Source organism: Agelaius phoeniceus, chromosome 1 (assembly GCF_051311805.1).
Source record: "Agelaius phoeniceus isolate bAgePho1 chromosome 1, bAgePho1.hap1, whole genome shotgun sequence".
Classification (NCBI taxonomy): Eukaryota; Metazoa; Chordata; class Aves; order Passeriformes; family Icteridae; genus Agelaius; species Agelaius phoeniceus.
Window position 1 is genome coordinate 106605540 of NC_135265.1, and position 144179 is coordinate 106749718.

At 40.4% G+C, this 144179-nt stretch overlaps 1 protein-coding gene and 1 long non-coding RNA gene across 4 annotated transcripts; one reads left to right on the forward strand and one right to left on the reverse strand.

Moving 5' to 3' along the window:
- The first annotated feature begins 6782 nt into the window (after positions 1 to 6782).
- MIB1 (MIB E3 ubiquitin protein ligase 1) lies at positions 6783 to 84352 on the forward strand. 3 transcript variants are annotated; one of them, XM_054631029.2, is made up of 21 exons: positions 6783 to 7297; positions 16248 to 16419; positions 19068 to 19197; positions 20991 to 21095; positions 28253 to 28319; positions 29116 to 29320; positions 30766 to 30949; positions 31299 to 31443; positions 32574 to 32707; positions 33709 to 33816; positions 37474 to 37671; positions 40099 to 40250; positions 58320 to 58452; positions 58831 to 58917; positions 61618 to 61779; positions 66545 to 66726; positions 67946 to 68138; positions 70321 to 70399; positions 72034 to 72147; positions 73258 to 73358; positions 77981 to 84352. In XM_054631029.2, exons 1-21 carry the CDS (start codon positions 7069 to 7071, stop codon positions 78119 to 78121), a joined length of 3021 nt encoding a protein of 1006 aa, XP_054487004.1. In that variant the 5' UTR covers positions 6783 to 7068; the 3' UTR covers positions 78122 to 84352. The 3 variants fall into 3 exon arrangements, with proteins under 3 accessions (XP_054487004.1, XP_077040919.1, XP_054487012.1); XM_077184804.1 differs by having other exon boundaries at positions 72034 to 72120; XM_054631037.2 differs by having other exon boundaries at positions 61618 to 61746.
- Positions 44579 to 50812, reverse strand: LOC143695066 (uncharacterized). Its single transcript, XR_013183951.1, has 3 exons — positions 50168 to 50812; positions 49875 to 50066; positions 44579 to 48487 (listed from the first exon to the last, which is right to left on the reverse strand). It is a non-coding gene; the product is annotated as an uncharacterized LOC143695066 (long non-coding RNA).
- Positions 84353 to 144179: the final 59827 nt, after the last annotated feature.

The window sequence follows — 144179 nt, forward strand, 5'->3', positions numbered from 1 at the left end:
AAAAATTATCATGCACATAAAGTAGGAGCATCCTTAAAATATCTTGATGACTTGTGGAGATGGTTTATTTTCCTATCAGTCTAAAAATATGACCTAGCTGGTTCTGATTACATCTTAGAATTTCAAGTAAGTACTTTCTTTACAATCTTTGCAATCAGGAAATGTAATACCAGGAAGAAATTAATCCCTCCTTGCAATGCATCACCTAATTTAAAAATCATCTATAAATTAAACAATATTTGGCTAAACCCTTGGAAACATTAGGTAAGTATATGTTTTTGAATCCTCTAAGGTGTGCTAAAGTAGGAGAATTTGTATAGCTGTGCAGACATCAGTACATGGTATTGTAGTATGTATGCCCTAGATTGCTACATAATTTTTAGTTTTTTATTTTATTTTTGACTATTTAAAACTTCAGGATTAACTTCACAGGTTTCTGGTTTTCTCTCCACTCAAAAGAGTTCAGCACAGTAAAACTTAAAATAAAACTTAAAACCTTAACCAAGAAAGAAGATTCCAGGATGCTCATTATTATTATTATTATTATTATTATTATTATTATTATTATTATTATTATTATTATTATTATTATTATTATCATTATCATTATTATTATTATCCTAAACCACTTTTTTCAACGTGTTGAGGTTTTTAGCTACATTAAGAAAAAACAAAAACCAAAACAAAACAAAACAAAATCAAACCCCAAACAAAAACCCCCCAAACATTCTTTTTTAGCAGATCTCCATAAGAATGCTTCTGTTTCGCAGCAGGAAAATGAAATTATGTCTTTTTATTCTGTTCTCTGCTGTTTTTCTTTTCTAGAAAAGGAGGTAAAACTCCTTAGAAAAAAATCCAGTGTCATAGACATTGTGGATTAATACATCTGTTCTAATTAACAGTTTCATAGAGGATGCCACTAGCATAGTGAAAACCAAACCCACCAAAGCAATTTGCTCTGGTGCATGACAACTTGCTCACTACCTGACATTAAAAATATTTTAATCTGCAGAAACTAGGAAAAAAAAGCAATGCCAATTATTCATGACATTTCTGAAAATTGAAGAAGAAAATTGGATTGTGCCGGGGTAATGATACTGGTAAATAAAGCAGAGGAAATAAGAGTGCGGCAAGTGCAGACGACGGCTGAGTTTTAGCATTAATGAGAGATGGTTCACGGCCACGCGATGGCAGCAGAGGCTGCGGAATGAGGGCTGTTTTTAACACTAAACCACGGATAAACAGGATATGCCCTGCAGTTCCTAACTCGTACTTCGGGTTCCAGAAAATATACATTATGAACATTTGCACTTAAAGAAGTGGCATGTTTATCAGACCAGAATTTTCTGTGGAGTGGGGCTACATACTTTTCATTACAAAAAAAAAAAATACGTTTGGGGCAATCTTTTTTTCAGTAAGACAGTATTTTTAATCTCATTTTCCAATATTTCTGTCTGTCTTCCTCAGTTACTCAAGTTAGTTACACAAAGAATAGATAACTTCAATAAAAGCAAGATAGTTGCTTCCTTTTCCCTCATTTTTTTCCTAGTACTTTTGTCCACAGGAAAGAACTGTGGTATAAAATCCCTTTTGGGCAAAACCAGAAAATGAAAATCTAGAATGCTGTCAGCTTTCAGGAGGAGGACTAAAAAAACATGCTTGTTCTAAAATAGAGTCTTGAACTAAGGAAGCAGAATTTTTTGACTCAGATCAGTATAGAGTAATAAACTCTATCTCTGTAATTTAAAAAGAAAACTGCAATCTGCTCATTGTATCCAAACTAGATGTTCTTTCTCAATTCATAGGCAGCTATTTATATATATATCCTTCATATGACAAGTTCTAAGAACTCAGGATTTGTGCAAGATAGTAAACAGAACCTTGCAACTCTACAAATTAAAAAATACTTTTCCAAGAAGTTGAGATTTTTTTTCTTCTGAAATGTATAAAAGCAAGACTTTCCTATAGAATTCTTTCCTGCAAAAGGCACAGTCCTCTTTCTGTGTTCCAGATAGCACAGTTCCCTTTCTGTGGTCCGTTTCCATTATGTGTTCGAGATACTACACTGCAAGTTCAGCTTTAATCAAACAAGACAGTCCAGAAAAACCTCAATCAAAGCCTCTCTTCAATCAAGGCAAATACTTATATTAGAATTTCCTGCTGGAGCATGACATTTTGCAGATCTGAAAGGCAGCCAGGCAGAGTTTGGACAAGCAGCTTTCTCTATGGTTTTGATGGGCAGGAGCATGCGCTGGATGTTCTCCAAAGTCCTATTTCCTGTGACTCTGTGAGAGTTGTCTTGAGAGTTGCCCTACCCTTCAGAAATGTGGCAGCTGCTCTTACAGAAAGTCATTCTTACAAAAGTGTTTGCTTTCCAACAAAACCAAGGAGGCTACAGGGTATGCATAGCGCTGAATGCTGCACAAACCAGAGGTCTTCTCTCTTGGCCCCTTACTGGATTGCTCCAATATGGCAGAAAGTGGTGAGGAAGACCATAATCACCAGCTGGAGGACTGACTCAGCAATATACATAATTTTGGGTAGCCAGAAGAGAACTTGTTCACTAGTTCATATTCCACATCCAAACTCTTGCACTGGATGAATATGAACGAGTCATTGCAATTAGAGAGAGTTTGCCTACAGCACTGTGGATTCCCTTCCTCCAGCTTCTGATTCAGCTGCTCTGCCATGACTACCTGAGGTGTTCAAAGCAAGCACTGTCTCACAGGGCCAGCAACACTGTAAATAAGCCTTTCACAGATAAACCTTGCTTGCTCATGATGCAGCAGCTTAAGGCATTACTGCTCTGCCAGGCTGAATAGTAGAAAAAACCCCATAGTCCCATTCTTCTACTGGTCCTAGGTTGGAGAGGGGTTATGAGTGTAATTTTGTAGACCTGAAAAGCAAAGAAATAAATTATCTGCCAGATCTAGTACTGATGGTTTAGATAGCATTTTCCCTTCAGTCTGAGGACTGGTAGATTAAATTACCTGCAGTGTGAGCACATAGATTCACAAGGGACAGTACTGTTCAACCAATTTGGTTATGATACAGTCACACATCTATTGGCTGAAGGGAAGATAGTGAATGCAGTTTTTCTGGATTTTAGTAAGGCTTTTGATATTGTCCTTCACATCATCATTTTGGACAAGTTATCCAAACATGGGATGAGCTGGTTCACAATGCACTGGGTGAAGAACTGGCTGAAGGACAGGGCTCACACGGTTGTGGTGAATGGGATCACATCTGACTGGTTACTGGTCAGCAGCAGTGCTCCTCAGGGCTCAATCCTTCTCTTCTCTTCTCTTCTCTTCTCTTCTCTTCTCTTCTCTTCTCTTCTCTTCTCTTCTCTTCTCTTCTCTTCTCTTCTCTTCTCTTCTCTTCTCTTCTCTTCTCTTCTCTTCTCTTCTCTTCTCTTCTCTTCTCTTCTCTTCTCTTCTCTCCTCTCCTCTCCTCTCCTCTCCTCTCCTCTCCTCTCCTCTCCCTCTTTCCTTCTCTTTCTCTTTCCTTCTCCTTTCTCTTCTTTTCTGTAAAAAGGCTGTTCTGTGCAATAAGGGGCAAATGCAAGTTCAGGAGATATGAGAAGTTCTCAGCATACATCAGGAGAAGAAAACAGTCCTATTCAGGGACCAGAGACTTGTCAGAGACAACTGCAAATGCGTGTGTGTTTATTCTGTGTACAACAAGCCAGCCAAGGAGCTCCTTCTGCCTCACAAAAGGCCTTAAGCCTACAAGGGTTTTTGTCAGCTGAAAAATTAATATGAGTTCTTTCCTTAAGGTGTTATAGTAGCTAGTTTCCCAGTTTCTAAAGGAAATGCTGACACATATCTGAAAATGCAGTGTCTGTCTCTTTTCTTGGATCCAACTTCCTATGGAATCTCTATCTTGTTTATACTTTTGCTTGTTTTATTTCTTATCTTAGTTCAGCTTCTTTTCAAAACTCAAAGCTCTCTTCTTCCTCTTGCTATTACATTCTGATTCTTCTATCTACATCCTAATGTGAGTCTCCAATAGACTTCTGGTCCTTACTCAGAATTAGCTTCTCTTGCTTATTATTCTAGCACTAATGCTGTTGTATATTCTTGTGACTGATACCAGAAAAATATCAAGATAGGACCACTAACTGTCCAACTAACTTGAAAATCCTTCCCCAAAGCTATATCCTTTTTCTATGCCCTGATGTAACTTTTTAAATCTCCATTTGAAAACAGTATTTACTTCTTATATTGAAGGCTAATTCAAATAAATTATTTAAGAGCTAAATAACTTTTTTTTTCTTTACTAGTTGGTGAAACAGATGCACAGAATATGGAATATAAAGTATGATTCAAAGAGATAATACAATAAAATATTTGGGATTCTGGAGAACTGAATCATGTAGCCAAAGACAATTTTGCACCTTTCACAACTTTCTGGTCATATACGAGTAGAACTGACAGAAGATTAGAGTGCAAAAATTAGTCATGTACTCATTGGCATGTGAATGCATCAGCCCAGTCTATCCAGCCTTTATTTTCTACCACTCAAATAAAAGTAGTACAAGGCTCTGTATTTTGAGCTGGGAAAGAACTCCCTGTCAGCTATTAAGGGAGCAGTCTCATTCAGTCCAATAGATACTGGGTTCCAGTTATGACTTATGTTCTTGTGTGTCTAAGACACCTCTGAAATGATCCGGGCATCCTTAGAGATTCTGGTTTTTGAAGTAAATCATCTGATAGAAAAAGCAGGTGAGTAGGAGGAGAGGCACAGGTTATTGTGATAGAGCACAAGTTGTCAGAAGGATTATTGGGAGAGAAGAAGCTCCAGGATAATATCTATCCACATGCATTGCTGCTGAACTGCAGCAGCAGCAGCAGATTCTCTTAAGGTCTGTAATTTAGGATATAGCCTTTGTGGAAAAATTAATGTAATGGATAAACTTCTCAGATTCTCTCCAGGAGAACTAATTCTGATCTCAGACTTTATTAGTTATTTCTGGCATACCTTTCCTGATTACAAAAAGCCTTTTTAATGTAACTGTACCAGAGAGTAATAGAAAAACATGCTCTGGGTTATCCTTAGGTATGTGTGAAATTTTTACTTGTCCATAGCTATCAAAGCATGAAAAAGTAGAATGAGGCAGATAGGCAATTTTTTCCCACAAGAGCCCAGCTAGATCCTTTAAAGCATCAAGAAACCTCCAGAATTTCTGGGAAATTCTGCCATGTGCCAATGTAATAAGCTAGTACAAGCTGTGGGTAGCTTTTGCACAAGGAGAAGCATCTGCCATAAAACCCACACTGCCTGGCAACTGTGTGGTATCTGTTGGGCTTCAAGGTTTCCACTGCAGGGGCAGAAATCAGACACTGCTTGGGATTGCCCATTGTCAGGACACATCACCATGTTTGAGGTAACAGTCTTTAGCCTTAGCAGAGTTTAAGAAGGAATAAATTATGTGAGGAATGTGGTGGCCTGGTGGTTACATGTTCATATTATTCTGCTGTGTTTTACCTTTTGTAAAATAATGCACAAAAGAAGTCAGGATCTGACATCATAGACTATTCTGGCTGTATTAATAACCACAGAGGGGGAAGAAAGCACAGAAACAGTAAAAATACTCAGAACATAAGGTAGCTGGGCTGCCTTTTTTCAGCCATATCCCTGTTGACTAAGGGATATGGCTGAAAAAAAATAAATAGTTTTCTTTTGTCTGTTTCAGACTTTTCTGAACTTTTTTTTCTGAAACTTTTTTAGGATAGATGCTTTTAAAAAGGTGACATAAAAAAAAGGAGAGACAAAAGCAGTGGAGGACCAGTTTTGAAATGAAGAATCATATCTATAAAAGATTAGCAAGGTTGTGTGGCATTAAAGGAAATCCTTGAGTGTCATGAGAGTGCTCATGAAGAGGGTAGTTTATGAAGAATTGCATTGCAGGTATTGGCTCAAAGTTTTAGTAGGTACATCCCCTGTGAAGGATCCTCCGAGTTGGGAAGGGCAGGTGGAGGCACTGATTCCTCCCTTTGGCAGACTGGAGCACCTGAACACCAGCTTAAAATGCTCCCGGGTAGCAAAGTGTGGACCCACCAACCTCACCTCCGTAGTACACAAGCCTCACACCCACAGTTTGAAAAGAAAATGGGATGTGAGGACACAAAAGTGAATTGAAAATGAGAAAACCAGTACACAGGTTTAGAATAATAGAACTGTAGATTCATAAAATGCCCCATCCTTGGAAGTGTTCAAGGCTGCATTGGATGGGGATTTGAGTAACCTGCTCTATTGAAAGGTATCCCTGCCCATGGCAGGGGGTTGGAACCAGATGATCATCAAAGACCTTTCCAACCCAAACCCTTCAATAATTCTATGGTTTACCTGAGGTAGATCGCTCATGACTTAGTTGATACAATTGAATTGATAATCCCTCTGCCACTGAAGCATGGGCGATAGAAGCACCTTGCGAATGGAGAAGGAGGCGGGCGGCTCGGCCGCCGCATCACCTCAGGGCCGGGCGGGGCGACGCCACAACCCTTGGCGGCAGGACGCCGCGATTCCAGAAGGAATGGCCGGGCTGGGGACCTGGCGAAGCCTCAGGCAGGGATGAACAGCCTCGGTTGGCTCCTCTGCTCCCGGCCCTTCCCTCGGGCACAGCCCGGGGGCCGGGCCGGGGCAGGGCGAGCGCGGCAGTGCCCGCCGCGGCTCCGCAGGGGGCGCTCGAGCGACGCACCCGCCGCCGCCGGGCCCGCGCATGCGCGGCGCGGCGGGGCGGGGGCGGGCGCGCCGGTCTCCCTGGAGCCGGCGCCGTCGCGGCCGCAGGTCCCGGATGTAGCGGCGGGAGCGGGGCCGGCGGTGGGAACGGGCGGGGGACGCCGCTGGGGCCGGGGAATGGGCGCGTAGGGAGCGAGGAAGGAAGGGAGGAGGGGACCGAGCGAGCGACCTAGCAAGCAAGCAAGCAAGCAAGCAAGCGAGCAAGGAGAAGAGCCGGACGGAGATTCCCGCCCGGCGCCCGAGGTAGCCGCCCCCATCGGGGTCCCCCTCCGCCGCCTGCGGGCTGCGCGCCCCTTCCATCCGCCCCAGGGCTCCGCCGCCGGGATGAGCAGCTCGCGGAACAACCGGGTGATGGTGGAAGGAGTCGGGGCCCGAGTGGTCCGCGGCCCGGACTGGAAGTGGGGGAAGCAGGATGGCGGCGAGGGCCATGTGGGCACCGTGCGCAGCTTCGAGAGCCCCGAGGAGGTGGTCGTGGTGTGGGACAACGGGACCGCCGCCAACTACCGCTGCTCCGGGGCCTACGACCTCCGCATCCTGGACAGCGCGCCCACCGGTGAGCGGATGGGGAATGGAGGCGCCTCCACCCCCAGGGCGCTGGGTCCGGAGGGCAGCACCCCGGGGTGCTCGGGGTCCTGTCCTGGGGAGCGGATTGCGCCCTTCCTTCTTCCCCTTTTAGAGGTGCGCCTTTGCCTTGGATTTGGGCGGGGGGAGTCAGGCACCCTCCCCGGGCGTGGGTGTGTGTCTGTGCGCGTCCGTGTGTCTGTGTGTGTGTGTGTGTACACGGAAACTTGGGACGATCTACAGCGCGGGGCCGCGGGGACAGAAGTTGTCCCAGGACTGCTAAACTGGAAACAAAGCAAAAGTGATCTGCCACAGACAGCAGGCTCCTGTTGTGCTGGGGAGGAGGTGGAGAGAGGCAGCCGAGAGGGTGATACATCAAGGTTTGGGTTTGCTTTCATGCCCCGATCCCCACTTCTTGAATTTATATTTTGGAGCAGTTTTGTAAAATACTGGCAGTCATCCTTGAATCAAGTATAGGGATAATTGCAGAAGAGATGTGTACTACCTTTTTTGTAAAGGTTACACTAAGTGGTTGAAATACTGTGGTTTTGTGCCTGTAATCTGCACGTTGCCTTTTATCTGTATTGCCAGAACTTCTGTAAAATAGTAAAGGTACTGGGAGAAAAAGAAGTGCATGAGTTGATTCTTTTAATGACTTAGCTGCTTGATATTTATGCTTTAAATCCTGTCATTTTGGACAATGGAATTTGATCTGCACTGACATTATGCGGCAGTGTTAGTGTTGAAAACACTGCAGGGAAATGTTCATTTTAGCACCTGTTTTTACAGTGAAAGCTCACGCAGAAAGATATAGATATTGTTAAGTTTTATCAGAAATATTGTGAGGTGACTTTTGGGCCGGTCAGGGCCTCAGTAATGAGGTGTTTGCACTGATTTATTGAGGCACTTGAGCTGTACTCTTTTGTAATATGTCTTTCATTTAGAACGTGATGGAGAGACCATCTTTGTGCCAGCTACGTGTAGTGTTACAGCAAGGAGAATTATAGCAGTACTTAAAGCTAAAAGACTTGAGGAGACGGAATCATAGAATTCATTCTAACTAATTACAAAAAACCTTGCTACGGAAAGAACCCCAAATATTGCATGGTTACCCTCTGAGATGGATTTAATTTTTCAGTGACTGGGTATCTTCCTCTCTGCTGGCATGATGATGATGGTTTTTTTGAAAATCCTTTTGCAATGGACTTTAAAACAAGAAAGAGGAGTTTTTCAAGTTGTCAGTCCTTGTCTTGCAGATGTTTATGCTTAGAAACTTTTACCTGTGTTTGATGTCCTGTAGAAACCAGTGGGACTGCTTCTTCTTAGAATGGAAGCATATGCATAAATGTTGCATATGAGCCTCGAATGCTCATTGTTCTAGCCCTGCCTGACATATTTACAAGCAGATGGTGTCCTCTTAACTGTATCTGGAAGCCTAGACTTAATATTCAGTTTTAAAACTGTCGTGTTTTTATTTCTGTTTTTTGCCTTATTCCTTCTGATTTTAATTTCTGTTTATACTTCTGTATTAGAATTTTAAGTTCTGTTTCAGATAAAACTGTGTATATTGTGTCACACACATTGCTGTTGTCAGGCTTAGCAAAATGGTATTTCTCTTCCTGCGGTTTCTGCTGAACATCATCCTCATCTTCATGGAACTGTTGTGTGTAGGTACCCAGGGTTGCTTTTTGCAAGAGGGAGTTACTTTTGAGGTCTTTATTCCCTGGAGATAGGAAGAGTAGAATTCTGTAAAGTAGCTGTAACAAAAGGGCAAAGTTAATAGAGTTAAGGTGCTGTCAGTTTGGACTGAAGTCCTCTGTTTACTGCTGATTCACTTTGTAGTCTTGTCTAAGTCACTTTCCTTCTTCACCTTTTGGTAATGATTTTTTTTTTCTCCATGGTGGTGACTGTCCATTCTTTAGAGTAAGTGACTGACTTTGGATGATATAGTTTGATACTTCTCTAGGGACATTAATGTAAGTGGAATTAGATAACAGGAATTTCTTGTGGTAGTATTAATGATGATGTTGAGCAAGGAAATGTTATAAAGTATGGGGTGGCTTTTTGTTTGATAATACTTAGTGGAGTGTGTGTCATGGCTCTTATAGTTTAAAATGAAAAAAAATTTCTGGTTCATGAATTTACAATCACAATGTAAGTTTATGGGGAAAATAAATATAAAAGTAAAATAGTAAAAATAAAAATTGGTTATTGCTGGGAGTTCTTTCTATTATGTGTTCAAAACTAGTCTTGATGGTAAGTTCTTAGAAGTGGAGCTTGCAGCTGGAATTGCTGCTTTAAGTTTGAGGCCTGTGCAGCCAAGAACAGTAGGGGTGCATCAGGAACTTAGAGTGTTATAAAAGTTATGTTTGAAGGTCATTCTATTAAAAAAAAAAAAAAAGGCAAGTTGAGTTTGATTAATGTATGTGCATATATATGCCAGAACTATGCTTCATAGACTTAAAAGATAAACTGTTCTTGTCTTTCAGTGGTTGTAGGCTATTACCAGATGTGACACTATGTAACATCTTAGAAAACTTTAATAGCCTTAGTGCTATTAAGATTCTAGGATGGTCTTCTTAAAATAAAAACTCATTTACATGAAGAATGTCTTATAAACTCTTTGGTCCAGATGTAGTCATCTGGATCATGAGGGACTTGTGATATGAAGTTTGGGGTTGTTTTGGTTATGTCTACCAGGCTTGCTGTATTAGCTGCCCTTTGGTGTGGTCATATTTACATTGCCCACATTGCTTTAAGTGTGACAGAGCGCTTGAGAGGGTTTGGTAAACCAAGGATTTAAAAAGAATCAAAATTTCACATGGAAGTAACACTTTGGGTAGATCCTGCATAACTGGCTCCTCAATAGAGAAAGTGCTCAGATGTGATACATCAGTAGTGCAGTGTGCTTGTTCAATTACTTGCTGATAATTCCTGTTTTTTCTATGAAGCAGACTTTTGCCAGGATCTACGAGTCTTGAGTGTCCCCCTTTTTTGACAGTGTTCTGGAAAAAACAGTTGTTTTCTGAGTTGCTGAAGAAAAGCAAGAAAGTTATAAGTCCATGCTTTTTATTTAGAAAGGAAGGCAGCCTTTTGCCTGAGCTAAAGGCCAGACAAGTACCACGTTTTTAGAGAGCACATCTGGCTATGTTCACATAATAGCCATGAGCAATACAGAAACTTTTTCTGTTTATTCTCCTTCTGAAGATTTGCTTTCTATAGAGCAGAATTCATTTGTCATTCATTTCCTTTTTTTATACAGTTGATTCAAAGTAACAATATTATTTTCCTGCTGAAAGAATTTACCAAGTTGTGTTTGAATAAGGGGAGGTGGTGGAGGGGCTGGAGTCAGGAAATGGAAATCTTGATGCAGAATTATCCCCCAGCTGGAGCGTGCATCAGTGCAGTGTGGAAAGCATAATGTGCTGTATTCTGGTAATACTGAAAATCTGGGTGTTATCTGCAGGAGATGAGTGGCTTTCTGTATTGTATTAATAGGTCTTTGTACCTGAAAAGGGGCATAATTGATCATTAAGTCAAAAATATCAAAGCATTTTAAAAGACAGAGCACCCATGATTTATCCTGTGTGTTTGTTTATTTGTTCTTGCTTTTAGAACATCAAATGTAATTTACAGCAAGTTGTGTTAGTCAAGATTTTTTTAGTGGCTACTTGTAAATATCTACAGGAGCCCTCACAAATTAAAAAAATTAATAGCTTCCTGAGCAGTGGTACTTGGGAGATGTGTTTTTTTAAATAAACGTGTTCTTTGTTCTCCCTGCCCTTCCCCCATGTCTCCTACACGATAATCCTCTCCCTTCCTGTGTATCTTGTGATTCCCTTACCAGATAGGACACATGCTTTAGCAAGTCTGGCATTTTGTATCTGGAATAATAATTGGTCAGCTGGCTACTTCCAGATGGTATATGTAGTAGATGAGTTATTTTTGTGGGAACACTCATTGGAGTTTTCATGCAGTTTTTCAGAATCTAACTGGTTATCTCTAAGAATTTTTTGTTTTCAATTTACCTGAATTCTGGCCCTAATGTAAAAATGGTCTGGGGTGAAGGAATAGGAAGAACAAAACATTGTTACTGCTTTTTAAATTGGGGTGTGTATAAATAATTTTTTAAGTTGTTTATAGTATCCCTTACCTGATGGTGGTATTGTCATTATGGTATGAAGGGATTTTAGTGCATTACAGTTCTGTAGAGAGTAATGACTTCATTGGAAACCAGCTTTTGTTTCTTCTGAGAAGTGAAATCACTACTGGTGTCTTCTGTTTAACAGTGAGTGAACGTGGATACCCCTTGTACATCTGATTTTACTGTTACAATCCTTCTATTGGACAGCTGTATATTGCCATCTAATTATCTTCAGTACAAAAAACCTATTTGTAACAAATTCAACTAGCAATTTGAGCAACACTGCTTTTATTTCTTTTCACACTTGTAAGAGTGAGCATGGGTTTCAAAAACTTGTGAAGGGCTGTGAAATTGATGTATAAATGAGTGGTGACAGAGGAATGGTGGGCTAGGTAATCCAAGGAGGATTTAGGAAGAGATGAGAAAAGTGAAAATAAGGTATGGCATTAAGGTAGAAAACTAATATGAAATTCAAGTAGTAAAAAGCATTAATGACATGGGGATATCAGGAATATTGGATTTTATGGTGGACTAAAGGTGAAGGGACATAAGAAAACAGCAGTTATTTGAAAGTAACTAAGCATGGTGAAAGTACCCTTCTCATTACCTGGTTTGTTTTGGGTTTTTAAGTGTATATGACACAAAACCTGTTTAATTTTGAAATAGCCTTGTTCTAGAAAATTTTGAAGAATATTTAGAAGTTTAAATTTTTCATGATCTCAGTTTAGAGAGCTAAAGTGCTCTAGCTCTCTTTTTAGCTACAGTGCTCTTTTGGTGCACAGCTGGTCAGCTGTAGGCTGCTGTTTGAACTTTGAAGTTTTTATGGCACTTCAGTTTATTCCGAGGGTTTAATGAAGGCTTTCTTTCCTAATAGAAACTTTGTAACATTTGTGTTTCTCAAGCTTTCTTAAACAGCCTTGAAGAGGGGAAGAGTTTATGTGGCAGATTTTGCTTTTGGCTCAGGATTTTAGTTTGGCTCCAGAGCCTACACTTGATGCAGCCTCCTGGTCGTTCTTACATACTGTGCTTTGATTTACATCATGGATGGTTTGGGAGTGCATAAACTGCTTTGCTTTTTGGTAAAAGTAAATTGAAATTATCTCAGTACTGATGAGCCTTCAGTCCACTGGGGTAGAACCAAGCTGGTCTGAAACTCTGTACATAATGTCTCCTTCCTTCCCCCTGAGCATCTGTAGTGCCACTGTCAGGTCATCAGTGCTGAGTTCTGGCGTATGGATGGTTAACCAGCCGATGGACACCTCAGTGATGCAGGCTGTCCTCGTGCCACCCAGGGAGGGCCACAGTGGAACAGGGACCCTCACTGCAGCACATGGGGGAGCCCATGCTCAAAGTGTTTTCCTGAAGGAGTAAAGCTTGTGGAGAAGACCCATGATGGGGCAGGGGAAAAGTGTGAGGAGCTGTTATGGACTGACCTCCGTTCCCCATCTGCACCAAAAGGGTTGTCAAGCTCTGGAGCAGTCTGCCCAGAGGAGTGGTGGAATAACCATCCTTGTAAGTATTTAGAAGATGTGTAGGGATGGTGCTTAGGGACCTGGTTTAGTGGTGATCTTGTTAGTGTTAAGTTAATGGCTGGACTTGATGGTCTTCAGGGCCTTTTCCAACCAAAAAGTTTATGTGAGTTTAATCTACCATGGGAAGAAGCGGGGAGATAGAGGTGTTTGGAACGAAGGAATGCAGTTGTCTCTGCAAAGACGGTGAAGTTCTGGGAGAAGGTGTTTTAGTTTTTGTTTTCCTTACCATCCTCTTTTTTTTTTTTAATTAGGTGTAAATTTTCCCCAAGTCAAATCTCTTTTGCCTGTGATGGTGATTGGTAAATAATTTCACTTTTAGCTTGACCTAAGCTGTTTCATTTTGTTTTCACTCTTTGTCCTGTTGAGGAGGTAGAGTGAGAGACTGGTTGGGTGGATACCTGATAGCCAGGCAAGGTCAACCTACTACCCTTGTGTACCTATAATATCTAGTTGAACTTAAATATGTGTTAAAGAAGATAGATCAAAAATTCTTTCAGAATAATTTTGTTTGTATTATGACCGTGAATAAGAGTTTAGTATCACATTATGTAATCAGTAGTAGCACCTTGTTTTATCCTTTTTTTAGCAGATGAAGTTCAAGGTGTCTTAGTCCACTGTCACCAGAAGCATACAAATCTGCTTCTCCCTCCAGATCTCTGGTGCAGTGGTTAGACATTCTGTAACAGGATTACTTGCCTGCTCCTGCCCTGCAATTCTTTGTTTCTCATGGCAGTAGTGTTGAGCAGCACCTCAAAGAATGGGATTGGGAAACCAGTTCAGCTGAATATTTTTCCTCCTGGCTGTTTTCCAGCCTGGTATGTTTCTTGATGCATTTTGCATCCCAGCTCTGCAAAAACCTTTTGCTCGCATAATGGAAAGAATGGAGCAGCATGGTCAGGTGAGGCATGCGCTGAAGTGGGTGTTGCTGCTGGAATCATGTGTCAGGGAATGGATGAAGAAAGGGCATATCTCTATCAGGATGGTGTTTAGGGATCTGTGAGATACAGAAACATCCCTTTAGATCAGATACTTTTAAGTACAGACATGCGCTGTTCTTTTGTTAAGTCCCAGACACTGTGGTCAGTAAAATGACTTGAGTCAAATATCTTTGTATGATTTTTTTTCTTGATCTTTCCTAAACAAATTTTGCTGAGTTTTGCATAGCTGCTTTTGCCTCACTGTCAAGAAGTGTTTAGTTTTTATTTAAGTTTACAGTGAGATGACCTCTTTTGTATCACATGATTCCTGATTATACTGCTCTTTTGCTGTTTCTTCCTGCTGTTTGGTCAAGTGGAAGAATCCTACAGCACCCAATTCCTTAGTCCCTTCACATCCAGAATAAATGTATTTCTTGGCCAAATGCCTTCCCAAAAGTTCAGCAGGCATTAAAAAAGAATATAATCAAGAGATGTGTAACTTCTGTTTCTATTCTGTTTCTTCTGTTCTTCTGTTCTATTCTGTTTCTTCTAACTTTCTATTTCTAACTTTAGCAATCAGTCAGAAATAACACCAAAACAAATATTACCTCTCAACCCCAAGCACTGTAACTAGTTAGTCTTTTTAAACAAGATGACAAAAACACAAACAAGATATCTCTGTGCTTTTAATGTATCCACTCTTGTAGACTTCAGCTTTGAAACCAAAAGAATAGTAAAATGCTTCAGTACAATCCCCAGAGCAAGAGGGATGTGGTCATACTGAGATTCAAGTGAAGGGCTGCAAATGTGTTGCAAAGAATCTTAAGGGCGTCTGGTAGAGGAAGAGAATGAGGGATCTGGTGATGCTTAGTCTGGAGAAGAGGAGGCTCAGGGAAATCTTAAGAGTGTATATAAATGCCTGGTGAATGTTGTAAGGAGGATGGAGCCAGGTTCTTTGCAGTGGTGCCACATGACAAGGCAAGAGACAATGGGCACAAGTTGAAATACAGGAATTTCCACTGAAACAGAAGAAACAGATTTTTTTTCTAGGGATGGTTGCATATGCTGTGTTGTGGAGTATGTTCTTGGTGGTGCTCAAAACCTTGACTGGATATGGTCTTGGGCAGCCAGCTCTAGCTTGCCCTGCTTTGAGCAGTGGTTGTTGGAAGAGACAATTTGCAAACCTTACTTCTAACCTCAGCTATTACGTGTTTCTGTGAAATGATCAAACAAGAAGGCATTTCCTTCAGTTTTGCCTTTCCAACTGTTGATTTTTCTTTGCTACAGATGGCTCAGCTGTTGGGTGTAAGTGACTAATAGCTTTATAGTGAATTTGGCATTAATTTCTGAAAGCATCCCTGATGGAGGAGGCAAAATCCATTCTTTTTCCTCACTTAGTTTCAAATTGATCTGGGATTTTTTTAAGGGGAAGTGATTGGGAAAATTCCGTGTTACTCTAGCTTCTTAGTGCTCATTTCTGTCTAGTGCTACAGACTGAATGCTAGTGCTTCTCTCTTCTATTGCTCAATTTTTTCCAAACAGTAGAATTTGATTTTTTTTTTTAATAAACTTGTGGCTGTTCCCTGTATTTAGAATGGGTGGATGGAAACTCTGTGACTGATCATTTTTGCTCTGCTGTAGCTTGGCAGAGCTGTAAGGCTAATGACTTGGGATCAGTTTTTATGGAAGGCTTGGCAGAGCTCATGCTAGTGGGTTACATCTGGTCTGTCTCTGGCACATTCATTTTAGAAACAAAACCAGAATAACAGTAAAATGCTTCAAAAATGGTAACAGATTTTCATGAAGCTAATAGCATTTATCCAAGAGAGCTTAATTTTTTTCCTGTATAAAAAAGAATAGAGACAAGCACTTAAATTTTCGAGTGTACAAAATGTGTGAGTCAAAGCAGTAATTTTTAGGCTGCCACACTCAGTTGAGCACAGTGGCCTTTGTGATGTAACGTGTGTTGATAGCTGTACTCCAGAGATAAAATTATAGATTTCCCTGTGTGTTTTGATAAACCCATTTCTGACCCTTTAACTTGTAGTTAAAAGATTTCTCATTTTCTTTCTCTCCTTTGTATAGATGGAAGGAAGCAGACATAGCCTTCTCAGCTTTTTAAGCTGAGAGAAGATAGAATATTTCAGGAACAGACTGCCAACTGGAGATATGAGGCAAAGTCCGCTATCTTTTCCCTTCAGTGGTTCAGGCTGATAGGGTAGAAGCAGCAGCCTTTCTTTATTGTTAAATTTCTACTATATGGTTTCAAATTATAATGATGTGCAACAGAAGTCTGTAGTGATGCAGCAAAGTTTTTTGGTTTTTTTCTTTTTTCTTTTCCTTCCACAGGTATCAAACATGATGGGACTATGTGTGATACTTGTCGACAGCAACCTATCATTGGCATCCGATGGAAATGTGCTGAATGCACAAATTATGACTTGTGCACAGTTTGCTATCATGGGGACAAGCATCACTTGAGGCATCGTTTTTACAGAATTACCACACCGGGAAGTGAAAGGTAAAACCTAACTTTTTCCTCGTGAAATCAAGTAGAAATAGGTATTTGTGGTTAACTTTGAAGCTGAACATTTGGTTACTGAAATTTGGATTAGGTAGGAGAGTAAGAGGCTTGAGATTCTGTTTCTGGGAGACAAATAGCTAGGATAAGTCTTTGGATCTTGGAAAACATGGAAATTTTAGGAAGAAAAGAGTACAGAAAAACGTTAGGATATGATTATTCAGTTTTGCTTAATCTCCTTGAGGCTTTCCTATTTTTTGTGTTCTCATATGGCAGCTTTAAAACAAAGGCAATTACCCTTATACTATGCCTAATCACAAAAAGATTTGTCGATGAATTCTGAATGTGAAGGTTTAATTAGGTTCAGTAATGGTGTGGACAGACTGAGGGGAAATACCCTCCTTGAAGGTTTTGGGAAGTAGGATGATCTGGACTTGGACTTGAACTGCTTAAACTGCTCACTACAGGAAGCAGAGAAAAGATGCTATGAAGGGTTGTTCTGCTCTTGCCTTGGTTTTCATGTTCTTAAGCATCTATTATCATCTCTCAGTGGAGAACTTGGAACAAAATTGCATTTAGTGTGTCCTTTTATAGGTGTTCTTGACTTTAAATAACTTGTCTCAGTCCAAAGCCCCTCTTTGTACATGATTTATGTACCAGTTAAGTGGGAACAGTGATATTTACCTGCTGCTAAGTACTTGGAGAGCTATGGAAAAACACTGCGTAAAGGCTACACACTGTGGTGTCACCTCTGTGATGTTTCCTGAATGGTCTTTCATTAAATCATCAAAATATTTTTTTTTTTTAGATATGGTCCTCATTTGAATGTGACATGTGTAAGACAACATTTATATCTTCTTCTTGGAGAAGTTAGATTTACAAGTATGCTGTAAATTAGTGGTGTGCTTTAATCAGTTCTTTTACAGTTAAGGGAAGTGGCTGGAGCACACAGCCTGAGGTCTCAAATTATGTCTTACAGGGTCTGTGTTTACATTCTCAAGTGCTTGCTTAAAGGTTTTAACTGTGGCTCAGATGCCCAAGTCAGTGGCTTAATCAAAACATAAGAACTTTTTGTTGGTTGTTTTTTGGAGGCTCACACCAGTAACTTTAGGTACCAAATAAATGGGTATCGTAAACTTACCCTCAATGGCAATGTTGAATGCAGAACAAGACTTAGAAGTTGGACTTTGAGATGCTGTCTTAATTTAGTTAAAGGAGAATAGGTGACAAAATACATATGTTTTCTATTTATTTGGTTTTTTTGAAGTCTTGTTGCTTTTGAGAATGCTTGCCAGACTTTTTTTCTTTTTTAAGCTGAGGTTTCCTTTGTAGTTTTAAGAGGTTGGTTATGGTGAATACAGTACAAGTTTTAGTTTTACAGATAGATTATACACTGTGTAAAATATTGCTGGAAGTTTTTTGCTTCTTGTCACTTTCTTCCTTTCTTTGTTTACTCTCACTGAGCTCTTATCTAGAAAGCAGCTTCTTCTGCCAAAGAGCTGTTTCTATTGGATCAAGCTTAGCTGAGAACAAATGATGGAAGCTAACTATTTTAGGGAGGAGAAAAGGGCAAAACAGTGCTGTTGAATTTGAGGGATGTCTCACAGGAAAAATGGCAAGAGACATGTAAGAACGTTTTGATGAAGGGAAGCATAAGCTCTTACAGTTTTATTTTTGGGTCTGGGATATTGTATGGGTGGCATAATGAAGTAATGTATGTAGGTTTTTGTCTCAGTTCTGTAGGTTAAGAAAATTCTCTAAACGGGATTACTTTGTGTTTTTGATAATTTTTATTTTTCTTAGGGAAAAAATGGCCAATATTTTCATGCGCTCTTTATATTGATTGTAACAGTTGAACTCTTTCCTTGTGTGCCATCTGCTGGATGTTAAAAGTTAGCAGGATGCTGAGAAATTTCCTGAAGTGGTCAGGAAACATTCTGAATGTCAGCTGAAAAATTCTCATGCCTGGCGACATATTCCTGGTATGAAGCAAGAAGCCTTGTTACATGAAAATTGGTGGCTTTTGAGATTATTATTTCTAGTTAAATAATCATGAACCATTCTGTTTAGGCTTCTGTACTTCAGTTCTGCTGAAGTCAGAAGGAATAGAAGACGTTTGCTTTGAAAAAAACACATAATATGACTGAAGAAATGGATGCTACTATATTGACTTAAATTTTCTAAAAGATGCTATAAAAATCATGTAGAAAAACTGAGAGGAGGGAAAAGAGATGCTCTTAGTAGCATAATTCTGAATAAAAGTGACAGAGCAGTTGTGGGACAGAAGTATTGGCTTAGAGCACATCTAAGAGAAACAGAGATGTGTTTATATGGCTTTGCACGTACTTTAATGATTTCAATAATATAAGTACAGATCTATATGCAAGCATTTACAGGATGAATGCTGGTAGTAGGAAGTCTGGAGAAAAATTGTTAGAATTTTAAAAACTAATCATAAACATTCAATGAATCAGATTTCGGAAGTTCATGGGGTTTTTTCTTGTGTACTGCTTGTGTGATTCATGCACTGAAATCTGCAGTTGTGGGTTATTTTTGTTTTAAGATGCTCTCCTTCCCATCCCCAAAGATTTGTTTTGGACTTCCTTTATTATGTTGACATTTGTGGGTTCTTCTTTTAATAACTTCAGGGTATTGTTGGAGTCTCGACGTAAATCAAAGAAAATTACAGCAAGAGGAATCTTTGCAGGTGCCAGGGTGGTGCGAGGAGTTGACTGGCAATGGGAAGATCAAGATGGTGGCAATGGGCGTAGAGGAAAGGTAAAGATAAAACTGGTTTAAATAAGAAACTGCACCTCTTTTTGCTCATTTAATGGCCTCAGTGGCCTTTTTAATTGTAGAGCAAAAATACAATCATGAAAGCTCGAATTTTAGTTGTCTGGGCACTTCTTAATCTTTTCTTGTAATATTTAAGCATTTTGGAAGAGGAGGGTGTGTACACCATAGCCAGTTCGTTTATATTTTAATTTGCATTTTTTACAATATCAGCACAGAATTTTTTTAATTCTTAATTTTTTGTCATTGTTGTCTGTTTAAGATTTGTAGCAACATTAAGATCTTGAGCATATTTCAGCATTAATAGAGAGCTGTATAAAAACAGAGCTATCATGAGTAGCCCTTTCTAGTCATCACTGCATTCTGTAATCTTACTGCTTGTGGGCCAGCACATTTTGTGTATCTCTTGCTCTTGGTTTTCAGTGCTGGCACCCTAGGGTTTTGTTTTTCACATAATGATTATAGGGATTTCTCCACTTTAAAATCAAAAAGCTTTGCAAGTTTTGGGTGTGGCTATTATGTTACTGGCTTAGGACAGTCTTGGAGTGCTTTTTATGCAGTGCTATAGAAAAATACTTGTATTTATTGAAAATTGTATGGAATGATAAGTTACTAATCATAACATTTGTATATTTTACTTTTACAACTTCCATTTACCTTGAGAACTGATGGAGGTTTGGTATAAGTATGAACTCAAAACAGGCAGTGTAAAATACACTATGATTTTTACCACCAAATTTGAGAATTGGATGCCCTTGTATCTTGGCGACCTGGTGTTTTTTGTTGAATTTATTTTTAATACACTTAAACAGCATTTAAAGGAGAGTGAAAAGTTCCTGACTATGATATTTAGCCTATTTTATATTCTTGTTTAGCTTATTTTATATCCTAGACATTATGGAAGCCTTAGGACTTTTAGGGATTTCATTTTGAATTTTACTGAAAGGAAATAGTAAGTCTAAATCTTTTAAGACAAGAGATATTTAAATGCAGCTTTTTTCATGTTGATTATTTACTCCTTCCCATGTCAAAATACATTGAAATCTCTGAAACTTTGCAAAATAAGAGTCTTATCCTGCACAGTCTGCTTTGTGTACTAAATTTGTATTAGAGAGATTGTTTACCTGTACATCTGAAAAAATATATAAATGCATATAAATGTTTTTAAATGTGGAAAGGTAGGTCGTAGCTAGCAGAAACATTGTTTAAATAAATATAAGTAAGAGTGAAAGCAAAATCCGTAAACTGTTTTTTTTTTATAAATAATGGAAGTGTTTTCAGAATTTGATGCATGGCCTCCTGATTTCAGAAATGTCAGGGAAAGACATTTTCACTCTCCTTTTGTACTGTTGTTAAACATACTGGCTCTGGAAATAAAACTGGGTCTTCACATAGTGCACAGCCACCAGGCTAATGCAAGTTAAACCAGACATATTGAAGCAATTAGAATAGTTTTCATCCTGTTTCTCTTAGTTAATGATGCTTCTGGTAGGAACATATCAGAGCTGTTCAGATTTTGTTCTCTGGTTGTGTAGTTAGATAACCTCCAAATATACAAAAGAAAAATAGGCCTACAAAGTATACAATCAGACTGCTGTCTTAACACACCCAGGAAACACCTGCATCAAGCAGAAAACAGCTTCAGAACAAATTTTATCAGGTTTAGTAAAACTACAATATCATTAATTATTTTGAAGAGATGAGTAAATTTTGAAGTTCAAATTGTACTTCTGAATCTTTGCTCTAGAAACCAGTTTCTTATTTTCACAACTGAATAGGTAACTGAAATCCAAGATTGGAGCGCGTCGAGTCCACATAGCGCAGCATATGTTCTTTGGGACAATGGTGCTAAAAACCTTTACAGAGTCGGCTTTGAGGGCATGGTAAGTATAAAGGAGCACAAAGGGTAAAATGCATGGTGGGGGAAGGGCAGTAAGAATAACTTGTGCTTTATGGTCGTGCTTTTGTAATATGCTTTGTCAGTTTGCATGCTGGTTGTCAGGTCATTGTGAATCCAGCTGTAAGGGTCATGCATATGTATTAGTAAGGAAGTCTGATCTGGGAATTTACTAAATGTGGATAACTACAAGTTAAGAGCTGCTTTCTGGCACACTAAATATTTGCCTCACACACATTTATCTTTCTGTGCTACTGTTGTGTTTAGATTAAAATTCAGAAAAGAATGGCAAGCATAGTTAAAAAATTCTTTAAAAACCCTGTTTTTCAACTCCTGAACTGTTCCATTGACTTCAAATTTTGGTGTGATTACTGCAAGATTTGCAGTTTTCAAATTACTTCAATACTTGGAATGCTATTGAGAGTAATTTTATTTTTGCAAATGGAAGGGTGTTGAATTAAATTACAACCTTAATTTGCTTAGCGCTAAATTTTTCTGTTTCCTTTTGAAGCTTCTCCAGCAACTTCTTCAGCTTTAGAAAGAAAATGGGTCAGACTCTAGCCTAAGTGCCTTCTGTTGCTGGGTTTTCTTATCCTAATGTGGGTCAAGGAAAGGTTACTTTGATTATCAGCTGCTTAAAACATCTTAATTAGCATTTTCTCTGCATGATTTTTGTTTGATTGTGAAGGGGAAAACCATGTTAATTTAACATTGAAGTGTCATCTTGTCAGATGTGTAACAGTAATAAAATGTTAAACAATGACCAGTTACTTTTTTGAATGTAAACTATTTGACCTTATAGCCTCAATTACAGCTAATTTTAATACTTAAAATGAAAATAAATACCACTTCTGTGGTAAATACATATTTTAGTGTTACATTTAAAAAGAGTAAAGTAATTTAATGTAGCTCAGCTTTTCTGATGCATTAAGATCCTAGGGGCAAACTATGAGTCAGTATTAAATTATGTGCTTCATGGTGTCCCCCCAGTTCTAAAGAAAATTCTTTATATACTGGCAAAAATGAATGTATGTTGTATTTTGTAGTATAACATTAAATAAATGTTTGGTGTCTTCTCTCGTGTGATACATGGAAAGGTAATGGTTACAAAATCTAGATAGAATGAGATACAGATCAACTGAATTTTTGTTGTTGTGGTTGTTATGACTTCGGTTGCTATGTTAAAATTTTTGGACTACATAATAAAAGTGCTGTGGAATCACTGAAGATTCCTTCTGGTCTCATGAAAAAAGTACATTTGAGATAGGTTACATTCTGCTTTGAAATAGTTATTCCCTTAATTTAAAAAAAGTTATTATTTTTAAATCAACTATACTGTGTTTCCCAACTTTTGCCACCTTTGAAAATGTTAAATATTTCTAGAAAACTCCATTAAGTACTGCAGCTGTAAATTCACACAAAACTTGTGTGAATGGTGGCCCTTCACACAAGTTTTGTAGAAATACAAATATTTGCTTAATTTAAAAAAAGCCTGTTAAACTGTGTGTGAGACTATGTATGTAGATAATAGAGAAAAAAATATGTACACGTGGATGTACAGAAAGGATAATTGGAGGCTGTGTAAGTAGTGCTTACCTGATTGTAATCCATTCCTACACTAATTTTATCTTTGGTGTTTTCAAAAAATGCAACTTTCACTTCAGACAGAATGGATTCTTGAATATCTATGAGAGTCATTTGAATGTAATGCTTAACTTTATAACTGGCTAATAATTTATTAAGTGTACAATTCATTATTATTGTTTACTACTATTTATGTGCAGTTATGTAAAGCTGAGACTGTCAGAAAGTTCACATAAAGTTGGGGCAAACTTGTTTTGGTACTTGGAAATTGGTTTAAAACGTCCAGGGAATGTGGAATCAACAATACTCAAGAGTGTGTAGCCATGTAAATACAGCTGGGAAGAGACCCTGACTTGCAAATGGGTAACACTTGACTCATGCTAATGGAGTTGATTAAAGAAACACAGCTCATTATTGTAAGTCAGTGTTCTTGTTTGATAGCTTATAGGCTGCATCTGGTCCTCAAAATTAATCTATCTGGCCTGCCAGCTTTGGAGAGATGAGGTTTGCCTGGTGGGGCAGCAGGTGCTGACTGAAAACATGCATTTATTTCTGGTCAGATACTTGGAGGTTTTATTTGTGTTTGCTGTGTTTACGTATGAAGTGGCTGAGAAGTGCATCTTGCCTCTGCTTTTTTGGGTTTTTTTTTGGTAAAGTCTGACATTTAAGTCTGGAAGTTTCTGTTGCCACAAATCACAAATTCCCAAATTGAAATCTGTGTTTACGATGCTGTTAGGTCAGATAAAATGTTTGCTACATCCTCAGTAAGAATGAACTACTGTTGACTTATATGGTTTGTTATGCTACTCACATTTCTTACCTATATGTATTCAGAGTCCTGAGCTGTCAACCAAATAACCTGCTTTGCACATTTTTTCATTTCCAAAAATGTGTGAACGCATCCTTTTGCAAGAAAGAGAGGTCATATGGAATTAAAAAGTTAATGGGAAGATTGTGATTTTGCTTTTGGGACTTGTGACTGGATTTTATTTCTTCATACCACGTGAGCGGAGGATGTAAAGCTGGTGACTTCCATTGGTTTTCAGTGGAAAATAGTTCCAGCTGCAGGAGTGTCCTAAATCAATTTCATCATTTAGGAGTCTGTTTCTTTCAGAATTTCTTTTCTCTGTACCACTTGCCTTTTTTTACTGTGAGTAGCCTCTCCTTGTTTCTCATTTTGGAGGATTGTGCTTTCATCTGCATAGCCTCTGAAAGAAGTATCTGTAGTTATCATCCATCGTTGTCACAGTGATATGTAAGCCATCTGTGTTGGTGTACTTTTTTCCACAAATTCCAAATAGTGAGTGCATAAGGGAAGTTGAGATTGCCTGCCTCTTGGTGATTGATAATTCATGTCTGTTCATCAACTTCTATTTGGATTACCCATGAAGTTACTATTTGAAAATGCTCTAGAGGATTTTAAGAATTTCTTGTTACCACTTCCTTTTTTTAAATAAAAGCAAGGTAAATATCTTGGTATACTAGGCATTGTATGTGAGTGTTACAAAATATACACCTTCCACTGTAGTTAAAACTGTCAGGTCTGTAATGTCATTCAAATCTCCAGTTCTCTGGTCATTTATCTTGTGCATTTATTTGCATTTGTCAGCAGACTTTGTTTTGCTTCTTTTTGATGTAATCACATTTCTCCTGTAGTCTCAACCAAGTCAAGTTCTTCATCTTTCTGTGTTGTAAAGAAAAATATTTCCATTAAGGAGAAATGTATTTACTGATCATTTTCCAATTTTATTTATAGTATTAACTGACAAGGAAGACTGTGTCTTCCTTAAAAAAAATGTTGCACATGCAAAGCTTTTATAAGTGTCTATAATAAATAGTAAGGTTACAAACCATTCATCCAGTACTTGCCTGAGGTTTGGTTTCCTCTTTAAGAAAATGTTATTATTGTTTCTGTGCCTCACACCTTTTTGTCATTTCAGTCACTTTCTCTACCATCTTATAGCTTCTCCATTTATTGCTTCACTTTTCCCAGCTTCTTGAAACTGAGAAAGATTTGATTTCATGAAATTTGAAACACAGCATTTCTTATAAACCTTTAGCTAAAACATATGGATTTATCCAGTCTTTTGTTGCCTTAATCTGGTGACAAAGCAGCAGGCACTGAACTTTTTCCATTTGCCTCCAAAGGGCTGATTTCCTTGCCAAAAGCTGTTGTGAGATTAAAGACCTAAAGTGACCTTTACTGTGTGTATTCAGTGCTACCTTGAACAACTGCACCTATGGCACTATTCCTGCTGGTGTATCTGTAAGATCAGTATTAATTTCTCCCCTGATATTTGCTCCTGATATTGTTAGATACTGCATCAGTGCATCTGGATCAAATATTCCTCTTTTTCTCAGCAGCACAGCTCGTTTTCTTACCAAGTCTGTAGATCCTTCCTCCCTGGTATTGATGGGTGGCATTCCATATTGATTGGAATAACTTAAAAGTTATTTCTGTAGTCAGCTGCTCCTTCAGCTTTGTTTTCGTCCTCAAGGTCAGGGATAATGGTGCTTTTACACCATCTGGCAGCACTGCTGACTTTGCTCTACATTTTCTCATTCTCTGAAGTTCTATGAAGATGAAATTGCTGCTGTTTATTTCCATTGGTATAATTGGATGATATGTCAAAGTACACCTATATTTCCTATTTGACTGGGCAAGTCATGATCTCTGTGTAATAGAACCACATACTGCTGGAATGCAGATTTTAAGGAAGTTAAAGTGTGGGGGCTAGAAAACCAAAGTTCTCCATTGTAGGCAAAGACTATTATTACCCATTGCCCATGTGCATCAACTGACTTGCAAGTTGTTCAGTGCAATGTCTGATTTGCATGCCTTTCCTTGAGTTCTGATTGATTGCCTGCTTAACTGGGCTTTCTGTCCCTAATCATACACAAATTCTACAAGATCTTTAGCTTATTTTTCTGTTTCCTGAAAGAATCCTACTTGGGGTTTATCAAGTGATTTCTCCATCAAGTCATTGTAGAAAAGCTGATTTGTTCATCTCCACCATGTATTTACATTATACCCAGCCTCACAGTTGTTCTTCTTCAGGTGGTGTCACTGTGAGTCTAAACTTGTATTCTAACATCCCTTGTTTTGGTACTTTCCCTTTTACACTTGTACGTATCATCTCCAAACAATCTGCTATTTTGATTGATTTTGAAGTCTCAGGGTGACTCATAACTTTTAGAAATCCCAGTGAGGTTCTTTGTAGTGCAAAGCCTGGTGCATCCAGGCTCCATCCATGTGTGTTTTTGCTCCATGTGCACTAGGGGGGCCTCTTGCCATGCAGTCTTCAGAGTAGTGTGATGAGGAACTTACCATCATCCCTGATTTTTTACTTAAATTACTTGGGCAGGAGAAAGCTTATTTTCCTTCTCTGAGAAGTATAACAGCTGAGTGCTAGAAGGAAAATTGTAGTTGCTTACCCAGCTTTTGTGGCACTGAAATACAATTAACTACAGTTTTCTGTCTTAAAACTCCAGAATCTTGTTTGGGTTTGGTTATATTTTAAGGTATTTGCAGGCCTTTATCATGTTGATAGTACTTTTCTTAGTACTGCTGTTTGCCACATTGCCAAAGGCAGTCTGATATATACAGTATATAAGTTTGTTTTTTGCTGCCTTAGTATCTGTCAGTGTCTTATCTTTCTGTGTGTTTTGGGTCCTCCATTATTTTGTTGAAGGCTTCTGGGAAAGAAGAAAAAAAAAAGCCACATTCCCTTGCTTTTCTGCTATAGTTAGATCAGACTCTTGTTTTATTCTTTAGCAATGTAATGTTGACTACATCATGTAAGAGAAAGAAAGACAGTTGTGAAGCTGAGGTTGGACACCAGTCTACCACTTAGTCTTTCAACCAAGCATATCATTATACTCCAGAAATAAACTGTGCAGGTCACAGTGCAGGCAGGGTAAAATTCAAGTGCAGGTTTCTGAGTTTTGGGGGTTTTTTTCTAGAAAATTTAGGATACCGTAACTGGCTTCCTAGTAATGTCAGCTGCAAAATAGTAATTAGCCTTTTAATGAACATTTTGTTTCTTCTGCTAGGTTTTAGCCATCAGTCTGCTCAGTGCACTAACACTTGCTGTAACACAAGCAGTCTTTCACCCTGATTTTGCCTGCCAGGGAGGAGAGCCTTTGGACTCTCCTGCGCTCTATTCTTAGTGTTCTGAAGAATGTGACAGCAGCTCTTGCATGTGCACCCCTCCTTGTCTCCTTCACAGACAGCTGCTTGTTGCCTGACACGGAGGGCTTGTATTCAGTGGGTGAGACGCAGTGCTCCCGCGCACGTTCAGTCTCCCTGGTTCCGGGGAATGAATGAGTTTTTTGCCATCTGGGATGGGCCGTGCAGCCCCTTTGTCTGCAGCCGGGCTTAGCCCAGCACCTGCCCACCGGGTGGCAGCATCCTGCCGCAGGCCTGCTGCTGCTGTGCTGAGTGAGCTTTCTCTGCTTCCTCGGGGGATTTGAAGAGCGGCTAAAAGCTCATTGTTTTCCTCTAGCTCATTGTTTTTCCTCTGGCTGTCTTCATCGTTTTTCCAAAGTGACGGTACATTCTTCATAGATCAGGACATACACTGAATTTTGTATTGTTTCTGCTTACCAGTTGCCAAGGGTGGTATTGTGCTCATCAGAGCCTTGATGATTTGGAAGAGTTCAGAGTTTTTGTTTTAATCCTTTTGCAGGAGGACATTCTGTCAGTAAATCTCGGGCAGGGGTAAAAGAATTGTTCAAGTATGTTTAGTTGTGGTTAATTATATCATTACCACCACCTGTCCCCTACTTCTTCCCCCATGCCATAGAATATTCTGACACATTTTGCAGTTTCTGATCTCCTTCCCAACTTATTTTGCACACAAAAATGTCCTTTGTTTCCTAAGGAACAATGGCAGATGATAGCTATTTGGAATTAAGCATTACGCATAAAGGAAAGGAGAATTATAGAAAATGCGCTGGCTTTATGAGTAGGAGTTGGTTACCACACTTGAAGCTTCTCTTTCTCATAATATGAAACAGTTTTATGAAGGATGAGCTTTAAAACTTTTCTCTTTAAAAATAGAAGTTTAGCTCAGTGTAGTATTTTGTAGGCTTTTTTGAAGTAATACCCTTCCTCATATTCTTAATTAAGAAGTTTTCGTTTTATAGAGTCTGAGTGGCAAGTTTTCTTCCAAGTTAAACATGGATCTGTCAAAAAGTGTTGGGAAGAGTGGGCAGCACTGGCAGGCATTAAATGATGTTTCCTTGCTTGTGTTCACAGAATTATTTTTAAAAGGAAAAATAACTAAATAGAACAATGCAAAGGTGCTTTGTGTTAATTCCTGTCTTTGAACTAAAAATTTCTCATCCTTTATAGCCTCTTATATTTTTAAAGGTTATTAAAGTCTTGAGAATGTCAAGACTGATAGATTGGAAAGTATTTGAGATTATGTGCATCATGGGACATGTTTTTTGTACACATAATTTTCAGCCTTTCTCAATTAAATATTTCAGTTCTAGTTTCACTGACCTGGAGACTCGGTCACTGAGGACTAAAGTTTTCTCAATCTCTCTCCGTAGTCTGACCTGAAATGTGTTCAAGATGCAAAAGGAGGCTCTTTCTACAGAGACCATTGTCCTGTGTTAGGTAAGCTGAAGTAAATTTATGTTGATTAGTATTAATTATACTCACTCTGGATTTCCCTTTCTTTTCTAAATGTCATCCAAAAGTACTGTCCTTACTAGTGAAGTGTAAATAGTAACATTTCTATGTACTAATGATAAATTGTCATGCTTTTCTAAATAGTATTTGGTATCAGTGTGCCAAGGGGATGGCAAGGGTGCTTTTAAGTGTTCATTAAGTTATAAATTGTGTTGTGTGTCCTGTGCAGTGTATTTCTAAAAAGCCAAACATAGCTGTTCATTCTTACAGAACTGGCTTAAATACTAAGGAGATGTAATAAATCTAAGTCCTTCCACAAAAGCACTGTTGTTTTATTGACACCAGAGCTTTTATGTGTCCAGATGTCTAACACCATATGATAGCTCTTAAGATCCCAGTTAGAGTCCATAGTGGAACTTGTCACAAGTATTTAGCATTTGCCAGTGTCACTGCTATTTGCCTTGAAAATTCAACAAGAAACACACCGTTCTGTTGCCAGAGGTTCCAAAGTTTATTTTACCTCTTGGCCACTATGGTTGCAGAGACATTGGTGTGGAGTCACCATCTCTGGAAGTGTGGAAAACATGTTGATAGGGTACTTGGAACAGGGTTCAATGATGAACATGGTGGTGGTGCTTGGTTGGTGGTTGGACTTGAAAATCTCAATGATTTTTTCCAACCTTAACAATTCTGTGAGTGTCAGAAATTAACTTCTTCTCTTTAAATTGCTTGGAAAATTAGTATGCTGATGTAAACTTTTTTTTTTCTTACTCCCTTTCAGGTGAGCAAAATGGTAACAGAAACCCTGGTGGGCTGCAAATAGGTGACCTTGTAAACATTGACCTTGACTTGGAAATTGTGCAGTCTTTGCAGCATGGTCATGGAGGATGGACTGATGGCATGTTTGAAACTTTAACAACAACTGGAACGGTTTGTGGCATCGATGAGGACCATGACATTGTAGTACAATATCCAAGTGGCAACAGGTTTGTTCTATAGCCTTCATCATTGCTTCTCAAACTTCTCTTGCCTTCAGTGATTGTGATTACTTGGTGTCAGAAACTTTCTCTTCTCCTTTTGTGTCTGTTAAGATTTCCTTCTAGATGTGTAATGAGGACTTCACTTTAAGGATGCTTTAGTGGGAAAAGGAATTTTGCTGTGCCTCTCACTTGTGAAAATTTATGTTCAAAATAAGAAATTACATTCTAGACTATCTTATTTGCAAAATGCAGTGTTTTCAGCAGTAGCTTCCTTTTTAATTAAAAACTATCTATCCCATGGTTTCAAGAGGCAAGGTAATAGCAACTCATTGTGGGTTTTCGGGAAAGTAGTTTAAGAGGACAGGTGACAAACTTCAGGGGGGATCTTGTCTAAACTAGAGTCACCTTGGCATGGTCCATATCTAGCCTTTTATTATTCAAATAAATGTTATTTTATGTAAATACAGACCAAGAATAGGAGGTATTGGGGAAGTCAAAATTACTCCCTGCAAGCAATTTAGGTTTGAATTTTGCTTAGCTGCATCCATGTTAATAAGACTCAAACCCAGCTGTACAGCGGGGTTTGAATCTAATATGGCCACATGGTTTTCTATTCTCTTGCTCTCAAGTATTGGGCTTGTCTTTAAAAAGTAGCAGGTGAATGGAATATCATTTCAGTTGTATATGGAGTTTGACCTGTTGGGTCTGTTCAGAAAGAATTAACAGTGTACTGTTCATTCAGGATACTGTTTGCTAATATTGCAAAGTAATGCAGAACAAAGCTGTTTTCCCAGCTAAACAGATGCAAGTGGCTTTTCTTCTGGCAGTCATGTCAGCAGAGTCAGTGACAGGAGCTACTCTGTCTTGTGGTCTCCTTCCTGATGAAACAGTGTAATGCCTCTAAATCAGTACAATTTTAACTACCAATAGGATAGTTTGATTGAAAATTGAGGTATATCTGGGACATCCATTTAATTGAAAAGTACTGTTATAACTTAATGTTGCATCTTTTGACCTGGGGGGAAGGGCCAAAATTCTGTGTTCTTCTTGTGTTGTTTCCTGACACTTCAGTCCTTGTGAGACAACTTGGATCTGCTGCTTTTCAACCCGTTATTTCCTATCCCTGTAAAAATAAAGTAACAGTATAGCTACTTTCAGGACTTCTACATTGCTGTCAGCTTGCTTTCCCATAGGCAGGATATTTTCTTAATTGCATTTACAAATGTATATTTCTGAAGCTTATCCTTGAAATTAATTAATGAGCCACAATTAATGAATTAATGAGGCAAGTTTATGGACAAAAAATGGATAACAGCAAATATAGTATCTATAGTATCCAGTCACAAAAAGTTTGTAGTCATACAAGCAGAAGATTACACAAAACAGATGATTTTTAAACATATGTCTTGCTTTGTGTATTTAAGATCTTCTTTAAATGTTTATTTGTTTAGGTGGACATTTAATCCAGCTGTTCTCACCAAGGCCAACGTTGTCCGAAGTGGAGATGCTGCTCAAGGTGCAGAAGGAGGAACCTCTCAATTCCAAGTGGGAGACCTTGTGCAAGTGTGTTACGACCTGGAGCGAATCAAACTTCTCCAGAGAGGTCACGGAGAGTGGGCCGAGGCAATGCTTCCAGTGAGTAGCTGTGTGTTTGCATTCACAGAATGGTCAGGCTTGTGCAGTATTTCTAGTAATGTACCTGTACATTATTGGTATGTACCTGTGTTATTGTATTGTACCTCTACAGTATTGGTAATGTACCTGGAGGCTTCAGCAGTCTAAAAGGGATTTTCTTTTAAGTTTTCATCAAACTCAGTGTAATACTTGATCAGGTGCAGCAATCTGCTTACCTAATGAAACCTATATAAAAGTAGTAGTGATTGTACTGTTAAACAATGGATTTCATAAAATTTATATAATATTAAAAATAAAATATTTAGGTATCTAAATGTTTCACTTACATTTGATGTTTTCTTTGATTCAGACTTTAGGTAAAGTTGGTCGGGTCCAGCAGATTTATTCAGACAGTGACTTAAAGGTAGAAGTTTGTGGGACATCTTGGACCTATAATCCAGCAGCTGTCTCGAAGGTGGCATCAGCAGGATCTGCTATAAGTAATGCATCTGGTGGTAAGTTTGAAGAATAACTAGTAATATTGCCATATGTATGGCAAGTAATTGTGTTAATTAAAAAATTGTTCAAAGGTATTAATACACTGTATGCAAGGTTAATAATAGCCTTGGAGTTTGAGTAATTGAAGTTTTATGTGAGAAAGATAGGAAAAAAGCTTGCAGTTAATACGGAGATGTTGTTATATTGATCAGGTGCTTCTGTTTTGTCACAGTGCAGGTGTGTCTTTGGAGGTCCACTCTAAAGACTTCAAAATAGTTGGAAGAGCCATCAGATTGAAATAGAGACTGAGGCATGCAGAGAGTGTCACTGGCAGTAACAAGCAGCCTCCTTGTTTAATAGGTAGTTTAAGATAGCAGGCACAGGCAAGGGATCTGTTGCAGGTGGTTATTTATTATGACTCAGGATATTTATTTCTTTGAAATTTCTGTCTTAAAATTTAGTCAGACATCCTGTGACTAATTACAGTGGGATTTTTTGGTGTCTATGTAATCACACTTCAGTTTTGTTGAACATGCTGTCATTCATATAATAACAAGGCAGAAAAACTGTCCAGCGTGTTTTGTGTTCTGTTGGCACTTTTCAATTGAAACTAGAATTTTTCCTTTTTTTAGTCATAGCTAGTTATTCTTTCCTCTTCACATATTTGTTTTAATGCCAAAAAAACTTTCTACATAGTTTTCTAGATTTTTTCCTAAGGAGGCATAGATGTCGTGAGTTTTCTCAATAAAGAACCGAGTGCAGTGGCCATAAAACTATCTAGAAGAGTAATACAACTTAGTGTTTCAAATCACAGGAGACAGGCTATACCTGATGTTAGAAAGTCTGTAATAGCAATACATAAGATCATGTTTACCTTGTCCTATCCTTTTGTATTTTGCAGAAGAAAAGCTATTTATGGTTCAACCATCTTTGTTTTGAAGTGTCTAATGTGGCAGTCTCCACTGTCTAAAGGGTACTAGGGTGCAGCTCTTATTTCAAACTCAGTCATTTTACAGCTGCTATTTTATGGTAGTCTGTGTATTACTATGTACATGGCCTTAGAAACAAAACAAATGTAGCTGGGATTTTTTCTGTTCTTGTGTAATTAGAATTGTAATCTTAGTTGCCCTTTGGTTAACAATTACAGAGAGATTGTCCCAGCTATTGAAAAAATTATTTGAAACCCAAGAGTCCGGAGATCTCAATGAAGAATTGGTTAAAGCTGCTGCCAATGGAGACGTTGCTAAAGTGGAAGACTTGCTAAAGAGGCCAGACGTAGATGTGAGTGTTCTGTTTTGGGAATATCTCTTTTGGGGGGCCTCTAGTTACTAAAGGAAGGGCAGCTGTTGTGAATACTCCTTGCTAGTAGGTAATGTGTCTTCTTAGAAGTAATACAGCTAGTTCCAGTATCTCTTCTCCCATTTGTTGTCCTGTGAAATGTGTGTGGGCTGTGTGAACACAGAGCTGTACATACTTTCTTGCTGGACAGATTTTGTAGTCTTTTGTCTGCCATAAATTAAGATATTTTTCAGCCTCTGACTGCCAGGGTTGGTGCAGAGAACCAAACGTTCACAATTACTGAAGGATATTCAAATTCTTCTTTTTTCAAGGGGCATAGAAGGAAGGAGGGTAGATTTTTCAAGATATTTTTGCTGTTGTTGTGAGTGTTTTGTTTTATTAAAACTCACAAGGTAGATCATCTAATCTGTTCTCTGTCAGATTTCTTTTACCAACTTGTCTAATACTGAAAAGTCTAAAAGAAAATGCTTAGTAATTATAGGATTCCATTTATAGAACATATTTTAAAGTTACAGTCCTTCTCACTACAGTTGTAGTAATGTTTGCAGATAAGAGTCTGACTTCTTTGGTTCTGAGCACTGATTTTTAAGATTTGACAAAACATGGTTTTCTGTTCAGACTCTCTCCTGTTGTTGCCATAAATTTGTCAAGGAAGTTGTACCATAGAGCAGAGGACAGGTATAAATCTGAGACTTGTTCTCAAAAATCTTGCCTTTACAGGAGTCACCCAAAGATGAATGTTTTTAATTCAAGTATCATTAATGTTTGTTTTAAATCCATTTCTTCCTCTTTCCTTCAGTCTAGCTAATATAGAAATGAAATAGAGAAGCCCTAGGCAATCTATATATGCTAAAAAGACATCTTAAAATTGTTAATTTGATTCAGTGTTATGTGTGCTGTTGCTTTAAGTTTTCTACTGCTAAACAGCCTCATAGGGTGAGTGTGTGTGTCTTGAAACTCACCTGCAAGTGTTGGCATTCCAGGTGAATGGGCAATGTGCTGGACACACAGCTATGCAAGCTGCAAGCCAGAATGGCCATGTCGACATTTTGAAGTTGCTTCTGAAACAGAACGTGGATGTAGAAGCAGAGGTAACCCAAAAATTTCAAAATATGCTCTATGTGTCCCAAACTTTGTTACATGCATAACAATTGTACTCAACTTGCCTTCTTTTTAAATGCCAGAGTGAAAAACTGCTTTTATAACTGTGATTGTGACTCCTACTCCTACTAAATGAGACTCCTACTAACAGTATTATAAAGGGTCAATATCTAATTCTTTACCACTTCTTATTAAATGAAATATAACAACATGATAGAGCTATGTAAGCCAGCATGCGATGATGCCCCTTCTTTCTTTCCTTTGGTTTCATTTCAACGGTAGAATGCAATGGGAACTCTGCCTGTGGCATTGAGGGGAAAAAGATGTTTATAGATGCTGCATCTCCAACTTCAGATGCTTGCCATGCTTCTTATATACACAAAGTTAAGTTAGGAGAAATCTTTCAATTCTTAACTAAAACAAGTTTAAGCAGAAGGTAATAGCAGTATCTTTGGGTAGAAACTGCCAGCTCTGTGACCAGTTTTTCAGTGCCTTTTTTTAAACCTCACTAAAAATGGAAGTTTTGGTTTAAACCTCTTGTTTAGATTTTTTAGAATAATTGTTCGTGAGAATTATCTATCACCATACTGTGATGTTTGCATTTTGAATTGATTTTTACTCAATTATTTGCACAGAATGCACTCTGATATTGCAACCGTTTCTTGTTTTGCACAAGGCAAGAGGCACAAGAAGGATCTGTCAAATTTGATTTATTAATAATAAAAACTGAAGACTAGTGGGATGCTGAGAAATTAATTGTGCACCCGGTTGTTGTTTGCATAACAGAAAAATAACTTCACATGCTTGAGCATCTAGCATTATATTGTGTTTGATATACAGAAGTAAAAGAATATTAAGACATTAATGAGGCAATGTAATTCTTGGAATTAAAATTATTTTATTTTTACAGACATACCATTAATTTATAAAGCTTTCATGCTGGCTTAAATTGATGCAATACATACTTGCTGTGGTCTGACTTCTGTGAAATAACTTCACGATAGAAGTAGTGCTTTCACTGCAGTACAAAGCAAATACTGGTGAAATTAGGCTACACTGCTTTTTGTCTGTACTGTCCTGTTCGGAGCTGCCATGTTAATCAAGTGGTGGACTGAGGGAGGGTTAGAAATGTTAAAGAGATGGGTAGAAGCACTACTTAAGCAGTTTGAAGACAGTCCACCTGGTAATCTGCTAGCACTAGAATTGTGAAGAGTTTCATGTTTGCTCAGGCTACAGAAGCACCATACACTAGCATAAAAAAATTGTCAGGGATTTTACTTGACTTTTAAAGCCGTCTTCACATAACTGTTGCTGAAGTGAGGATGGTTTTCCCACTTGATTATATAATTGCCTTGGTTATTATAATAGTAATAATTTTCATAATACTATTAGATTTGTAGTTATATCTTTCAAACTTTAAAAATGTAAGCTGTTTTACCAGTATTTTATATGTATATATAATGTTTATAAACATAATTGTTTATGAAATGCAAAGGTCAGCAGAGCCATCCCATTAAGCAGAGAGCAAAAATGTCATCCATTCACTTCACTGTTGTGGTCTGAGGCATGGAAGCAATGGATAAAAATCCTTACTCTCCTTGCTTTATAGCTAAGTTGGATATTTTTACACTTAAAGTCATTACTTCTGAGTATATCCGTTCATGATTACATTTTCTGGGAATATCTTCATTGTTTTCTCCTCTGTTTTTCTCTGATGTCTTAATGTAGACTTCAAGTGGCCTCTGTTTAGTCAGAGAACGGTTGGTTACTGGCATAGCTCAAAAACCCTGATGTAGATATTGTATAGTAAGAATATGTAACCTTCTAGGCTGAAGGCATTAATGGTTGTCAGTTATTATATTAACAGTATTATATTATACTGTTGGCATGTATAGAAATGTAGTGCTTTTAATATTTAGATTTATATCTAAATGTAAATATAAGTCTTAAGGACAGATGATTTACTAGCTGCTAGCTTTTTCTAGATGAATTATTGCTATTGGGTAGGATTTAGTTTCTGAGATTATTTGTTTTGATACTTAGCTAAAAAAAGGCCCGCATGATACTGGACCTCTGCTTATTAAAGTAGGAATTCTGTACATTAAGACTTAATAAAATCAGGTGATTGTATCTCCAGAATTGAAATATAGTAAAACTAAAACATTCAATAATTATATGGGGTTTCATCCATAAACATCTTGGTGTACTTTTCAGACTGCAAATATGAAAAGACAAATTACCATACCTCTGTGAAACCAAGTGCTCTGTAAATACAAGTCTTGTAGCAGTTTAGGACTACTGGCACACTCTTGATAAAGTGTGCCTCATAATGACCCTTATAACCAGATTAAAAATATAGGGGAAGTCCCCTTTCTGATCCTTTGCCCTTCCAAACGGGCAAGCTTTGGCTTTTTTTGACTGTTGGTTCCTGAGAAGGAATCCTGCAATCTGAGAAGGCAATTTGCTAGCGTGAGTTGATTTGGAAGGATTAAAAGTGTCTTTTCAAAAAGCTGTTGAAGCTGCTATGTATTGCCCTGACTATCTTAAAAACCATATCCATATTTTCAAAAAGATACATTTGATAATTAGGGGATAAGTCTTCTTCCACCATTTTAAATGCTGTAACTAATCTCGTTGCGCAAATACGTTTTGTGCTATTAATTTTTGCATAGGTTTAAAACATTTTAGAAATGGGTGATATATAATAAAAAATACTTAGAAAGATGTTGCTGAAGAAGCAAATTGGTGAGAAACCTGAGCTCACTCAGGAGAGACGGTGGGCCCTTGATCAGTCATGATTTTATTTTACAATTTTCAGTGTTTCTCTGTTTTCAAAATTGAATCCTACGCATGCACGGTTACATTAAACTGTGCAGAAATACCCAGCTAGAAACTAGCTTATGGAAGTTATTTCATCCTGTAAACTTCCATTTTACTTCTATCTTTTGTATCCTGTCTTTAATGCTGAAATCACTTGATTGATATTTTAAAATGTTTCATGTTGTACAGTCAACTTCTGTGAATGTTAAAATAGCCTAAACTGACAAATTTGACTTTCACATTTTAATTCTCAATTTGTGTGAAACTGAAACAAACTGAATCAGAGTTTTAATGCTGTGAATCATCAGCACAGAATCAGAACTTCTAGTTAATGTCAGCATCAGACACAAATTTCCTTTGGAAAAAGTTTATTAAGTCAAAACCAAGACACATAAGAAATCCTAATAAATACTAACCTAATTATATGAACAAGAAAATACTCATGTCTTGCAATATGGTTTGGAATCCGTAACACTTCCCAAGTTACAGGAAGAACTGCCCTGGGATATTAAGTGTAATACTGTTTGGGCATTGGATTTCATCTGTGGGGGTTTTGGTTCTTTTGTTTTGGATATTTTCTTGACAGTTGTTGTTTTGTAGTAGGAGCCCAAATGAAGCCATTTGAGTTTGATGAACAAACCACACAAAGATTCAGGGCAATAGTTATATATGCTGTGGATTATCATATGTTTTAGAGCATGTGTGTTTATATATTAAGTGATTCTTCATCCTCTATTGCTGCATTTTGAGCAATTATTTAATTGGGTATTTTAATGGTGTCATGGTAGTCTCATTTTTCTTATTACATCAAATTGTTTCCACTTCAGGACAAGGATGGAGACAGGGCTGTCCATCATGCAGCCTTTGGTGACGAGGGTGCTGTGATTGAGGTTTTGCACCGTGGCAGCGCAGATCTCAATGCTCGCAATAAGCGCAGGCAGACTCCACTCCATATTGCTGTCAACAAAGGTCATCTGCAAGTTGTCAAGACTTTACTGGACTTTGGCTGCCACCCCAGTCTCCAGGTAAAGTAAATTTTAATGGAGAGTCACTTTTCAGCTACTGAATTGTGTGATTCGCTGCATGTAGGTGATAGAAAAATGATGGTAAATGGGACTGAAAGGAACAGAGATGGTGAAGTTCTCTGTCTCAACCTTTACCCCACCATGTGATCAACTGTAACAAAAATGCTGTTCAGTCTGTTTGTTTTCTTGACAGCTAGATTGACACCTGGTTTATTCTATAGTTGATGCTAATTGGTATTTTCACAGTCTGTAGTTATTTCTAATTGTTAACTTTCCTTCCTGATTAATTACTCCTGTATCGAACCCACAACTCTGTGTTCCTTCTGCAAGCTACAGTTTAGCAGGCCAACAAGACTGTGGAATGTTTTGTTAAAAGAAACCTTTTATTTTTTCCCCAAAATAGACTTATCATTGATAGAACTCTTTAGTCTGATTCACTTTCAAATATTCAGCTTTTTATCTAGAAAGCACTCGTGCAGGATCTCAAGTACCATAATTTCATAGGGAATTTCATCTGTAATGAAGGTGATGGAAGCAGTGGCATAAGTGCAATGTCCTGTTTAGAAGGTAGAGTGGAAATCAGATAAGCAGGTATCCCACTGCTGAATGCAGCTGCATGAACTGCATTAGTAAAATAAATGAGAATGGGTAAGTTTGAAGAGATTGGCATCAGAAAAAGCTGTAGTGGCCTGAGCAAATCAAGATATGCAGTAACAAGACATTGCCTCCTTGCTTTGCCATGTTAATAATCAGTTTTTTTGGGGCTGTATACCCACATAAAAGGAGAGCAAAAACTTTTTTGAAATTAACGAGCATAGTGATTGTTTATTTATCTCCTATATGACTCTTAAGGTACTGTCTTGTTCTTGCTGAGATTGAGCTGTTATATCCATCCAGATCCTGTTTAGTATTTGTTGAACGTAGGTATAATAAGGAGTCTCATGTGCTGAGACCAGTGAAGGGTGATTGTAAGTCACATAGGAACTATGGGTAGCCTAAGTGGATTTACCCGAGTCTAAATTACAGAATTTTGTTTCAGTTGAAAAAGTCAGTGGAATGGTGCAAGGATGCTGCATCTGGAAAATATAATTGGCTATTGAAAAAAATGAACTTTCAGATTCAGCATGTGTGCTGAGGAACTGCGATGTGCAAATGTGAGTAGGTGATTGATTTTGTCAATGAAAACATAGGGGAGTAAGACTGAGGCATGACTGGAATTTAACTGGCCAGCACTCTACTACTGTGGCCACTCACTCTGTAAACATATATTAGTTTGTGATCAGGAAATACTAACATTTAAACCAAATAAAAGCTACATGATTTGGTTCTGGCAAATTGGTTCACACTGGTTCAAGTGCCATATTCTGGCACTTTTTATTTGGCAGGTTTTGATTCTCACTGTAGAGATCTGTTTTTGTACTAGTGTATTGCTAAAATGTTCAGTTTCTGTGTTAGCTTGCAGTTGAGTCAGTGTTGGTGGCAAGAGACTTACATGGTGCAAGAATTTTACTGGAAGCATCAATCTGGAGATTTTGCCCATGTAGCTGGAAGTAAGCTTAAATCGATGTGCTTTCTCGCTGTTAGTCTAGGGCATTTCTCTTCAGTCCAACCATTTGAATCCTTGAATAAGTAATGTACAAAATGCTTCTAGGAGTAACAAGTACTTTTTCCTTATTTGGGATACTTGAAAAATAAAGCATTAAACTACAAGTATAAATTCTTTCCTTGTTCAATTGTGCTCTCAAGTATTATCATGTACCTTGTGTAATATAATCTTGCCATAACAAGTTAAAAGCTTAATATTGGTTTATGACATTGGCCTTTGCTTCATGGAAAGTTATATGCTTCAGTTAAATATATATATATATATATATAGTTATATATATAGCTTATGCTTCAGATATGCCTACTTTTAGTACCTGGATTGCATTTTATTTTGATTTGCTTATGCTTTAATTTCACACTGTCATTTTGGTATTGTCTTCTACATGGTTAATTGCTGGCTAAACTTAGCATTTATTCAAAATTCCATGCCTCCTTTTGCCTGTCTAGTCTTCCCTCTGTCACATTAGTTTTTGTGGCTGTCCTGTTATTTATAAATTGTAATTTGGGCATCCAACTCCATCTGGATGAGCAGCATAGAGAAGTCATTATCTTCCACAGTGTCTTCAGCACTATGGGGTACAAAGCATAGTTCTGGCAATAGTGTGTCTGTACAATGGTGGAGCTCAGGGTGGGGCTTCCCACTGAAGTGTTTGCAAAACTGGAGCAAGATGAGAAGCAGCTTGCTCTGAACTCTGCAATATAGCAGCACTCAGGTCTGGAAGAGCTGTTTTGTGTTTATGCAGTCAGTTTTCCTAGTGATATTTTAACATCTTTTTAATGTGGATGCATGCAAAAATTGACGTAAACTGTTTCTGGTTTTAGGATTCTGAAGGGGACACTCCACTTCATGATGCAATAAGTAAAAAGCGTGATGATATCCTTGCTGTACTCTTAGAAGCTGGAGCAGATGTTACTATCACCAACAACAATGGGTTTAATGCTCTTCATCATGCTGCACTAAGAGGAAACCCTAGGTACAGATTTCTTTTTAAAGATTATTATTTACTGTATGTAAAAGGAAAACAAGTACAGGTGAGGGTAGAACTATGGTATTCTTTCAGAAGGTCCTTACATCTGCATGTAGTTGTATTTCTTAAATGTTGATGTTGCTTAGCTATCTTTCTAATGTTTGGAAGCCCTTACTAGAATGAAGCTAGGAGTCTTCTATCCAGATAACTCCAAATTCCTGAGAAATCTCCTGTCATGGCTATAAAATTTTGCCAATAAAAGTTTTGATAAGTAAGTTAGTAAGATCTTGAAGATGAAATCGTGATATAGGATAAAAATAGTAAATACTGTTATGTTTCCCTTCTTGAGTATTGGAATTGATAAAGGAATTTGAGGTTTTTAGAAATACTTATTTGTGGATAATTATTAAGTAAGCCATACAGTTCTAAAGCACTCAGGATTATTGCAATAGATTATATTTGTCAGTATTTGAAACAGTTAATTATATTTTCATAGAACTGTATTTGAAACAGTTAATTATATTTTCATAGAAGTATATCTAGAAGGAATTTTGTGTTTCAGCTTTTACATAGCAGCTCAACTGAAAAACTTCATTTTAAAGCATAGCTTGTTTTATACTAACTGCATTCTGTATGTCTACATTCAATTTTCAGTTAAGGTAGCTCTTGAAAAATCCTTCATAGACAGAACTTTAAAAAAAACTTGTGTTGCTGATTCCTTATTACACTGTGGATAAATAGTATTTTCCAAAGCTGTCATGCCAACAAGACTTCAATAATACTTTATCCTCAGGTAGAGTATTTAGTATAGTTTACACAAAAGAAGAAATGTGCATGTTTCCTTGTTTACTACTAAATTTGGCTTTTCAAATTGAGAAAAGTTGAGAGAAGTTGGAGAAATAATGCTGTAAGTTTGTATAAATTCCACCCATTATTAATATATGGGATTAAAATCTAGGTTAGTCTCTTAGAACACAGCTATCAAGATTGATGGTTAAAAAGTAAACATAATTAATTATCTATGTTTGTGGAATGGAATCATTTCATGAGGTAAAAGTAGTGGCTGGAAGTACTGATAGGACGAATAAATGTTTACCATTTTCTACAGTACTCATAAAAGGTCTTTATGAGAACATGTGAAGGGAGCTTATTTTTGGCATTCAGAAGACAATTCTTCCAAGTCTCATTTGGTAACTTCTTCCTCTAAAGTGAATTCTTCCTTATATAACAGCATTAGCCTGGAGCACTGTTTCCTGTCTCAGTTACCCTGGTGGGGTATTTTTTGTTTTTGTTTTTGTTTTTTTTCCCTGCAATGCTTTTCCTTAGCTCTTGTGGTAGTTGCTTTGTGTGACCATAATCTCAAGATGAGATGTAGGGAAAAAAATGTTTTTCATGGGCATGTGCTGGAGATTTTTCTGTGGGTGAATATTTTAGAAGTGACAGACCATTCATTAATGGAGGGATCTAAGTTGTAGTTCAGACTGGATCTGTTTGATGATTGGTAGAATGTGAAGTATAGTGCAATTTTAACAAGAATCCTTCCTCCTTTACAAAAGTTTTCATTGGAAGTATTGGAAAACGTTTCCAGTATTAGTGATTTGAATGCTGTGTGGGTTCCCTCCCTACAAGGGATTTCACTAGTATCTAAAACAGATATTTAATATTCTTTTTTGGTTGCAGTTCCATCTGAGCACTGCTCAAGCATGCAGAAAAGGAATTTTGTCTCCCATCATGGAAGGAGTTGTTTAATCTAAAATATCTAATGCTCACAGCATTAGATATTTTACCCATCAGCCTGGGAAGAAATAATTGAAAATGAAACCAAAACAAATCTATTTTGATTTCTCCCTCTGGCAAAAATTTGTCATAATAGTTTCATTCATCTAGGAGTTGATTTTTATATTCCTCAAGACTTCAGTGATACTCCTTTGTTTCATTGCTGATTTTGTAGTTCTGCCACTTGGCTGTTTCTGAATGAAACCCAAGTTTTTGTATTTACCACTTTGTTTTTCTAATCTGATATAGAACAACGTCTATTACTGATCTGTTAAATGCACTAAGCACAAGCTATTTAAAACACTGTTAAAAATAACCCCCTCATCTCTAACTTGTTACTGCTGTGGGTCACAGACAGTGTGTAATAGGTTCTGCTTGAAACCTTACTTCAAGACCTATCTTTCCTCATCTAAGCTTCCCTGCTCCACCTAAACTGGAGTTTTTGTGGCTTCAGGATGTGGTGCCTTATATTAATACAATGCATTAAATTCTCCTTATATTGAAATATATAGATATGTTATGTAATTTCTGTATTATTTTATAAAAGTTAAACACGTATTCATATGTGTGTATAAATGTGTAGGCATTTGTGCGCATAGCTATAATTCTAAAAATTAAAAATGTGCTATATATGCAAGAATTAATGAAGTTCACATGCACCATCCTTGTTAAGGATAATAAAATAAATGCATGTGTTAAATGCATGATTATCACAACAAATGGGGGTGGATTTCTGTAGTATTTTTTCTAGTTGATGTCAAATAGGTATTTGGAACCAATTTCATTTTTAGAGCAAAACTTCTTGTTTCTTGAGTTCTGACCTTTATAAATAATAAGGAGATAAATGTCCCCAGAAAAAAACTAAAAATTATGCTGAGAAGAACATTCCAAAGTTTTTAATTTTTCATATGAAAACAAATACATTCTATTTTAAATGTTTGAATATTGGATAAATAATATAAGAAAGATAGCGATTTATGTCAAATACTGCTGAGATTGTCTCAGCACTTTATCTTCCATGGCAGTTTGGCTGTGTTTTCCACAAGTCAAGGTACAGTGTGTTTCAGAGAGCATCCTATTCTTAGTAGAATATATCTCCTTTTCATGTTTTGCTTGTCTTTGTACCTTGTGAATTGGTACAGAAACAACTTTTGGTTTTTGTGCTGATGTATAATATTGAAATGTAGATTGAATGTTAGTTTATGCTGCAGGTAGCTTTAAACTCGTGCATGGGAGATAGAGCTAAAAAGAAATTTTAAATCAAGTATAGGAAAGTTAAACTTTATTTAATACATGATTTCTTGTTCGTAATTTTTAACTGAGTCAGTCATATTAAAAGTGCATTTATTTTGGACTTTTTTCAAAGTACTGTGAGCCTCAAAGCTTGGCAGACTTTGCCTCTTCAGTGTTAATGAGATTTTTTTCAGACAGAAAAAAGGAGAGTAAAATTTGAAAATACTGTACAGATTGGTTATTTTTGCCACGTTATCATCTCTTGCTTATGTTTGATCTATTCGCATACCTGTGACTTCAGATTTTGAGCTGAAGACATGACTGTGAAGTGTAGGCGTATTTTATATCCGTTGCCCCAGTTAGTTTTAGATTTGCATTGTGTCTTGTGAAGAGAGCTTTATCCACTCTGCAGCTAGCATCTTAAATAGAGGCTGCTCTTGGAGCTGACCTGACTTCACACACGTGTATGATTAGCAATAAATTCTGCTGGACTTTAAATCAAAAAATTAAAGTCCTGGAGTAAGATACAGATTTTAGGTATTGCTCTCCAATAGCAAGAAGTATGTCATCTTTATGTTCCTAAACTGGCAAGCAGGAGATTGTGGTTTAAAATAGAATTGTAATTTTTCCCCATGGTTTTCTTATTATTTAGGAGATCTCAATTTTTTTTTTAGATTTGCAGATGGTTTGAAGGGGTTGGCAGTGAGATTTCTAACTGTAGCAATTTAATTGAGAGGTAGTGTTAATGAGTGTCTTCAGGAAGTGTCTGCAGGACTCACGGGCTGTGTTGTCATGGAGGTCTCAGAGAGACAAGTTCTGAGGAAATGAGAGTGGTACAATTATTTTCTAAACCAGTCAAAGTGGTTTTTTGCTTTTGTATTTGCAGTTCTGACAGTAAATGTAGGTTAAGCTCAGTTGAAGCTAAGTGCAAAGAGAGTCTGTTTTTAAAACCTCTTATTAAAGTATTATGTCAGAAAATGCTTTGGAAGAATACTTTTGTTCAAGTTGGTTTGGAGGAAGAGTATAATCTCCATGAGCAGACCTATTATTAGGTGGCAGATTAGCCTGTAGTTGTTGAGGTCAGTAACAAATTTATTATCTTTAAGTAGTAAATAATGTGCCCGACAGATACAAATGACAAATACAGTTCCTGCCCTGGGGAGTTTCCTTCCTTGTACAACATAAAAAAGGGGAGAGGGATGCCCAGAAAGTAAACCTGCCCTGCCAGTACTGTTCATGATTGTTTCTTTTTGGGTTTTGGGTTTTTTTTGTAAGTTCTGCTAGAAAGGGCACCAGACTTGAGGAAGAATACAAGAGACAATAAATCATTGGGAAGTGTTTATTTCACTGCTTACCTATCTTCTTTATAAATATTGTAAGAGTTGGTTTGTACTGCATATGGACAAAATGTTAAACACCAGTAGCTATTTATTTACAAATACAAACTTGAAATTTTGGAATACAGAATTTGCTACACTCCTGGTTACCTTCCATCTTCAGGCTGCCTAGAAGTTGAGCTGCACTGAAGAGAGGACTACATAATTGCTCTGAGCAGGTTTCGTGTCCAGTTTTAACAACGTCAGAAATCCTGTAGTGATCAATGCATAGCTACAGCTGGTTGAAGGGGACCAAATCCATTGAAGAGGTGATTTGGTTCCATTTTACCAGCTTTAGCAAAGCATTGGAGTGCAGGAAGCTTATAATTCACTAACACATTTTAAAGCACATGAGCAGTGCACAAAGAACACGCGGCTTTCTTCTGTGTTACACAATTTGTTTCTTGTCAATGCAAATTTTTAACTCTTTCCTAATTTGGAGATGGTATAATTAAAAGCTGTATACCAGAAAGGCCTGTACCGATTTGTTCTGTCCTTGAGTATTTCCTTGAAGATATTTGGATGAGTCTTAAATCAAATCATAGTTACAGTTTAAACTTTCTCCTGTCTAGTGTAATCAAATTTTAGAATAGGTTAGAAACTGTAGTCCTAAAGTTTCAATCAGAAATAGATAGAGCTCCCTTACTTCTTTATGTTAAATTTTACTGGGGAAGAACGTTTCAGTTTCCTTGTCACCCTCCTCCCCCCCTTCTCCTCATTCATTTTCTGGCAGGTTCTCTTTTGCAGCTGCTTTTATGCTGTAGTTGGTTAGCACAAATATAAATGCCAAGTGCTTTCAATTCCATTGCTATATCTCTGGTTAGTATTAACTTTTTAGGAATGATTATATAATATAGCAGGATAAATTTAATTTTTTTACCTTGATAGCATATGTAAAAACGTTTAATGCCAGAAAAACACAGCTTTTAAAGATTTATCTGGGGTTGCATCTGATTTCTTCTCAACTAAGGTCCTTAATACAAAATTGTGCGAGCTCACATAGCTTTTTTTTTTTTTATGTCATACTGAATTCTTTCTGAGCTTTGACTGCAGTGGAAATTAGGGGACAACCTTAGTTCAAACCATTCTCTAGTAATGAGTGTGTCAAGGATAGCCGACGTGTGTTTGGTGCATAGTCTGATGATGGTGAGAAGATTTATGTAAATATATTCCCCAACACTATGTATCCTAATAGAAATGTAGCAGGTGTGTCACTTGGACTTAAGCATCAAGATGGCTATAAAATGAGTTTCTATTTTTACCAGTTATAGAGGAACTGTTTTACAGATACAGCTGCTCAAGTGCGCTTTTGGATGGCAATACAGTTTCATGTACTGGCCATATCGGGACAAAAAACGGCTGTGGAAAAAAAGCCGTGTAGCATTTGATAATGTCAGCATCTGTTATCCCTGTCAGTCACACAGTTGAAATGTTTGAGTTACAACTGTGTCAGCAGATGCCCAAAGTTCAACGTGTGCTCAGTTAAAATTGAACAGCTGATCTAAGTGATGGATGTGACATTTTAGAGTGACTGGGTATGTATTCTTAGAGATATGCTAACATGAACTAGCAGGAAGCAATGTCAACATATAATTTTAACTTTTGTATCACTCTGAACTGTCATTTTGTGTCAGAATAACATTGCAATGTTATACAAGGGAGAACACAGTATGATAAATTGTTACCAAAAACCTCTTGGATAAATCAAAGCTGTTAAAAAAATCTGTCCCATTTTATAGAAGAAGCTAAATCAATTGGTGCTGAGCGCAGGAACTCATCAGAAAAAGAGGAAAATGCTTAGCAATTAACCCCTCAGTGAAACTGCTAGTTATACCAAATTGCTTCTGTGAGCATGACTGAGTTTAGTGGCCTTGCTTTATTCAGAAAAGCTACTGCAATTTGATTTGTTTCCCACTCTAAACCAGGTTGTAATTTAGATGTTAAGATACTGTAGCCTTCGTGTCAAAATATCTGCTCCTAAGAGAAAGAGGTTTAAAAAAAGTATTGAAACTTTGCTTTCTTAAGCAGGTAAGGTAATATTTCTGCTTGCATATATATATATATATATATATATGTTAATATGTAGTCTCAGGTGTTAAAAATATCAGGCTGTGGATATTATTAGCTGTTTGAGAATTATGTGAGTATTTAAAAATTAGTTCTCCATCTAAAAATCGTGTGTTGCATTTGTTTATTTTTCTTGTTTGTTTTGGTTGGAGTTTTTTTCCTCACGGACATTTTAGTAAGCAAAGGGCTACAGTTAGAATCTTTAATCTGGGCCAAATGTGCCTATTTATCATGGACATATCCTATTTAATAACTGCTTTTAGAAGGCTACTGTCATGACTAGAAATGGCTGAATTGATGAGTAGGGAGTTCTTTCCTCACATTTTCCCCTTGTTCCTGGATTTGATGTTGAGTATCTTTGCTTAGGGATGCTATGCATCAGTGTATTTTAATTAATATCACTTTTAGAACTTGAGACTATTGTGGAACTATTTCTCATGTAGCTCTTAAAATTTTTTTTATGGCAAATTATCTTGAATTTGGATTTAAAATAAATTCAGCTAATTTGAAAAGAGTATTTAAGATAACTTACCTTTTAGGCTGTAGTTGTCATTTGTGTTTTCATTTAGGAATCTGTCAATAGCTTTAATCCGCTGACTAGCAACTCTGGCCTAGAAATCTCTGTATTGTCACTTTCTGTGCATAAACCTGACACTGCACTTTGTATCGAAGAGCTCAGTGAGCATAATAAGTGCTGATTTGGAGAAAATGTTAACTTAAGTCTTATTAAATTGCAGAAGTTATACTCAATTATTTTGGCTGTCATTTTTTGTAGATTACACTGTAATTTCTTAGCTGTTAATACTTGTCTCAGTTGCAACCTGTGGATTTAATGTTCTATGGTAGATATAAATTTAAATACTACCATGTGAAGTACACAGAACAGGCTGTGATTGCTATAACAGTGGCTTGTTTTTATGAGATGCATTTTGATAACTAGGCTTTTAAGTTTAGTTTAAGATCTATGAAGTGAGGAGTACTGGTAATGATGAATTTTGCAGCTATGCTGCAGTCTTAATTGGTGCATTTCAAGGTTTCATTTCCAGCCTTGCTTTGAATTCTGTTTGCAACTAATATTCTGTTTATCAGCTGTTAACAATTCTTCCTACCCACTTTTATAGTCACTTAATTTAATGTTTTGTGATTTGTTACTAACAAGTATGAGTTATTTTGGCAATACCAGCTGACCCTTAGCAAGCCAATTTGTCACATGAATGTCATTCAAACAAGAGGGAAACCTGTTTCTTCCAGCAGCTGTTTAGTTTCCTCTTACTGGTCGTTCCTTGCCTGCCAAAAATACATACTTCTTTACATTCCATAGCATTGTATGTTCATATGGGTACATAAAGAAGTATGTGCTCTGAGCAGGTACACACAGAGTTGCTTGACTGCCTGTCAGATGAACCTAAAAAGTATTTTGCTGATTTTTCTTCCTGTCATTAGGTAAAACTGGCTGACAGTTCTTTGGAAGGACAACAGTTCTGATAAACTGATGGTAGAAAATAAACTTACTATGCTAACTGAACTTTGCAATGCAATTTACCTGCACAGTGTATTAAAGCTGGACATAGTTCATTATTTTGGGATGGCACTGGTGTTAGAAGTGCTTTTCCATATTTTTGCAGCCTCTTGCTCTTCTAAGTGACCGTGTTTAAGTAGAGAGTTGAATCGCTGGTAGGTTTGCAATGTCTTTTCTTAGAATTCGTAGCTGTAGTCCACTGTAAAAACTTCAGCTTCCTCCCAGGTCTTCTAGCAGATTTTCATGCTGGGGTACAGTTTGCATCTAGTATCCTGAAGGGAAGCACAGACTGATATAAAATAGCAGTTATAAACTTATTTTCTTACCCTAAATCCCACCTCTATGCTTTTTGTATCCCATCCATTATTCTGCAAACTCTTTGCAGGTTTATCCTTATTTCCACTGTATTTCAGAGTGATTTAAAAAACAAAACAAAACAAAAAATAAAGCAAAACAAACAAAAAAAACCCCACAAAAAGCCCAACCCAAACACAAAAGCACATGTCACCAGTGATCCTGCTTATCCTAAAGATGATGACATTGAATTAAGAAAACAACCTCTAACTGCTGTGACAGGATTTGGATTGTTAGGCCGAAGGTCACATGTGAAAGCTAATACCTATTCAACACTTCTGCAAGCAGCTTTTCTCATTTTTTAAAACTGACACTCACCTGCTTCAGTCAAAGTCTTGTCCACCCTTGAAATATTTATGACAGCTAAAATAATTAACTAAAAAATTAATCCAAACCAAACAAAAAAACCTCATAGAAACAAAGCCCAAGTTTTGTAAGATTTTGTGCGACTTGGTTTGGAGCAGTGGTTAAATATTTGATGTGCAATATAGCTTTGACTTCTGAAGGACTGTCAGATATAGCTTATGGTTGCTTAATCTGTATTTCAGGAGTTGGTTTGGGTTACAGTAATGAGTAAGCTTTGTCTGTATAGCATTAGAAGCTGAATTTAAAATAAGCTGAACAATTAGTAACTGTAATAGTTGTAAGGAAAGCTGAGAGCAGAGGAAGTAAGAATTTCTGCAGCTCATGACAAAAACCTAGTGCAGCTGATAGAGAGCAAATCAGAGTGTAGCAGTAGCTAGCACAGTAGTACAAGGAGAATCAGCAATGCAGCATTAGAATCACAGCAGTCACATTCTAGTTTTTAAGTAGGCTGTTTTCATGTACGTCTGATATAAAGCACCTTGAAAATTTTGCCGAGACCTATTTGAGAGCTCAGCATTGCACTACCACACTGTTTATTAGGTTTTCTTTTTCAAGTTTGTGCATTTTTAGTTGTGCTTAGGAAGATAAGAATATATTTCACTGAAATGAACAACCAGTTAATGGCATTGCAATTTACTAGTTTATCTTCTTTAAAAAGAATTCTACCTACTAAGCAAGTTGGGATTTGGTTTTTTTGGTTTCCTCCTTTTTTTTTTTTTTTTTTGCTATGAAATTTGGACTAACAGTTGTTTTCTTTCAACCTGCTCTTTACACTACAAATGCTTGGTACTTTAGCACACTCAAAATTAAGCTGTTCCCAGAGTAGAGGGATTAATACAACAATTTAAAAAACAGTCTAGTAATAAAGATATACATGCAGAAAGTCATAGGCATCCTTTAAACGTGCAGAATAATGCAGGTCTCCTGATGTTCTGTTACCTGTAAGCTTAGTATCATGCAGCATTTGCAGTTGGAAGAGAGGTAATGACCTAGAGACACATCAGCAGCAGCCATCTCATCCTGAGTGCTCTCACTCTATTCGCTGAATCAGCTCTTCGTTACATGGGAGGGGGAGGCAAGGGGGGGCGAATGTCGGTGCATACAGTACCTCACCACCTTAAATAGATAAAACTTAAAAGAAAAATAAAAGGCATGAACATGAGTGCCTAATTGGCACCTTCTTCCTTTCTTTTGGATGCTAAAATATGGATGATGTTGTATAGAAATTATACCTTATGTCTGCTGGACTGAGAGTTAAGACTCCAAGGATAGATGCTAGGAAGCCAAGGGAAGGTGAACTTAGCCCACTGTCAGATGAAGATAATCACAGGCAAAAAGAAAAATAAAAACCCAACAAAAGACCAAAACCAAGCCCCCAAAAGTTGGAGTTGCTTCCAAAAAAAAAAAAATTAGAAAAAGGCACCAAAAAAATAGCGATCGTCTCCCCCCTCCCCCGGCAAATATTGGTTTCTTCTAGTTCCTTAGATATTGCACTGCATCTTTTCTTGCTTGAGGTTATGTTTCCAGGCTTAACTGTAGGCAGGTCTGTGTTGAAGCTACTTTCCATCTTCAGAGGTCAAGTCTGCTCGCGAGGTCAGGGCTCCCGCACACACACTACAGAAGTCACCAACCGTATTTCCCACTTAGAGGGCACGAGCAAAACTGTTACGGCTTTATAGGCAGCTAAGCATTTGAAACATGCACTCCCAGGCAAACAGGCTCTCTTGTGCCTCTCTCTTCCCTGACCATATTTAGTCAACCATTGCAAAAAATAGTCTCTCAGCTGTCGATTGTCGATCCGGCAGCGAAGGGAGCCTCTATCCGGCTCTCTGCCTATTGATTGTGCAGCCTGCACTTCCACCGCCGCTTAGCCATTTGTCCCCAGGTTTTTTTAGCACTGCCAAATAAAGCTCTCTCTCATGTTTCCAGTTAGATTTCCCAGGTTTTCACTGAGCTTGCGCTGCTACTAGTAAACCCTGATGAGGTTGTCACTATACTTAGAAACGTTTGGGGCGGGAGGGGGGGGAGGAGTGGGAGAGGGAAAAAAAAAAAGGCAGCCCTGCTAGTAACAAGGCAGGGACTTCACACAGATATAGAACAATAAATATCCTGCGCTGCCATGGCAGGTTGTGTAACCTGGTTTCTTGATCACTGAAAAATGCCGTGACTAACGTGTCGATTAACCCAAGGTCTGAGCAGCCTCAGTCGAAGTTTTCAATTGCAAATCATACAGTTATTTTATAAATAAGAAGTCAGTGCCCATTTGTAGCCCTGCATTTCCATATTCAAATCAAGTTAGAAATTATTTTTAAAAACTTTAATTAGTAAATTCATATCATTCCATACCATTACGTTTAATAATGCCATAGTATTTTGTTCCTAATGCTTATCTATAGAATTGCATCTAAAGAAAATAAAGACATTTATAAATTAGGTGCTACTGTTCTTTAAAAAAACTGAATCATTTTAGAAGAAAAGAAAAAAAGAAGAAATCAAGGGAACAGCTCATTGCATTAATCTTTCATGTTTACAAAATTGGCTCATGGCAAGACTAATAACTGCACATTCAAAATATGAAGAGAGATTTTCATATTCATGGGGAGTATATGAAATGTTTTCTTTAAAAAAGAATAACTGAAATTTAGCATTTAAATACAACAGTTGGGAACCCAAATACTTCAAGACTTTGTATTTTGCAGACAAAATCTTTGTTTGGGAGCAAGAAGGATGAAAAAAGTGAAAATATGTCAATCTAAAATGAAACAAACTTATTAAATCAAAATGCCATTCAATTAATATTGATGTAATTAGTAGTTACAAAGTTCAGTATGGTAGGGTAGAGAGTGAATTGCAAAGTCCTGAGCAGACCAGTATATTGGATTTATACTTCCCTTGGTGCTTCTTTTTGTGTTGATTTTATCCTGTGCTTGGTTACTGCTTACCCTGTAGGTTCTGTTGCTTTCTGCTTCAAGTCACATTTTTTCTTTTCTCTTTTTTTTCATAATTATACACTGAAGACAAAGTGTTGTGCACTACATTCTTGTGAATTCCATGTAAATGTATATACCTCGTTGTTTCTTTGTTTACATGTATATTGAAACTGATTTTTCAAAAGCAAGAGATGCTTGAAAATCTGAGAAGCAAAAAGAAGGAAACAGCCTGCCTTCTTAAACTTTTACTAACTAGACCATTGGTCAGATATGAATTCTATCTGCAACTCTCAATTCAAGGTACAGTGTGCTCAGTAGTACCAGTCTAAGGTAATAATCTCTTCCTGTTGCTTGTTCCTGAGAAATAGAAACTTCCTTCTTCATTCTTCCAGTGGTTCTCTGTACTGCACAGTGAGTATGCTGTGAATCAGATCAGGGAGCTGATTTGGCTTGAAGTTGGGTGCTGACGTGCACTTACGATCTTATGGTTGCTAAAAATAGTGCTGTCCTGCTCCTGTGTTACTTCTTGCACTATGTTGGTACAAATGTTTCTTTGGCTTCACAGTGAGCAGGCTTGGAGTACTATTCCATATGAGAAATAATCCAGCAGAAGGGGATGACCTTTCAGATGCTGTGTCGGGACCACTTTTTGTGGGAGCTTTTTTTGAGCAGAGGTGGTAGTCAACAGGACAAGAAAGAGATTTAATAAAATGTGGTTTTTCTTCTGTTGTGTTGTGAAATGCATGTCAGACTACTCAGTCTTGAAGGAAAACTTTGCCATAGAAGCTAGCTTTAAATCTGAATTGTTCCTTCAACTATTTGAGGCTCTAACAGGAGGCAGGTGAATGGGTTTAGCTGAGCCAGGGTTAGGAGTCTGGAGAGGAGTATGTGGAGGTGGAGGTGGTGCGTGTGTATGTGGAGAATACTTCAAGCCAGGATTACTGTAAAATACATTATAAAACCATGTCATACTGAGACAGTGGAAACCTCAGTTGAGGGAGGAGAATGGCATGAAAGTAGAAAAACCTGTAATAGAAAGTGCAGTGAATCATTACAACCTCTGGTGAGAGGATTGCTGGTAAGTTTATGCTGATCTAAGACTTTGCTTCTGGAAAGGGCGGTCTGCCCTCCCTGCAGCTCTGGCTGTGTCATTCCCTTACTCCTATTGCTTCTAGTGATCATGAAGTTGCGGGGTAGGTTGGAATATCTCATTGATCTGTCTGAAAGCAAACTTGCCAAATCAGGAGTCTGGCAGGTTGTTTCACTTGCTAGAAAATTATGTGTCTGTACAGACAACATAATGCAGGAACTGAAGTGCAGGGAAAAAAGTGGGATTGTAGAATTTAAGTTAAATGTGCTTATGTGGGTTGTGGAGTAGCCTTTCTATTTTTTTCTACCTAAGTATTTGTTTCTATAAAACCTTAACAAATACACCCTGAAAGGCTAAACAAACAAATCCACCCTACCACGATTCCACAAGCCTTCAACCTTCTTCATTTGTCTCATTCTGCAGTCAAATTGCAGTTGTTTGCAGAGAATCTTCTCTAGTTTTTGTTCATGTTTTTTTAAAACAGGGTGCAAGGATGTTTTTGCAGTTAAGACTGCTAAATCTGGAATTTTTTTATACAATGAGGCGTTGGCCTCATCTTGTTTACAAGTACTTTTATCTTGTAGATTTTCCAAATAGATCTGTTATTGTATGTTGCATTCTCAGATAGTACTGATGAGCATCTGCAAAAATTCTGTGAGCAAAGTACTGCATAAAACCCAACATTTTATATGTAGGTTGGTAATGAATAATACCCATATGCTAACTTTTCATCATAAGAATAATTTTTTTTTGTATGTCTAATGTTGGTAACTGGTGTTGAAACAAGTGCTCTGTGTGGCTGAAAGTAAATTAGTGTATTGTTCAGATCTGTGCCATATCTTATATTGCAAATACACAGTTCATGCTGCTGAATTTCCATGGCAAGGGCTGGAATGAGATGATCTGTAAGGTCTCTTCTAACCCAAGTGATTCTGTGGTCCTATATATGTTAAGCTGTGGTTCCAGACTCTCTAAAAACCTGAAATAGAAAAAAAAAAAAGTGGCAAGATCATGTGGCACTACTCATGTGGCAAGATCAAATAAAGATGCATGCAACAGCAGCATTTGCTGTTACTCTTCTGCATCTCAAATTAAACGTAGCACCATATTAGTGGATGTTCCTTTGACCAAATCACTTGTAACTATTAGAGTCTAGGCTGTCATTTTATGGGGATGAATTGGGCAGTATAAGCCAAGGTACCCCCAGCAGCTGCACCTGGGAAAGCAGCAGATACCTCCATCTCAGCCCCCTATGCACACATGAGCCTTCTCAGTCCTTTTTGACTGAGCACGTGTTTAGCGCCTAGAAAAGAAGCAATAGTTTGCTTATCCCTATTAAAGCTTTGCAGATAACTCCCTCAACAATTCTCACTGGAGTTTTTATCTTCTTGTTCCATTAGAAATGTTCAGAAGTTGCAAATGGGCATCCAGGTGCAAAAGGCCCAAAATCTTTTTATGAGCTTCCTGTTAAGCTGAAAATACTGCAGACCAACAAATACCAAAGCTTGCCTATTACAAGGCAAGCTTGCCTATTACCTTTTTTATTAGTGATGCTTTAGTAGTAATGTACAAATAGCATAGTAATGGCATAAGTTCAGTGTTTCAATTAAGAGTTTTAAGTATTTCATCAGTAATCTTTGCAGCTCCTCAGACAGCCATATAATCTGTTACAGTTGAATACACTGAAGATGATAGTTTGAAAAGTTTTTTTCAGGTGTTTGCATGATCAGGGATACTAATAGATTATTTCTTGATCTTTGCAGTACAACTACAGTGAAAGCAGTCTGTGGTTCGTTTAATGTATGCAAGATGAAAGCCAGTTTTCACATCTATGTTGTGGTCTTCAAAACAGAGCAATACAACCCAGCTTCTTCTGTAATACTTCATGGGGAAGAGTGAATCATGAATTATGTGTAATTGGCAACATTAACTCTCTAATGTGACTTTTTATGATGTATGCCTGTTCCAGTGAGTGCTGCTCTGAATGGTAGCCACTTAGCTGTCAAAATTTTGGCAGGAGCTCTAGAAAATCCTGTAAAAATTGAAAGAAACTACCTCTCATCTAATGAGGAGGAGGATGCAGCCACTGAGCTGAATTTACCATTGTAGCATATTAACATCTTGCAGAATTTTAAGGTGTCATTCCATGAAACAGTCCTCCTAGCCTGCTGTCCTGTAATACAGCATGGTCTGAAAGAAAGATATAGTCTTTTTCTGAATAAAAAGAAACAACTGAGTAGTGGTTCCTGACCCTTCAGTGATTTGCTGTGAACAGTAAGATAAAACTGTATTCCATACAGACGCTATTTGTTTTGGTAGTCCTTCTGCTTTTCCAGTAAGACCAATGTATCTTAAAAGCATTCAGAAATGTAGCACACATCTCATTTTTCTGAAAGCAAGATATCTCCAAATATTTTTCAGTCAAACTTCAGATAAAATTTTTTCTGGTGTAAGACAGCAAACTAAAGATTTGAAAGAGGATCTGGTAAGGATAACATTCACATATTAAGATGAGTGATTTTTCTTCACAGCACACAAAATGCTGAGTCAGTTGGTTTCTTATTTTTGTTTCAAAGATGAGGTGTATTAAAGAAATGTCAATAGTATTTCTGAAGTACATTTACATATTGAGAAATCTGATAAAGTGTGTCAATGGACTTCAAATTTTGTTTATCTGTAGAACTGGCAATTTTCTTATTTCCTTACTGAAAAAAAAGGATATAAAATATCATTGAGTTGGTTAGAACAGTTTCTTGTTTAGTGACTAGAGCTACTTTGGAGACATGCTGGCTGTAATTGGTGTTGATGTCCTTCCACAGTGTTCCTCAAGTTGTAGTTGCAGTTTTAAGAAAAATTTCTTGTTGGTCTTTTTTGTTTCTTTGTTTTGTTAGGTTATTGTTGCCCCACCTTTTCCTCATTGCTCACAGTCATATTGCTTCTGTCAGTCATAGGGAATTTTCAGGAATTTTTTATTGTGTTTTTTAGACTATCCACAGTAGATAAGAGCTTTATGGGGTCTTTAGAAGCACTGAGCATGGCAGGTGAAGATAAAGAGCTTACATGACATGATGCCTTGTGGGAAGCCACTATAGGAGGCTTGTTGTGCTGTTGGGACTGTGTGCTTTGTAGTAGCCCAGCATTCTGAAGGGCTGGTGTGTTTGTGTGCCCAGATACCAAGCAAACCATAGTGCTCCAGACATGCTCCCCTAAAGCAGCTAAACACAGTTCTGATGGTGCCAAGATTTGAAGATATGGCATCATTGCATTACAAAATAGACTATGTTTATCAGTGCAACTTTATACTGGTTAATTTTGCCACATTTCATAAAGCTTTGGTAACTTGAGTTTTATTAAATTATATCACTAATTTTGAAAAATCCTGCATAAGTGAATCTCCCAAAGAATTAATGTTGCCATTGTTTGGTTTTTTTCTGAAGTATTCTAGTCTTTTCTTCCTAGCACATGAGAGAGCTGTAGAAAGTGTTATGAATAGAAACTGAGCAATGAGCAATGTACAGTCTGATAAGTGTTGTTGTCTTATATTGCTGTGTTGTAAGTGATTTGGACTGTGAGGAAGTGAAAAGCAATCTGCCACAAAAACAAATAATCCTAAGAGGCTGAAAATGGCTTCTGTCCACTCTGAGGAGGACAAACATCCAGAGCAGTCTGGCTATGGATGCTTCTCGTAGCAGTTGGTTTCCTGTGGGTTTGTATGACCTTGTGCCTTGAAAATGCAGCTGGTTAGTTGGGATTCCTGTTAGTTGGGATTCCCCAGACTCTGATTCTGGAGACAAAAAGTGTCACTTAATGTGCCATTCTGGCAGCTGCAGCATAGGTGTGAAACCAGAGGTTTATGTTGTGCACTCAGTAGCAGGAGAACATGGAGATACTTGTTAAGCAGAGTCTTCTTTGGGAGCATTTGAGCAGAGAGTAGGAAGGAATGCACTTCCTTACGGTTACCTCACAGACTTCTCTGCTTTCAAGGAAGGCCTATTAGGGTGATCTGTGCCCAGACACAACTTGTAGGGGTTTTTTATAGGGAACTCATTGGCTTGTTCTAAAAGAGAGCTTAGGAGTGAATACTACTTCACCTCAGTGTGTATGTTCAAGGCAACATATGATTGGAATGAACTGGGAGTTCAGTTTGTACTTGATGGGGCCGTCATTCATACCTTATGAGGGTATTTTTAAGTAAAAGCTGAGAGGTTCGATTCATGAGGCTTTTTCTGAGGATTATTGAGATCCCACATTTTTGATACCAGAGCTCTTGAAGAACTCTTTAATTTAGATACATTATCTGCCTTGCAATGCACTGTGTGACTGAGTGCTTCCACTTGCATTAGCAAGGATTATTTGGATTTTAAAAGTTTGAATTTTGTGCAGAAGCCGTGTTTCTCCTGTAGATATCATGTTCCTTCAACAGTAGGGAAACATCAGATGACAGAAGAGGTTTCTTGGCACAGGATTGTAGCAGTTTCTGGTTTTGTGTTTGTCTTTAAGGAACTGTCATAAGGGAGCTGCATATGCTGTTTATAAAGATAAGACAATAAGGGGTTTAAGTTTGGTAACTTATGTATTCCAAAAGCTAAGTGAAGACATGTAAGCTTATGAAAACTGTATTTCTCAGAGAATACAAGATTGAGCAATTTGTTTATCTAGCATTGTGTTGTTAATACCCTTAACTGAAGGTTAACTTTGGACTTTATGGATTTTAGTCTGCTTTAATACTTGTAGTAATCAAGTTGCTTTTCCCCACCCTACTCCCTGACTACCAGACACTGCCATGGTATGTTATAGTCAACCATTATATTTTAAGAAAATATCCCACTAGTCCTAACTTAACAGTTTCAGCATTTATTTTGTCTGTGCTTAAGAGATCTTCCTCCATTTTCTTTCCTAGAAACTGAGTTTTAACTGTTACAGCCCATGGCATCAGTTTATAAAGTGATGATTTTAAAGAAATCTAATGTAGTAGAACTTGGTCATTAAATACTGAAGTATTTAATGGATGCTATAAAGATTTTGAGGGAGAAAATTCTTTTCTCTACATTTCAGAGTTTGTTTGAATGCTTCTTTAATGTAATTTTTATTGCTAGATAGCAATCTTCTAAAAAACAAACCCAACCCTCGCACTGTTCCAGGCATTGTATGGTTTGTTTATGTGCTTTAATGAGAAGGAAATGAACATGAAAATATTCTGCTTTGGAACTGTTGGTACAGCTTTTCACCCACTCTCTCTGTTTGAAAAAAGATTAAAATTATTTTAGCCACTAGTACATAGTTCTGAGAATTAATGTTGTTCTACTGTTGTCACTCAGCATACGTTGTAGGGGTGTTTATGCCATCTCTGCTTATGCTTTTCAGCGCAATGCGCGTGTTGTTGTCCAAGCTACCACGACCGTGGATTGTTGATGAGAAAAAAGATGATGGTTACACAGCCTTACATCTGGCAGCTCTTAATAATCATGTGGAAGTGGCTGAACTTTTGGTGCATCAGGTAGGACTTTTCTCAGGAGGATTTAAATGTCATGCTTTGGTTAACCATCTGATGTGAAAATAGTTGGCTGCTTTACGCCTGCAGTCGCAATGCAGAAGCAGTGGAGGAGGGAAGGACGTGTTGAGCTGTAAAGGTCAAATTTGCCTTTGAGATTGTTACAATGGCCTAATGGTGCAGAGGGACTGAAAAATTGGATACCTAGTTTCATTCAACAGATCAACATCTGTACAGTGAATAATTAAGTATTTAATCATTTCTGTTCTCAAATCCCCTAACTAGGAATTGTATTCAGGGTCATAGTCGGTGTCCTAATGGACTGCCTTGCCTGTAGATGAGTTGCTGGGGTGATAATGCTCTAATGTTTTGAATATCTTGCAGGGCAATGCTAACCTGGATATCCAGAATGTTAACCAGCAAACTGCTCTTCATCTTGCTGTTGAACGACAGCATACACAAATTGTTAGGGTAAGTATCTTATTTGCAGTAAGCCATATGGTTAATGGCATTTGGCTAAAGCTGATGGTGGCTGTTAAAATATGAATACTTCATGAACGTTCAGAAAATTATTTGACAACATATAGTCACTGCATGTTTGTTTGATTGGATTTTGTTTCATTCAGAAGCCTGCCAACTTGCACAGAAGGTCAGTCAGCAATATGAACGCTGCTTGAAGCATGCTAAATTTTTGTACATGTACATTATGGTTTCCTCTGTGTGGTTGCCAATTCCAGCATCCCTTCTTGTTTAGTAAGGAAGAATGTGTTCGGCTGTTACTTGTCTGAATCTTGTGGTGCTGTAAGGGAATCTTCAAATAGCATTTCTGATGCCTCCTGCTGTATGAGTAATTGTTCTTGCTCATAGCTTTTGCAAATTGTAACACGAAACATCTTTTATGACCTTAACTCCTTTTCAGTCACTGAGTGTTTGACATTCCATGCTCTTAGCTTGGGAGACCTATAAGCAGTGAACAGTAGTGCCCTATTGGTGAAAGGAATGCTATCCTAGTTTTTTGCTTGCATGGTTGCAAAAGTGAACGCTTCAACTTAACAAAGCTTTGTTGCTACACAGGAAGTGTGATGAGTCTGGCGTAGCTTGCTGTTTCTGGCCTGTGTGCACTGTCATACAGGACCTGTGTGACTGTTTGCCTTGCTACTGTGGGATTTTGAGGCTCAGGGAGAGCACTCACTGCTCTCAGAGTGAATACATCAACCTGGCCTTGGCCTTGGATGTAATTTTTTTTCTTGATGGAGTCATCTTGTATGGAAAACTGTCTCTTATTCAGGCCTACACAGAATTGTTCCCCTATGCAGACCTGCATTCTGTTAAGTGTTATTTAGCCATAAGGTTTCTCCAGCTCTGCGGGCTGATGGGTGTGATCCCGTTACAGTGAAACATGTGATATGGCCCTATATCTGGAACTGCTTGCTACCAGAAGAATGGTTTCCTAGAGTCAGTGCCACTTGCATCCTGCAAGCTATTTGGCAGCTGTGTTTGGTGAACTCTGTGCCCTTCTGGAATTTACACAGTACCTGGGAATACAATATTAATGTAGCAGATGAGCAGGAAGGTAGGCACGTAGAAGAACTAGCATGTGTGTTTCACTGACATGCTTATATCTGAGAATGTTCAGGTGAATGACCCTGTAGAGTATCCATTTTTCAGAACTGGATTAACTTTAAGAAGTCCTAAAATAGCTCACGTAGCCATGCAAAGAACATGTTGGCTCCATATTCCAAAACTAATTCCTATTGGATAGCTTCCAGGGCTGGGTTTGTACCCTCAGGCATTTGTGGAATAGTGATCAAAGGTAGCACGGTTCTTTTAAAAGTCCTACTGCCATGACAAAGGGCAATGGTTTGCTTTTTTTTTTTTAATTATTTTTTTAAACTTCTGCAAAGACTCTGAAAATCTGTGGTAGTCAAGGATTCCAGGAGAAACTCAAAGCAGTAAAGAGCTAGTGGTAGACACAAGATATGAATATGAGAAAAGAAATTAGTCCAGAGTAAATCCATTTAGAGAGTGTAAGAAGTTGAGACTAGACTGTGTCAGCTATTAGCTGGTATTCTTGATTTCACTTGTGGAAGAGAAGTTTGGGGAAAATGATAAGCTGCAAATAATTGCAGGCAGATACTTTCTTGAAAATTAGGCTTTCAATTCCTTTTAGCCTGTTCTGAAGTTTGAAGTTCTTTGATTCTGAGAAACTGAAACTCCTTGCAAGCATGTGGGTTCCAAAGAGGGAGATCCCTCTTTGTATATTCTTGGTTTTGGATAATGCCTTTTGTCTCTACTGCTAATCCCAATTTTGCAGAGTAGCAGAAGCTCAAAAACTGAAGTTAAAACCTCAGCTGCTGCCTACAGGCTTCTGAATGGTGACAGTGATGGGGTTTAATTTTTAGGGGCAGTTGGTATTTTTTTGTCAGCATGTGTTGCTTTGTTTTGTTCAACAGTGTATTTAAGAAAGTTCTGGTGGGTTGAATTATGGAAGGGCCGTATGCAAAGGCCATAGGAATAGGAGGGCCTGTGCAGCCTTGTGCTTGTTTTGTGTCATGTGAATAGGAACGGGTGTCTAAAATTAGCCTTAGAGACAAGTCTTACAGTTCATTACTTTCCAAAGTGTTCTGAGAGACTTTTGAATAGTGTCATTGGTTTTTATGTCTTCTCCTGAATTAGGGTTTACCAAAGTACATGCTTAACTACTTTGCTTATGCGAGGACACTGTAAATTAAGTTGTAAAGTTTAGTATGGTGTGAAAATTATGATTTTTGAGGTCATTGAAACCTAATAGTAAAGAATATATACCTATCTCAAGTATTGTACATATTGCTTTAATAAATTACATTGTTTGTAGGCTGTCTTATACAAATTAAAGTCTAAGGAAGTAGAAAGGATCCTCTTAAATTATGTCTTTTGTAGCATTCAGAGCACAGGCAAGCATTAGCCTTCTGCTGAAATAAGCTTGATATTTGAGACAGATAAATGCATTGGTTGAAGGCTGAGCTCCAGGTAAGGAAAATGAATTTAAATTAATTAAACTGTGAATTGTAGCAAGATAGGAGTAGCCCTTTTGAACCTCCTAGAGAATCCTAAACCATAATTTTTTGAAATTAGTTCTAAAAGGGAGCTTTTTTTTTTTTTTTTTTTTAATTTGGTTCTCTCTCTTTTCAGCTCTTAGTTCGTGCAGGTGCTAAATTGGATATTCAGGATAAAGATGGGGATACTCCCCTGCATGAAGCCCTGAGACACCACACCCTGTCACAGCTCCGCCAACTCCAAGACATGCAAGATGTGGGCAAGGTAGATACTGCTTGGGAGCCATCAAAGAACACAGTAAATAAAACACATTTATTTATTCCTTTTTTTTCCCCTGTATATTTGTCTCTTGGTCTACTTCTGTACTGTTGGACTGGGTTTTGGCAGCATAAGTTTATGTAGACATTCTGCATTAAACTGCAGTGTAGGCAGAAATCATATTGTTCTATGTGGCTTTCCACATGAAGTCATTACCTTTTTTGAAGAAAAAGGGTTATGTAGCTCAAAAATATTTCTACAAATTTATCTTCTGTAGTGAACATGGATGGCTGCCAATAAATCAAAGTAGCTTTTTTGGAAAGAGAATTCAACAGTATTACAGTACAGAATAAGACTGAAATAGTTTTCTGTGATTCAGCGTCTTGCATGTCTTTATAATTTTAGTTGCTTAGTTGCTTCTCTAACTTTCTGAAAGTATTTTCAGTTAGAACGGGCATTCTTAATTTTTTATGTTTATTGAGATGTATATTTTTGACAGATTTCACTTCAGAAATTGTGCTGTAGTAAGGCAATAGTCAAAAAGCCTCCAGGTAATAAAAGTCAAAATGTTTTACTGAAGAAAAGAAACTCTCACACCCAAAAAGCTGTGTGAACCCCATATATAGAGATGATGTTTGTAGTTTACCTGAAAAACAAAGGAGAAATAAAATTACGGAGCAATTCAGCTTGAGAAAAAGAAACAGGTTTTTCTTTAGATATTAAAGATGGACAAAATAGTGGTGTATCAGAGCTACTGAACCATTAGTTATTAGTATAATGTTTTTTCTGATTTTAACTGAGGGTTAAAATTAGAAATTTTTTTGTTGTTGCTTGTGTGTTTCATTAAGAAAAATACACCAACTTTATGAAAAGTCTTTGTTCAAAACAATAATTCCACTGTACAATTTTTTTTTCAAATTGGTTACTGAGTCTCACTGAAATACACTGGAATAAGCCTTGAAAGAGATTTGAAATATGACTAACATGTGTAAGAAAATGTGTGTGTCCTTTTAAATGAGACAAGAAGAGCGGTGACAGCTCAGTTGTTTCTGTGATCTGAAATGGACTCTATGAGAGCTGTCTAGAATACTTTGTGTTCATGTGTTTAACTGTGAAATGAATGAAAGGGAATTTTTTTTCTCAGATTTGGCATTTCATAAATTGGTTTCTCTGCTCAGTCTTATTAATGGCTTTCACAATGAAGCTAGAGTTGTGCATTGAGTTTTGAGGATTTTAACAGAAGTGGGGTTTTTTCCATCACCTTTTAAACTTCTCTTTGTGGGGGGGAAATTTATATTTTAAAGAATAAAGTTTTATCTCTAGTTTCATTTGACAAGTATTCTTGGTTTAAAACAAAAGTGTAACTTTTTCACATTTCCATTGAAGTAATGAGACAAAGATCAGGCAAAAGATATGAGAAACAAAAAAATCCCGTCATCATTGTGTCTCTGATCACCTAAAAATATTTTAAAGTTTTAAAAAATCATGATCAACCAATACCTCCTCTCCTTTATTAGCGTGATCAAACTACTGGTCATTTCTTTGCACTTTGTTTAGCTGCAGAGAAAATTTTTGCCAAACTAACAAATTTGGGAGGTTTAAGTGGTGTGGAGAAGGTAAGTTCTGGCAGAGAAGAGACAAAAACTTGCTTGTTTTTATTTTATGTGAAATGTAAAAGATGGAGTAAATATATCTGAAAACGCTTTAAGATGATCGGCAAATCAACTTATCTTGAAAACGTTTTGTGAAAAACAGGAAACGAGAACAATACCTGTATCTATCTACCTTTATTTAAATGACAGTAAGGTAAAAATTCTTTAAACTAGGTTTTACCATTAAACAGTTTTAAATATTAAGCTGCCTTTGCCCCAAAATTGAGTATCAACAAAGACGGAATGAAGCTGTGAAAATATGTGCAGGCATTTGGACCTTTAAAGCTATCCAAGGACACATTGGTAATTTGTTTTGTGTGGAATTGCAAATACAGGTGATGAATAATAGATGATAAAGAGGATTAATAATTTTGTCTGGAAATCAGTAAGGTTTTCTTTTTGTAAATGTTTTGACTTAAATTGAGGTTTTGTTTTGAGAGATTTTTTACTCTTCTTCATTAATTCCTTTAAAGGTTGCAAAATGTATCAGATTTCATTAGGCAATGTGATAGCAACACATCTCTGTAAATATTGAGTTTTTAGAGCTCATTTTTGCTTGGCTAAATTTTAATTAATTTTGCACTGCTGTCTTGGAGATTCCAACCTACTGAGGCCTGTAGGGCGCCTCTTTCTAGCACATACATACATAATAGGAATAATTATTTCTATTTTTGTTTCAGTTGAATAAACTGAAAAGAAAAATCTCACTTGCAGGATTTTAGAGTTTTTTCATACTTGATCAAGTTGGTTAGACAGCAGCTCATTGAAATTGTATGATTTGTTACTTTTTACTTGGACCGCTGTTTAAAATATGAAACAATACTTTTTACTGATTATCATTCACTTATTTCATAAATGGAACTAAATTGAATGAATTCTTTAATATTGATTTTTTTTTTAGTAGCTCCTTCTGAATGCCAACATTATGCCTGTTGGAGCAGGCTCCCCAGGGAAGTGGTCACAGCACCAAGCCTGCCAGAGTTCAAAAAGCCTTTGGACAATGATCTCAGGCGCCTGGTGCAATTCTTGGGGCTGTTCTGTGCAGGGGCAGGAGCTGAACTTAATGATCCTTGTGAATTCCATCCAACTCAGGATATTTTATGTTATACATAAAACAATTTTTGTCAGGTTTCTTCAACTGATTTTTGATAGGCTGTTTAAAATGCATGTAGTGAGCAATCTTGATAGTATACAAAGCCCTAATCATTTTAGGTACCATTCTGAAAAATATTACTGTGCTCAAGTGCTATGAGCAGTGATCCCCATTTCTTTAAATAATTTTTAAGTTTTTCATCCAGCATATTGTTGTGACTACAGCTGGGAGGAGGAGAAATTTTCTGAAGTATAGTCTCCACCACCACCACAAAAAAGTCATTTGAATTGCTTTATTACAGATGCACTGTTCTAGCCTAGAGTACTTTTTATCCTAAACAACTGTATTATTCCCAGGGTCATTTTGTGTAATTTATTTTAATATACAAGTGTCTTTAAGGTGTATTTCTGACTCTTAAAATGCTTTTAAGTGATGCCACTGCCTAAATCCTAACTTAAAAGAAAGAAACTAATGGAAAGTGTTTACTGCTTCAAAGGTACAATTACTTAGATGATATTTATACAGTTTTTGTGGATTGCACTGAGACTTCTCCCTCACTGGTGAATTGGCTGTGTTTGCCTGTGTTGATGCATTTCAGGGCTAGCCCCCTCCAGAGGTATGCTGCAGCCATACTGGGCACCGAGACATAATGGAGAGTATTTTGTGCATGGGTTCTTCTGTGGTGTTCTCATTCTTTGTGCCTGAAAAGTTGCAGGCTTCCTGAGAAATGTCATGGGATGCAACATTGTCCTGGTGTTTTCAAGTTGTTCAGCATGCAGAGGCATTTTAGGACCTAGGGGTTTTGTGACTAATGTAGATGACTGTTCCACAATGACTCTGCCAACCTTGGAGCAAATCAGTTTCACTGGGTGTTGTGCTGCCTTGGCTGGATTAATAGTACAGTCCAAAGTACCAGGACTGAAGCTGGATCACATCTCTGCTTTGCTTCAGCCAGTTCTGCAATTGAAGTGCAGAAAAACAGTCTCAATTGATAAATGAAAATTTTCTGTTATCTGAACACCACAAAATTATTTGTTTCCATAACTTACTGATTTTCATGGTATAAAGCCTTTGGAGGTGTACTGTTCTTACCTAATCATGAGGGAGAATGCAGGAGGAGTATCTGAATTCATAAAGCGACTTTCAAGAGTCTTGTAGCCTCATTGACACATATTGATATAAGAACTTCTAATTAAAAAAAAACCAAAACATATAGACTGAGGTTTAAAAAATGCTTCCCTAAGCAACTGGGTTTCCTTGAGTTGGAGCTGCCCTAGCTTTGCCAAAGCTCTTCCTTTGACTACAGTGTAGTGTAGTTTGCTGAGGGACTCTTAGTGATGCCAGCAGTTCTGGAGTCTGTATTATACTTAATGCATTTCATCTGATTGAGCTTTAATACAAAAAGGTGTTGGGAGGCTAGAGTGCTTTGGGGAATCCACTCCTTGCTGGGCTGTGGTAGTGAGCCTTTTTAGTGTTTCTAGCTGGCCCAGTGAAGCAGTTACACAAGGATACAGTAACAGCTGTGAAAGGGCAGAGTAGCATTATGTGATTAGCTAGGGACAGTGTGTGGGTTTTAATCCACCCAGGCTGAGAAAGTAACTGAATTTCAGTCTTTCTTGGGCAGGTACTTTTCTTACTGGACTAAAAGTAGATGTGCATTCATTTCTATGCTCAACTGTGATTTCAGTCCAAGTGCAGTGGTAGCATTTTGTCTGAACTGAGCAATTTGAGCATATACTGAAGTGTGTTCTGAATATACCCACTGTAACTTTGCCCTTTACAGTGCTTACATAGAAGGACAGCCACTTCACATGTGAGTATAGGTGTACAGGAGATTGAGTGCTTCAGTAGAACTATTCCTTGCTGAATTTTAGTTTCTAAAAGAAAGCTGAATATAGCTGACTCAGAATGAAGCAATTGTTTTGATTTTAGTTCTAGAGACGTTTCCTTTGGCTTACACATTTACGTATAAGTGTGCATGTCAAGTAGCTTTCCTTTAGCCAGATGATTCTTAACTGTTTAGAGAGTCTTTCTTGCTTACATATTTGTTTTCTTTCAGTTAATAATGGGACTTGGCACTCAAGGAGCAGAGAAGAAGAGTGCTGCATCTATTGCCTGCTTCCTGGCAGCCAACGGGGCTGACCTCGGCATTCGTAACAAGAAGGGTCAGTCCCCTCTCGACCTCTGCCCTGATCCAAGTCTCTGCAAAGCATTGGCTAAATGTCACAAAGAAAAAGTCAGGTTTGTATATTCATAAAATGCACTGTTTCCAAATGTCTGCTTTCCACAGATTAACTGATTTTTTTAAGATGTTGAAATTAGCAATACCTAATTAAAACATACAAATTTGGGAGTTTGGTGGGGGGTTTTGTGTGTGGCTATTTTTTTTTTTTACTTTTAATTCTTTAGGTTTTTATGGTACACTGAATGCTATTCAGAAATACATTACTTGAAACTTACCCAAGCTTTCATGCATATTAGTATGGGAAAGATGAGAATGGGAAGGTGACAGTCTTCAGGGGAGGAATTGGTAGAACTTCACAAGGCAGTCAGGGGGAAATCCCTGGAAGAATAACTAAACATTGCAAACAGGTTGGCCTGGAAATTTGTGAAATCTCTGTCCATACAACTTTTAATGACTGAAATAGGCAAAGCCTTGTATAAACTGATATGAATTCACTGTTGTTGCTGCTTTGAGAAGGTCACCTACTGAGTACCTGTTAATCTGAACAACTGTATGATTCTGTGAAAAGAGAACGAGGGGGTAGGTCTGATGTCTCTAGAAATCACAATTTCAGTGAAGTACCATGTTATCAGGTCCATGCAGTACCAGAGGATTCACCTTGTCCTAGTTACGTTCCGCCTGTTGCCACAAACGATTCTCATCTTTAATTCCTATATGGAAATCAAAACTGTACTCTTAAAATGTGAAAAAGAGAGGCTGTTTTTACTGGTGTTGCCTGGTAAAGAGTAAGGCGCTTATTTCCTTTCGGATTCTGTGTGTGTGTATCCGTGTGTGTGTCCATGTGTCCCGGCCCCATCCCATGGCGGGAGCTGGGCACGCGCGCCCCCTGCGGGCCAGCGCAGCGCGGAGCTCCGGCCCCGGTCCGGCACTGCCGGGCGTGGGGACGGATGGGCGAGCCCGGGGGCTGCGTCTGCCCACTGCAGGGCACGTCTCTGTTAGTAAAGCAAGCTCTTACGACGAGAGAAAGCGACGTTTTACGCTCACAACACGATATCCTGACCTGTGTGTCCTGTTTCTGTACAATGCCTTGTCCGAGTGTGTAACCTTGCACTGCAGTGTCAGCTGTACTTCTGGGAAAAGGCAGTTCAGATGGCTGTATGATCATACATTGATGCCCGAGTGCATAGGAGTGTAGAAGCAGCCAGCTGATGTGCATTTTAATTTGAGTGAGGTCTTTTAAATTATTAAAAGTTTGACTGCAAGCTTTCTTTGTAGTGGCCAGGTTGGTTCCCGAAGTCCATCTATGATCAACAATGATTCTGAAACCTTAGAAGAATGTATGGTGTGTTCAGACATGAAGAGAGACACTCTGTTTGGCCCATGTGGCCACATTGCCACGTGTTCCTTGTGCTCACCACGGGTGAAAAAATGCCTCATCTGTAAAGAACAAGTTCAGTCTAGGACAAAGGTAAAAACCTCTGAAATTTATTGGTTCTCTTACTTTTATAGTGGAAAAGTAAAAAAAAAAAAAAAGTAAAAAAGAGGTCAAAGAAATATACATGTTTTATGTGGTATTATGCCTTACACATGTCTCACTGGATGGAGTTAATTTTGCATCATAATGATATCTTGCTCTTTTCTGTTTGCCTGTCATACCTACCTCTCCCTGCCTTGCAATGTCTTCATTGTTCAGGTCCTCAGAGTTCCTAATACAGTCACGTGAGGATGCTTTATTGAAATAGACTATTTTCCCCCTGCCATGGTATCTTTTCTTCATATTAAGATAAATTGCTGCTTCTTCTGAAATATAATTTCCCTCAGTAATATTGAGTTCTTCTATTCCTTAGGGCTACTTGAAGGATGATTTGCCTGTAAACTGAGTTAATATGTGCTTGTTTCTGTAGTTAATAATTACTTTCAGCTTTCACCTTCTTTTTCTTTGGAAACATGAGTTTCATTACACTGTCTTTTTCCTTCAGAGAATCAATCAGTCACGCCCTATTTTGGAGACCAAGGTTTTTCAAATGGTTATTCACAAATAGTTTTGACTATATGGATACCTCCCCATTGCTTTTCTGTTTGAATATTCTTTTACTCCTTGTAAATACCAAGTCTTGTCCTGTTTTTTTTTAGCTGTTAAAAAAAAGAAATCATGTTTTGCATTTGGATTTATGTTTGATTTTTAGATTGGCTTAGGGGCGTTTTTCTTTGTTTGGGGTTTTTTTTGGAACCCAACCTGTTTGGTTTTTTTGGGTTTGTTTTTTTGGTTTTTTTGGTTTTTTTTTTTTTTTTTGCTTTTTCCAAACATATTTGATTAGTCTACTTCTGTAGTATGTTGTTTTTTCCTCCATCTCAAAGTATAAGAATTGTAAATATAAAGTTGCACTGTTTTTACTACTCACTCTCTTATTCTTCTTATACTATTTGCTGTTCTGCATTGTGTATGTTCAAAAGCCAAATGTTAACATAGTGGGAGCTCCTTTTCTCTAGACTTTCTTTACAGTCAGTGAAAGGGTCTGCCACTGGGTGATTTGGAGTAGCAAAGTCAGGGTTCTGCCCCTACTCATTCATCTAAAGAAGGTACTCTATGGAAATCAGCTTTCCCAGGTGAAAGCTAAGCTTTATGGATAGCCTTCCTTAGATTTCTTTTGCTGAATTAGTTTGAGAGATTGGAATATCTGGTCAATACTTCTCTTATACTTTTCTGTATAAAAACCGCAAGGCCAAGAAATAAATGAATCAGGACAACAGTTCTGTGAACTGAAAGAGGTGGTGCAGGCCAGTAAAAATGGAATTGTATGTGATGTCTTTGATCATACTGCATATGCCCCATCCCTGGCAGTGTTCAAGGCCAGGTTGGATGGGGCCCTGAGTAACTTGGTCTAGTGGAAGATGTCCCTGCCCATGGCAGGGGTTGAAACTGGAGTATCTCCTAGCCCAGAATATTAAAACATTTCTGTAAAAGTACCTTTTAAGTTAAATTTCATAGGATCATAGAATGTTGGAAGGGGCCTTTAAAATCAGTAATGTGACTGACATCTGATACTGTGCAATGAGCTGGAATATCTTCAATGAGATCATGTTGCTCAGAGCCCTGTCCAGCTTGACCTTGAATGTTTCCAGGGGTGGATCATCTGCCACCACTCTGGGTAACCTGTTCCAGTGTTTCATGACCCTCATCATAAAAAATTTCTTTCTTATACCAAATTGGCTTTCTTTTAGTCTAAAACTATTACCTCCTGTACTACTGCAACAGGCCGAGCAAAAAAGTTTGTTCCCATCTTTCTTATAAGCCCCCTTTGAGTACAGAAATGCTGTAATAACATCTTCCTGGAGACTCTCTTCTCCAGTCTGATCAACCCTGATTTAAGTATCCTTGATGGAATAAAGAAGGAGAAAAGAAAAAAAGAAAAATAAATATATGGTATTCTAAATGCTTCTCTGTGCCTGTCATTGTACTGAATGTGTAAAAATTGCCAGCAAATACCTGTTCTTAGAAGTTAGTGTGATAACTTATTTAAGTTGCATTTTGAGATGCTGAATGTGTTAAAAACCCCACTAGATGGAGATTCTTAGGCCCATGTGCCTTGCAAATTAATGTAGAGAGCAGGAGATGCACTTTGCTCACGTGTGTATGTTGTTCTTTACAGATTGAAGAATGCGTAGTATGTTCAGACAAAAAGGCAGCAGTGCTCTTCCAGCCTTGTGGTCATATGTGTGCCTGTGAGAGTAAGTAACTTTAGAAAACCTCTTTTGGAAGTAATTGTAGGACAGAATGTTTTTTATCAGATTGCTAAAACCATTAACAAGTGTGTGTATGTCGTGTGTCCATCGCAACAGTGACAATTAGTAATCTGATTTCAGGTTCAATTTACTTGGTAGTCTGGTGTGATCATCAGAATTTTGACATTATTTGTCATGCTGGTATTAATTGGAGGACAAAGTGGAGATTTTCAAATATTTAGAATATTTAGAATATTTTAGAATATTTTCAAATATTTAGAAAGTGTGTGCTCATCTGAATAATTTAACTGTGAGTAGGCTTTCTCACATAATAGAAGCCTACTGTATATCATTAACACTTTGGTAGTAATTAGAATTAATTTTGTTGTTTTGTTGCAGCTTTTTGAAGGCATTCAGATCTGCAAATGGTGTTTTAAAAAATATTGTCAATAAATACTTAGTATGCTTCATTATTAATCTACAGATTTGCACAAGGGCTGTATTTTGCCCCAAAAGTCACATCATGTATCTTTGCAAAGAGCACTAGTTATGGTTCATTTTGATTTATCTTGTGTAATGGTAAAATAGGTAGGCGAGCTCTAGAAATTTTTTGGTTTTGAATACAAGTGGATGAGAATGCAGCTATCACCTTGTCTCCAGACATTTCAGGGTTTTGTTGAAGGGTCATTTCCCTAGAGAATAGCAGTCCTTATTGATGAGGATCTACACAAGAGGGAAGGTAATCATCCCCATGAGTAACTGCTTACTTGGACTTGCTAAAGAAGTCTGGTTTCTTCCTCTGTTCTGGCTGAGGCAGCTGACATCAAACCACTGACTATAGTTAGCCTGATCTGGCCTCTTTCACTGTCTGCAGTTGAAAGATGATGAGAGAAATTTTTTTGAATCCCAGGAAAGAAGACAACAAAATGATTGATGACTGTGGTGAAGGATTTCAGCAGCGCAGTACATGTCACCAAGTCTAAGCTGTAACAAGGACAGCAGAAGGTTTAACAGTTGTAGATTATTTCTTTCCAGATTTTTTTTCTGGCCATCTTGTTCAAGCAGGATGAGAGAGTCTTCAAGTTTGTGTATTTTGTAGGACTCACTGTCTTGATTCACAGTAACATTTTAGCATTTATGAGACAATAACTTGCCTTAAATAGAAAAATTACAGCCCCTTTTCTAGGATTATATCAAAATATGTAGGTTTACTCTTAAGGGTAAAGAGCTGCATCTCTTTCCCCCTGGAGCATTAGGACAGTTAGTGAGATCCTTTGTTCTAAAGAAAAAGATAGCCAGATAGTCATTGCATTCTTGGAAGTTCTGGTCTCAAATGTGTGATTACCTTTTAACATCTGAAATTCTTGTGGACTAGACATCCATCTGGAGAAAGAGGAACGTGTTCACTTGAAATACCTTAAAAGGAGATAGAGAATAGATTTACTTTCAGCACCAAAAAGGACATTGTTTAGGTGTGATTTGCAGAAAATTTGTGGAGATAAACTCAAGTAGTTCTTCGTATTATAAGCATCTGTTAAGTCATTGCTGTATAGTTACTCTGAATAAACAAACTCATGTATAGGAAAAAAGAAAAACAAAGTGGGAAGATTCAGAGTTGATTTATTTTTCTGTTCCCTCAGATTGTGCAAGCTTGATGAAGAAATGTGTACAGTGTCGGGCAGTGGTTGAGCGAAGAGTGCCTTTCATAATGTGCTGCGGAGGGAAAGGTACAGAAGATACCAGTGATGATATTTGTGAGTGATTCCAGAGCCCATACTCCTTCCTGTTCCTCCACCAACCTATTCTCATTCTCTCAAATTATCTAAATATTTCTCTCCTTTCTGAAGAAAAGTTTAATGAAAACAATGCTAACCCAGGTGTCCCTTTACTGTTTGCACTACTTTCTGCATTAGTAGCAGCAATTGTGGTAACACCACCAGTCATTACACTGGAGAGTTGCTTCTGGCATTCGGAGTAGAATCCAAAACGTGTGATGACTTGGCCACTTACTAATGCCCTAAGAAGTAAAAGCTGAAGATTTTCTGTGATTGTGCAAATGAGCAAATATTTATTATTTTTTTTTTACCTCTGGTACTCTGAAGTAATGGTAAGTATTTTGTATCTAGGTACAAGCAACTTTCCTGAGAGAATGTCTAGTTTTACAACTCCTCCTTTCACTAGTTTTTAAACTTCTTGTGACTTACTTGAGTAATTTCTGTGAATTATTTGTATTGGCTCTGTGTGTGTATATGTGTTACACTGTATTTCAGTTGAGTTTATGAGAATGGGATGTCAGTTCATTCTTGTCATAATGTTCTGATATAGATAAATATAAGAATACTCATTAAAATCAGATTTTCAGTACTCACTGGAAATTCAAGACTTGACAATTCTTTCTTCCATTGCTTCCCAGATCAGTCAAATAGAGGACTATTAATCTGAGCTTGTTCAAATTTTGAATGAACTGCTTCTAAGACACTTGGGCAATTTTGAACACCAAATAGAATCATCTCTGTAGATAAAAAAGTAATTTCAGTGTGAAGGAATTTGGCTTTTTTTTCCTTAAACATATGCAAAAAATATTCATGTCAGGAACTTCGCTGACAAATAGGAATTCTGAGAACATTAAGGGACTACAAGCATCATTATTATGGAAATACTTGTCAAAGAAGTGTTGCTGCTAAACTCAAATTCTTTGTTGAGCTGCAGTGAGGGTGTAGTGAATTTAATTAGATTATCAAAGATGGTTGACTAACATTTTTTTCAGATAATTGAAAATTGTAGCTGTGACACTGGAAATAATTATTCCCAGTTCATTAGATTGCTGCGTAATCACATATCTTTATTTTCTTTTAATGTTACAGCAAGTGGAAACATTCCAGTTTTGCAGAAGGACAAAGACAACACTAATGTCAATGCAGATGTACAGAAGCTGCAGCAACAGTTGCAAGACATCAAGGAACAGGTAAAAGTGCTGGATAAAAGTTGTAAGACCCATTAAGTGCAAGAACCACTTGATTGAAAATGGCAATGCATCCTTTATTATTTAAAGCAAAATGACATGTTGAAGTGCATCAAGTCTTAAACTGTAGTTGGAAGACCAGTATTTTTTGTGGGATGTGACTTGTATGTCCTCTATGTATGGGATTAAAAGAAAAAATCAATTGGCTATGTTTGATAATCCATCTATTAGAGCATGTGTGTTGATGTGACTGAAAAAGGATGCTCTTCCCAGCCAGTACATTCTCTGACTGTTAAGCTGACCTGAATGTGTTGGTACAGAAAAAACTGTTTTCACAGAACAGAGATAAAAATAGATCATCTTCATCATTCTGTATCTACCTTAATCTTGACTTGTCTGTTCATTAACTGCCTTGGAACAATAGCTGACAGTTATCTGTCTTATGAAAGGTATAGCGAACACACTCTTCAAAGAACTGTGTGGCTGCAAGGTTAAAACTTTGAAAATATTATACATGTAATTCAAATATTTGGAATTTAAATGTTAAGGTTTATCTTTGTAATTCGGTGTAGTGTTTGCAGACCTTTCAGCAGTAAGGGATCTGGAGCATTTGACTACTGAATGAGGTTACTCTCTTAGAACCCTGATAATGTGACTTTTTGTTTCCCTGTGTATAACACAATTGGAAGAAACTTTTCATGGCTACAGGAAACTGAGGTGTTCTAGCTTGCCTTTTCCTGTAGTAGGCTTACAGCAGTCCATAATACTTCAGTGACAGCAGTATCACATCTAGTCCTGGTAGTTGTTGGATTCAGCTGTTCATGTGCATGAAAGCTTGGGCTAGAACATTTAGATTGCCAGCTTTAGGACCTGTGTTTCAAAATGCCTTAAATTTGAGAGCTGATATGCTCAACTGAGTGTCTGTGAGGAGCTTTTCCTGTCATATGGTGACTGGGCCAGCACCCCAGTCACAGAAATTCAAAACTCTTTCCTGTGTAGTTTTTATCTGTAAAGAACATGCAAGATTGAAAATTGTAATTTGAAAATGCGTTTCTGTCTTACCTGGAAACTCCAGACATTACTGTCATCTGATGGCTTGCATCCACTATATAGCTTCTGCTTTACTTTTTAGCATTGAATGGAAAGAATAAGGCATTTGAAATGGTTCATGCACAAGATGCCAGATGCATGCTTAAATGCAAGTAATCTGTTTTCTTCAGATACATTTTTTCAGGGTACTTTAGGAGTTATAGAAGATCAGAGTTCTGTTTGCCTATGCTGATATTCTTATGTATAGGCACGTGAAAAGAAAACTACTTTGTTACAGTTTTTCTTCTTGATTAGATGTGATCTCAGGGGTTTTTTGTCAGTTTTCCTTAGGTGCTATTTTATTCTCTCTGATTTTATCTAACCTTTGGGATTTTGCTAGCCAACAGGCAGAATTGTTCAGTGCCTCTGACTAGAAGGAGATGGTTCTGGCTATTCCTTGTGCGCCTCTTGGCTTGAGACTCTTGTGTTTTCAGTGTCTTTTGTGCTTAGTCTTGTGACAGGGCAAATTGTATCATACTTGTGAGCAGCAAGTCAGATTTGATTAAAATTGATCATCTCATCTTTTAAATTTTGTGCTTGAAGCTGTGCACAGCATTCCAGAATAATTGTGTATTCTTTTGATTTGTGCTGTAATAGTTCAGTCTTCATGTTCAATTGATATTTTTCTACTTAAAATTAATTTGTTCTCTTTCAGCAGGTATAAGCCTTTGTTTCAACTCATACCTTCAATGATAATCTAATATGTTAGTGCAGCAAGCTTTTAAAACTATTTCTGGTGCCAAGCAGAAGTGATGCTGATGTCAACAGAATCTCCCACATCTGATGACCACACCATTCGTCAGGGATTCCCTGAATGTGAACCCTTTTGACTGTAATTGCAATACCTTCATTCCATTTCATACATAATCATCATCATCCATCTAATATCTTACGTATGTTCCTTCACCATACTTACATCACTTTCTTCTTCCTTAAAAAATAAATTTATTTTGTCACTGTGCACCTGTATATTGTTGTAAAAACTGTTTTTAGTAGTGAGGAATTCATACTTCAAGCAGTTTAAAACACCTTGTTAGTGAAAGAAAAATAATTTGAGTTGCAAACCCAGTTATACTTAAGGTGCAATGGGCACTTTCCCAGAGTACTTACCTGAAGAGGTAATTCTCATATAGAACAGGCATAGTGCCTTTTTATACTATTTGTTTTCCTTTAAAAGATGGGAGTCAAATGTTGCAAGCAGATAAAAATGGGATTTCATGCAGAGGATGGTCTAACAAATAATATAATAGTTACAGGTACTTATTTTTCACTTATTTTCTGCTGCCCAAAAGGGGCATAAGGCTTGCAGTGAACTTTCTGCAAAGTGGTTAAATAAGGAATTCTCCTTCAGAGTTGGATAAAACTCCGTTATCTGGGCTTATACCCCACTGGGAAACTGCTGAACTAATTGAGAAAAGCCTGTCAGAAGAGAATTGTGTAGCAAACAGGAAGCTTGTTATTCTGCCAGCTGAGTCCTCCTACTGTGTGAAGTAACTTAAGTGTTAAGATAGTATCATGTTAAGAAATTAAACAGCTAACATATTTTATATACTGTGCTTCTGTACTAAGCAGGAGAAATAGGGCAATCTTCTCATACTGCATATCTATAAAATGAAAATGTTGGGATTTCTGTCCTTGACTGAATGAAACAGTTCAAAGTAATGGTGTTTCAACAGATTTGATTTTTTTATTATTTCTGTGTTCCTTAATGGATGTTTTAATTTTTAAATGATGGTGTAGCATTTGGAGAGAAACAGACCCTTGTAACTTCAGTAATTCTGATATTATATTTAGACACAAAAGCAAATAATTAGCCAAAACATACAGTAAATGCTACACATTGGGGATTTTCCCAAAGATAAGATGAGTGTTTGCTTTGTCAGTCCTTTGTGAAAGATCATCACGCCAGCGCTGCCAAGTTATAGACACGTGTCACACAGCTGTGTATTCATTGCATTGGAAATAGCTGTTTCACTGATACCTCAAGTCTGTGGGTTACTGGAGGAGGAATACTCTAAAGGTCCCATTGATGTGTAGGATGTGAAAGTGATGACTTGATGTGAATGGAAAAATGAGCAGGACTGATTGACAGACAGACAGTCTTCTTTAAATTCTTAGTTTGAGAATGTTTTGTTACAGTATTGTGGAAATTCTGGCAAAGCTGGAGCACATTCCCCTTCAGGGCTTTTTTACAGTATAAAATGGCTTAAGGTTTTACCTGGAAGTTTTATTTTCCTGCTAGTCCATTATACTAGTACCCTGAAGATAAAAATAGTGATTTGGCCAGATTCCATGCCAATTTAAACTCTTAAACAGAATTTTGGTGAATTCTTTTGGTCTTGAGTTACGCTATCTACCCTAGGAAGTAATACCTCTTGATTTCATAGAAAATGTGCTTTAGGATTTTTCTGAACAGGGTACCTTGGTATGGATTTTCTCTCATGCAATGAACAAATTGAAGTGAAGCCCCAATGATGAGTACAGAAGTAAATCACAGGTGCAAGGTGGTGATAAAATGAATTTGTATTTGAAATACAAGCATTGTCAGTATTTCATTTTATGTATGAGATCAATATTTGTAATTGTTAGATATTTGTAGTATGTCTCAGATAAGAGGACATCTTAGATTTGATTTGTTCTATAGAATGGTCTTAACAATTTTCATCTGTTGTAACATCTGTTCATTTACTAACATTTGATAAACTGTTATAAATGAAATCCTAATATGGCTGCAATATATTTATGGTGAAGGAACATGCCTTATGAAAACTTCAATTTCTGCACATGACAAAAGGTGAAGGACATTGTTCCTTAGTGACTTGGTGCAAAATGAATTTTGCTGTTGAAGAACTTTGGGCATTGACCATCACTTCACGTTCAGCAATTAAAACTGATTTTAAAAGTTTGCTGTGCTGCTGTTATGAGTAAAGGTTACAGATTTATTAAACTGTTCTTAATTTGAAACTTGAGGTGTTCTTTTGTTGAAAATCTAGATAACTTCCACAAAGTACTAAATTTTACATATCAATTATGCAACATTTTTATTCCTTCTGTGGGTGTTGAGTGCTTGGTGTTTACAGGTAAGTTTATGAATGGCTAGCTAGCCTGAGAAGAAATTTGTAAATCATTACCCAAGCATTGCATACATCAAATTATTGATGTTTTATTCCCTGGAAGATTATATGATATAAAGTAGAATGTTTCTGAAGAGTGTTTTAATGTTGCAAATCTGCATAATTGTGTTGAAAATATGATGTCAACCTACTACTGGATTGCCTTAATTAAAGAAATAATATTTTGAAAAAATCTATGTGGTTATGTCATGATGGAGTAGGAAAAGCCCATATATTTTAAGTCCATGTGGAATAAAAATGGAATTTAAAAAAACCCCCACAATTTAGCTTAGTGGCTATGGTAATTATCTGCTATGCTTAGGATGACATATTTGTTGTTGAATTTCAGCAGTTGAGATGTTGCACACTCAGTACTGTATGACTACTACCACTGAGTAGGTAACCTGTCCAAATCTTTTGCAGACGATGTGTCCTGTGTGTCTGGACCGCCTGAAGAACATGATCTTCCTGTGTGGCCACGGGACGTGCCAGCTTTGCGGAGACCGCATGAGCGAGTGCCCCATTTGCCGCAAGGCCATCGAACGGAGGATCCTTTTGTACTGAGCAGGGGCCAGGGTCTTTTTTACTAGGTTGTGAAAGAGTAAGGACATGTTGATGCTTTTAAACCTCTGTTAGTTTGAAAGGTAGTAAAGGGTTCTGATGAAAACATTTCTAATACTGTAGCACAGGTTTGTTACATAGTAATTGTTTAAAGACTGTGAACACACCAAATAAAAGAAACAGTATTTGAACAGTCAGCTTGTAGCTTTACTCTTAAAAAACTTCTAAGCCTAATGCTAATTTAAAGCAGTCTTTTTTCCATTTTGTTTCTGTCTTCTTCTTCCCCTTAAAGTTTAAAGAAACAATCATATTTTGGTTTTGTTCATGTGTATCATGTATGTATCAGATGTCAAGTGATGTAAGGGAATTTTTTTTTTTATATTGTCAGTTACTCAGTTACTACCAAACATAAATATTTAGGATTTTTTTTTTTTTTTGGCTTTGTGCTTTTCTGGAGAGTGTTGACATTTCCTGTGACAGTTCTGATTCACAATTAATTTCTGTCTTGAAATACACAGTCATGAAAAAACAATACAAAATATATGCACAGTAATAATAGAAACACTATTCCCATAAGGTCATGCCTCAGAATGCAATGGTAGGGTAATTCTGACTTCATCATGTCCTTTGTTCCTGAGGTTGGGTTGTGTAGAAAACAATAAAAAGAAAAATCTGTTTTAGAAGCATTATGTTTCCAAAACTGCACTTTGAGCTAACAGGTTCAAGCTAAGTAACTTAAATAGCGAGCTTCATAATTCTGCTAATTACTTGAATTGTATGGAATTGCTTTTAGCTTGAGTGGAAAGGAGAACATTTGAGCTGTGGGTCAGTTATCCCTTTTAGATGAATGAATTTGATCCATTGTGTAGAAACACATACATGCAGAGCCATTTAGAAATTGTGGGTCTGTGAATTCGGAAAAAAGAGATTTTGCAAAATTTCCTTTCTTTTTAAGTGAGTTTTATTGTCTCCAGGCAAACAGTGTCAACAGCAAAAGAGAATATTTAATATTGATTATTCATCTAAGTGGGGTGTTAACACCAGAACTTATCTGTGAGCATTACCTAATAATACTGCAAATGAAGATATTGCTGACAGAACAGTGAATTTTGTGAGCTGTGCCTAGTTGAGCTGAATTTTGCTGAAGGAGTTTCTTGTCCCTGATATGATAAAAAGCTGTTCCTCCTGACCTCCAAAATGCTACTGTTAGGGACTGCAAACTATTAATATTTTGAAAACAAATGTATCCTTTCACCCTTTTTAGTGGTAGAAAATACACTGATTTAAGGATCTCTTGTAGCTAAAAGGAATCTGTGCTTGCTCCTAAGTGATTTGACTGTTTTCTGAGTGCACAGTTCACGTAGCCCATTGCCATTATGCAGACTTCATTTGGATGTGCTCTTGCAGAACATAAAAGAAATCCGTGCTGGAGTCACTTAGGTGCCTTACTTGCAGCTAAGATGAATTTATCATTGAATTCTCATTGCATATGTCTAAAATGTGGATAAAATGATAGTTCAGGGAAGGATCCAAGTAAGGATAATGTTGTAATTGTGGTCTTCGCAGATAAATCAATCTGTCTTCTGAAACTGATCTTGATATGCCTGAACTGTGCAAATGTTGGCAAATGTCTCAGAAGACTGTTAGTAATAAACTGTAAAGATAGACAAACCTTTAAGCAATAAGATTTAAACACTGAATAAAGTTTTCCAGGAAACAAATACAGTGATATATTGGAAAAGTATATGTAGAGGGGCTTTTAACACCATGAAGTGGTGTAATACACAGCCTTACAATAGCCATCTTTAATCCTCATCCAGCATTCCAAATGTTCCTCATTATTTTCAGTGTTCTTTCATTGGACACAATCACAATCTGGAGTCACTGTAGTAGTCTGGTTTATTTTGTATAGTAGTAGTCATCTGTTCTCACATAATTGTATTCTTGACCAAATGAAGCAGGCTTCCCTTTTTTAGCTTCTTGATTCCTATTCAAAAGTACCATAATTTCAAGGAGTTTTGGAAAGTTTTTGATGTAAGGCCTTTTTTCAGTTCATCATTTTGGGTATCTCCACTTGAACTCTGCGTGCATCTGAGTGTTCATTGCAATTTTCATTTGCACAGTATGTATGTTACTAATGTTTTTGGTTTGGGTTTTTTGATGGGGTTTTTTTTTTTTGGTAGCATGTTTTACAGCTGAACTTTCTGTAGTAGGCTTCAGTTTCTTGTCAGGCTTCCCCTGGAAATACTTCTATAATAGGATGTGCCATTTGATGATCCATTCTGAGTTTTAGCCTGTCATCCATCAGGTTTGTACCTTGATTTCCTCTGTCTCTGGCAGACATATTTTGTCCTCTTAATTCTTTAAGGGAACCTCTGCAAACTTGGCTGTGCAGATGCAGGGTGGATCTCTTCTTGATAACACAGCTCAAAACTGAAACCTCAGTATAGCAGTTCACATTTTCCTGACTCTTTGTTGCTGGAACAAGCCAGAGTTACTTGAAAGTATTCCAGCTTAGCATCAGCTGAATAATTCAGCTGAGTTAGAACAGATCTGAAGCATCCTGGGTAGGAAACTGGATGTAAGTTACTGTTTAATACCCTCAGTGCTTGAATACCATCACAGTCCTATGGAAATGGAGACAATGACTGAAGGTATTGCTGTAGGAGCAGCTTTAGTATCCTATACTGCACTCACAGCAGATGGATGTGACTGCATGGGAGTTTGTGATTGGACTCATTCAGCAATGTTGTGTGCCAGTTGAGACTGAACTGTGTCAGCTTGATGGTGACACAGAAAAACAACTATTTTAGTGCCAAGGAAAACAACTGAATTCTAAAAACTAGGAAAGCTAACCAAGATGCTTGAATTATTTATATAGGTCTTTTATTGACAGGAGGAAGAGCTGTATCATGTCTGGAGATGGCGATACAGTTTGCCTTTCAAAAAACTTAAAGAGGAAAAATGCTTGCAAATCCAGTATCATTTATGGAAATAAATATTTATATTAGACTCTCTCTTTTAATTCAGGTGTAGAAGGTGAGCCAGTGTTGTTGAGGATCCCAGTAAGCTCATTCACTTTATTTTGTGGTTATCTGTGCACAGAGTGTGAATGTTTAATTGGATAGCACATATTTGAAGGATGAGAAGTTCACTTGAAGGCCAAAGGGGATCATAACAAGTAGTAGAGTTAAGCAAATATCACTGTGCATCTGTCCTCAACAAAAGATTAAAGTCTAAATTTCACCTGAGCAAAGTGAAAATTAGAAAAATCAGTTAGGCATTTATCTCTTAATTTATTGTAAAGTCGTAGAATGTAAGGGTTGTAAGGTTTGTTATGTCCATTCCCCAGCATTTAATAACAATTTTGAAATTAAATGGAATGAAATATCTCCATTTGTTTCTTGCAACAAGTAACAAGACACCTAAAAATATGTATTGTTCAGTGTGAGGTATGCTCAGATGTTTAAGTAAAATACTTTCTTTTCCATTCATTAAGGGACATAAACAGTCATATCACTATGTAGTGATTTAAAGTGTAAAGACAACCTAGGAGGTTAACAGAATAAACTAAATAGTTGTAGATTGTTCACTTTTGTATAACTACTTTTGACTTTTTTTCCCCTCAAAACTTGTATCATCACTTATTGTGGCCCAAGCTTATATGGCACTTCTCAAAATCTGGGCTGCTATTGCCTACTTTCCATTTGTTGGATTACTGTGTATTTGTACATTGGGGTTTAGAGAAATCCCTTTTTCCTGAAGTGGATAATAAAAACTAGACTGGTGAGATAGCAAACAAGTTCCTTTCTAAATGTGGAAGTTTGATTAGAAGGTGGTATTCTTAACTTGGACTGGGTGAGAATATAGCAGATTTGCACAAGTACTTGTGCCTTTTTAGCATAATCTTATAATTGGTATTTTAGCTTCTTTTAAAGACCTGAAATGGTCTTTTAAAAATAATTAAGTACTTATTGTGTAGATATTTTCTAGAGATGAAGGTTTATGTATGTGTAATTATCTTTAGCAGTATTAATTGCAGTTAGTGTAAACACTAAATTGTTTGAAGAAGCTGCTTTCAGCTAGTGATCTGAGCTTCCTCTGAGAAATTTGATTTTACTCTTCCAGTAGCAGCTGGTGAACCGAAGAGCCTATCCTGTTCTTTGTGCTGCATGGGTCAAGTTTTCACTTAAAAAAACCAAACCCCAACAACACTACAGTCTAACCTTTAGCAGTGCTACCTCCTTTCTGTCAAAGTGCTGAATTCTTCTCTAGCTGTTCGTAGTCTTTGGGAAGGGGTGGGGAACACATCAGTTTTCTTTTGCTTCATCAGTTTTGATGTCTGAATACATTGCAGAGGTTTTTTTACTTTAGAAAATTACTGTGTAAAAGTTGCGTACGATAGCAGTGTGTGATTTGCCACAAAGTACATTGTATACCTGTGCATAAGTTCCTGGAATTCATACTGTTGTCTTTCTGTGCATTTCATACTTTGTTTGTGTTGACAAAGCTAAACTGTTGTCTGCAGAAGCTTTAGTATGTGCCATTTTTATAGCTCAGCCTGTGGTAAATACGCAAGTTCTGACTCAGGGCTTTTTAACAACTTAAACACATTCACAATATTCTTCAGCACATCTTGGAGAATACTAGAGATTTAATGACTGTACAGTGCCTTGATAGAACTACTAAATGGGCAGCAGCCATAGGGTCTTCACAAGAATGCAAGTATCTTTTCAATCCAGTTAGTGAGTTGATGTTAATATAGTTGTAATGCCCTCGCCATGGACTTATAAACTTGTATATATTTTCTGTAAAGGAAAATTGGCAATTTTAGATATTGTTAAGCTTTCTGAAAGCTATTTAATTGTTGCACTGGTCATGAGGATCTGAAGGGCATAATATTCAAATTTAAAGAAGCAGCTTTTGTGTCAAAGACAGCTGAGAAAATTTTCTGTATGTGACATTTTTAGTGTGAGGAAGAGGTCATTGAATAACATGTAAAAGTAGCAGCTTTACTCTGATCTGGTAAATCTTCTGTAAGCGAGAGAGAAATAACCAACAATAAAATCAGTATGTTTGCATGCCATTTCATAGTTAGAAAACTTTGTGTAATTTTGAGCTTCTAGAAATACTTAATTTGTCCCAGCCTTAGTGTCTTTATGAATGCAAACTATTCATGTTAGGAAACAGTTTTTACTGAATCATAACGAGCATTTTTGCTTTTGTTAAAACTAACTTTGTATTTTCTGTAAACTGTAGATTTTGACATGACTGTTTATTGGAGAAATTTAAGGTTGCCTGTGTGAATGTAGTGTATTTCTGTATCCAGATAGCATTATATAACTGCTTACTTTAAAACTGCTTAGCAAGGTCTAAGCTTTTCAAAGGAAATGCTGATGTACTGTATGGTTAGTAAAACTTGTCATATAAGATGTATACTGACTTTTTGAAGAGCTTTGATTTAAAAGTATAGTTGGGCTGAATTAATACTGATATTTTGCACACAACATTGGAAAAAGGGTGGTGGCTCATTTGTCTTCCTCCTTCTGAGTTGTAATGATGTTAGATGTCACCATGGAATTTGAAAATTGGATACCTGAAAAGGTGTTTGCAAACTTGGTTACTTGTTGGCATACAATGTTTAAAGGAGCACCAGACTTTATTGAGAAATTTTGCAGTCTGAAGTTCTTAAAAAAACTGGTTCTTTTGTAATATGTTCCTGAAGAATGAGTTTGTGGAAGCATCAGAAGTGCTATGTGCCTTTGAATCTCCAAGGTACTCAAACATTGCTAAAGCAGCACAGTAGAAGTTCAAAGGGTGGATTATGTTGTAACAACAGAAAGGTTGATTTAAAATTATTTCTGGATTATGTGCAAATTTTTCTGTAAATATGCAGTTCATAGTACTGTTCTACTGACCCGAGTTGCTGTTAAGTGTATGTTAGACTCTGTGTTTACTTGTAATTGAATGGCCTTTACAGATCTGGCTATGTGAATGTGATCATTTAAACATCTCCTGCCAGATACAGTAACTTCCATATTCTGAGACAACAGATGCTGCATCATGGTTTGTACTTTTAGGATTCAATTTAATGGATGCATTTGTAAAAAAAAAAAAAGCCTATGTAATCAAAGGCAACAAAACCAACCAGACTTATATGGCTTAGTGTTTTTATTTGTCCTGGTGTACAGGTGAAAAAAGGAACTGACAGAATAAAAAGTTTGTTGCTCTCTTTCTCAGTTTCTTTTCATTTTTCAAGTTTCTTCAGCCTTGGTTTATATGACAGGTCTGTATAAAAACAGTGTTTTCAAATACTTTTGAAAAACTTTATTTTAAAATAATTTATGCAATTTGTTAAAATACATTTGAAGTAGCCTCTTGTTCTTTGTTTTGGGATTTATGAGCTGTTCACATATTTCTCCTTATGTGTTCATTGAACATGACGGGAGCAGTGCTGGCATTGGTTGAAGACTTCATCTCTGTGGTCTCAAGGGTTTCAGCCCCTGCTGTTGATTGCAGTGGAAGCTGCAGGTTTTAATAGTGTTTGGTATTGATGGGTTTAGATTTTAAGAAGGCTGTTTCCTACTGTACAATATAAATAATTATAATAATTTTATAATATAAGTACTGTGTAATGCAGTTAATTTCTGTATAGTGCACTTGGTTGTTCTAAGTCATTCCAGCTATATTCAATATACAGTTGTCTGTTTCTGATGGGAGTGGTGAAGGTGCATGGAGATTTCCTTTGGATTTGACATGAATCAAATGCAGATTTCTTCATGGGTGTACTCTCATTTAGGGAGTAAAGATTAGTGGTAGTATTGGAATAAAAAAGCATTAGCCTTCCTTTTCAGACTTAGTTTTCCCCCATAAGGAAAGGAAATATAAGTTGTCAGAAATAAAATTGAATAAAGTTGAATTTTTTTGCAGCCCTGCTCATGATGGTGACATGCCTTGGAAAACTTTTGCTTTCAAGAATGAATCATACCAACTTTTCTTGATACTTAAAAGAAGGTTTTGGCTGAAAAAAACTTCAGGATTTTAAATGGTTTGTTCCTTTTTCAGCAGAGTAGCATGTCCTTGCTTTCCAGGAGATAGTAAGGTAGGGGTTTTTTGCAGTCTTTAGAAGTGATGCTATGATGGATTAAAATAGTTTATATTAAAAACTGAGAACTGTGCCAACTGGCAATGTACAAATTTTAGTCTTCAACAATGCAAGACTTTTAAGTTATGGGAAAGTCATTGCAGTATCTACTACAATTTATTGATCTACAAGGATTTATTGATGCTTATGTGACTGCCCTAGAGAAGCTCATAAACCTAATTTCTAAATTTTTTAAAATACACTTGTGAGACTATAGTGACCTCTTGCAACACTAACACTGTTTCACTGAATTTTCCTTAGAAATAAATCTGTGGGAGGTAAGGAGACAAACTTAATTCTGAGCCGATTTCCCCATTGACATGTCGGCATCCTAAAAAGTGTATTTCTCCCACAAGGGGTCAGTAGCACACTCCATTTGGCACCACTTTTTATTACAATATAAGCACAAAGCAAACAAGGGATAAGGATAATGATGATTGCATTAATATGTGGGTGGACCAGACCTAACTTGTCTCCTTCTTCAAGCAGGCTAAGTATAATTTGGTTATTTGCTGACTTCAGTAAGCACCATATTCTATCCTCTGACTCTCATGTGACATGAACATTGCTACTATTGATTAGGGCAAAGTTCCAGTGGAGTGTTTGCCTTTAGCTCTAGTTGAAAGTATTCATTTAGTCAAGCTTTTTTTCAAAAGCATGCAGTTGGAGCAGATAAACTGTATGAAAGAGCTTGTCCAGCAGGCAGGGGAAAAGAATTCTTGTAAGAGTGTCCCACATATTCTTAATGATAACCACAGTCTCCCTAGATGGCAAGAGCTGATTAGTATTTTCCACTCTATAGTAACACAACTTACAGTTAAATATGCTTTGAAGCCTATCAGGCTGCTCAGTGGAAGGAATGTCCAGCTTCTCAAGGCTTCCCTGAGTATGCAAGTTACTTGAAGGCCAGAAGTTTGAAGTTGAAGTAACTCATAATCTTTCTCCCAAGAGGCTGAACAGACCAGAGAGCTATTTCTTCAACAAAAATTTCCATCCCCGGTAGCAAAGTCATGTTTCACAAATAAGAATGTTGAGATGGTCAATGTCATTCAGCCACAGGTTCTTATGTGCGTTGACTTTAACAAGGGACCTTCCTTACCTCCATGTTTGCAACTCTTGTTATTCTCTCTGTCACAACTGTTGTGAGGTTTGTGTTTCATGTCCTCAGTGCTTCTGTCCCCACTACTGAAATCCTCCATTTCAATTCTTTCTTTGTCTGTATTTTTGATAGCAGAACTGTGTCCCTTCCTTCTTCGTGTGTCCCTTCTGTCCCTTCTGTCCTCCTGTGTTCTTTTACACTTGAGGTTGCCATAAGCATAGTGAAGCCTTGTCCTTGTGTCCCTAACTCCACTGTGAATTTCTGTACTGACAGGAGGAATTCCTGAATTTGGTCTTGGCATAATTTCACATTAATTTATTGACATCCCTTATTTCTCCCCATTGGTGGCATAAGAAAAAGTGTTTGTCTACCCCTGAGGAAAGGATAGGGCCACTTCTGATCTCAACCATATGAGGAAATGCAGAAACAGGTAAGTGTTTCAAGGTTGTTTAGCTTGGGTGATGTCCTTTTGTCCTATAGGCCACCTCTAATTTTCATTCTTACTGTATCCTGGACTTGGTTTTTGGTGGCAGCTTAAGGGTTACTTCTCAAAGAAACTCACAAGCAACTAGAAGAGAGAAGCTTCCATCTAGAGTGTCTTGTGCACTTATGTTTCCTGGAGGAAGTTCAGTAGGATTGCTTGCAAAGAGAAGGGGTCTGGTTTTGGACTTCTTGCTGCCTCCATAAAGAATTAGGAAAATAATTCCATCTCTTTGAACAAGGTAAATCTGAAACCACATTCCAAGTATTTCTTTTCTGCTAAGATTACATAATCCCTACCATGTATATGCTTTATAGTGGTAAGGTAGCATGAGGTTCTGTATGAAAGTTATATAAACTAAATGCCAATTATATAGCATCTATTTCCCAATGGCCACAGATTGTTGGCTTTGAAATACAATACTATTATTTTTCCTCTTTTCTGTGATGAGACCAGTAAAGGATAAAAAATAAAGATCACTTCAGGTCTATCCAGATAAGGTGACTTTTCCTAACACAGAGCCCTAGTTAAGCTGTTTGTGGTACAGCTGTACAACATATTCAAGTTTTTTGTCTGTTTTTCTGATTTATAGCACATGGCACTTCAGGCACCTAATTTATATCGATATTGGGTTTTGTTCAGGTGATTGTGATTCTGTGTAAGCCTGAGGAAATCTTGATATTGTTGTCTGCTGAAACTGCATTCTCCCACCATTTCATGTAGAGGACATAGAGTCTGGAAGCACCATACTATTTTGTTGAGATAGAGAAGTGGGCTAGAGTAAGGGAATAGGGAAACCTAAAGCTAAAATACAGCCATAGACCTAGTTCTTCTGGCATTTATGAAGTAAGAAACTCAGATGGCAAATTTGACAGAGAGAAGAGTGGTTTACTAAAACTGAGTTTTAAATTCCTCTGTACCCTCTTTGGGGAGCCTGTAACATGGGTACATTGAGTCCTGCTGGAACCCTGCCATGTCCTGCATGTCCCACCACCCTGGATAGGTCCCTCCCCACCAAATCTCCCTGGAGGAATACGTCTTATAATTATACTGAAAACTATTCCACCCATGGAGAAGGAAGGCATGAGAGTTACGAGCCAGTCCCTGGTGCAGAAGTTGTGGATTTGCTGTTTTATTTAACACAGTTTTCTTCCCATGGGACACACTGAGGATGTAAAAGAGTAAGTGATCTTGACTTGGATTTTCTGTGTGCTGTGGCTGTCTGCACCCAGGCAGCAGCATAGAGGAGCTGCTGCAAATCAACTGCTCAGTAATGAGCTGTGTGAGGTGCTCACCCTGCAGCAAGCAGAAGCTGGGAGCCACTTAAGCTTTTAAAGTGCTGCAGCCAAGTAGGGTTGAGTGGGCCAAGCCCTCTGGGCACTACTTATCCTGAGCTGACATTGCTTTATTGGTAAGTGGCATGGAAATGAAATAGATTTGAAAAGCATATCTTCATTAACAAGATTGGGATACCAGACATTTAATTTTAGGCTTTATCTGCTGTGCTGAATCCAGCGGTGACGCCGAGATTTGGCAAGCAGTTGTTGAGCACTCCAGGAAAGGTTACTCGTGGGCTTTTGTAGGAGTTTCTCAACTTTGAGGATGTAGTCAAACAGTCCTCAGGAGAGAAAAAAACCAACTAGCTAGCAAGAGTGTTTCAGAAGCAAGTTTATTGGGTTTTTTTTGGTTGGTTGATTGGCTTTTGGTTTGTTTTAGTTTTTTGTTGTTGTTGTTCTCACCCTCTACTGGATGGCAAGTGTGCCTGGTTTTTTGTTTCTCTTGCCAATTTTCATTTAGCCAAAAATGCTGCCATAACTGATACTTTACATCTGGATTTGCCATCAAACATATATCCTATATGTCTGTTCTAGCTATTCCTGACCATCATACTACCTCTCCCCAGAGCATCCTTCCAAGGGTGTGAGTGTGTGCTTATAGGAGAGCTAGTGTTATCCTCTGTAAGGACAAGGAAAGGAGTTTAATATTGATTTGGTCTCATCTTTTTCTTTCTGACCATCTTCAATTATTAAATGTTGAGATGCCTTTTTTTTCACATGGTGTTTAATTTTGAGAGGAAGTCAGTGGGGGCATCATTGCTGTGCCTTGAGTTCTTGGGTTTGGCCTGTCCTTTCCTACAAAAATTAGACCTGTTGGCCTAAGATTGGTTGGTTTATGAGGTACAGGTATTTAAACACTAAGCTGGCCAGTACTGCTCATAGGAATATTAATAGAGATGGCCTGGAGCTGGCAGGTTTTTCTAGTGAAGATAAGGAAGAACTTAGCACATCCTAGGTTAAGCTCCTCCCTGTCACAGCTGAATGCTAAATGCTGTGTGCCCTGCAGTGTCTGAAGGGCAGATATAGATTAAGGCATCTTCATGGCACAGTGCTGTGTCCATAGGAGCTAGCAGTGAGGGAAATGCACTGCATCCATGATAACATAATAGTTTTCATGAGTTGGTACATCTGGCTTTTCTGGAAGGGTATGTAGCCTGAGATGAGGTCAGTAGGTACCCTAGGGAACCTAGAAATAGAGCACTGGATGGTGCTGGGTACTTGTAGCCCAAAACTCTAGAACAAGTTTGCTTGTGTATCTGGATTGGCCGTCAGTGAATTAGAAACAAGAGGATCTATAAGGCACCAGCTTTCCATGTTTGCACGAAAAGTGTCCTTCCCTGTGCTTTATTAATTTGCTTCCTCCTAAAAGAACACAGGAAGCTAACAAGCCTAGCTTGTTTTGCTGCAAACTGTGTCTATGCAGCATTGAACATCTCCTTAGATAGCTTTGAATGTGGACAGGCAAAGGAAAAAAAAAAGGGAGAGGGGGGAGGACAGAGAGGTCTTTAATGATGTGTTACATTATTGATGGAATTTCTAACCCAGAGAACTGCCTGCCTGGGAGCTGTGGGCAGTGTTACCCACAGTTACTGCTTGCTTGTACATAGTTCATTTTTGTTTTATTGTTCAGGGAAGATAAAGTGGTGTCTCTGCTAAGCGTGGTGACTGGCTGGGAAGAGCAGCCTGGTTCTGCTGAGCACAGCTGCCAAAACTGGAGCAAGCCAAGGGAGCGCTGTTCTTTTGTCAGGGACAGAAATGTGGTCTGACACAGCTTTCTTATCAAAGGGAAGGATTTTTCACTTCAGGAGGAAGTTTGGCTGGGAAGGCATTGGATAACTTTTTTTTTTTTTTTCAGCTCTGCGGGAAGTCCTGTATAAATGTGTTTTCCATGAATGTAATAGTTCTGCTTCTGACTCTCTGGAGAGAACATTAGTGCCGTGTATGCGGGAAATAACACAAGGGTGACTAAAATATTTTTAATCTGAGTAAGTCAGCAAACATACCTTGTGTGCTCACAGCCAGGAGCCATTTGCTCTTGGCTTATGCCATGGAGCAGGCAAAAAGTAGGTCTCTTTTTTTTCTAATTTTTTATTCTAAGTATTTCTGAAATTTCCCCTGATCCGTTCCAAGCCATCATGTTGTAGTTAAATTAAAACTCAGCCTTTTCTTCTGGTAAATACCTTGTGTAACAGGAGTGATTTGTTTGTGTTTCAACTTAAACTTGGATAATTTTGTTTAAACATTAAGAGCCTATGTGTATATAATATAGAGAAGTTTCTCTAGTACAGTTGAAGAAACAAATTATCCTCTAACTGAGGCCATTAGATTGTGATTTGTTACGTTTGGTTTCCGTGGTTTTCCTGTGAGTCTTTACACAAGTCACTAAGTTTTGTGTTTCCTCTCTTTCTTAAGTGTGAAATGAGAAATTACTGCTTGGGGGTACGAAAAGAAATCTGCTGGTGTATGCAGGGACTCCTACAACAGCTGTAATGAGTTCCTGAGTAGATAAGATGCCTCCCCTGCCAGCCAGTCACACTGTGGTGTACCAGCTCAGTTCGGTGTTTTCCTGATGAAAAACTGAAACCAGGTACTAGTGCTACTTCAATCTTGTCACAGAGCAAATAGGCATAAAATGAACTAATACCTTCCACCACCCAAGCAATGGGAGTTATTAATTAACTAGTAATTATATACCAATGTGTATTTTATTATACTTAACAAGTAACTGTTGATCATTATTTCCTTATTAAATCTGTTAACGAGAAAGGGCTGTATTCAATGCAGGTACTGAGTTATAACTAAGTGAGCTGACAAAATGCCAGCTTTTGGATGGTAACATTTCTCTGAGGTTCTCTCTCTGTGATCTTGTCGGTGCACTGAAGTATTTTAATAAGTGCTCTCTGCAACTCCACCTCCCACAGCCAGTGGGTGTCACTGCAAGCATTGCAGTGAGGGAAGAACGATTTTGGGAAGAAATAATAAAAGTTCAAGTGTATGCTGTATTTTTTTTAGAGTTAGAAAAAATTGCAGAAGAATAATTATATCCTAAGTTACTAACCTAGCAATCTGCATAAATGTTTCTTGGAGATGCTTAAAGGTCTGAAATACTTATTGAAAAAAAAAATAAAATTAAGTGTCCTAGATGGCCAAGGCCAATATTCTGATAGAAGTCATGTCACTGGCCACTTCCATAGCCATGTTGGCCTCAAATGCTGCCTTGCTTCCTAGTGCTTAATGCTATGTGCCTCAGAGATGATGGTGGTTTAAAAAAACCCCAAGAGCGCCAAAAACAAACACCAAAGAACCCCCAAAAACCTTTCCTGGAATTCTTTAAAACCACTTATATGGAATTCTTGCTGTTTGCAGATCTGAGTGCTAAAGGTCACTCTCCTCAAAGCCCCCATCTTCCCTGGAGAGCCGGCCATCCCCAGAGCCAGAGAAGCTGACTCAGATGCTCTTCCAAGCCACTGCTGGGAGAAGACATGGTTGTGCCATCGCAGCCCTGTGCCCCCAGCGTGGCACAGCCCAGGCAGCCGTGCAGGCTGGGCACTGTTCACAGCACAGACATTGCCCAGCAGGGGGAAGGAAGGGTGGCCCCCTCGGGAGGGGCCTCCCTCGCACAGGCCGTTGCTAGGGCCCGCGTTGTCTCTGCCTCTGTTATCGTGAGGATGACAGTTTAAACAGGCCTTATCACTGTGTATTCAATCAAGGTTTATGAGGGCTGATAAAGATGTCACCTAGTTGCTTTGTGTGTTCATTAAAACCCTATTCCCCAGTAGGACTTTGCTGTGTTATGTTTTTCTTTTTTTTCTTTCTTCACTGAATTTTAGATGTCTTCAGAATAAAGAGGTGTGTGTTGGAAGGAAAGGTATAATGCTTACTTGAATGCCCCTAATATTTCTGTGGGAAAGCCCAAAGCCCAGATTTAGTAGCTTGGTTGACACTACTCTATCTGCATTTAATATCTTATATTGTCATAATTGCTTATTTAATAGTTCAGTAAAGTTTCCTAAATGTAGCATATGCAGGGCAGTAAAGTGGCTTGTGTGCACTTCCCTGCTCTGTTGTGTTGGTGCTGAAGGTGGCTTGGGAGGGGCTTGGTGTTACTCAGTTATGACACAGGATGTAGGTTGAGTTCCCATTGAGACTTTTCCTGATGGATAGAGACTGCATATTTCCAACACAGAAATGTAAGCCTTGTTCACTTATTGTTCTGGTTGTACGTCAAAGCTGAAGAAATGGTTGCAATAAATAGGTAGTCATATAAAATGCATCTGTAATTTTCAAGTCATCTGCCTGTGAACAGTAATAGAAAGTAGGCAAAGATTAAGTCTGTCTTGTCCTTCATTTCAAAGTGGTTTTTTTTTTCCCTCAACCCATGTCCTCCTTGCTAAAATTTAAAACAAATACATTGTCTTGATTGTATCTGATGTCATGTCCAATTCTGCCAGTCTTCAGAAAAATTTCTACAGTAAGAAGTTGTTCAGTTGCATTTTTGTTGGTTAAATAAAATTTGTTTTAAAACAAAACATATACAAAACCATAATGAAATATGATTAGTTGCAGCTGCTTGCTGTGTTATAAAAGAGAAAAATGTTAGGGGAGTCTATTGGCTGAAAAGATTTGAAAATAAATAACAGACTGAAGACCTTAGTTCAGGCACAAATCAATTGAGATTAAGCATGTGTGTTCAGGCTCTTTTAAAAAATGGGAAGAAACTGAATACTCAATTTATTCCGTAGATCCCCAGGTCACAGTAAATTCCTGTTATTTACACTTTAGCGTATCGGCTCTCTGCATCCTCCAAACTTTGTGAATACTAATGGCTGTTGGCATTTCAGAAATGATTCTTTCACTTTGTTTACAGTTTTGCCTCTGCTGGCAAGCATTGGACTATCAAAGGCTTTAATGCTGTGCATGTGCATTTCATAATAGAATGTTATTCTATGAGGATAATAACACTTACTAGAGATCAGTAATAAAATGAAAAACAGCCTCTCCAGCATCACTTGTTAACACTTCTAATGATTGTTTGCCTATTAACACTAATTGGTTATATGCTTCCATTTTAGCCCTGTGCAGGCTGGCATAAGCATGAGGCACTCATGTATGTACAGTACTTATGAATAGCTGTGCTGGCCTACTGATCTCTGCAATAAAAGTTACTGTACCATGATCTGGGTCTGCTTTTTTTTTTAATGTTTTATATCAGAACCACTTGTTGACCTCTGCCTTATCAATTCACTCTGTCTCCCTTTAAACAGTAGTCACAGAATTCTCTAGAATATTTGCCTGGTACAGTGCTGTCCATTTAGCCTTGACCATTGAATACTCTGTGGTCATCCAGTAGTACAGTATTTTTTGAAGCTTGCCTTAAAACTAGAATGTGTTGTTAAACCTTTGTTTGACCTCAAACAGTTGACTGTGGGCAGTCTAAAATAGTAATTTATTTGCCTTCTGATGTTCCTGGAGCTAAGATAGAAAGTGTTGTGGTTGCAGCCAGTCACTGGGTTCAGGAAACCACCTTCACTCAGTGAGCACTTTGGGCAGGGTGAGGAAGGGGAATCTGGAGCATGGCAATGAAAAGTACCTTTGGAAGCTGAAGTCTCACCCCAGAGACGTGTGCTAACATGCTAAATTGCCAGAACATGGTTGCCAAAGCTTGTCTGGCTTCAAATGTATATTGATTTCTGTTTCCTCATTTGAATCCAGAAAGATCATAACAACAGAATATTAGGCTGAAAATATGAGGATAATTTGAGATAGAAAAATAAAGTGGTTCAAATATTAACAATACCAAGAGATCCCTGGCCTATTTCTAGCCAGCTGAATGGGAAAGCACTCTCAGTACAGAGTAATTGGCTTTTCCCTTCTATTCTTGTTTGGATGAGGCAATATATTCAATTGTATCCACACAGGGGTTGTTTCAGCCATGCCTCGTGGTAGTTCACCTGTACTATCCAACCTTAGACATTGAGCTGAACAAAAACTACACTTCAGTACAGTTCTTGGCATCAGCAGTTTTCTTCACAGATCTTAGGCTGCTATCGCCAGCCTTTGGAGTAGGGTCAAGAAGTATCAGAGAGAGTCACAGTCACTTCTCTGCTTCCTTACTGAGAGGGGAATTGTGGTAAATCAGGAGCAGGAGAGGGCCCTGTTATGGGAAGAGCCATGAATAATGGTGTTTGCCAGTGCCACCCCTTCCCAGAGCACGCTGCTGCCTCGTGAAGGGAGGCAGAGTGTGCAGCGCCGATAAAGGGCGGCGGTGGTGCCAGTGGTGCCATGGCTTTGCTGCCGTGTGTTGTGCCGTAGCCATGGCACCTGGGCAGTGATGGATGTCTGTGGGCTGGTGCTGTGCTCAGCTATGATTAGATATTTATTGATAACAGCCATGCTAGTCCAGTCTAAGAGATGACTTGAGGCCTCTGCAGGTCTGTTGAGAAGACTTGCTCTCAAGGTGAAGCATCTGCATGTAGGTCAGTGTTTATGGACACCTGAGCGCTCACCAGCAGTCAGCCTGGTTAATCCAGCTCCTATGGAGAGGTCAGTAGCTCCATGCACTGGGAGATTGCCAGCCCCTGTCCATGAGGATGTGGTAATTGATTTTCTCACTTGAGTAAAAAGAGCAAGAAATCCTCTCCATGTGTCATTCTGGAGCAATTGCTAACAATATCACCTGATTTGTTCTTTTGTGCCCACCAGCATTACTCGGGGACATACAGTGAATCTAAGTTTAGGAAATAGGCTTGTTTCTTCTTGAGGTACATTTCATTTATCTTCAAAGCAGACCTCAAAGGCTAATGATTTAAAACCATTTCTCCAAATAGTAGAATGGCTAAATCCAATCAAAGAGTGTATCCCACAGGTATTTGTGTACCTCCCTCAAATCAGTCGATAGGAATGATTTATTAACTAGAAACTTAATTTTTTCTAATTAGTGAAATTACAATGCAGGTCAGCCACAAAGTTTTGTTGTTGTAACCCTCACCCACCTTCCCTGCAATGTTGCTTCTTCTTGTGCTAATCTAAATGTAAATTGTAAGCCCTGTGGGACAGGGTCTGTCCCTTACATTCTCTCCCTTCCTTTTCTGTGTATTTAATTTAATTTATTTTACTTTTATTTTATTTTATGTATGCACATGATCCTCTGGGCAGAGTAGCTGTTGCTTGCCTTACGTGCTCCTTGATGATTCCTAAATTCATGTCTTTAATCGAGTCCACTCATGGCCTCTCTTTTCCACCATGAATCAGAGTATCTGCAATAAGCCAGCAGCACAGAGCGTATTTTAAGATCTTAACAGCTCCCACTGGAGCCTCCTTACTTCCCCCATGATCAGGAAAAATGAATTGCCTGTGTGAGATGCTTGATCAACAAACTAGAATTGTTTGGGTAAAAAAGAAATGGATGTGAGGAAGGAGTTACAAAAAGCCAGAGAACACCCTGCGGTTTCTTCTCCCTCTCTCACAAATGGAGATCTTGCTCCTGCACAGCTGTGGTGGTGGAGCCTGGGCTGGGAGAAGGCTTTGGGATGTGTAGGCCCCCAGCCACAGAAGGGGTTTGTGGGTCAAAATCAATACCTGTATGTTAGTCCATATAAATAAATCATAGGCCTCTAAAATACATGCTGTAGTTTGCTGCTGGGTCCTGCGGGAGCAGGAAAATAATTTAGCACAGCTGGAAGCTTGTTCGTCTTCCAAACTGTTTTTATGGTCTAAAAGAATGGCTTCCTAAATCGCCATCTCATGGAAAAGCGGGCTGTGGGGCTGCACCAGAGCGCAAAGGTGTCATTTTAATTAAAAAATCTGCTCTCTCACTTCCCTTCCAGAGCACCTCTGTTCCCTCTGACCAAGGAATTTTTACCTAATCCGAGCGAGCAGCTGCTGCCTGCCAAACAGCCAGCCCGTGCTCCTGGCGGGGCTGGCTGGGTGAGCAGCGTTCCCGCTCTCCCCGCTGCGAAGGGCTCGGTGTGAAACCTCTTCCCTGAGCTTGAACTCCAGCGAGGAGTCCCTGTGGCTCATGGAAACTGAATCAGCCCTTGCAGCAATAAAGGCTCCCAAAGACTCCGTAAGCGCCCAACACCACTGAAGTTGAGGGCCCATTGGAGATGTTGGGATGCCAAGAAATGATGTTTGATGCTAACCTCTGTGCTTAATGGACCGAGTAATTTCTTCGCTACCCTTGTCAGTAAAAAACCAGGCTTTTATTGAGCCCAGTGGAAGCTATAGGAATTATTTGAGGAGCTTTGAAGACCACAAGTGTGGAATCACCTCTACGGAGGAGCTTCATTGAATTGGTGCCTGCAATCAGTGTGAGGGAAGAACCTGGCACAGGTTTTCATGTCCTTAGAAACTGTGGTGAATGGGCCGTAAATATCTTTGCATTCAGCTCAGGTCTCTGAGGAAAAGTGGGAATCCAGTTCTGGTGTTTGATCTGCGTGGCTGGCAGCACCCAGCAATTGCTCTCAGCTGAAAGATGGAGGGATGCCTGCTGGCCCAACAAAATGCTGTGTGAGCAGCAGCACTGCCAAAGTTTTGGTTTCTCCTCAATTTCTGGTCTATAAAATGCTCTGGTAAGTTCTGTCAATGGGGAGTTGGGAGGAAATGGTGCAGCCGGGGTATTTGGAGAACTGGGCCCTCATCAGATATATGCCCCCTTTTAAAAATGCAAATTGATAAATAAACACTGAAACAATAGGGGTGTACTAATCCTTTTACAAAGGGTAAATTGCTAATCTAACTGCCCAGCCAGGATGGCTGCTTCACCTTAACAATAGCTGCATTTATACCTTATGTTTTACTTGTAAACTGACATGTAGTGAATTGGAAAGGGTTTCAGCTCACCTGCTTGCTGGGGGAGGGCGGCTAATCCTTTCATGCCCTTCACACTCCGTGAGCAATGCTGCCATTTGATCACGCTGAAGCAAAAAGGCCAGCCAAATTTTCAGCCAGTTTAGACTTGGTTGTGCTTGTGCTCTAACAATGCTGCCAGTGTCTGCAGTGAGGGCAGAGAGAAAGGTCTATTCATGTCTTCAGGCAGCAAGTACCCGAGGGCCTGATCTTCAAAGGCACTGGGCAACACCAAGAAAGGATGCTGAGCTCGCTGACGTTCAGTGACCCCAGTTTTCCTCGCTTTTCAAGCATGTTGGGTCCTTGTTAATGGATATTGGCATCAGGCAGTGCATGTGCCCATCTCCAGTGGCCTGCTCCTGGCTGATGAGGCCATCATGGAAAACCAGCTGGAAGGGAGAAGGGTCTGAGCACCCTGGTCCCTCACATTGCTGTGATAAGGGAGTGGGAGCTGGAAACAGGGCAGGGTGGTGTGGTGGGTTACCAGGGAGGAGGAGTGGTACCAAGGAGTTGATTGAGAGGTTGTGTGTGTCTTTGCCTTGCCTGGCATTAATGCGGATTTTACAAGTTTGACAGAATTGCTTGTGGTCATGTTGGGTAAGTCCTGCCTTGGACTTCTGTCCTCAGCTGCTGCAGCTTCTTGTCCTCTCCTACCACTTGTTTTTTTGTTTGTTTTTTTTTCCCTTTTCTTCTATATTAGTCTCCAGCATAAGGTCTGATCCAAAGAGATGGAAATAAGATTTTTCTTGCTGTATTTGTTTACTAAGCTACAACCCTGAACCTGTGTGGGAATGAAGGAAACATGGACATTTCATAGCTGTAGAGTCACAAATTCGGAGCAATTTGATTCAGAATGAGTATTGAACAAAGTATTTTGGTAGATGAGACCTATGGGGTTTTATCTTCCACGTAACCAGATTTATATGAGCACAGAAGAGGAAAATCAGGATGATTTCTATTTTTTTATCCCTGGAAGAAATGTAATCTCCCGATGTCATGTGAGATTAACATCAACATGCATTTTTCCTGAGAGAAATCGTATCAGGCATCTGGCAAAGCAATTCATGTCACTTGTATTTAAGGGATTCTTCAGAGAGGGAGGCAGAAGCAGTCATGGACCAAACATGCCAGAAAAGTCCTGTGGAAGACATGGAGAATCTTGGTTTGACTTTTCTGGTCTGAGGTCTTCTCACTGCCAGGAGAGGAGTGTTAATGCAACATCAGCTCTGAGGAGAACCTAGCCAAGTAAGGGATGCTGAAGCAGATTAAATTAAAGACTGTGGGAAATGGATAACTAGAGCTTAAAACCCACTGGCTCATAAAGACCTAAAAGTTTCATTATTTTTTTAATATGAATTTTTACCACAGTTAGCTTGAATTAAGAGTACTCATTCTTTTTCCTTTGGTTAACAAAGGCAGAGCTAGCCCAAGTAACACCAATGGAAGAATTATAGCAAAAAACTTCTTCATCTCCATTTCAGTCTCACAAAGCTAAGAAAAATTCACATGTCAAATTATTGGTCATGATTTTTATTTGAACTCTGACTATTGGCATTAAGAATTCAATGCGTGGTTAACAGACAACAAATTGAAGTGATTTACCTGTTAAAAAGATATAATAGATTTGAGGGAGTTTTCTTGGCATAGTTTCATAAAATTAAATTTGGCTACTTAGTTGCATTAATATTTTCACCAAGTGTCAGTGTAGGATTATGCTGATGACCTGGAGTTGGGAAGCATTTTACATAAAGAGTGGAATTTAGATCTCCACAAGGAGAACGGAATAATCACGTAGCAGAAGAGGTGTGAAATTTAATGCTGCAAGAGATAAGATCTCAGAGTATTTAGGGAAAAATAATAAACATTTTGGCAATGAACTGGAGCCGGAGGGCTCAGAGAAGGTGAAAACCAGGGTGCCGTAGTGAGTCACAGGAAGTGTAAGTTGGATGCAGTGTCAGTGCAGGTCTTTTCAGGGAAGAGGGGAGCATTGTAGCTGTACTGCTGAGCCAGGTGCTGAGGAGGGACCTCGTGTGAAATGCTGTGTGTGGCTCTGGGCAGCTGCCTTTGTAGGAAGAACTGGAAAAAAGAAACAGACCATGCTAAAAGTATCAGGCTAGCAGAACAACCAGGAGGCTGGAAACCTTTGTCTTGTGAGAGGGCAAAGCAGCTTCACTCACAAACTACAGAATGGGAAACGTGCAAAGAAGAGGAACTGGAACTGAAGGACAGTGACTATAAGGAGTATACATGAGTAAAAAATAGTAGAGAGAACAGTTAAGTGTAGATTTAAGAATATAGGTGCAGGTTTAAGAGGAGATTCCCATAGTCTGAACTGTGAGATTCTGGATGAGCCTTCCAAGACGAGCAGCTTAGAAAACCTGGTGTGTAAGTGTTCAGTATGTGCATTATTAGATTGGCAAAGACAGATGATCAAACCAGCAGCAGGGAGAGCAATACTCATTATAATACTGGCCTAGTGTGAGGGATCTGTAGGAAAGAAGGGCAGGGACAGACCTCAGCCAAGCAAACCGTGCTGGAAAGACAGAAAAGTTGCAGAGGCTTTAGATGAAGTTACACTGTCCTAGGTCTTGTCTTCTCTGCCAATACAATGGTATTTGGCATCTCAGAATAAATGTATTTGATTCTGGTAGATGGTAACTGCTTAACCTGGTGGTGGAGAAGAGGCTCATTCTGGTGGATGTGGGAAGGGATGAAGGAGGACAATGGATTTTCTTTCTATATTCTTTCCATATTATTTTATCCACACACATGTGCACAGACATATATGTAGTTTTCATGAAAAGCCTCAAAGGAAGGTATTCCTGCTTCAGTATGCTGCCTTAAATTGCTTGTAACCGTCCTTGCTTGTGGTAGGCAGGGACAGGAATGGGCTCTTTGAGTTAATGAGAGCAGCAGCCCCTGTACAGTCTGCTGGGAGGTGTAAATCTCTGTGTGGAGTAAGGTGACCAAGCAGTGTTTGAGCCTGTGCTTCCAGCTCTGAGACTTCCAATCTGTCCAGCTAAGTCCCCTTTCAGACTGGAAGCACAACTGTGTTGAAAACCCTCAAGACTCTTGTTTAAAAAGCATCTGGACAAAGGTCAAACCCAGAAAGGGAGAAAAAAAATCCCCAAAACAAGAAACTAAAACCTGTGGGAACAGTCATGGAAGGAGAGGAAGGAAGAATGTTTCCTGGAAAATAAAGAACCTCACTGAACTTTAAATCTAGCCCAGACACCCAGAGTCAGCCCAGTTATGTTGGAAAAGCTTAATCCAGCAGAAATAGGGAAGGAAAAGAAGTTAAAATGCTGGAGAAGTGAATGATAACAAGTTGCCCTTGTGTCATGGTCCTTCATATCCCGGCTGTACTGCAGACCACAGAAGGATGTTTTGTGCATCCCTGTGCCCAGGCTGCTTTGTTAGTAGATAGAAGAGAGAGGGGAAATGGGTTCAGGGCGAGAGTGTTGTGTTCTGGATCATCCAGAAGAGGAGGAATATCACTCTGGACACGCAGCTCATACCAGCCTACAAAACACTGCACAGCAGAACCCGCGCTCTGCGGCCCTAAGCACACACCGCGCAAAAGTTAAAAGCAATCACCAGAGAATTTTAATGCCATATTAAATGTTGATTCATGTGGGGCTGGAGCCACAGTGACCTGGAGGGCTGGTGCTTGATCCAGCTCCAAAGTGATAAATTGATCTGTAATTGATGCCAGTTTCCGTGCATGGCAAAAGTCATCTGATAGGGACCTGTGGTGCAAGGTGTGGCTTGGAGCTGGAGCCAGGAGCTGTGTCCTCCTGCAGTGGGTGTGCACCTGGCAGGCTGAGTCACCAGCTGCCTTTGGGGATAGCCCTCTGCACAGGAATGCTATCATCACCTCCCCTGCCTGAAGCAGACCCCAGCAGCACCACTGGTCCCTCACTGCCCAGATTCAGGTGCATCGTGTTCAGTCTCTTCCGCTTGAGAAAGGAGCAGCTGAAGGGTTTTAGCAAGGAATTGCTCCCAATCTGGTCCACACCAATGGTAAACAGCTTCTCCCCTGATCACAAATGGCATCCAAAAAAGACTACCCTATTGCCTTTTTTACTGTTATCGTTTGGTTTTGATCACTCAAAATAAAAAAGGACTATTTTTTAGGAAATAGATGGAATTTCAAATATATATCAGATGTTTAGGCCAGATGCTTATTAAGTCAATGAATCATTCACAATTGAGAAATATTTGCTGTCTCCACATGTTACTGACATGAGGAGTGGTTTTTTTACAGAGCATATGGAGGAACAAGTCTCTCTCTGATTAAGGGAGTGAACTGAATCAGATTTTCATCAGCTTTTACTGGAGCAGATTCTCTGAGCTCCGGCTGTGACCCATGCTGTTTTCTCTGGGTCTCGCTCTCTCTCCCCTTCCCTCCCACTCGTTCTTCCCTTTTATGCAGTTGTCTATTTTTCTCAGGCTTTGTTGAAGTTTGGTTTGTGAAATTTGGTTTGCCCAAGGTTTGGTTCCATAGGATGCTGAGCTAAATGCAAACTGGTTTAAATCTGGCAGCCAGTTTGTGATCACTTAGACAAATAAAGGGAATTGTCTTGAAGTGTGTGAACATTTGTGAAAATTGGGACATCTGTGTCATCTCCATACCAGCAACAATTCTTGTGAGTATCCAATAATCATTGTCTGCCTTGTTTTCCCATAGCTCTGAATCAAAGGGAGCATCTCAGAAACTGCTGTATTATAAAATACCTCCAGGCAGAAGTTGTACTTAATGAGTGTGTTATTATTGTTCAGCCACGGCTGCAGACAAAAAGAACAATTTTGGAAAGATGCAGAAATTGGTATTTGCCACAAATTAATGTTGGATATTGAAAAGGTAAAATGTCTTAAAGTAGCACTTGTGGAGATTAATGGGCTATCCACATAGGTTTGAAATGCCATCTTTCCTGTGAGAAGCAAATAGACTTATGTGCTGCATCCTGGATGAAATATCATTATACTTCTCTATTTCTAATTAACCTGTTGATTGGAATTGTGTGTGTGTGTGTGTGTGTGTGTATATATACATATCTATGGTGTATATGTGTATCTTTTATATATATATGGTTGTATATTAATGGACTTTGGAAGTCATTAGGCTCCGCTCTATTGTGTCACCTACCTAATTGATATTAGCTGTAAAGTTTTGGCCAAAATAGGTGTTTGGATTATCAAGAATCCAACAGTCTTTAGAACTCTGGCAGGGAAGAGAGGAACAAGTGTCACATTTATCTAAGCTTGCTTATTTATTTCTGTGCATAGTTCCTTGGGCAGTAGGTCATATAACTCTTTCCCCAGAGCTATCTGTCCAACAGGAAACCATGAAAACATTAGACATGTGCCAGCTGAAAATCCCCTTGCTGAAACACTGTAGGTTTTGCTATATTTCTGCAGTAGGTACTTTTTCTCTGAGCTCATGCATGAACAAACCTCCCAGACTGGAGCTGAACCAGAAAGGAGAAGCCAGACAATGTGGCAAAGTTGACGTTTTGAAACTATTTCCACTTATTTAAACAAATCTATTACCTGCTTGAATACCTGGAAGTACTCCAGGACTTCAACAGTTTATAATTTTCTCTTGTCTAGTTCCCCTGGTTTATTTTCCCAGGCCTAGTAGCTGCTGTCTCAAAATGTTCTCACTGAGGAGGCAGAGTGGTCCCTGTTTTCACACTGTCTTCATCCCTGCAGTTGCAGGGCTTGGTATTACAGTGCTGCTGCATTTAGCCTCCATCCCAAAAGCCTCATAATGTTCAGGATTCAGATCTGCAGGGTAGTAACAAAGGCCCTGGGCTGCTGGTGAGCAGTGGTAATGTTCCTTGCCTTGAGGAAAGGCTTTCAAATCTGACTACAGTGGGTGGCTATCAGCACAAGGGATTGCAGGAGCCTGGCTGCCTTTCCTGGGATGTGGGAATAAGGAGCTGTTTGAGGGGTCTCACTCCTGGCTTTCAGAATGGATAAAACCCAAGGCTTTTCTTAAGCAGTGGCTGGGCAGACTCAGGTTTTGGTCACAGGGGGAAATTGCCAAGGCCTGTGGTGCTTAGAAGGATTTGAAAGCAGCTTGATCGAAACACACAAGTGCTCTGTGGCATAAGCTGCAGTATTGGTCTAATGTGTTAAAAAAAATCACAAACCACTTCAGGGTTGACATTTCCCCTTCCTTCAGGCTATAAACCAATTTTTTGTTGTACTTTTAATTCCTCTCCTCTCTCAATAAAAAGTGATCTTGGTGGCCAGGTGCAGTGTCAGAAAGTAGTCCCTGTCAAGCAAAGGCATTGGCCTTGAGACTTTATTAAATAATGGAGTACCACAGCAAAATATGACAGAGGTCCAGCATTACTGACCACAAATAAATAAAACACCAGTCTTTGACCATGGGGAAAAACTCGACTTATTTTGCACACAAATCTCTGGCCCTTGAAGAGGCTGGGGGAAGGGAAATTTAGTTTCTTTCATAATTTTAACCAGACCTGCTTCCTAGTCAGGGCTGAGCTTGCCATTTTCTCTGTTTGGAGCACTTTTCCTGAAAGTGAGAAGTAGGAATCCAGCTGCATGGGTCTAATTTGCAATGGAGCAGGTCAGGAAACACTTTCCTTTCACTCTTCAGTATATAAGGTTTGCTCAGTTATCCCCTTTGCTCATTTGCTGCCTATACTTGTCATACCCTGCACCCTGTCTTTCCCAGTCTGTCTGGATTAATAAAATTACTTTTGCAGGCTTTCCTACTCAAGTCACTTTACTAGTGATGACTCTCATATCTTCTACCAGGTGAGAATGGCTTTGTCACTTTTAGTTTTCTTGGCCTTTTAGGATTTTTTTGTTTTCAAAGAAGGAATCGTGTGTGGGGGCAGATGTTTCCAAAGAAGCCAGTGGACTGGAGTAGATCTTTGCTAAGAGACCAGGGCAGGCATTTTGCAAGAGATGATTCAGCTGTACATGGAGGGGGCAGAGGTGCTTCAATGGGCTCTGGTGAAATTAAGAACCTGAATCACCACCTACTTTTGAATGAAGACTGTAGGAGAATGGCTGAATTATACTGTTGGAAGTCCTAGTTTCCACTCTGCCTTCACCTCCATCTCAGACTGATTTCTGGTGCTTTTTGCACCTACATATATTCTATAATTTATGTTTGTGAATTTATACCTTTCAGTGACAGCGGAAGACCAATATGTGCCTCAGGAACACTTTCCTATTGTGTCTTAGCTTGTCATTCCTCATCTCAGCATGCTCTTTCATCTAGTTTCTGTGTATGAGGAGACACATTCCTGCAGAAGAACACCTTCCTCTGCAGGTTGAGCCATGCCTGTGAGATGGACACCTGTCACCCATCACTCAGTTTGAACACAGCTCCACTCAGGTGATCTTTGCAGACCAATACAGCTATTTTCTTTCCATTGATCACAGCTGGATCCCACACTATGATGCTATAATCCCAATCTCATTCATGCTTCTGATGTGCTTGCCTGCCTCACTTTGCAAGTCCCTGACTTCACAATCCTTGAAGAATGACAGTCACTGTCACTGTAAATGCAGCCCCCGTGGATCCATGTTCCTTGATGTCCATCTGTATTCTTGCTCTTTATTTAGAAAAAAATGTGCTTTATCATATGCCCTTACCCACATCAGAGGCTTGATGCATGAGATGTGTGGTACGAGTTAACTGCTTGCAAAATATGTGGAGACCTTCCAGCATAAGCAAAACATAGTTATTGGCAATCAGAGTTTGATTTTCCTGCTGAGAACTCCATTCCCTTTCCTTCCTAAGCCACTTGGCTATGGCTCTTAATCTTCCCTTCCTGACCAGTCACTGTAGAACTCATAAAAGATTTGTAGATGCCACTCTGGAGAAGAAATCATATTCTGTTTGAAAAGCCACTTTTGTTTGCATTTTCTTTTGAATGGTATGTAGAAAATGAGTCAGTCAAGTGTGAGCAGAAAAGCTGACATCCCTGGTAACCAAGCAGTTGAATGCTCTGTATACCTAGTCAAGCAGGCTGCAGAAGCTGCAATTAACCACCTCTGACCATATAGTAACTTCAGTTTTCAGCTTTGATGGCCACTCATTGGTGTTTGCAGAGCATTCCTATGGCATATGGTAACCTTTAGCCCAGCACAGACCTTCAGGAGTAAGTGCAAAACCTCTGTCATTCCTGTATGGGGCATATGGTTAATATTAGAGAATGGCTTAGCCCTTGTTTGTTTGTTTGTTTGTTTTTGCTTTGAGTACATCTGAGTCCATCAGCTCCCATTCAATATCACCTCAAGGGTTACTTGAAAGACTACATCGATGCTGAAATACAAAGCATCTCATTTGCAAGACAGTCACAGAGAGGCACGAAGCAATCCCGAGGTGACTCCAGTGACATGACACAGCTGACAACAGATGAGACCAGGAACAGGACCCAGAAGTCCTCGGCTGTGTTGCCTCTCTCACCCACTCTGTTCCCAGGGTGGATTGGTATTTTACAGATGTTTGTGAAACATCACAAACCAGTTGTAGTTCTCTGCTTTTCTTTTCTGTCAGAAACATTGTCTTAGAACCAAGGAAGAGAGACAGAAAGATTTGTTAAGCAACATCCCACAAGAAATATAAATCTCCTGAGAAAATAATGCAGCTTCTTCATTCTATCTGATTTCTGAAAGGCTTTCTTCCCTTGTAGGGCACTATATGCCTGGTGTCCCAACATATTCCCGAGGAGAAATGCTGTGCTGGGCAGGCAGCGGAGCCCAGCTGGGATTCTGGCAGAGCATGAGAGGGGGGGTGAATGACAGTGGGTGTCCTAGCTGGCTTTCTAGAGTTTGGACACTGTCACTTCTTTTCCTGCAGCTTAAAAGAGAAAAGAGCAGCTGTAGGAGAAGTTAAGGTTCCCTCTCACGTCCTTAGCCTTGAAGGGATGTGCTGCCGTAGCTGCGCCTCCCCATCTACATTGTTGGCAAGCAGTAGAGATGGCAGCCGGTGGTGTCTGCCCCACCCTTCTCACCCAGGGGCAGAGGCAGGGCTGTATCTCAGTCAGAGCAGTTCACAGCTTGTTGTCTCGGAGCAGCCTCCTTTTGTCAGCAGCTGGAGCCGTCGGGGATGTTCTGGCTGGGAGAGCTCACGTTCTGCTGCTGCTGTCCTGCTGCAGGAACCCAGCAACCTCTGGGACAGGGGAGGTGGCAGCAGCAGATGATTGTGCTCTGAAATGCAATTTATCTGCTCGGATATTCGGACAGGACCTTCTGTCTGCAGGTCTCTCAAATGCTTGGAAGCACTCGTGACCTTATGCCCATGGAATTCCCACAGACCTGACACAAGTGGGAGCTCTGGGCATCTCAGAGAGCTCAAACCACACACTTTCAAAATCATGCTCCCAAATGGTGAATGACCCAGGTTTAAAAGCCTCTTTTCAAAAATCTCAATTCTAACAACATTCCCCACATTTAGAGTGAACCAGTGGGAGAGTCACCCTGCTCAGTGGTGCCTGAAAACAGGTGGTTGCATGAGCAGAGGAAAAGTCAATCCCTTCAACCCAACTAACTTAAGCATTGAAAAATAGACTGCTTTTGAAAATACATGTCCAAAAATGTTTCATGCAGGGATGCCAGCTCTTCGAGTGCAGATTGAAGAACTATTGGGAGAGGAACTACAAAAATCAGGCCACCCTCTTTCCTTCTCCTCCCCTCCAGCATCTGTTTAGGTTAGGATAAAAGCTGAGTCCACATTACCTTTCCTGGGACATTTTTCTGTGAAGACATAGATATGAGAGAGGGGTAAATAGTGAAAAAGTATACATCATCTGAGAGATTGCTGAAGGGGCTGAGGTGTGGGGATGTGAAGGAAGACAAACTGTCGCTGACTGATGAATTTTTTTGTAATTTTTAAGTCATGGGAACACAAAGGTTTTCCTGATTGTGACTGCACTAATTTAAAACATTAAAATGAATGGTTAAAAAATGAATGGTTAAAAAAATTGGTGCCTGAAACTAAAACCCTTCAAATCCATAGTTTCCATCAAAGCATTTAAGTAGAGAGGCTTCTGGATTATGTGGCAGAAGAGCCCTTTGCTGAAGTGCATTTAGTGGAATTTTGCTGAACTTTTGCAGAAGTTCTGAACATCCAGCAGCTACTGCTGAAGTCCCACATAAAATATATTTCCATATCCCTAAAGTGCTGAATTATAGACTTAAAAACCCGACTCTAGGCACCATTTTTCTCTGTGTGAACGATCTGGTTACAAGTATAATATAATAAATTGTAATAAAATAGATTTATGGCTTTTTTTCCTTTTTTGCTGGTGAATAGATGGAAAAAATCAGATTTTTTTTTAATGTTTTTCAGTCAGTAGGGATTGTACTGAGAATTGTGCTAGGAGTTTTTGCCTCCCAAGCTATTCTCTAAACAAGGCTGTTTTGCCTCAGCTGGCAGAGCTGGTGGCCCCACTCAAGCATGGGCACTTCTGGCTCTGAGCATGCACAGGGCTGCACAGGAGCCTGGAGCTCTGTGCCAGTAGGAAGTGGTACCGAGCCACCCCAGCCCTCTGAGATGAAGGACGAGTTGAAATCTCTCTCCTCACATCCTCTTCTTTTCAGTTTCCAATGTTTCCCATCTGAATTGTGCCTGGAGTGCCTCATCTTTGCCCGCAATGAATACCACTTGAGAAGGGAAAAAAAAAAAAAAAAAAAAAAAAAAGACAAAATGCAGAAAAAAATCCCATGGCCGTGGCAGATCTGTGAAATCTTCAGGCAAGTTTTATGACAGCAAAACTTCTGCAACTTCGGCAAGCGGCTCTGGTCCCTCTGGCTGGAGAGGCACGTTGTGCTATTTCTATTTAATAGCAAGCCGAGGGGCGAATCACCCGGTAGGTACCAAAGTGCTCCTTCTCCTCTCCCGCCTGCCACTTTGTCCCACCTTTTGTCACCATCTGTACATGGTTAGCTGGAGAATGTTTATTATATAATTTAGTTAACTTTCGAGCTGCGAGCCTGCCCGTTTGATGTGCCCTCCTGTTAATGCAAAGCACACCATTACTAGTTAATGATCATGAACTGTCATCACAGTCACTTTGAAAAGGTGGCAGTGATGAATGGAGCCGGTGGCTCCCAGGGAGGTTGATCACTGAATGGACAGTAAAGTTTATTTAAGCCCTGGCCTGATAATGGCTCTGCATATTTCAGATGGGTTGTTTCCACTCACTTCTGGGATAGCAGACATTCCCGAAATGATGCGTGCCGCTGCCGCCCCTGCCCCCTGCATTCTGCTCTCTTGTGGGGAGAGAAAAATCTCCCCCTGCTTTTGCATCTGCTGCCCTAACTGCTTCCCGGTCCACACTGCCAAAGAGAGGAAACCCTCGGGCGAAATTTCCTCCAAGTTTTGATGAAAGGAAAAGCTCCTCTCGGAGCTGTTTCCTGAGTGGATGCCCACAGCTGCTCCACAGGCCGGGGAAGGGGCTCACACTCCAGTTTCGCTTGCCAGGGCTTTCCTAGCACGATCGCGGCCACTCGCCTGGCGTGAGGCTGGGGGGATGGGACTAAAAAATGAAATCTGCCTCTCACTGGGCGATCCTCATGGGGGCTGGCAGCCAGCACTGGCAGGCCTTGGAGCCGGGAGTCAGCCCGGTACTCTCGGGTTGGGAGGTTCGAGGTCCCAAGATAAACAAATCTTCTGGTGAGAGTGACCAGCGTTAGGTCAGGCTAAGGGTCGCCCGAGGGTCACGCCGCCCCGCAGCTTGGATATTTTGGTTGTGTATTTACCTTCCCAAAATGCATGTGCGCTGGAAGGCTGCCGCTCCGGGTCCTGGAGCTGGGATCGATCTGCCAGGGACATCCCTGGGATGAGCAGGGGCTCGGTGGTGTGATGGAGAAAGGGTCTCTGGAGTAGGAAAAGTCTCTATGAGCAGGCAGAAGGTGCACGGGGTGATTTATAGCACAGCCTCTTGGCTTTCATTTTAACATATGCTGTGCGGGAAACACTGGTGGTAAAAACCAGACACTGTTTTGTCAAGCTGCGTAAAACCTGGATCTTCAACACCTGGCAGGCTGGCAGATTGCACTGCCAGAGACTCACACGTGCAGCAGTCAGGTCTGGCTTAAGGAGCTGGAGACTCTTATAAGCCTGAAGAGACAGAAAACCCCAAGACACTCTTCATTTTTCTCTTTCTGGCTTTTGAATCTTTGGAAGACCTGTCTGTCAAGGTTTGCCGTGCAGCCAGGAACGCTAGAAATGTCTTTTTTTTTTTTTTTTTTCTTTTTCCCAAGGCAAGAAAGTAGAGATATTTGTTTAAAAGACTCTGATAAAAGTTTCAGGGAAGTTCACAATTCAGGACCTTTTCCTTGTCAGAAGGATGAGAAGGAACCTGCCATCTGACTTCTAGATGACCTGCTGATACATAGCATTTCTATGGCATTATCAAAACCAGGGGGTGTCTCAGCTGCACGAGAAAATCATATCAATTTACATAAGTAATGGTTTGTCTACAGTTCCAACCCTATCAAGTTTTACTGTCAAAGCAAAATAAGGACGCTGCCACAAGGGAGCCACTTAACCAGCCTGTTTATAAACTGACATGGCTTTTCCTGGTAGACAAGTCTATAAGCCATTTGCTGGTATCTCAAATGGCAAGTTATCATGCACATTTAGGGGATAACAATGGGCTTTTAGGAAAAATAAATCACCGGGTGGAATTAATAATCGCTTTCATTGTCGAAATAAATGTTTTACGTGAGCCGCAGAAAGGGAGGCAAATCCTTCTCACGAAGTTCTGAGGTTTGGGGGCACTGCCAGGGAGCTGCTGGTGGCAGGGGACTGTGGAGCAGAACTGGGAGCAGAGCCACGTCCTTCGGAGAAAGAGCTCCCTGTCGGCGCAGGTCGCGGGGAAGGAAGGCGGGAGGCCGAGCATCAGCAGGAGCGCCGAGATTCCCGCCTGGAGACGCCTCCCCCGGCCTTCCCAGCGCAGGGGCAGGGATGAAGGAAAGCCACCCTCGTCACCCCGCTGCCTCTCCCGCCCCATGCACTGTCCTTATAAATTTGGGTTGAGACATTTTACCCGAGCGTCTGCAAACATTTAGACACAGAGCTGCTGCTGCTGACTGCCAGCCCATTGTCTGCCGGTGACACTTTTCTCTGAAAGTCGCTTACCAGGGGGCGAATGTTGATTGAGCAAATGAACACAAAGCGCTGAAGCCGCTGGCTGCGAATTGTGCTGCTGTTAGTTTAAACAACTGGAACAGAAATGCCATTATCCGGGCGAGTTGAGGGAGCCGGGTGGAATATTCACAGCGAGAAAATTTGCCGGCAGTGACTAGCACGGCGAGATGGATGGAGTGCTTGGCCTTGACTGACATGTCACCCTGGGTCCTGCTCATTGTACCCACACGCCACTCATTCCAGAGGGATGGAATCCAAGGCTTCTCCCTCACTCTGTCCCTCCAGCAGAACTGAACCTGTGCTCCCTGGTGCAGGCACAGCCCAGCCAAACCACGCACAGCCAGCGGATCTGCTCCAGTCCCAGCCCGTGCATTCCCAGCCCTCCATGTGCTGCCTGTTTATTCCCCTCTCTGTTCCGTGGGTTGGTTTGTACCTTCTGTGGTTGGTGTGCAGGCCAGCACGGCTGCCTGGTCAGAGGAGCTTGCTGGGCTCTTACAGGGCTGGAGCTCCAGCTCAAATGTGGCTGGGGGAGGGCATTGCCTTACTGGTGTGTTAACACCAAAAAAAAATGCCTTCAAGCTGGGGATCAAAGGGTCTCTCCTGCAAGCAGAGCACTCAGTGAATCCCTCTGGCTGATGGAAGGGCCTAGGGAATGCCACAGCTTGGCCTCTGACATGGCACAGGGGACAGGTAAGAGGAGTAAGAGAAGTCTCCAAGGTCTGACTCACTATGCCATTAGCATTACAGACCTCACCTAAGAGCAGCTCCACCTTGGGTGTGTTTGCCACATCCTCTTCCCAAGGCCTTTTCCAGCCTCTGCCACCACATTCACTGTCATGTGTGCAGCATCATCCTTGGGCACAGAAATCTGTCCCCACGAGGGGTACAGACATGACTCAGAGAGAATGGCTGTGCCTGGACTGGGAGAGCTCTTTGGCTGACAAAGTGGAAGGGAGGAATGAGAGCCCTGAGCATTCCAAAGGGTGGGGAAACAGTGAACCGAATGAAAGATGTGGATGTTGTCTGATCCAACAACTGAGAAATGAACATTTAAGAGAGATGAAACACCTGATAAATTAACATGTATGCTAAATGGGATCTGCTCTGATTACCAGGGCTGGGTAATCTGTGAGTGTGAGGCGTTGCAGCTGTAGATTGAGGTGAGTAGGACGCGTTATTCAGATCATTTTCTCACTTGAATTTGCTCAGGAGACGGGGGATCTTCCTGCTTTGCAGCCTCATGGGAGCAGCAGTGTCGGGTGCCTGGTGTCTGGGTTTCACAGGGAGTAGGATATTTGATTACTAGAGGCAGACACTGGTAGCTGATGGCATTAGTGCTCTTCCCCCAAGCTGGTGTGAATGCAGTAAAGCAAATACAGTCTAAAAGTGAAAGTCTTCAGTGCTTCCCAGCTGGAGGGCACATCAGTTGGGCTTGCTGTGAGAGGAATGTACCATCCCACTGCTTGTAGCTCCATACCAGCAGTAACAGGAGCTGCTGGGCTCCTTGTGGAGGCAAGAAGAGAATTGTACCTCATACAAAGTAAGGTCTAGCCATCAAGACCCTCAAGCCCTGGTTTAATTAATTTCTTCCACCACACTCTTTGCTCTGCCATCCACAGACCCACACAAAGCCAGATTTTCAGTGAGCAGTCAGAGTACTGGTGTAAGGGAGCCAGAAATATCTTTGTCTTCCTCTTCATGGGTGCTGTTGTGCAGCCTCAACCTCCATGCAGAGCAGGTCTGCTCACCAGGTGGGGTGAGGAGAAGAAATTCTCCATTCTGGGATAACAGATGTCACCAGGGACACCTCCTAAGCCCCCTGGGGTGCTCAGGGACACTGCCATTTGTCCCAGCAGCACAGCTTAGCCACGGGGCACAGCCTGCTGAGACTGCATGTGAGCCCAGGTAAAATATTGCTGCCTTGTAACACCTCCCTGCCAAGTGTCAGCACCAGCCCTGGAACCAGAGGGTTGCCCTTCTTCAAGGGTTTGTGCTGCCCCTCTGCTGGCTCTGAGCCCAATTCCTCCTTCAGCATGGTCCCAATGCCCAGCTGATGGGAGGGACTCTGGCCCTCTGCCTTGCACCAAAGCAGTTTGCCAGACTAAGCTGATCTTTCCAGCACCTTGTCTGCTGTGGCTGCTGCAGCGAGGGACCAGGGCAGCAGAGCCTGTGTGAGTGGGAGTGAAGGTCTGGGTGCTTTGGCTGGTCACTCTGGACATAGAAAGCATCAGTACAGGGCAGCTCAGGGAGCCTCCAGTCTGGGCTGCTGCCCACACACAAAGAATCAAAAAGGAAAGAGGATTCCATGTCATCTGCCACACCTATGTCAATAAATTAAATTAGGCCAGGATGTAGCTGCTCTGTATCACTGAATTGTTAGCACAAGTACCTGCATGAGCTTGGCCCGTGCCAGTTACCACCACCCTGAGATTTGGTTGCTAAGCCACTCTCCATCATCCTTGAAAAATCATGGGAGGTGCCCAGTGATTAGAGAAAAGCCAATGTTACTCCTATCTTCAAAGAGGGCAAGAGGGAGGATGCATGAAACTACTGGACAGTCAGGCTCACATCCATCCCTGGAAAGGTGACAGAGAAGATCATTCTGGAGGTCATCACCAAGCACGTAGAAGTAAAGTTAATCAGGAGTAATCATCATGGAATTGTGAAGGGAAAATCATGCTTGATCATTCTCAGGATTGGTCAACCCAACTATGATGGTGTGGCAGGGTGGGACAATAAGAGGAGAGCAGTAGACGTTGTCTACCTCAGCTTCAGCAAGGCTTTTGACATGTCTCCCAGAACATCCTTGTAGGTAGGCTCAGGAAATCTGGGTGAGATGAATGCACAGTGAGGTGGATCAAGACCTGGCTGAATGGCAGAGCCCAGAGGGCTGTGATCAGTGGAGCTGAAGCTGGAGGCCTGTAGTCAGTGGCATTCCCCAGGGATCAAGACCCAGTCTTATTCAACTTGTTGATTGCTTGTTTATAATAATTTACCTGGATGAAAGTAAATAATTATGGACTGGACTGTACCCTCAGCAGGGTTGCTGATGACACAAAACTGGGGGCAGTGGCTGATACAGCTGAAGGTTCTGCTGCCATTCAGTGGGACCTTGACAGGCTGGAGGCTTGGGTGGAAAGAAACCTGATGAGGTTCAATAAGGGCAAGGGCAGGGTCCTGCACCTGGGGAGGAATAACCCCAAGTATGAGCACAGGCTGGGGGCGACCTGCTGGAGAGCAGATCTGTAGAGGAGGACCTGGGAATCTCAGTGCATGACAAGTTGACCATGAGCTGGCAGTGCCTTGTGCCCAGGAGGGCCAGAGATATCCTGAGGGGCTTTGGGAACAGTGTGGTCAACCCTAATAATTCTGTGATTCTGTGATTGGAGTGTTTCAGGTGTTTGCAGCAGCTGTGACTACCAAGCACATTAGTTGTGACAAGTCTGTTTTTAGAGGCATGTTAACTGGCCACATGAGTGTGAGCTGCACTGGGCTAGCAGGCTTTGAGACCAGGGGATATTCCTGCAGGATTTTATTCACTTAGAGAGATGTAACTACACTTCCCTGCTGCAACTTGCATTTGGCACTTGCACAACTTGGTCCCTGGGGTGATCCTGCAGCAGGTAGGCTGGAAGAAAGCTCTGGCTTCAGGAAATCTCTTTTGGGCTCCACACCCTTTGGTTTTGCACGGTGCTGTCCATTGCCCCTTTGCTGCTCCATCGCTTTCCCAGAGCAGTGCAGAGCTCTGTGCTGCCCACATCCTGGAAGCTGGTGCTCAACCCTTCCGTGCCTGTGCTCCCCTCTCCTGCATCCCACACTTCATCCTTCTCCTGACTGACTGTCCACACCTACTCTTGTATCACCTCTTTATGAAAACACATTCCCTGCACTTCTTTTCTGCTCACCAGAGCCACACACAGAGTCGTGTCTTCACATGCGTTGGCTGGCACCACCACACCGACTCCTGGGACAGGGGACACACACTGTCACGGAGGTGTCACCCTTCACCACCCACACTGGCACCGAGATGGACAATGCAAAGTGAACTTAATGCTGTTTTCGTAGCAAGGTCTTCATTTACACCTCAGCCGGTATAAATGACGCCAGACTTTAGCAGTCAGTTTAATCCTTTTACTTCTGGTGTGAAGGAATCCGTGCTGCACGGCTGCGACTGCCCCACACAGACCCATCCTCTGCCTCGTCCTTTTGGCCCGGAGGTAAAAAGTTCAGCTGGACCCCGTGTAGGAAGGTTTTCAGCGTAGCCAGCTCTCCAGGGCAGCGATCAGCGTGCGCAGAGCATCCTTGGGCACCGGGATGCGAGCGCGTCTGCCCCGGGCTGGGCGGGCACGGCTATACATAGCTCAGACAAAGGGAGCCTGTGAGGCTGCTGGGATTTGCGGTTATCAGCGGCCAGGGCAGGAAACGTCCCACACCACAATAACCTCAACTCCACCTTATGTCAGCAAGCCCCACAAACAGAGGGAGCCAGCCGCGGGCTCCTGCTCAGGCTGGTACTGTACACCGGAGCTGGCTTCCACGGGGAACGGACGGAAAAACAACACGACTGGGCTGTTCTGATGGCAGGCAGATAAAGGCTCGCTCCACTCAGACGGGTATTGTTTCCTTGCCACAGGCCTCCTCGCTGCCACCGCCGAGCACACGATAAAGCCCTGGCTTTTTATAGGGCTTCTGTTTGACTTTGTGCCGATTTCAATGCACTCATTCAAAGTGAACATGCTCGGTGAATTGTTAATTCAAGTGTCCTGGAACACAGCAGTTAGGAAAAAGTTGAAGGATTGTTGTTATTAACCAGTTAATTCTGGACAAAAATTCCCTACCTCTGCTCGTGGTAGAGTTAGAGCTTCTTCAGCTTTACATAGCAGTTGACTTTGGAAGCAGGCCTGGCAAGGAGAGGAGGAAATATGTGCATATGTCAAGAGCTGTGCCACAATTTTGGTCAGACTCTGCCAATATTGCTGTTTCCCTGTCTGCCACCTGAGGTGGCTGGAGTCAATGCCTGGATTCCAGCAGAAATAAAGCCAGATGTTGATATAGGCTCTGTCAGGTACTACATCCCAGCACACCCACACATGGCTAAGGACAGGAAAGACCTATGGGGCCTTTTAGGCCTTTTAGGCCTTTTAGACCTGCATTCTCATGTTTCTTGTTCTGGAAAGTACTGACCATGAATTCAGATATTCTGTCAGATACTTGATGAGTTACAGCAGCACCTTGGGATCCCTGTCCTGGGCCACCTGCTGATCTCCTTTCCCCATGCTGCAGCACCCAGCTGGCAGCCACACACCCAGGCACGCTCAGGCAGGAAGGGAAGGTGGGAAAACTTCCAGGGCACTTGGGCAGAAGTTAAGGTTTTTAACTGGATGGTTTAACACAACAACCTTTGGGAGAAAACCCAGTGGAGGTACTCTAGCTGCTGACAGCCCATCTCCTGGCACTGCAGGAGTGTGGGCATTTGCCTCAATCGGTGCTTCCTACACTATTTTAAGGCTGAATCCTCTTTCAGGAAAATAAATGGATAACAGGCCCTTTGCAACACAAGCATCTATTATTAAATGCTCCTCTCACATGTGCAGCTCATCCACAGCCATTTCCCTTGCTATGTCCTCCATGCCCTTGCCCCTCACACACTAGAAAACATTGTCTTCGCTTAAATATTTAGAGAAGTGAGAAGATTGACTTTTGTCTCTGCTGCTGCTCTGCTGCTGCTGCTGCTAAGTGGTACTTAGCAGCCACTACCAACTGGCTGTATGCACCTAGAAGGATGTGGCTCTCTAATCCTTCAAACTGGTTTGGGTTTTCTTCTTCCATGTACTGCACAGGCTGTTTCATCTTTTTTTTTTCCAGTTCAGGTAGCTCTCTGCAGCTGGCCCCACATTTTTTTTTTTGGTTTTTTTTTTTTTTTTTGTTTTTTTGTTTTTTGTTTTTTGTTTTTTGTTTTGTTTTGTTTTGGGTTTGTTGTTTGTTTGTTTTTGGTTTTTTTGTTTTGTTTTTTTTTTTTTTTGTATTGGATTGTCTGCGGCAGTTTTTGTTTCCTCTGTTTGTGAATTGATTTGTTTCTTCTCTATTCGTTCTTGCTGCATCCACCACACTCACTGTAATCCTGCCTGCACTGAATCTTCATCTCCCATGAAGAGGTTAATTTTACTTGACTGAAATATGCAATGGGACCATGGGAGAATCTCCCATATCCTTGTATGTCATGTGTTTCTCCTCTTTTCCAAAGCCAAACAATGCAACACAATTGGAAAAATCTCACCAGCCTGGGCTCTGATGAGGTACAAAAACTTTGGTTGCTGCTGCTGCTCCTGCTGCCACTGCTTGTAGTGGGGGAAACAACCAGACAACTTAACTGCCCTGGGAATATGCAAAACCCCAGTGAGAAACAGTCCCTGGCCTGAGAAACTTGCAGTCCTGTTAGCCAGGACAGACAGTGGCAGGGAGAGGAGGCATGGGGAGATGGGTGCTGGAACAAGGAGCAATGAAACCAGGTTCCTGCTCAGGAAGGGCTCTTCAGGACTCCAAGTCACCCACTGAATTTTACAGTCCCTTTTACTTGACCAGTGAATATTCTGTTCTTTATGACTTTTATATCATTCTGTGTGTTTCTGATAAGTTGGGGTTTTTTGTTTGGGTTTTGGTGTTTGTTTCTTTTTTTTTTTTTTTTTTTTTTTCTTTTTTCTTTTTTCTTTTTTCTGCAACATTAACTCAATAAGCAGGTAATTTCAAGCTGATCTGATGTCTCCTGTTTTAAGGTCATTCTTTGGACACACTGTGATCCTCCAGATGGCTTTTGCCTGGTGTCATCTGCAGCTCTCAGGCTGGCACATGCAGCTTGTGAAAGATGCCTACAGTCTTTTTCTCAAGAGACTAATAAAATTAAACACTGTGGCAATTTCTGTGGTCAGGGCAACATCTGCTTCCTAGGACATATCATAAGGAACATACCAGGCCAGAAGGGACAGAACTGGGAGAAAAAAGCGTCTTGAAAAATGAAAAATGAAAAAGAAAATACCCTTCAGCAGCTACAGCGCGTCAGTGCTATGTCCTGGCACTGGGGGTGGCATGTCTGTGCTCCAGGAATGCCATCCTGGCTGGCACTGAGCCTCCCAGGAGCCACATGAGGTCCTGGTGGACCCAGCTGCTGCCTTGTGTCCTTCCTTAGCCCTGTGCAGGGCGTCCCCAGGCTGGTGGGGCAGAAGAAACCCTGGCCAAGGAGAGGATCCCTGTCCCTCAGGTCCTCCACTGTCACACAAACCTCATGGTGTGTGTGGCAGGACCTGAAGCACGGGGCTGTGACCAGCTACAAAAAACCCTGGGCTTATGTTTGTTATGGCCATATGGACAAATAAATACGGATAAAAGTGCATGCAGGCTCCAGTGGTTGGATTAACTCCTTACAGTAAGGTTGCACCCTCTGGATATTTCTATATCTCTTGCACTTTAGTTCCCTGCCACAGGAGGCACACAGTGATTCCAATCCTCCTGCATCTCCAATCCGTTCCTATGCCACAGGAAAGAAACATTTAGGAAGGTTTTCAGTCAGATCCTCCTCCTCCTCGTTAAATTTAGCACAAGCCTGTAAAGCGCCACCAGGAACAACAATTAGGGAGCTGCACATTTTGGTTCATGGTTATCTGCAAGGTCAGAGAGAAGTACAGGCTGTGTTAGTGAAGGTTTGTCAGTTCTCATACAGTTTAAACACAGAGGTAAATGTTAAAAAAAAGAAGAAAAGCAAAATGGGTTAGTCAGTCCTGACTCTCCAAAAACTAAGCCCCTTCCTTACTGCTCCCCCCCTGCAACTGCTCCTTCCATTTGCAATATTGATAAAACACAATCAGCTATATTTAATCAAAGCCAGCTTTGTTGGAGGCCAGGTCAATGAACTACTGGTCACTGTGCAGGGTTCCCAAAATAGGGATCTGCCCAAGGATCTTCTAGCTAATGGCATCCAGCTTGACAGAGAATGAGGCCAGAGGATCCTCATGCTGAGAGTGCTTTGCCTTCCCCTGTACTGTTTTAACTCATTTTAATTTTTATCTTTTCCTCTCCCTTTCTCCTGTCACCCACCCAGCATCACCCACCCTTTGCTTTTAGTCCTTCCCCACGCTCTGTACCCACTGCTCACCCAACTTTTGTTTTTTCTTTCCTTTCCCTCCTTTTCCACACCAGACTGCCTTCATCCCGGCTGCCTAGGCTCCCTTTGATCTCTTGGGCTCCCTCCTGCCCTCTCACCCTGGTCCCTCTCTCCCTTATGCCACGTCCCTGCCTGTTCTCAGCACTGCTGGGGGACATCCCAGTAGGTGCTCCCTCTTTTCCTGCCATGCTGGTGGCATCACACACAGGAAGCACGACAGGGACAAACATTTTCTACAGCGGGATGGGACACCAGTGCCATCACTCAGCACCCCCACGGACAACCAATTCCTCCTTCAGGCTCAGCCTGGCTTTAACTTGCCGTGGGCAGCGCTCCAGCCTTCGTGCCACCTCCTTCTCCCTTCTGTCTCCCCTTCCCTTTCTCTCTTCCCCTGCCTCATTCCACGTCATTTCCATTCCAACCAGAACACGCTCGCTCTTTCTTTTCTCCAATGAGCCCTGTCTGAAATGTGTCTGAGGGGTATTTTTAGTGAAAGCTTGGCAGCCTGGCAGTCCTGGGCGTTTTGCCACCTTGAGCAAAAAATGTGCCTGAGGCCGATAAGGATTACAATGGTGCGCTGGGGCTGCAGGCGGGGCCAGCCTGGGGCTGCCTACCTGCTCCGTGGGGCTGCCCCAGCCCACCCTGAGCCCTGCCTGTGCCCCACACCGGCCTCTGAAATATGTCCAGAGGTATAAAAGGGGGGGTTGCTGGGAGAGCTATGGGAGATAAGTGGAAGAAAGCCATTATATGGCTGGAATTTTGTGTTTTCTGGCCACTGTGTTTCGGCAGGTGATGTGCACACAGCATCTTGTCCCAAAAAGTTGCCTTGAGAATGTAGCAGCCACATAATGATGGGCACAGGTACAGCTCCCAACATCATAGCCTTAGAGTTGCTCCTTTTCTTATGCTTTGTCCTTTTGGGAGTGCCATGGCTCAGGGTGAGGTGTTGGCCCCCTCTCAGGCACAAGGTGAGCTCTGGGAGCAGGCGCTGTTTGTCCCAGGGCTGTGGCTGGCACAGCTTGCTTGGAGCTGCTGTTCCCTGACGTGTCAGGCAAAGTATTTGCAAGTGGGAATGGCCTGCCGGGTCGACTTCCAGCTGCAATCAATAAAGAACTGAGCTGTGGGTTTTTAATTTGAAAAATAAATATCATGTCCAGCTAATATTTTTAATATTTAGTTTCCCCCTCACAGTTCAAGGGTCCAGATCTTACACAGAGAAATGATGACAATGTGATTAAATGTCTTCTGAAATGTATGCAAAAATGCCACTTTTTGCAAGCAGGACATTTTGGGGAAGAGGGAGATCATATAAGCTGATGCACCGAGTTTGCTTATCTAGCCTCCTGATCGTCTTAGCTACCTTTATAGTTGAGGAGAGGAGAGAAATTCCCTCAGGAAGTATTTTCAGGGGTAACACAGATGTTCTAAATACTCTTCAAATAGGCCTATCTTTCCTTTTGACGCCCCAGGGAAGAGCTGGCTGGTCAGGGAGGGACCCTCAGCTGTGACAAACTCTTCCAATCCACACCACTCTGGCCACACCTGCACGGACTGGTCAAGGCAAGGGTGATCTCTGACTCCAGACAAATGGCTCCATAGTCCTTCTGTGCCAAGTGGAATAATTTCAAAGGGAACTGTGCCTCAAGGCTGGTGGTAAGGATGTTTATTTGGTTCTGGATACATATGACTGCCTACCTGCAAGTGAGGGATCTCATGCCTGGAGTACAGAAATGAATGGAGGCATTGGAAGGGGTCTCCAAAATTGTGTCTCTGCCCAAGAAGAGACCAACTATACATGCACTGTGTTGTGAAAGATGTTCTTACATCATTCTTCAGGGTCTGCCTTACCATTAGAAAGGTTTTTCTCGTGTTCACTAAGAACAGGGGAGCACACATTTCCCTTCTTCATCTCTGAGCTGTTTTATGTAGCTGAGGATTATTACTGCATCCCCCTCAGCTGTTTGTTTCTGACCTAAGTCATCCAGTTCTTTCAGCTCTCCTCTGCAGGACACGTTTTCCAGACTTCTGGATTCTCCCCAAAAGGCCAACATCTTTCCTGAAATGCATTGCACAAAATTGGCCACCCTGTAAGAGCAGTAGCACTGCTCATCCACACTGAACAAAAGGGCCATTTCTTTGTACAGGCAGCACTGCTTGTTATTCTTTCCAACATGACATTTGCTTTGTTGGTTTTGGTTTTTGGTTTTGGTAATTGTGTGATTTAGAGTATTTTCCACAGAACTGTTTCTTAACCAGCCATTTCTGCCTGGTTGTTTCTGCCTGACTGTAGTTCCTTGCACTTCACTCTGCTGAGTTTTGTCATGCACTTTCTCTAAATTGTCAAAACAATGTCTCTTTCCCTAATTTTTCCTCATTTTTAAGATTTTGAATTCTGATCCTGTCTACCAGGTTTGCCATCACAGTCTGTGTTCCCTTGTGCTCTGACAGATGGTGCCAGGCAGAGCTGGGTACAAGCCTCCTCTACCCACCTCTCTGTGTCTCTCCCCTTTTTGACAACAACCAGCACCAGCTGCTTCTTGGACTGCATTATCCAACCAGTTTTGTATTGAAGCTGTGTTTTCCTGGTTTACCTGAGGGCACAGCACCAACCCCGTGCCCAGACAGTGCTCAGAAGAGAAGATGCTGCTGGCAAGACAGCTGGGAGGAGACTCTGTTACCTGTGGGGTTTAGGTGTTTTGCCACTTAGCTTGGCCATGTTTTAAGAAGCCAGGTACACCCCAGATGTCTGAAGGCACCTGAGCAGAGAAGTTTAGCATGAAAACTTTGCACTCAGATGCCTCTGGGCCACTGAGGTTTGGTTTGGGCACCTCTGCCTGTTTGCTGGCTCCAGCTCTCACAAGTGCAGCTCCCTGAGAGGCCAAAGGGCACAAACGCACGTCAAACTGAAATCTTTCACTCAGTCCTGGTCACATGTTTGGAGATGGTGTTCTGGCTGAAAAAGACTCCCAGTGTTCATTAACTAGTATTTTTCTTTTGGAAAACTTCTCTGTCTGGGAAAATACTGAATACTAAGAACTTCTATCCCAACTTACCAAAGAGAAGAAATATCCAGGTGCTACAGCCTACAAGACCACAGCTCGAAAGCAGCGAGTTTTGGATTTTGGTTGTCACTAGTGCCTTGTATTAAAAGCCAGGAGTTGCTCCACAAACCAGGGGTTTGAGGTACAGTGAAACCTGCATTCTGCCTTCTCCTCACCCCTTCCTGGCATTAAAACCTTGAAGGGCTGCAGCACACACAACAAAGGAGAAAGCAAAAGGGGAACAGCAAGGTCACACATCTGCTGCTTTCCACACTTTCTTATCTCTGACATCACGGGCCTCAAGGTCTTTCTTCTCATTAAAACAGCTGAATAATTGCAAACTGTACACAAACTGACTAAACCTATGGCCTTCTGCCTAAGTCATAATATGGGATGTCTGGCTAGGGAGGATGTTTCTTGGCAAGGGAGGGTGAAGGGACTGAAGAAATGAGCAGCTCTGTGCAGACGCAGGGGGAAGCTGCTGCCGCTGCCCCTTGGGCTGACAAGCTGCAGGACATCCAGCCAGGTGAGTCTGGTGTCATCGATGGTGGTACTGAAAGCACCAGGATGTGACCCCACCTACCCTCAGGAAATGCAAGGCCAGCACCAAAATGACTTTGTGGAGGGCTGATTTGCAATGATCCCACCAGTGCTGCCTCTGCTTGAGGTTTACTTTGTTAGCAGTGGAGAGAGAAATAATAGGCCAGGGGTGGGAAGGGGAACTATGGGCTGAAAGAACTGTGGAAAATCAAAGGATAAGACATGTTGTGGATGTAGAGGCATTAAAAAATGATGGCAGGAAAGGCAAAAAAAGTACCTAAATCAAGTCTTTTGTACAGCCTGATTTGTTCAAGAAATACCAACCTAAGCTGGCCTCAGGCCCCTTTGTCTCTTGCATCTCTTCACATCTCTGTGGTTTGGACAGTCACTTCTCAGGTCTGACCATTGCATGCACTCCTGCTGATGCCTCTGTGGCTGCTGCACCTCGAACAGCTGCCACTGGGATTTCTGAAAACCACACCTGCATCCCCCACCCTGCTAGTCCCGATGAAATTCATTAATGGCAACTCATTTGTCATGACCTAACGTGGGATGTAAAAGACCTATTCCGGACGGTTTCACACGCCTCCCTGCTTGGTGATTAGTGTTTAGCATCTGGGAGTGCAACAATCTGGGAAAGCTAAGGCATTAGCAAGTGGATGGGGGTGGTCTGCTCTGGGAAAAATTATATGTGTACTGAAGTAAGTGGATAAAGATGCTTTCGAGGTTCCAAACATTTTCCTACAGGAATAGAAATGATTGTGAAAGATGAAAATCAGGAAACATTGTGTAACAGGTGGCTACTGACATCAGCAGCTAAACACAAGTGTTAGTGGTTTTAGTCCTTCCAATGTTATTTGTGAAGGTTTGAAGGTGCCAGAGCACAGCTCTGTGGGTCTCCTGCAAAACACTGGCCACACAGTTCCTCCCTGCATTTTGTCCTCCTGGTGAGCCCAGCAGCTTGCTGCCATTCTGCTCATGCTTCACTGTAAAGAATGTAGTTGTAAGTTCTCACATCAGTTTTTGGTTTTGGTTTGTTTGTTTTTTTTTTTTTAATCTGGCTTCAAATTCCCCTTCTTTGTATTGTGTCTTTCCCTAGCAAAAGTAAGTGGGGTTTGCTATGTGATGCAGTTTCCTTCTGAATGGATTTGTACCACCAGCAAAAAAAAGCTGGACACTGACTGAGAGGTGCTGCCTCTGATCTGTATTTTCCTGCACATTCTCCACTTTTTTGGTGGTTTTGGAAGTCTTGACCCCAGAACAAGAGCCATAGTCCACTGGTGCTGTCTTCACTTCCCTGAGACTTGGTGAGACCCCATTACAACCTTCTCATCCTACAAAAGCAGTAAGGGCAGAGGCAGAGATCTCTCTTGTAACATGAACGCATAATTCTACAGGTACATTATTGGTTTATTTTTACAATCTTTTTTTTCTTTAAGCACTGGGTCTTGACTGCTGCTGGAAGGAAAGTTTCAAAAGTTTCAAGATGGAGTTTTCCTTGGAAATGAGCTATCTAGTAAATTTTCTCTTTGTGACAGGTTCTTAGATCAACAAGCTGCTTATCTGATAAAACTCTTATCAGAGACAATTTGTGGCATGTTGCCCCAGTACCATGGCACAGTCCTTTTAGCTTTACTCAACTGTGTGAAGACAATAGAAGATGACACTGCAAATAGTAAAGAGCAAATGCTCCCTGTGTGTAGGTATCTTCAGACTATCATTCCATAGTTTGAGCAAACAGTCAAATATCTACAGACAAACAAGCAAAAGTTGGCAGGAATTAATGGTCCTCTGGAATAACAATGTGCTGTGGGAGTACTGTTAAGCATCCTGAGTTGGACAGCTGCGGCAAAATTTATGGTTTCTCCTACAAGAAATAGTTTATTCATGGATTACTACTCTTTTAAATTACCTTCCTCTGGGCCCTGCCTCTTGGCTTATGCCCACAGGTAAAGTACAAAGAGAATAAAAAATATGCAAACTAGGAACAGTGATGCTTGCTATAACTGCAGGATATATTAAAGCCTGAGTGGAACAGTTATTCCTTTTGAAATTTCTAAACATTTTATACAAAAAGAATTCTAGTTCTGGTGGGACCAAATATATTGAAACAAGTCATAAGTCTTCTGCATTTCACGTAGAGGATGAAAGTAAAATCTGTTATTTCAACATTTTACTCTAAATAAATTATTCAACTAATGAACCATCATCTTTGGCAAAGTGAACTTTCCTGGAATTATCCCAACAAAGCCCTCCTGAATATCAATTTTGTAATTTAAAATTAGGTAGCAATTCAGGTTAATACTTTGGTGTTAAAATGGCAAAAAATTTTGTAATGGTAAAATAATCTGCAGAATAGAAATTATCATTCCTAACCACTACTAATGAGAAAGAAAAATAATTCAAGTCTATGAGCTGTTGCACACAGAATATCCTTTAGATAGCCCTATGGCTAATGTATACCTGCTGATATGGGTACAGACACATCTCTCTTACATATGTATAGCTTCAAACCCATGGAGGACAAGCCACTCAAGAGCTAGAAAAATGCAGCCAGATCAAGCATGATAATGTCAGGGATAAAGAACATTAGGAAGTACAAACTTACTGGTAGGTCTTCCCTAATGATCAAGGTGGGACTTCCACAAAACTTTGAAAGGTATCCCCATGCTCAGGCCATTTATGTTTGACAGCATTTCCTCAGCACCTGGCCTGAAGCACTCAGCCTGAATGCACTGCCCTCCCATCCCCAGACACTTGTCCTCCACAAACAAAAAATGATCAGCATTTATTACAATGTTGTCCATAATGGATTTCAGCTGCTGGTGTCCCAGGGAAGCAGGGCTTCATGGTCTCTTGCTCCTCCCCTTGTCGGGATCTTTCACGTTGCTGCAGTACCTTGGGATCTGTTGGTTTTGCCATTGCGCACACACACACAGACACACACACACACACACACAAAAGAAGGCAATGTCATGACCACTAAGATACTTACCTAAGTATTATCTAAGTAGATGCCATAGCATAGAGGCAAGTGAGCTCATGTAGTCCACCAGTAGACGTGAGCGATGGAACCAGAGTTTGCACTATCCCATGCCAGTTTTCTGAGTCACTGGGCCCAGCATTTCCATCCTTAGTGCCTTCCTAACACCCCTCCTCCAGGACCGGAACTCTTGGTTGCTTCCTCCTCTGAAAGTGGCATTCAGATCTTCCCTTCTGAGCATTGCCTGAGACATTTGTAACTGGACTCACCTTTCAGGTGGCATCAAACACTGCCTGAAACAGATACCATGTTTACCCTCTGCCCCAGTGTCAGCCCTTCTCATCTCTCCCTCAACAGTGTCTGCAACTTATCAACAACAGTGGCTGAAAAGTGGCCCAATGCAAAAGGACCTGGGGGTGCTGGTTGGCAGCCAGCTGAACAAGAGCCAGCAGTGCCCAGGTGGCCAAGAAACCAATGGCATCCTGGCCTGTATCAGGAATAGTGTGACCAACAGGACCAGGGCACTGATTGTCCCCTTGTGCTCGGCACTGGTGAGGCCACACCTCCAGTGCTGTGTACAGTTCTGGGCCCCTCAATTCAGGAAAGACACTGAGGAGCTGGAGCATGTCCAGAGAAGGGCAACAGAGCTGGGGAAGGGTTAGAGGGTAAGTCCCATGAGAAGCAGCTGAAGAAGCTGAGGCTGTCTGGCCTTGGGAAAAGGAGGCTCACAGGTGACCTTATCACTCTCTATACTCTCACACCTGAAAGGAGACTATAGCCAGCTGGGGACTGATCCCTTCTCCCAGGAAACAAGTGGCAGGATAAGGGAACATGCCTCAAGCTGCACCTGGGGAGGTTCAAGTTGGACATGAGGACGAATTTCCCCACAGAAAGGGTTGTTAAACATTGAAACAGGCTGCCCAGGGAAGTGGTGAAGTCACCATATCTAGAGGCATTCAGGAAATGGCTGGATGTGGCACTTGGTGCCATGGTCTAGTTGACAAAATGGTGTTTAGTCAAAGGTTAGATTCGATGGTCTCAGAAGTCTTTTCCAAACTAATTGAATTTGCAATTTTGTGATACATTCCTATCCTAGAGTTCATCTATGGGGTCTCAGGACATCAACTGATGCAGCATTTACATTCTTCTAAAGAGAACTGGACCCTAAACTGGAACTCTAAACAGCTGTGACTTGGTTCTAATTGACCTACAGCAGTTTCCACTAACCTTATGCTGCATTTTATACCGATTTAAAAGTGTACATCAGGACCATGTTACTGACCCAGCCCAGAGCCAGACATCTTTAGCAGGGGTTGTCACCTTGGGCCCAAAGTGGCTTGAACTCCCCCTGTAACCAAGTAGTTCTTGCCAGCCAGCTGTGGAATTTCTGCTCTGCAGTCTCGTGTGCGTTGGGGTCTAAGTCTGGAAGTTTCTACATCTAGGATGTAAAATCACCTGTGTCTAAGAAGTTTAAATACAGACTATGTTGAGGCCTTTCCATGCAGGAGAGTTTTTCAGAGCAGAATATTCCCGATGAACTCATCAGCTTCCAGAACAGGAGGTCCTTTGATAAATCAATGTAATCTGCTTTAGAGCTGACCCAGAGGTTTCCTGCATACAGTGCCTCATCTTCAAGAATGACCACAGAGGAGCCTTAATTAGGTGTGTCTTTAATTATTTATTTATTCAGAGCACACATTCATTCACATTGTATTCACCAAGCTTTGGTCAAATCCCAAGTCATTGTCTGCCTGCACATGAGTATTTACCCAAAGGTATGGGTTTAACCTGATTAACTCACACTGGAGCAAACGCCTGTGTAGGCACTGATATTGGCTTAATACCTCACTCAGAAGTACTCTGAAGTTGGCTGAGGTCTTGTACAGATACTCTTCTTTGAGAGTAAAGTGTTTGCTCAGGGGCAGGCCTCGGCTTTACTGGGTTGTACAATGGCTGGGCTGAGCTGATACCAGGCTGACTGGGATGCCTGGAAGCAGCATGTCTGGAGTCGGGATGCTGGAGATCAGGAGATGGAGCACCTCACCTGCATTCCTGGTGGTGGAGACCAACTTTGTTCTTTCAGAGTTTCCAGCAAGATTAATGCTGTTTTAGATCAAGGTGAGCGAAGGCTGCCTGCTCCTTCCCCTGGTATGATGTGTCCTTGCCCTGTCCCACAGCAAACTCATTTGCTTTGCAAAGTGCTGACAGATGCCTGGAAGTGGAAAGGGGTACAAACCCACCCCTTCTGACCCAAATCCAGTGCTGATGAACCACACACACATTTTCTGCCACTGGGGTTGCCTTCTCACTTAGGTGCTGCCTCCTGACTAGTTTAATCCTCCTCATGCAGGAGAGACACCAGAGCAGCAGAAGAAGCACCCAGCTTTATCAGCCCCATTTCTTCCTTCAGCTTATCAAAAATGAGCTCCCAGTTGGCTTTCTTTGACTTTTAGGGTTTATTGGATTTGTTGCTTCCCTTCTTCATTTTCATATTAAAGGGTAAGGTTGGGCTGTGATCCTGCTGCTGTAGCCTCCAGCTCCTGAGCTGATCCTACCAGCTCTAATTGCTCAGCTGCCTGATATAATCACCAGAAGGTATATTGTGTGTGTGGCTACAGGCACTTCATATTTTCTACCCAGCCAGATGAAAAAAAAAAATAAAAAAGAAGGAAAAAAAGTCAATTGGCTCTAGGTCTGTCAATAGTGACTAATCAGGTGCTGTACAATTAATTATGAAGGGGTGTCATTTTAAAACAATTCTGAGGTGGGAAAGAACAGGCCTGGGCCCTTTACCTGCTGGCACTGTTTGTGTTGCTAAGCCAATCCAGGCTGTGTCCTCTATTTCATTTACCTTTTAAACTATTGCCCCCGCATAAGTAAACACTTTCTATAAAGTGTGTGTTTGTGTGCATGCATGTGTGTAAGTGGGTGGAGGGTGATCTGGGAAGCTCTCCACCCTAGAAAAGAAATTAATGATGGGGAGGGAAAAAAGGGAGAGCAGCATAATTTGGCAGTAATTTCTCAAGAATGGCAGGAGATAATAGCAGGTGGATGAAGCAGGAATAGGATGAAACAGTCTGGGGCTGAATCCCAGTAATCAAAACTGCTGTGAGATACAGAGATGGAGGTGAGAGGTGTCCCTGCAATGCAAAGGGCCCTGAGCATGGAGCCTGGGCTCCCCAGCAGCCACCTGCCAGCACGTGTCAAAGGGGCAAATCCCTGTCCCACCTAAACTGGCTCTCCCAGGCTCTGTTCCCAGCAGTGGCCAACACCTCCCACCCAGTCCCCTGGGGATGTGGCTGCAGAGAGCCGGATGGCATTCCTGCTCTTCACCCTGCTGGCAAAACAGAATTGTCCCTTGCAAAGCAGAACTCATTTTCCAAGGAGGATGGCAAGGGAGCTGCTACTGTCCAGAGCCAGGATTAGGGCACTGACTGGGGAAATTGTATGTGTGGAGGGAAAAGAAGGGCAGTCACGGAAATGACAGAACAAAGAGACAGTGCTAAATGGCTGAGCTTCATGGAGGGAGCTGTCAGTCACTGAGACTGTGATGACACTGTGTCTGTTGCCTGGAGTGGTAGAAGATGGGCTGGAAATGTAGAATCAAGGATGTTAGGGGAAAGCCTCTGCTGGGACCACCTCCCTGAAGATGCTAACTTCAAGAGATCTTCTGGAATGTGGCAAGGGGCAGGTGTCATGGTGTCTAGTAGAAAAAATTAGAAGTACCCTGTCCAACCATTTAGCTTGCTAATACAAAAATTCCGAATGGCCCTTTGGCCAAAAATTCTGGCTGCAGCACTTGCAATTCTGTTCCATGGGCAAAAAAAAAAAGGTAAATACCTGTGTGTGAGAGAGTGTATTATTGCTAAAATTTCTTTTTGCTACAATAATTGTGAAATTAGATGGATTATTCTGGATAACAATTTATTAGCAAATGTGTTTTAGGAACAAAATGCCAAGGCACAAGAAGCCTTGTTTGGAACTTTTCAAAATCAAGTATGACTTTGTTCCCCAAAAATGAATTTTCTTCATTTTACTGGTTAATATTTTAAATGAAAACAAGCATTAAAGATAGAGCAAAACATTTGATCAAAATGCACGTTTATTTCATCTAATTGGAAGACTTCTAAAATCTTAGTAACTTCTCAGAGTTAGTTTCAGGGCTTTGTGTGTATTTTAGTATTTTAGTATTGCTGGCAGAATCCCCCTTTCCCCAAAAAAACACATTAGATTTGCTTTGTTAACAGTGAAATATTTAGTACCCTTAACCTCTGTTTCTGTCAGCATTTTGATGACAGCAGCTACTGGATCCCAGCCACAGCATTTCCTTGCCCTTTGTCAGAGGACTTTGAAATACGACGTGAGGAGGTTCCGTTTGTTGGGGCTGTACAAGGCAGGGGTTGCCAGCCTAGTTAAGGTCACAAGTCTGGTCAATCCTTGGTCCTGGTTTTGAAGCCTCAGCAAGTCTTGCAGCAAGAGCATGGAAATGCACTGCCCAGAGAAAGAGCTTTGCTCTGAATCATCCCAGAGCCAAGTCAGTGCCTGTAGAAGGGCACCGTGGCACTGAGCAGTGGCTAACCCGGGGTTACACAGCAAAGCAAAATTAACGGATGTAAAAGTGGAGGTTACAACATAAACATGTGCTCAGATACTGGTGTAGTGAACATAGTATAAATATTTAGATGTATTCCTACATCTAATTCTTATACTCCTCATTCTTATGTCAAACGGTTTACAGAAGGCAAAACTACAGTTCAGTTACAGGCACGGGTTCATAATTCTTCAAGTTAATTAAGGCATCTAAATGTGCTTCATGTCTGTTGTCTCTACTTTGTAAGTGGCACATAGCTGTAGATAATTAAATACTTTTCATATCAGAGACAGTAATGGCAGTTTAGGTGCCCAGCCTCAGGGAAAAGCAGCAGCTCTGAGTGTCATTTGTACATCTCCAGTAAGCAGATTGTTGCTTGGACGGTGTGGGCAGACATCATGTAGGGAAAGAATTTTTTGTGGTTTGGGATCTCTCTATACTGAGTGTCCTGGCGCTGGTGTCGGTGCTGAGAGGTGCCCCACAGATGGGGAAGTGGGGGGCTGCTGTGCTGATGGGTGCCCAGGGGCACAGGGACAACTCTGCCAGCCCTGGTGTCAGAGCAAGGGGCCTGTGGGTGCCACCTGCCCAATACAGCTGCAGTACTGTGCAGTTCATGTTGGCCCAGAGCTCCTCTCGTTGCTCTGTTTCTTTCTTTATGCCTTTCTGCAAAAGCTATAGCTAGCTGCACAGGCAGGGGAGGAGAGGGGTGGCCTGTCTCCAGCTGGGGTGTCCCCTTGCAAAGGAGATGGGGGGAGCAGGCGACAGGGTGCCACCCACAGCAAAGATCTCCCCAGGGGCTGAGGGTGGGCTGCCTGTGGTGGTCCCAGAGCCTCACTGGCAACTGAGATCTGCTTGGTGCCAGCTGGGGAATCTCCCTTTGCCAGGGGAATCCCTACCCGGCCACTTCACAGTGTTTTTAAGGACAGCAAGGAGCCTTATCACGTTTCCACATCTGCTCCAGATGCTTTGCATTCCAGCAATGCTCCACAAAGGTGCTGAACCCTACAGCATCTCTCCAAAGAGGACTCACTTGCTGCCACCTCGGCAGCTGTCAGCTTCCTGCATGCCCTCCGAGGGGAAGGGAGGGCCGTGCTCCCAAGGATGTCCCCGCAGGGCTGACAGCAGGTGACACAGCCCTGCCCCTCGGCCGTGTCAGCAGGACCGCGTGTGGCAGCGGGAGCTGTGTGTGCAGGAAGGCTGGGCTGCCTGCAGCCAAAGTTCAGGCAAACAGTGCAGAGCAGAGATGGTTTCCGTCCCAGTGGCACCAAGGCCGCCTCGGCCACTTTTGGGTTTCACCTTGAAGCGCAGCCAGAGCGCGAGGTGCTGCTGGCACTGGTGTCTGTGCAGCAGGGTATGGCTCTCGGGAAGTGCTCTGCTCCCAGAAGAGGGAATAACTAATAAATGCCTCTCACAACATTTTCCAAAGGGCTAATAGCCATCAGTCCCTAGCTGAGCCCCAGTGCTCTGCCATCTCACTGCTCTGTGGGGTATCAGCATCCCCTGTCCTCCACCTCTCTCCCTCTATCTCCCGCCTCTGTGCTGTTCCAGGGCTTCTTTCTCTTTAAGAGGAAACTCAGCGGAAGCCGAGCTATTCAATATTGTTTCATATTATTTGGTTGTGAAACAATTTAATTTGTTTATGGCTCTAAAGGTCAGATTTGACTATTGCCCAAATTTCTAAAGAATAAAGAATGCATCAGGGACTGAATGGGACTTCATGGCATGATCAGCTGGAGAAAAAGAAGGGGGCTAGTGAGAATATTTAACTGGAACAGCAAGGCAAACTTACCTTCAGCTCAGGTTTAAAAGCCTAGTCAATCATTACACGTTTTTTATTATTTACCTGGTACAAAATCCCCCTGGGTGAAGAAGTAGAAAAACTTACAAGCCACACTCTTTCAAATTTTTGGTAGCTTGCTCAGCATTTTTTTTCTCTGTCTCAGGACAGTTGAAATGGTATGGGCTGTGATGGTGCCTGTGGATAGATAAGAAATAAAGTGGAACCACATTGTGGTTGTAGCTCCAAGCAGGGGTGTTTGTATCAGTAAGAGCAGGGCCAGCCAGGGACTTTGAGAAGGAAGGTAATTCTCACACAGTCATCAGAAGACAAAGGTTGCATTTACACCTGGCCAGAAGGTTTAATCATCTACTATTTCCAAACATTGCAGGCTCACAATCTGTTGTGTCTGAGATCATAAAACATAATCACAAACTGGAGACAAGAGACCTGGCTTGATTGACCAGACCTTATCTTTTCTTTTTCTTGGTTCTTATTTTTCACTCAATTTTCTGCCTTTTTTGGGGGGAAAGAAAAAAAAGATGCTTTGGAAAGAACTTGCTTTGGTCAGAAATTTCTTGATGCAAAAAAAAATCTGAAAACCAAGGATTAATGGGCAATTTTCATTCTTCTTTGTCTCACTTATGTCAAGAGCACTTGGGAGACAGATTACCTGTTTGCTAAGGTCTGCCTCCCAGGCTTTCAGGGAACAGAAATTGTGGTAAAGGGACCAAAGAGAAAGAAGTATTCAAAGAGAACCAGGTACAAACCTCTCATAGCTTAGTTTTCCAGGTCCTACCACAAAAACAACTAACATTCAACCACCTGAAACACTGGGTGTAGGTGGCTTTCATCTGTCTTTGGGGGAAGGGTAAAATTATGGTAACATTGAAAGATAATGTGGCAGTGATGAGAGGGTTTCTGGGTAATGTTAGCCACATTTTTGCAGTTTGAGACTGAAATTGGTTTCCTCTGTACCTGTGAGGTTGGTTAGGAGGTTTATCAAACGTGACCAGGGTCTCCAACAGCACAGAAAATTTGGGGCAGCAATACTTCTGCTTGCCTCACCACGTTGCCTCTGCAGGGTCATCGCTCTTTGCTGCCTGCCCATGGCCAGGCTTGCAGAGAGGAGCCAGGTGTTTCTCACCTGATATTCCTGACGTTTATAGGAGAAAGGGTGGAAGGGCCGTGTCCCAGCCCCGGCTCCAGGCTGGCTCCAAAGCCTTGTGTCGGCATCAGGGAGGGACCCTGGAAGCGGGGATGTTGCTTTGCACCTCGTTTGGGTGTTACAGTGCGGGTTCATCAAAGCACTTAGTGCCGGGAGGAAGAGCGGCCCTTGCTGACTTCAAAGGGGGCTGAATTTAACCCTTTCACTTCAGTGGGGTTTGAGCTCCTGGCTGGAGTTAGGCACGTGCTGTTTCTGGATTGGGACCTTCCTCTCCTTGTTTGAAAGGGGAAATAAATAATCCAGTTGGTTTGCAGTAGATCATCGTCTAACCGCTGATGCCTCTGTGTGTCTTATGGCTGGCTGCTCTGTAACTTCCCTGCTTAAAAAAAAATCAAAACAAACCATAGAGTGGGAGCAATAAGAGCTTCCCGAGAAATTCATTAAACCAGGCAGGCTGGAGAACCATCTGCCACTGCCTGGTGCCTTTGCAGGGTCCCTCACCTGGCTGGGGCTGCCTGCCACCTGATGAGAGTGGCATCTTTGATGTCGTCTAGGGCAGCAGCCATGCCCAATTGCATAATCAAGGTCACTGGAAAATTACACAAAACTTTGCCCAGGTCTATTGGAAAAAAAAAAAAAGTCAAGCAAAAAAAACCCCAACCCCCCCAACTTCTGCTCATGCCACCAACTTGCGACTCTGTGTGAATACACATACAGAGCCAAGCTGCCCTCTTACACTGCCCTGCAAGTATTGACAAAAAAAATTATATTATCCACATTTAAGGCAATTGCAAATTTTCCCTGGTAGCCACATGAGTTCATCCCTGTGGTTTTTCCCTGTCTTTCCTTCAGCTACAGTTTTGAGTAGATAATAATGATGTGCAAATGCAAGAAGTAATAGTCTCAGGCTTTACATTGCTGAATGTTGACCTTCTGAGGATTTTAACAATCAGGGTGGTGAGTTTGGTTTCACATGCCCATAGGAGCTGTCAAGTCTTTCCAAGGCTTGATAGAAAAAACAGTCAGCTTGAAAATCTGTAAATGAAAATAAAAGAAGAAAAAAATTCAGAATTTATGTCCAGAAAAAGAGAATTCTTAGAGAATTTTCTGTTATTCCTCCAACATTTTTCCACTTCAATTTGTGAGGAAAAGGAAGTTATGGATGTGGCACAAAGAGGAAGAACTTGTAGCTTGAAAGAAACCAGGGCTAAAAATGGAGCAATAAAAAAGTACAGAAAAATGGAAGGATTTTCTTTTTTTCCTGCCAAAAAAACCCCGGAAAAAAAAAAAAAAGCCTCTGAATGCCTTGATGGGCAGGTGCTCTGTGTTGGGGAGGGTGCAGGTCCAGCCCTGTTTGCCCAGCTGAACTAGCAAGGGCCATGTTTCCTAGCTCCTTCCAGCTGTCCATTCAGTGGGGACATCCTGCTGGCATTACACCACCAAAATGTGTCCCAAATGTCCAAGCAGTGCTGGGCAAGGCACTGTGATGCCCCTCTGAAAATCTTACACCTTTAACTCCGAGTTTACCTTTCTGACTAGCCTCCTCTTGCAGCCAAGTCATTTCTGGGTAATTTGAGTTTGTCTCCTTCCAATTTCTGCCCTGTAAAAGTTCTTCTTCTTCAGGCTTTTCCCAGCTTCCCAAGGAGGGTTGGATGACTGTCAGTATTTCTGGTCATGAGAATATCGTGGCAGAACTTTTAAGCTTCTCTTTCCACAGACTCAGGCAAATGAGTGATATGAAATATCTGTGGTTTCCTAACTTCTGGAGTTCAGGTCTGCTAGAAACAAAGCCATCTTTCCACCCCACAGCAGAAGGGCCTCTGTCTTTCTATTCTTCACATCATACATGGAACAATAATTTGAGTCTGTCATTTTAAAAAGTTTGAAAGTTTAATAAACTCTTTGTCCTATTTTCATTTGTGAGGAAGCTGTCAGTAAATATCCCCATGGCTTTCCAAGCTAATATCACATCCTCTAAAAGAGAAATCAACCTCCTTCATCACATCCCTAAGCCAGAAGACTTAATTGCAGTATAGGAGTTGAAGGAGGGCACAGTCCATCCTAATGAGTTTCCCTTGTGCTCTTGTTTTGGTTTTTAAATTGACATGGTGGTTAAAGATACTCAGGACACTGATATTTGTAGGGTTGTACAGCTTATATTATCTCTGATGGGCACTTTGTTATGTCTTAAGTAGTTTTAAATTTCCATCATCTAATTTCATGCTGGAGAAAGAAAGAAAAAAAATATATATCCATCCTGGAGGGCTTCTAAATGCCTGTGGGCACCTTCCCACAGATGGCTGGTGTGCAGCCAGACATTCCACTTGATGTCAGCTACCAGTTCCTCTGTCATCACAACAGAGTCACCTTCCTGTTTATTAAGGACTGAGACTTACATTACAACTGACAAAGCATGTAGTAGGTCAATCTCTCCAAGAGCTTTTGGTTCCTTGCTCAGGAATGAGATGAAAGTTAAATGCTGGGGTTGGAAAGCACAGACAGCAGCTAGCACATGGAGATCTTGTTCTCCCTTTACTAAGAGAAACTGCAGCAGGCCCAAGGAAGTGCCTTGTTTAGCATTTGTTTCCTCCAAGCGCTGTGACTCATGGTTCAGCTCTTGAAGGCTTCCCTCTGCCCTCCAAGGAATCACCCTGCCTCCATGGAAAAGGGTGGTTTTGGGGCTGGGTAGTTGGCAATCACACAGATCCAGCAGTGTCTGCACGTGCCCGTTCCAGCTACGGGGTGGAAACTTGGTGGGAATTCACAGGAATCCGGCTAAACCCACGCCTGGTCTGCTGGAGTAGTGGGATGGCTCTGGGGCCATGGGCAGGGCAGGGGCCTGGAAAGCCAATAAATCCAGGAACTCTGCCTGCTTGGCTGCTTTGTGCAGAGATGTAACAGTACCAGCTGGGACATAGCCCTCTCGCACATACCTCGAGCGTTTACTGTCACCCTCAGAACATTTCCTGGATTAGCAGAATGGCTCTTCAGCTATAATTTTTGTTGAAATATCTTGCTTTAAACCCAGAGAGCACCAATGAAGGCCTCAAATCTGTAAATCAGCTGCACTTTGGAAAACAAATCATTGCAGTGGAGTTTTGCCAAGTCAATTTTCTGTGCTCATTCATTATGTAGTTTTCACTTTATGAGCTGATTTAAACCTACCATGCTCCAACTGTACCAGTTGCATCCAAGATAGGAGCCTGATTTACACTTTGAAAATGTTAACTGTTCCGTGGTTGCATTTCCAGGAGGAAGAGATGCTACAGAGAGAGGTCATTTGGCAGCACCCATAGGCCTTATAGACAAGAGATTGCAGGTTGCCTCTGCTAGCCTGCTTGAGCTGGTGAGGTGTTATTAGTGAAGAGAAAGCTGTGATATTTCCATGTGCTGCAGAAAGAGGGGTGTCTTCCAGGGAGAAAATGACAAAACAGCTCCAACTGTGATTGCCCAGTGGGAAAACAGAAGATAAGACAGTAGAGTGGAAGAAGCATGTATGAAAGTAAAAGGGCACCTGGAAAAAGGGGTGGCAGAGGAGAGAAAGTGGAGATGTGGCATTAACTTTTGCAGTCTGTGAAATGGACAGGAAGCATTCATGGCCTATGAGAAGAATGGGAAGAAAACAATGGAACATTTTATACTTATTTAAGTAGCCACATAAAACTCAGCTCAACAAAACTGTGCCTTCACCCAGGATGTCTGCAGGGGCACTGTGAGATTGTGTGTCTTCAACAGCACTGTAACAGCCATTAGGGAGGATGGAGAGCCATGGTTTTTCTTCTTGGCTTTGAAGGTTTCTGTAGTTCTAAGGTTTCCCGTGGTAAAGTGAGAAAATTTGGTAAAAAATTGCTTGATTCAAACACTTAACCAGCACTGCTGATAAATGTTATTAACCTTAGCTATTTATTTTTTTGGAAGTTAAGCTCTTAAAAAAACTTTCCCATTTTCAGCCTTCCCAACATTTTTTGCCCCTGGTGTCCCTGTGAGATCAGAATTGTTTGATTGCTGTAGTGGGACTGAGCTTCACCTAAAGTGACTTTGTTCCAGTTACAAGCAAGGCAAATATGAAAGTGGGGTTGCTGTCATACATTGCAGTTCCCACACCATTTTTACAGTTCCTGTAGGTCTGTGTAATTACACAGACTTTGAGATGAACCCCACATATTCCTTTCTTGCTCATGGAAAAGCCTTTCAGGCTTGTTGAGGGTCATTATAATAGTTCTATATTGGCATGCTAAGGAATACCCATAATTTCTAAAAACACACCAATTTTTTACACCTATCATAAAGCTTATTTTTAAAGAAGAACTTTTCTTCAAAGGGAAAATGGCCTGCCTTGTTATAAATATCACAGCATCCTTGTTTTCTTATCTTGGTGAGCAAAAAATATTAATGTACAGGGCATAACCTTATATACAGAAATTTGAAATCCAGCACTGGTATATGTGCATGACTGAATAAAAAGAAGCTGGGTCTGTAAAATTCTCTGATTTCACATTTGTCCACTCATAGGATTAAGGAGATTTAAAACAGTTGAACAGATTCACATAAGAACAATTGTTATAGCCTCTATAAAAACAGCATTATTGATATCCTCTTTAAAATGCTTTATGCTACCAGAAGCAGAATGAAGAAGCCTTTGCGTAAAATCCCACTGAGTCACCTATGCTAAGACTGTAAAGTGCTTGGAAGGGCAGCTGTTGGAGATGCTGGAACTCTGTGCTTTCCAGCTTCTGTGAAATTCCAGGTACATTTCTCCTAATCATGAATAACAGGAATAGGTCCCCTTGACAAGCTCTTTCATGTGGATAGCAGTTAGGAATGGCAATTACCATACTTGTTAATATGAGTAACATTTACATTGGCCCATCTCTGATGTTCCTCCTGGTACTGCAATTCCCTTTCATGTAGTCAGAAGTATGTATCCCATCATCATCTTTCTAGGGAGGTGATCACAATCCCTCACTTTGGGTATGTCCTTCCTTCAGGTGGATCCCTTAAGAGATTGTTATCTACATTTCAATGCCTTCTTCCCCCCTGCAGCTGTAAGCACCTTGAGCCACATCTTCCTAGCATCTTCCTTGCTTTTAGTATTTCCAAGAAGTCATCGTGGTGGGATATCGAGGAACTGACTGTGGTGCCAGGGGTGTTGAGCATTCCCCAATAAGAAGGCCGACTGCATTTTACAAGAGAACAGTTGTGCAAGGATGGGCAGCACAGATGGCTGAACCTGCAGAACGAGTTTCAGCCATAAATGCTCTGAACACCGTAAACGTTCGGTGGCTTTTCTTTTTTTCTTTTTGAAAGCTGAAATATATTTGGGAAGTACTTGTTCAAACTACAGACTCGGTCAAATATTAACAAGTGGAAACTGAGCGGGGGGAAAAAAAGATACTTTGAAGGGCTCAAGCATGTGTGGGTTCTTGCTGTATTTGCCTAACTATAATCACCGGGGCCACACTTGCGACAGGCTGAAATGTTGCTGTGAATAGAAAGTATACACTAAGGGTTCTCAAATATGAAAGTGGGGCTGGAACAAAGAGCAGGCACCAGACAGACTTCCCCTGTTAACGATTGCTGGCCTGTCACCCTGGTGCCAGCAGTCTCAGAAATCCCGTCGGGAGCGGGCGGCACTATCTCGCCCACTGTGAGGGGGGCTGCTTTGAAACCCTGCCCACAGCCTCGCTACCGCCTCATCCCGGGGGAATGAACATTATCTCCGTGCTTTCAAGAGTGTTTGCTTTAAAGATGATTTACCACACTTGACAATTACCGAATTTCCTAAATTCAGCCCGAGGTATTGTTGTTGTTGTGTATCTTGCGCAGTGTGAAGCAGCGCCTGGGCCGCAGCGCGCAAAAGGTCGCCGTGGCTCAGTGTGCAGCAGGTTGCTCTCAACACAGGCCCAAGGTCCTCCAAGGCTGTTTCCCTCCCCTGTCCTATGGCTCAGGATGTCAGTGGAGACATGGAAACCTTCTGACCAAAGGGCAGAAGAAAACAAAGTTGTAACCCAGTCTTGCAGGAACCGCTTGCAGCACCGCTGAGTAAGGACTCCTCTCACTGGTGTAGCAGGGACAAACGCACAGCTGAAAGTGCTCCATAAAGAGTTTTCAACCTTTTATTTTTTTCCGTGCCATTTTTTTTTCTCCTCGCCTCTTTTTTTTTTTTTAACCATATGATCTTGGTAATCAATGGGGTAGCATCTCCAAAACAATACCTACGGATCAATAATGAATGTGATCCATTTGGTGCTAATGTGATTTTCTTTATGTTGTTGCTGACTCAAGTGCTACAGGAATGCTCTTCCTCCACTCAAATGTGAAGCAATACAGGGAGTTATTGTTTCATTTGTATTTTGTTGGGAAAACTACCAAAACCTTTATGTTAGAATATTTGACTCCAGTGTTAATAACATTTCCCTGGACTGCTGCTTAATATATTTTTAATATTTGTTCAGCATATGTTGGTTCTTTTAATCTGTTCTTATTAAAGTCTTCCATGTTTCAGTAATTTTGTCCCTGTGTTTCTTTTGAAGAAGGCAAGTGTGTGTACTGAAAGATTAGATTATCCTGTTAAAAAAAAAAAGAGAGAGAAAAGGGAGAAATGTCTTCAAAATGAAGCACATCAAAAGTAAAAGTAGGTGACAAATGTTAATATTTGCAAAGTGCTTCTGCTTTGATCCTGCATTTCTATTTTTTTAAGAGCTTGACAAATGTGTCCTGTGGTTTGGCTCAAACCTCTTTGCCTAGTGCTTTACTTGACCCACAATCCATTTGATCTTCCACTTGTTTTTCCTTCTGTCCAGGAGGCCTCTGGACTTGATAAAGGCTGGTTCTTATCTTCCACTTGCTGCTGCTCAGGGAAATAATTTTTAATTTTTGGTTGGATTAATTTATTGTGTTTATCTATTTATTTAGGCAGTTTCTAAAGAGATATTCACTTTGGTGTTATTTGGGATGGTTCCCTTCCCATTTCCATGCCAGTAACAGCTATATTGGATCAGCATCTGGTTTGGCTGATTGACTCTGGCACCAGATGTGAGGAAGACATGGATGCTGGAGTGCCTGACTTAGATGGCAAGCTGCCACTTCATTTCTACAGTACAGTTTCCAGGTGTGCTGCATCCAGTACCCGAGCCTACAAGTATTTAATATACCTGACACTTTCAGGGGCTCTGGACTGGCTACAGCTGAGTGAAATGCACGTGCTTCTACAGCCCCCAAACATCCATCTCAGCCTACCTGCTGGGATCCCAGCCCCAGTGTTGTCTGCAGGGTGTCTGATCTGCTTCCACAGTGCTGCTTGTACAATCCCAATATTGCCCAGCTCAGTAAGAGCCATCCTACAGCCCAACAGCCTAAACAATCTGAATGATGCCTCTACAAGTATGAACGCTGGCCATAAAAGCTGACATGTGATTTACAGCCTGTTTTATGGTATCAGCTCCCTTATTCCCCCTCGGGAGCCCCTCCTCCCAAGAAACCATAAGCCACAAACCACAACTGAGGGAAGCCTGGAGTTTTGAGCTGCCATTTTAGCCAAGTAGGCCAGGAGGTGCAGCCATCCTCCCTGCAGACCACTCCGCCAGCTCCAGGCACAAGGGCACCTCTCCATGTCTCTTCCTCAGGAACTTTCTCCTGTCTTTAAACCAATGGAAAATAAACCAGAAATTGAAGGGGAAGATGCCTGCTTATGTATCACCCTACAACCAAGTGTGCCCCCATGGTAGTGCTACCCCAGGGCCCTGGGTGCTGACAGTGAGGTTGGTGTTATTCATGATGCTCCCAGGTTTCAGGACACAGTACATCTATCAGGGCTCCCATGTGCTGTGCATTTGCTTTCAGGAGACACGTTTATATCATTTGTATTGCAGATGTGTGGCTCCATTGCACTCAGCTTCTGTCCCCATAAAAAAGCTATTGACAGAGTGAGATCAAGTCCTCTGCCATTGCAAGAGACATGTATGTTTTGAACAAGTGTGAATGTGAGGGATGAAGGGAAGCCCTCTTTTGGGAGCAACAATTACAATGCCTTGCTTAATTGGGGTGGTTAGGCAGGATGTTATAACAGTTGAAAAGCTTTGCAGATACATTTCTTGTCTTTAGTGGCAGTATGACACCTGCCAGCTCTCCAGCTGTTTCCCTCTCCTGCAGAATGAATGCCTTCAAGTGAATGAAGAAGAGAAGGTATGCAGCAGAGCAGATCAAGGTTCAGATTTTCACAGGTACAATTGTCTGTCAATTAAAAAAACCCAACAAGCAAAGCACATAAAAAATTCAGAGAATGAGGAAAACTGTGATGATGGCACTCAGAGATTTAGAAAGAGCGTCTCTAGGTAAACACTTCAACACCATAGCGACCTCCTCTGTGTTTGTCTATTCCTTTCCATTCACTCATTTTTCATGCAGACTTATTTCCTTTTGCACTTGGAATTATGTGACTCCTTTGCCTGTCAGCTTTGTATCTTCTAATACTTTATCCATAATAGGCACTCTGCCTTTCCTGGGGTGGCAGAATGCTTTTCTTCTGATGAAAACTATTTTGTTTTCTTTAAAAAAACCCCAAAACAATGAAAAATTCACTCAAAAATGGCACCAGGATTTTGCACCTTTCTTATTTCAGGGAATATCTGCAGCCAGATCAGCTATTACTTTCCAAAACTGTTTTCACAGGCATTTCCTGAAGATAGACTATCAGATAAAATGCTGACTTTAGCCTTTTCTTTATCCTCTGCCTAGGGTATTATTTTATTGCTCTTGTTTTTGTAGTTTCTCTCTCTGGGTTTTGCTGAAAGCAGTTTTGCTTGTACTCCAGTACAGGAGTTCTGGTGCCACTGTCAAAGAAGCTGTGCACATCTCTGCTGGAGAGATGCCTGAGATATCTTTATGAATTATAGCCAAACTAAATTAAACCACTAATCAAAATTAAGGAATAAATTTGGTGGGTTTTTCTTGGTGTTTTTTGTTGTTGTTGTTGTTGTTGTTGTTGTTGTTGGTTGTTTGTTTTTTAAAGACAGTCTTTGCAAGGATTCCTCTGCTTGGATGATGTCTCTGATGGACAAAGGCTGCTGTAATGTCTCTTATTCCACCTTTCAGTCTGCAGGAATACAAGTGGAGAGTGGAAATCACTAATTCTTGGTGCTGGGCTGGGGTCCTCTCCACTGGCTTGCCAGCCTCGGAATGTCAGAAATATTCTCACTCTACCTCTGAGCAGGTCCAGTCAATATTTAACTATTTGTTTGCTTCTGAGACTGCAGGTCTGCAGCTTTTCCACAATGGTTATCATCAACTGAATGCAGGAGGATGTACAAAATTACTTAAATACAGTGCTGCTTGGTGTAGAGTAAAACACCCAACAAAATGACCCAAACCATGTGAAAGGAAGTATGTAGAATAATATATTATAATACTAAATATTTTAGAAACAGTACAGTTTCTCACCTCCCCAGTAGCCTTCTCTTATGCTTTCTCCACACACTGTTAGGTTGATAAGAAAATTTTTTTTGCATTTCCTGAGGAGAAGACCAAGCGTAATCCTTGTGCCGGGCTACTGGTTCAGCCAGCAATAATTGCTTGATTTGCATGAAGATAAAAGCATTGCAAAGGGAAGGATGTACATGAGTTTGACAGTCCCAAAATGCATCCTCTCCAAGGAGCCCCTCTTTTTCTTGGACAAATGACTGCTGCATTGTGTCTCTGAGCTACAAGCTAACAGAAAATGTGCCATGTGGGAAATGAGAACTTTTGAACAACATCTAAGCATCTGGATCCCAAGGGAGAGGATTCATCCCACTTGCTTGAAATCTAGATGTTTCATTTCAGCTAATTGTCCTAATTAGTGGATGGCCACAGAGATGGAGTGATTCAAACTAGTTTAGTCTGGACACTTACAGGAGGCAGAAAAGGACAGTGAGGAATGCAGTGAGAGGAAGAGTATCAGGCATCTCTCTGAAGATCACCCTCTGAGGTGCTTGTGCTCTTCATGTGTGCATTACTGCTTCTACTTGGCACTGGCACTTGTTACCTCCTCCACAACCAAACAGGCATCCCAACACTTCAAATTCAGTCCTGATTTCCTAGTTCTGGCCATGATATTGCTTGTGTAAGTTCTATAAGTGCCTGTGGGGGTTGACCCCTCCACAGAGAAGGGCTAACTGGCTGGTGTATGAGAAGAATTCCTATGGAATTCCTAGGAATTTCTCCTCTGGGTCTCCTATTTCAGCCCAAGCACAGCCCTGCTTGGTGGGGAGATTCCCAGCACCATGCCTCAGACAGAGCCTAACCCAGGGGACAATGCCAGCTGTGGCCATCACAGAGGACCCCTGAGGCTGGGCTCTTGTTCACTGTCTCTTCTAGACACTGTGCAAGATGGGGAAGGTCTGTCTTTGGCTTTTGTACTTGCAGAAGAGCGAGTGGCTTTTTGCCTTGGCACAAGCAGAGCCAGGAAGCCTCCAGGGAGGATGGAATAGCAAGAACAAAAGTCTGTGCAGCAGTTTGTAGAATGGAAAGTTTTATAAGGTGAGGTGGTTCAGCGTTGTTATAACACCTGTCAAGGGTAGGAAGCAATACCTTGACCCTTCCCTAGTGCTGCTCAGTCAGGTGCTGATACAGTGATGGATGTTACTTACACAGGGATAAGGGGGAGGCAGGAGGAGGGGCTCATTCTTTCCAGAGAAACATGTTACAAAAAAGGTGTAGATTTAGCAGGTCTGGAAATGCTGGGAAGAGAAGGAAAGGATAAGCATGTTAAGAGGACAAAAATGAGTACAGCTTAAAAATAAGCAAATAAGCAGAGCTAATCTAAAAGCCCAGACCTGAACCAAGCTTCGGTTTGTTTGGTTTTGATTTTTTTTAAACTTGAAGTTAGTGTGTGCAAAGATACCTTACATAAAATATTTTCCATTTTAAGGAAGGAGGCCACTACTGGATCTGACCAGAATTGGCTTGCAAGGTGTAGCACCGTGAAATGTTCAGGCAGGATTGGTAGCCTGCCTCGAGATGGGAAGTACTGGAAATCCCATGAGAACTTGTGATTTTTAGTTCCATTTAGTTCCATTTTGGAGATGCAAGAAATTTTATCTTGATCCAGCAAGACAAGTAGCTGTGTCTGACTTTTACATGTGTGAGTAGCTGTTTTATTTTTGTGCAGCTAATGCAGGGGCTCAGTGTTACAATAAGTGTTACACAGATGGAGAGATACCCCACAAAATCCTTCTTTCGTGAGACCCTATTAGGGGTCTCACATCCAGAAGAAACATCCAGAGTGAGCTGAATGCCACCATCTTGTGAAGTCTGTTCTCATCTTACACTGCCTGGGTTCAACCTTTTGCCCAATAATATGTCACTAATACAAGTTATGCAGGTAAAACAAATAATTTTAATTTAATACCAGCCTCTCATGTAAAGCCTGTTATTGCCTTGATGCAATTAACTGGTAACCAGCAGGGCTATCTGAACCTTGTGCATTATTTGAGGTACCTGCATATTAACATTAATCAAGACAAATCTTTAAAGGGATGGGGAAAGATGTAATCTTCTGCCTGTCCCTTCTGATATTAAGAGTTTATCTTTCTGCTTGATGTCAAAGACAGGAGGGCTGTTGTGCATTGTTTTCCCCTGCAGATGACTGACATAGGCAGTGTCCATCATCAGCACAGCCATCTATTATGCTCTTGCCCTTCCTGAAATTTGCCAAAGTGGTGGCATGCAGGGGAGAAGTCAGTTGTTGTGCTCACAGAGTGGAATCATGGTGTG

What these genes read in the sequence shown, in the direction of transcription:
- MIB1 (XM_054631029.2), top strand. Translation starts at nt 7,069, where the DNA reads ATGAGCAGCTCGCGGAACAACCGGGTGATGGTGGAAGGAGTCGGGGCC. An exon ending in GCTGCCACCCCAGTCTCCAG is followed by an intron (nt 37,672 to 40,098) that starts GTAAAGTAAATT and finishes TTCTGGTTTTAG; the next exon opens with GATTCTGAAGGGGACACTCC. An exon ending in TGTCACAAAGAAAAAGTCAG is followed by an intron (nt 66,727 to 67,945) that starts GTTTGTATATTC and finishes CTTTCTTTGTAG; the next exon opens with TGGCCAGGTTGGTTCCCGAA.